Raw genomic sequence first — 138,949 nt, 5'->3', positions numbered from 1 at the left:
GGCAAGGCAAGATAGAAGTGTGTTCCAGAGTTTAGGGGCACAGTGGCTGAAAATATGGCTATGGATGGTGGAACGAGGGCACGAGAGACAAGCAGGAGCCAGTCGAGCGGAGGCAGTGGGTAGTGGGTTGGGGAGTAAGCAGATCGGAGAGGTAGAGAGGTGCCAGAGCGTGAGGGGACTTGAAAGCGAACGTGAGGATCTTGAAATCGACCCAATCTATCCGCAGTGCCTGCCTCTCGGTCAAGAGACTGTGAAAGTGCTGGAGAGGATCGATGCGTGGGAACGCACGGAGCGAGAGCAGCGTGGGAGTAGCTTTGGGCACATTCGTGTCTGTTAGTCAGGTTGATAATGCAGAGGGGTTGGACTACATGTTTAGGTGCAGCACCTCAGTGACAATGAGTCACCCTCGTATTGACGAGCGATTAAGCCGGGAATGGTGTTTCTCAATCTCTGGTGTTGCGGACTCGGCACCAGTCTGTGTGACATGAGTGAGACTGGGGAGGCTTGTAACCGCGAGATTAGGCAGTTAGTACAAGTGTAGCTGTGTTTCATTGTGCTGTGTGTGGACACTCGCCAACACAGTCCTGGGCTCTGACCCTGATTGTTAAGGACAGAGAGAGAGAGAGAGAGAGTGTGTAGTGGGGACTTTTACTCTCTATTTCTCTCTCGCTCGCTCTCTTTGATGTGCTGCTGATGAATTGTTTCTGGCAATTTTTCAGCGATTTGTCATCGCTTATTTCTGGCTTGTAAGCAGGAAATCACTGCGTGCAGCTGTGAACCCGTCTCCTGGGGAGAGCGGAGATGGCAACGGGGAGGTGCCAGCCGTGTAAATAACCTGGTGGGGGCGGACATAGTTGAGCTTGTTGTGGGCTTTGCTGAGTGAGAGTGCCACAGGTATGAATTAACCGGGTTATAGAATCATAGATTATTACAGCACAGAAGGAGGCCATTCGGCCCATCGTGCCTGTGCCAGCTCTTTAGAAGAGCCACCAACTAGTCCCACTCCACCCGCTCTTACCCCATTGCATCGCACAGACAGTCCATGGGATATACTCCCAACGTGAAAGGCGCTATACAAACGTAATTTGTTGTTGTTGAATCTTGTGAAGCACTTTGAGGCGTCTTGACGACATGATAAGGCACTGTATCAGATGCAAGGATTATTATTATCGTCGCTCCGAGGGCGGGAGGGGGGGGATTGGTGACGAGTTATCAGGAGCAGCGAGTTAAGCACACGTATAAATGCACATAAATGGTCGTTCAATCCACGACTGTTTGCGGGGCGCTGCTGTGCGTAATTGGCTGCCACATTTCATTCACAAAATACACAGCCACGACACTTTATAGTATGTCCTGTGAAGCGCTTTGAGACGTCTCAGCGATGTGATAAAGCGCGATATCAAATGCAAGAAATATTATTATTAAGCGACAGAGCTGTGCCCAGTGATGATCAGTTATTGAGCTTAGAGGGGCTCGGGCTCTGGTTGGGGTCTTCACTCCCATTCCCTTCCTCGTTCCTCTTTCTGTCTTGAATCCGTCTCTCCTTAACTTTCTCTCCTTAATCTCCTCTCTCTCTCTCTCTCTCCTTCCCATTTCCCCCGTGATCAGGAAGCCTGCCCCAGTGAGCACTAAGATTATGAGATCTGAGGGCACCAGACACCATCGCGTGTGGCCTTGCTTTTCCGGGGATAATAATCCCTTTAAAAAATAATAATAATTTGGTCACTGAATCCATGAATGCTGTGGACAAAATTGACAAATATACTGTCAATTAATTCATTTCACTGTATATTACGGGATACGGGCGGATAATTGGACTTGAGGTACAGACCAGCCACGATCTTTATAGAATGGCGGAACAGGCTCGAGGGGCTGAACAGCCTACTCCTATTTCTGTGAAGCGTTTTGAACGTCTCAGTGACGTGATAAGTTTAGTTTCTCTTGGCTGTTTCTCTGTGAAAGGAGAGCAGTGAGTCGGAGAGAATTGAGATGTGTTCATTGCAGAAACTGGTGGAGCAGGCTGGGCAAGCTGGAGGCCTTCTGGTCCTCTGGTCCTGGGAAATTACTCCCCCCCCCCCCCCCCCCCCATCTAGAAACTGTTGTGAAACGGGAATTGCTCAACAATTCCCAGTCTCTGTTCATAGAAAGGGTTAGAGTGCGGCCCTAGCATTTCAGCAGGGAGAGGTGGGAGTCCTGTAGAGTATTGATTAGCCTCGCGAGCAAGAGGAACCGGGAGCGAGAGCGCAAACCACTAGGCTACAGGACTCCACATGTGCTGGAGTCGGAGTGCGGACAGTGGGCCCGAGTCCAGTAAGGGATGACACTCGACCCACAATTCACCCAGATCCAAGAGTGCCAACAACTGAGTCAGACTGACACAGATTCCTGTGAGGGCGAGAGAGGACTGTGCTGTGACCTCCTGTTGCCTCTTGCCATCTGGTGGATGAAGGACATCAGAGACTCCTCTGTGAGCAAATGCTCCACTGAACGAGCCCATAAGGGTTGCAGTCGGCGCTCAAAACAAGTTCCCGAACCAGTTGCTCTGTCAGTGATTAGTGCAACAGAGGCAGTGTTGTCAAAACAGTTTGGAGCTGCTCGCTGTATACATCTCCCTGGAGAGCCAGCTGGTGTTTGCTCTGCTGGGTGGTGTCAGCCTTCAGGCAGCGCTCTCATCCTCTGGGTATCGATAGTGACCACTTCAAACAGATCCACTGCTGACAAGACAGCTCTTCAGTCATTTGAATATCTCTCGGGTGTTGGATCACAGGAATGTTCAAGGGTTGGAAGCCACCGCTATAGTCCCAGCTGGCCAGCCGGGATGTTTTGAAAATGCCCCACAGTCAACCACCATCACCACAACTCACCCGGGCGCGACCTGAAGATGGAGAAGGAAGGGGCAAGGCGGAAGGACAGAGGGAGTGTGTTCTAGAGTTTCGGGGGGTAGTGGCTGAAAGTGCGGCCCCTGATGTTGGAACGGAGGACACGAGAGGCAAGCAGGAGGCTGGGGCCAGTAGAGCGGAGGCAGCGGGTTGTGGGTTGGGGAGTAAGAAGGTTGGAGAGGTAGGGAGGTGCTTGTGCATGAAGGGATTTGAAAACAAGTGTGAGGAGCTTGAAATCGATCCAATCTCTCCGCAGTGGCTCTCTGTCCCGTTGGTCCCAACACCCAGGTCGGGTCCAAATCCCTGACTGTCCAGCGCACCCACACACACACACACAGAGTGTACTCACTGCTCGTGTTTGTACAGCGTGGCCTGCAGTAATGTCAGTGCTGGGTGGGGGGGATTGAACGGAAAGGCATTGCGGGGCAGACTGATGGAAGACACACAGAGATAACAACAAATTACACTTGTATAGCGCCTTTCACATTGGGAGGAGCTGCTGAGCAGAGGGAGCGAATGGGTCTATATGGAGACGAAACCAGAGCACAGTGTTTGCCTTCTCCCCCTGTGTTCCTGAGGGGGAGGGGGAGAGGGGGTCTATTCTCATTTTCCTGAATCCTTTGACATTTATCTTACAGGAAGGGGCCTCCTATGTGTTGGCCTCTGTTGCCTGGACTTAGTCCAGCCCTGTGAGAGCCCGACTTCTCTAACTGTGTGACTGGATCTTATTTAAAGCCGTTTTGCTATCACTTTCAGCCGGGGGGGGGGGTGGGGTGAGGGGGTGGGGGGAACGAGGCAGAGAAGTTTCTGTTGATTTTAATCTCTTTGTATTGTTCAGAGCGGTTTAAGATCGGATTCAATTTTAAATGAGAAAACAAAACGTCCCGATTCCCTGACTCCCTCCTCTGTTGTCGCTTTATGCTTTCTCCTAAACGGAACCATTCTCTCTCTCTCTCTCTCTCTCCTCTCTCCCAGGGCGAGTGTCAGCGCCGGGTGATTAGCTGTGGGAGTTGGGGATGGGGGCGGGATGGGGCTACTGCAGCCCATCAATTTCTAATGCCAGACACAAACGTTCCAAATAACCTTCCTCGCACGGTTTATGTGGAGACCTGTCCTTTTTGCTGTGAATGAGAGACCAGGACTGGTGTAACCCTATATCTTCGCTTCAGTAATCCTCTCTGGCTCCCCATTGTGTGCCATACCAAGCGGGAGGTGTGAAAATATCCTATAATCATGTCGTGTTGATATGATTGTTTCCTCGCTCCTCTCCCTCCCCCACAACACAGCTCGTTGTTAGGAGGCACTGGACGCCTTGTCAAGACGTCTCAAATCGCTTGATAGGATTTACTGTGAAGTGCAGTGACTGTGTGTGTTTGCAGTCGTTGAACGTGGAAGGCAGACACACTTTGGTGGAGGGGCCAAGGTTTCCTCGCCTTGGGGTCCTGCTGCTCTTTGTAGGGCGCAGTTACAAGTTGGTTCTTAAAAGCCCACTCCCCCCCCCCCCCCACACACTTTTATGGGGAGTGCGGGCGGGTTAACAGACACACAGGATCCGCACACATTTTGGGACACCCCCTTTAAAGCTCTCTACTGATGCCCCGGCTCCATGGGGCTGGGGTTGGGGAAGTGCCAGGGAGTCAGTTGATGGCAGTGGGTATAGAGCCGGAAAAAACACTGCCAGACCGTTGCTATTGGAAAATGTATTGAATGTAAAACAAACACGGTGAGGTCTGCCTCTCTCTCTCCGTTCTCTCCCTCCCTCCCTCCCCCTGGGACCGCATTACGCTGTTACCTTATTAGGCAAAAAAGCAGCAGTGAAGAAGAAAGCAATCCATTTATGTTTAGAATTCTTTTCATTGTGAAAGATCGCAAGCTTTCAGGAAAAGTCGTGGGGAGGTGGGGGGAGAGAGAGACGGAGGGAGTCCGCCTCTGCTTTGCCCATCCTAAATAAATCTTTAGTTGTTTGATTTTTTTTTTAAAAAAGCAAAGGAATTTAAGAATGAGGTCCTGGAGTGTGCTTCAAAGTTATAATAATAATTCTTGTATTTGATTATAGTGCCTTATCGCATTTCTTGAGACGTCTCCAAGCGCTTCACAGGATGTACTGTAAAGTGTAGTGACTGTGACACTGCATAGTCGAAACGCAGCAACCAATTGGCACAGCAGTGCCTCACAAACAGCCATGGAGCGAGTGACCAATTTTAAATTTGGGGGATTGCTGGCCAGGACGCTGGAGCGAGAGAGAGAGAAACTCCCTCCTTGTTTCGAATAGCACCGCGCGATCTTTGACATCCGCCTGAACAGGCACACACCGGGAGCTCGGTTTAACATCTCATCCGAAAGTTCCTATGAGTTTGGAACGTTTGACACAAATCTGTCCAGAGTAGCATCTCCGAGCGCTTAAGAGGCACGTCACCTTGGGGCAACTGCTGGAGTCTGACCAGCTAACAGCGCACGGCTTGCCGTTGATATCTCTGCGCGTGAAGCTCCTCAGGCTGCTCCCCTGTATGAAAGCCACTACGTAAGTCCAATTTGGTGGGTGGCATCCGCGGAATCCAACACAAAACCTTGGGGTGAAACAATGGGAAACAGTGTGAATATTCTAGGGGGAGGCTGTGGGTTTGTGCAGGGATGAGAGATGCAAATGTGGGCATCTGTGATCTCCCTTCTACATTCCACCCCTCAGTGTGGTTTATTTCCTTTGTAAAACAGAGCGGTGCTGGAATGTCGCACCTTTCCTTCTGCCATCTCCCCAGTTTAAATGTGTGCTCCTAAATCTCCCATTGACAGTCTGTTAATGGTGTGCCTTTCATATAGTTATTTCCTAACCTCTTCTTAACAAGAACTTACATTTACACAGCGCCCCTCACGCAGGATAGCATCCCACAGCGCTTGACAGTGACGCACAGCAGTGTCCCCCGAACAGTCGTGGATTGAGTGAGTGGCCAAATTATTATTTCTTTATTTATTTTGAAGGGATTATTATCCCTGGAAAGTGATCCGTCAATCGACTAACAACCGGGTTCCTACTTACTGATGGGTAAACTTGCCCCACCCGGCAATCGAACCCAGGTGGTCTTGCTTGCGAGGCGAGCGCACTAACCGTCGAGCTTCAGGACTCCATTGGGTTAAACCTAACCTGAGTCGCATGTGGAAGTGCTTATTGCTGGAGAGGAGGTGTTTCTGGGATCAGACCTGAGCCTTGTCCCAGTCCGCCCTCCAAATCTGATCCCGGATTAAAGAGGGATTTAAACATAGAGCAGAATTGTGCATTTCGACTGCTGAGTTCTCATAGGGTTAAATGACTGACCCGAGACCCCTGCGCACGCGCGTGTGCGTGAGTGTGAGTGTGGATGGTGCGGGGGGGGAGAATGGAAGGGGAATTGCGAATTATTATACCTACAAAATACAGTCAGTAAACTGAAAGTTGCTGAATGAAACGGAGGTGTTAAACTATTATTGGAGATACTATTATTAGTATTAAACTGAAAGCAGTCGTCCTCATCCCCACCCTGTCCTTTCAGTTCAAATTATACCCTTGAGGATATTAAAGCTCATTTATCATACGAAACTTGCCTTTGATAAAGCACTTCAAATGTGATTCACTGGTAATAGCTGACGAGTGCTTTGCGATGTGAAGGGCGCGATGCAAATGTCAAATTGTGTAGTGGCTATTTTTTTCTGCGAGTGATGCTGGGAGGAAGATTCTGTCTGAACGTGGGAAACTTTGTTTGACCCGAGTTCCCAAGTCGTCTTCTGTTTTTTGGGAGCACTTATTGGGAACGTCGCTGAGCTGAGACACTGTGTCTGTGGTCTGGCCGGTGTGGGAATCCTGAGGGTTGGAAATCCAACAGTTGTGGGCGAGGGGTGAAGAGTCACTCCATAATAATCCTTGCATTTGATATAACGTCTTCGATGGCATCTCAGAGCTTCACAGAATACATTGTGAAGTGAATTGACTGTATTTTGTGGGCAAAACGCGGCAGCCAATTGTGTTCGTTGTAGCACAAGCAGCCATGGATTGAGCGACCAAATTTTTTTGAGGGATTATCCCCAGAAAGCGATCCACCAATCCACTAACAACTGGGTTCCTGCTTACTGCTGGTAAACAGGCGTGTGGAGCAGGGAAACGTGCCTCGGGTTTCGCTCTGACCTGCACAGAATCAAACCCGGGTCCTCTCGCTTGCGAGGCGAACGCACTAACCACTACTCTACGGGACTCCACAAATAAGGAAGCCTGAAATATTTAAACAGGATGGGAGGAATGAAAAGTGGGAATGATTGAGAGATTTACACCACCGGGTTAGGGTCAGTTCAAGCTAACTGAACGGAACAGCGTTCAAGGTTAGGAGGATAATGGAGGTGAATGTTAAGCAGGAGAGAAAGGGTCTGGTCCACGGTTGAGTTCTCAGTTACCACTAGATTGTGCACGCTGCGGAGGGCACGGTTAAGTGGGAAAATAATGGAAGGTGGGGAGAGGGCACCGCTGGAACTGAGCCACACAGACCAGAGGACCCCCGGTTCCATCTCCTTTAACTCTGCGCTGAGTTTCTAAGCTAAATTGGGGCTGCAATTGGACAGCAATTACTAGTGCAGTGAGACATTTGGATGTTGTGTGCCTCGGGTCATTATGTGCACAACTGGCGGTCGCAGTTCGTCCACAAAATACAGTCACTCCACTTTGAATATATTCTGTGAAGCCCTTTTGAGACGTCGCAACGAAGTGATGACGCTCTATCAAATGCAAGGATTATTATTATTATTGTTCAGAGGAGCGATTGTTTGCTTTAGGGGAGGATTTTTGTCTCTCTCATTGAGAGCCGGGGGCTTGATTTCAGGACACCGCTCCTATTGGGGATGGGTTTATGTGATGAACCAGATAGATTCACCACATAAACATGTGTACTAATAATAATCCCTCCAAAAACAATAATAAATTGGTCATTTTCAATCTACGACTGTTTGTGGGACATTGCTGTGCGCAATCGGCCGCCGCGTTCGCCCAGAAATATACAGTCAATTCACTTTACAGTGTGTTTTGTGAAGCGCTTTGGGACGTCCTCCCGACATGAACAGCGCTATATCAAATGCAAGAATTATTATTATTATAGATGTTTGTTAGGTCAGGGTATCAAGGGATACAGGGCAAAGGTGGGTATGTAGACTTGAGGTACAGATCAGCCATGGTCTATTAAAATGACGCAACAGGCTCAAGGGGCTGATTGGCTGCCTCCTGTTCCTATAACATCCACGCACACCCTCTATCCAGCAATAACTAGAGAGAGATCAGGAGGAGATGTGGAGGGTGTGATTGAGGCCAAGTGGCTGAGAATAGTAACTCGAGCAAATTCACCATGTAAAAACTGTATCTATATTTAGCTTTGACTTTCCCTTCCTCACTCTCTCTCCCTTCACGACTGAGGCTATTTGGCAGCCTGGAGACGAAGAGAAGTTGATTTTTTTACTGTGACCGATATGATTTCTCTTTATCCCCCCCCCGCCCACCCCCGGTTAGAGCTGTGTACTACGGCAATCAGCGCGCTATAAATAAAGCCGGAAAATAATGCGGTGACTGACGGCTGTCCCCTCGGAGTCGTGTTGGGGTAGGGGTTTAATGTTGCTGCCTCTCTTTACCCCCTCCCAACCCCATCCCCCCTTTTCTTACAACAACTATCCTGTCTCACTGTCTGCATCAGCTCATTACTGAGCCCCTGTCCAACACACTCCTAATGAGTCGCCACTAAATAATTCAACGCACAATCAGCGCAGGGGAAGACTGTGCTTTGATCGAGGATTCCCACGGTTCAGACGATAAATTGTTCATTTCTGTCTCTGTCTCTTCTCTTCCCCCCCCCCCCCCCCCCCATCGCTGTGTATCTAGCCTAATAGGGAGTTTAGGAGGAACTTCTTCAACCAGAGGGTGCTGAGAACGTGGAACTCGCTGCCGGGAGCTGTCGTTGAAGCAAAAAGCGTTTATGTATTTAAGAGAGAACTTGCTGCAGATACGAGGAAGACGGGAATAGAGGAGAGGAGAACCGAGGGGTGTGGGAGAGGGGTACAGAGGGGTGTGGGAGAGGGGAACAGGGGGCTTTGGCTTGCAGGAATAACAGGTGCTGAGTGGAATGATTCGCTGCTCCCAGTGACTTATTATTATTTGCCTATAATATCATTGATAAATTAGTTGTTATTTGTGTAGTATTTACCCAGAGACTTGACCACAATACCCTGTGAGGCGCTTTGTGGTATTTTGGTGTGATAGGCGCTGTGTCAAACACTCAGATTATTGTCAGTCATTGTGGGTGGAATTTGCTAGAAACGAGAGGAGTTTTCTGTTTTGCTGCAGTGTTTGAAGGTCACACTGAACATAAACACCAGACGAGGCCAAGGGCAGTGAATTCCTTTGTATGATGGGCCTGGATTCACGGCCCAATTGGTGTCTACCTACTCTGCACAAACACAAGCGGTCGTCAGCACCAAAACCATTTGTCAGTCACTGTTTAAGTATCGAGTGTCCGCTGAAGTGGTATCGATCTAATCCTCCCTTTCAGGGAACCTGATGAAATGGTAGCCTGGGGCTGGCTTGCCATATCCTGTTCTGGGCAAATAATAATGTACATTGTGTTGTCAGAGTGAAAGGGAGGCTGAGGATTGATTCTCCAGCTCAGAAAGTAACGTCTTTCACCCTCTCCTCACCGAAACCAAGCCGTCCTCCCGACGTGAAAGGCGCTCTATAAATGGAATCTTGTTGTTGTTGTTAAAGAGACCCCGCGGTCTTGGGGCAAGAGATAGAACTTGTGGGGTCCTGTAGCGGAGTGGTTAGCGCACTCGCCTCGCAAGAGAAAGGAGCTGGGTTCGATTCCTGGGCGAAACCTTAGGCAACTTTCCTTACGTAGATATAATTATATCCGACTGTTTGTGGGAGACCGCTGTACGCAATTGGCTGCCGTGTTTCGCCCACAAAATCCACAGTCAGTTCCACTTTGCAGTATATCCTTTGAAGCACTTGGAGACATCTCAATGACGTGATAAGGCGCTACGTCAAATGCAAGGATTATTATTGTAGAGCTCGGCTCAGTTGGGCGCATCCTTGCCTCTGGGTCAGAATGCTGTGGGTTCATTCACTCGGTGCCTGTTTACGGGATCTTGCTGTGCACAAAATGGCTGACGTGTTTCCCTGCACTACGCACTGTGCGCGGGTGACTGCTGACTGCCTGGATGTATTTGTATTTGCGGGAGAGTTCCTCGGAGGGGCCTACGGTTGCCCCGGGAGACGAGGGTAGCACTTCCCCACGATGCGTTGCGCGCTGATGGTTTCCTGCCAGGCTCCACACACAGGCAGCCTTTGACCGAAGCGAACCTTGGCTTCCAGAGCTGTTAATCAGCTGAGAATGTTTGAGATGCCAGGAGCAGGGATCTGAGCACGCTGAGATTAGAATACAGGCCTCCCTGTTTATTGCTTAAAGCCTCATGTGGAGTGAGAGAGAGAGAGAGAGAGGAGAGAAATCACCAACGTTAGGAAGTACAGTATTTCTTTGCAGAGGAATGGAATGGGATTGGCCGGGAAGGGTGGTTGAGGTCAGGACACTGGACTCATTTAAGAAACTTGGTTGTATAATGCGAAGTCAGAAGGGTGCGCGTCGTCTCGAAGTCTCCAAACCAAACTGAGAATTCCATGCATCCCACCTACACGCGGAAATCCTAAGAGATAGATTGTTGGAATGGAATGTGCTCTCTCTCTCTTTCTCCCCGGAGGGATGCATCCCTCCCCCTCAGGAGCGAGAGAGGGTGCGCATTCCAATCCAACAATCTATCTCTAGAATAACAAAAAAAAAGTCACTCCACCAAAACAATTTCCTGTGAAGTTCTTATTGAGAGGTGTGTAGACGTTTGTAGGCGAAGGATCAAATGCAGGGTGATGATGATCCGGAGAGTGTTGACCCTCTGAGGGTCTGGTGAGCAGATCGCTCTGCGGCGAGGGAATGCCTGGAGGCGATGCGAGGGACTGGTTGTTGGCGGGAGAGCGATGCTGGCAGAGTGCGGAGTACACTGCTCTTGTGCTCGCTCCGAGTTTCATTCATTCAGGAAACACTGACTCGGGAGCAGGTGACTGGGTTCACTCCGTCCATCGCTCCTTCTCTCTCCTTTCCTGTTGCTGCGGCTGGTGGAAATCCACGTCTATCCTGCCTGGCTGACTTCCCAGTTCCTGCTGGGATATTGCCGGGATAATCGGGATGACATAAGCCTGAACCACACACAAGCTTCTGAATGAATGGACAGAATGTGCACAGTGGGAGCTGTCGTGCGTACAAAAGGGTTGAATGTTGGGTGGGGGGAGGGGGCAGGGTGGAGGGAGAGAAGGCTTAGAATGTCCTAGAATCTAGGACATTCGCAGGAACTCAATCGATGCAGTAAAAAGCAGCCGGAATTTGAGAGATAAATGACTCCCGAGCCCCTGTTCGAACAGAGAAAGTCTTGCCTTGTTCTGACCGTCCAGGTTTACATCAATAATAATCCTGACTTTTGATGTAGCGCCTTATCATGTCGTCGAGACGGCTCAAAGCGCTTCACAGAATATACTCGTCGTGTATTTTGTGGGGAAAATGCAGCAGCCAATTGCGCACAGCAGCGTCCCCACAAACAGTCGTGGATTGAGTGACCCAACTGTTTTTTTTTCGCTTGTTGTTTTTAATGTTGAAGCTAAACTGTTTTTAACTTTGTTGTAAGCTCGGCTGAGGCTGTACAGTAGCACGAAAAGCGATCCGCCAATCGACTAACTCGCCCCAACGAGTATCAAACACGAATGTGATTATAAACTGGAGAAATGCCCCCGATTTACTTTGGGAGAGGGGCTTAACCCCTCCGTTGACTGAAATCCAGCAGCAGATTTCCAATAGGAGCGTAGGACAGGAGGAGGCCATTCAGCCCCTCGAGCCTGTTCCCACATTCTATTAGATCGTGGCTGATCTGTACTTTGACTCCCAATTGCCTGCCCTTACCCCATATCCCTTAATAGCCTTATTAAATAGCGTGCTGGTGTAAGGGGATGCAGATGACGTTGAGGTGCTGAGCTATGTGGACTGCTGCCCAGTGAGGTAATCCCAGGCTGAGCGGTCGGTGTTGGAGCTATCAGAGATGGAGTTGATGTTGTGCCAGCGCCCGCCTCCCTGACAAGTTCAAATACTTTGTTCTGGTGAAACGGCCTTTTACCAGGGAATCATTAAAGCCACCGACACTCAGTGTTCAGCTCCAGTCACTGAACATCCCTGAGAAAGGTTAAGGCATTCGCCATTATTTTACTGTCCGGAATCGCTGGTTAATTATTCGTCAGGGATTACACGGGGTTTAAATGCCCGCAGGTCGCTCCATTCTGTCGCGGCAGCAGCTGTTTTACATACACACACCGTACAACCTTTAAGTCCAGTAGAGTAGTGGTGAGTGTGATCGCCTCGCAAGCAAGAGGCACCGGGTTCAATTCCCGGGTGGGGTGAAACCTTCAGCGAGTTTCCTTACTCCCACGCCTGTTTACTCAGCAGTAAGTAGGAACTCGGTTGTTAGTCGATTGGTGGATTGTTTTCCGGAAGTTATAATCCCTACAAAAACAAATGTGGTCACTCAATTGGCTGATGGGTTTCGCTCACAAAATTATTATTATGCCGATGAATGGCAGTTAATCTGAAGGTTATCCAGTGCCCTGTTTTACTTTCCCTTTTCATAATTGGGTCTTAATCTTGTTGTTGTTGTTTAACGCCCACCTGAAGACAGCTCACTCATACCCTCCCTTCGTCAGCTAATGTCCTGGATGTGAGGCTTTGAACCCACAACCTTCTGACCCACAGCTCTTACTGACTGAGCCAAGTTGACTCATTCTTTCCATCTCTCTCCCTCTGGCCACATTACATCACTGTTTGCACTATGATAAGAGGCCGTTTGCTGCAAACTGAGAGCTTGGGACAAAGTACATTTGACTGAAGCAGCGAATGCCGGGGGGTGGGGAGGATAAGGCGGGAGGGAGTGTGAGGTCTTCCCTGGACTCGAGGAATCTGCTTCTATAACTTACAACCATCCAAAGAGGAGTCTTTTTCACTGCAATCGGCTCGCTCAGTGATTAATGGCCCATTCTGTGGGCTTGGATTCTGTCCAGTGTGTAACTTGCAGGAAGTTGGAAGGAGGAGTTGGGATTAGTCCAACTGGGAACCGTTCGTTCAGCATGGTTTTCCAAGCTGGCCCCATCTTGTGGCTCTCCGCTTCCATTGCTGTGGATTGACCTTCCTGCGTGTCCCACAAGCCCTCCTTCGTTCCACCATCAGTGGCTGTGCTTTCAGTCACTTCCCCTCCCCACCCGAAACTCTGGAACGCTCTCAATCTGCGGAAGATTGCTCACCTCGCAAGCGAGAGGACTCAGGTTTGATTCCTGGGTGGGGAAAAACCTTAGGCAAGTTTCCTTAGTCCACACACCTGTTACCTAACAGTAAATAAGAACCCGGTTGTTTGTCGATTGGCGGATCACTTTCTGGGGGTAATAATGTGGTCACTCAATCCGTATATAAATATATATAGCAGAGTTGGAAGATGTGGAGGGCAGAACAGTCTGCTGGAAGAGACTGCAGAGGCAGGGAATCCATTTGATATTATTTGTGTGTCTGGAAGCTGGACAGGACAGGATGGGGGCTGGGCTGGTTCACGCTGGCACTGGATAGCTCAGTTCCGCCAGAAAGAGAGAGAGAGAGAGAGCTGAAACAGGCACATGAGGATGATAAACAAACACTCAATTCTATGGAAGGCGCTGAGTTCCATTCACTGCCTCTCTCCTCCTTACCTCCCCCTCTCTGGTACCCACAGCTCGATGGTTACTTAGCAACGCTGGGTTAATGGGCTTGCTATCAGCCGCTGTGACGCTGTGTGCACGGCAGCTGCACCCAAAGCTCCTTGCCGGCTTCCTGCAAGATTTTAGCATAGAATCAAAGGAATTTACAACAACTTGCATTTATAGAGCATTTATATAGCTCCCTTCGTGAGAGGCAGTGTCTCGGAGCACTTCACAGTGGCTCAGCCTGACGCCATATGGGACACTGTGCGCAACTGGCTGCGGCGTTTCACCCACAAAATATAGTCACTCCACTTTACAGTATGTCCTGTGAAGCGCTTTGAGACAACTCAACAACATGATAACGTGCCATATCAAATGCAAAGATCATTATATTATTGTTAAATTATTAAGATAAACTGGGCTTTGGCCTGAGAGGTGCCGGGTAACCTGGGTTCATTCCTGTGGGGTGTTGACCTGTGACTGGTGCTGTCTTTCGTTTTTCAGGGGATATCACACAGAAGGGATATGAGAAGAAACGAGCAAAGCTCCTGGCTCCCTACATCCCACAGCTTCAAGGTAGGTGACGGTGCAACACGCCACACCAGGCCAAAGGTTATTACGAGTCCAGCTTTGCGGTCAGACCGTGTTTTGCTCTTGGGCTATTTCTCAACAACGACATTTACACAGCGCCTTTCACGTCGGGAGGACATCCCAAGGTGCTGGACAGTCAGGGACCTGGACATGAGCTGGGGGTTGGGATCAGGAGCGGTGGAGAGCAGGGAGGGTGGGGGTAGGCAGGTGACCAAAGGGGCGGTCGAAGAGGAGGGTTTTGAAGGAAGCAAAGGAGGGAGTGAGGCGAAGCCAAGAAAGTACCTAAAATATCCGACAAAAAGCAATGCTCGTCTTTGGGATGGAGATTGTTTCCTTCCTGATTATTGTAATAATTTTTGTAAGGAATGAATTGGCACAGCGCCCTTGGGTTCCGTGTTAGAGGAGCTGGTTCCCGGTATCGGTGTTTGTTTCACCCAAAAAATACAGTCAACAGTCCACTTCACAGCCTTAAAAAACACTATATTCTGAGAAGAGCTTTGAGACGTTTGGAAGACGTGATAAGGCGCTATATCGGATGCAAGGATTATTATCGTGTGTGCCCACCCGATTCCCTGTTAGCTGGGTGCTGCGTGTTGCTCTCTGTGGACGCTCCTTTAGCTGCACTGCTGAGGAAGGCTTTGCTTTGCACTCACACATGCGTGGACGCGCCCTGTGCTGTCAGCAGCAATGCTTTACTCTGAACCCTGCAGCCAGCGGGCGTGCCGGAGACTGCTGACACACCAGGTTTGAGGTGCAGCTGCAGTAACTTTGTGCTCACAGGATCCCGGGTCTCGGAGGCTGCCCTCTCCCAGGTGGGCAGCAGTTTGGGATCTGGTGCCCCCTGCGGGTGACTGTTAGTATCACTTGTGGTTTTACACGGGGTCAGACCCTGTGATTTAAAGTGCCCAAACTTTCTTCCGAGCGTTTGAACATCTGCACAGTATTGGCCTTTGCGGAATCCGCTCTCATTTTTGCGGGTACGATCGTGGTAGCATTTTTAATCCCACTTCCCCATCTTGAGATCGTGCCTGAAGACCTTCCTCTTCGACTGTGCCTAGTCCCCCCACCCCGGCTCAGCGTCGTTCTCCCCCACTGCCAAGAGCTCTGAGAGGCCGCCTTGCTTCTTGTTATTTTCTCCCAACCTTTAAATTCCCTCGCTTTCTTTCTCCAGACATCTACCCCTTCCGTTTCGCCCACAAAATACACAGTTACACCACTTTACAGGATATTCTGTGAAGCGCTGAGACGTCTTGAAGACGTGGTAAGGCGCTGTACCAAATGCAAAGATTATTGTAATTATTATTAGTTAAACAACCCATTTTGGTTCTGCCTCTGGGCTTGTGCGAGACGGTGAGTGAAGGTAGTTCCACGTTATCGGAAACCTCAAGTGTGAAGACATTTATTTGCGATTTTGCTACTGGCCACGTTTTAGCTTATGTTTTCCCACTTCCCTTCCACAACCCATTTCCCACCCTGTTTTGGAAACTAGTCTAAAAGTCAAGTGTGCCTCTCAGCCTAGTATGGCTGGGTGTGTGCCTGAAACCGCCCATCTGGGTGAGAGAACAGGAAAATCTTTTAACAGCTCCCAGGTAATCCTCACTGTTCCAGAACTACGTCACAGTCGGCAAATGATTGCAACATCCCGAATTGACGAACATTGACCCAGAAACCAGACAGAGATTCCACAACATGTATGACTGTCAGACCTGCCTGAGCACAATATCCTCAGCACGCTGTCAACATGTTTACAAAGTCCTGTTATCCCCACACACCCCACGCACACTGAACGACAACCAAAACCTGTGGAAGAACGATCATAATTGTGTGTTATTAACTGCCGCTTTTCGCCCACAGAATACAAGGTCAATTCGCTTTACACTGTATTCCGTGAATGGCTTTGAGACGTGACAGGGCGCTATATCAAATGCAAGGATTATTATTATTATTACTTAAATGTTTATTATAAACAAGTTTCTTTTGAATAATCTTTATTAGATGTAGTGTCGACCCTTCTCACAGCACTTCAGGGATTTTACTCTAAGGTGTAGTGCCTGTGTAGGCAATCTGTGCGATATTCCGCAAACAGCCATGAAGTGAATGACCAATTTTTTTAATCGGGGGGGGGGGGGGGTATTGTCAGTGAGGACACTGGGAGAGAGAAACTTTGACTTCCACCTGAACAGACACAGACGGGAGGTTTTTTTTGCTTGGAAGGGTTAAACTGAGGAGAGCATTGCTGTAGTTCATGGTGGAGATCGCTTTAGCGACTGTGGCTCGAGCCCCCTGGAGAGAAATCATTAACACTCGCTATTCCTCCCCCCTCCCGCAGCAGATGCTGTGGTGACCTGGAGTCAATGCCTCTGTGTTTGGTTTTAATGCAAATGAGAATAAAGTCAGATTTTTGTGTGCCAGCTGAACTCAAAGTGAGAGAACAAATACACAAACACATCAGCCATGTTACAGAGCATGACAAGCAGACATTTCAGTGCAGTATTTTTGCCTTTGCAGAGGCATCCTGTCCATCCGTCCAGCATTGAAATGGTTATTCGGTATCAAAATCCCTCAGGCCGGAACATTTGTCATGGTTTTATCTGGTGTCTGAGGATATGACTCATGTCTGTGTGATTGAAGTGTACTGGTGACAAGTTTAGCAACTGATCTGGTTAGGGTTTTATTTTGTAAACAAGATACCAAATTGGGAGCTGGTTACCGAGGGGCTGAGCCAAGCAGCGATGAGTCTGTGTTAAATGCTTGTCGCTGTCACACCTCTGCTGTGGCTCATGAGGAAATCCATACTCACCCACACTAAACTCCGAACTCCCATCACACCAGTTCTAGCCAGACTTCACTGGCTCCTTATCGCCGAATGGATCAATTTCAAGATCCTCTTCAAATCCCTTCATGAATTGACACCTCCCTACCTATCCGACCTGCTTACTCCCCAACCCACGAGCTGCTGCCTCTGCTCAACTGGTTCCGGCCTCCTGAGGGGCGCTATATAAATGCAAGTTGTTGTTGTGGGTTTACGTGAAGACTGAGCTAAAACTCCAATGTATCCCTGGAGAAGAATTACATTGTCTTTCTTCAGATATATGCTGATTGTCAAAGCTATCGTAAACAAGAAGGGAGTGTCTCCTGGACTTTCAGCCCACCAACTCCCAGAATAATTGGGTGTTCGGGGGGTGGGGGAGGGGAAGAAGAGGGGCAAGGCAGAGGGATAGAAGCAGGGAGTTCCAGAGATTAGTTGTGTAGTGACTGAACAGGGCCTGGATATGAAATTCCTGACTCACACCCGATTTCAGGCCTGAACCCCCATTGCTGCCAATGAGTGCAGTGCACATCAACCTGGTAGATGTCCAGTTACTGATCCAGTCAATCTCCATCTTATCTTTCCTGAGAATGGGAGGGCGGATGCTCTGTAATTATACAGTTAGAATTATTTTATGTCAAATTGTCGAGAAACCAGGGGAACCTGGTTGCTTACGCGCAGACACAGAGCGAGTCAGTGAGTGAGTGAGTTAAAAAGCGCCGGTCACCCTGTACGTTTGAATCTCGCTGCGGGTCAGTCCAGCAAGATCTGAAACCCGATGAGGATGTCGGGCCCCAAATTGTGGTTTGCGTAACACATTCCTTTCTTTAATTAAGGAACGATCTTGAAATCTACTTCCCCGATTTTCTGAACAATAGAAACCATCTCTGTGTGACACAATGCGGGGGGTCAGGGCTGTGGGATAATAATAATTATAATACTTGCATCAGCTATAGCGTCTTATCATGTCGTTGAGATGCCTCAAAGCTCTTCACAGGATATATTGTAAAGTGAATTGACTATATTTTGTGGGTGAAACCCAGCAGCCAGTTGCGCACAGCAGCGTCCCACAAACAGCCGTGGATTGAGTGACCTTTTTTTGGGAGTGACAATTACCCCCAGAAAGTGATCCGCCAATTGTCTAAAAACCGAGTTCCTACTTTCTAGCTAAACCAAGGTTTGGGAGTAAGGAAACTTGCTTGAGGTTTCAGAAATCAAACCCAGGTCCTCTTGCTTGTGAAGTGAGCACGCTAACCACTTTTTGGGATGCAGTATGCGAGTCAGGGCTGTGTGACGTAGCTGTTTATATTGGAATCTCAATGCATCTTATCTGTTTAAGTTTGGGATAATCATAGACAACAACAACAAGAACTTGGATTTATATAGTGCCCTCCACGCTGGACGGCGTTTCAGAGCGCTTCACAGTAACGGATCCTGGGACCGAGCCGGGGGAGGGGGAGGAAGGTGACCAATGGTGCGGTCAAAAAGAAAGGTCTTCAGCAGAGACCTGAAAATGGGAAGGAAGGGAACGAGGAAGGGAGTTCCAGAGCCTCGAGGCGTAGTAGCTGATTTAACAGCTTTAATGATTCCACTTAGGGGATTTAGAGAGTGCGAGAGAGACAATGATGACCTCATATGTAGAGTTGAAATGAATTACGGGCCGGGGGTGGGGGGAGGAAAGAGACAGGGAGGCTGATTTCTGTTGACAGACGGGGGAGGGGGCTTGATTAGCCATTTCCCATAAGATTCTGAGGTTTGCTAACAAATGGACGTGCAAAATGTCTACGTTTGGAATCTGGAAGAACCCCTCTGTCACCTCGACAGATCACATCTCTCTCTCTCTCACCTCACCTGTTTACAAACAAGGCAGCCCAGCCCCGGAGAGCCCCAGAAATACTAGTGATCATTTCCACAGGAAACTCTGGAATCTCCCAAGTTTGCCAGACTTGCATTTCCTCCTCTGTGTGGAATTGGATGAAGACGCCCATTTTCTATGCCAACTCTCTGACTGGAACTTCCTCCCCGCCCCTCCACCCCCCCCAAGACCCTCGCTTGGAGCTTCCTCGGTGGAGGTTAGGGCAGTATGATTGGGTTAGAGAGATTGCAGCTTCGGAACGGAGAGGTCTGGGCATGCCTGGGGTTGGGTGATGGGGAATTAATCATCTGCCTTGCTCACACACTTAGCAGCCACTTGAGTCATGTGGTCACACTTACAGAGACACTGTCTGTAGAGAACGCTATACCAGCCCGCTTTGTGTAGTAACTCAAAAAAGCTCTCTTCTGTGTATCAGCTCTGAGAAAACTGCTGTTTCTTGCAGCCAAAAGCCTGGGTGTGTTGTGCGGTTCCGGTAAGTCCTTGTAGCCTGAATGGCTGAAACTTCAGGGCTGATCCATGTTCCCTTTGTCGGGATTTAGTCGGAGATTGTTTGGTTTTGGGCGAAGTATGGCATGTTTAAAATGATAATCATTGTATTTCAGGAACAGGAACTCTGGCTGATTCTCTTTTATCCCCCACCCCCACCATCTAGGACGCTGATTTGAATTACATATTCGCACCGTTCCTCTAACTCTTCCCACCGGAGGTGTGCGGAGCTGTCCTGGGCCTCGGGGGTGTGGTGTGGGGGAGGGGTGTCTCACAGTGGGAGAGGGGGAGCACACTGTAGTCTGATCTCTGTGCTGTTTGTTCTTTGATGGCAGGGGTTGACCCGGCTCTGCAGAGCGAGCACAGATACCAGAAACCGCCTGCTTCCTCCACACCCGTTGCTTCCTCTTCCAAATATCATCGAGGCCGGTCCGGGGGGACTCGGGATGAGCGCTATCGATCTGGTAAGTCGTTCACTGGTTCAACAATAACAGCAAATTAAATTTGTTGCATTTACACAGTGCCTCTCATGTCGGGAGGACGTCCCAGGGCGCTGGACAGTCGAGGATTTGGACCTGAGCTGGGGGCTGGGATCAAGTGGGGTAGAAGGCAGAGAGGGAGGGTTGGGTTAGGAGGGTGACTGAAGGCGCGGTCGAAGAGGAAAGTCTTGAGAAGGGCCTTGAAGGAGGCGAGTTGAAGGGACTGTGGGATGGAATTCCAAAGGGTTCAGTGTGTCTTTCCTTCCCCACCACCCCACACTCACATCTTTCACTCTCTTTTCGGATTCCAGCAGTTGGTATAGACCTCTCTTTTGCTAAGAACACTGTGCCTAGGAATGGGGGCAGTGTGTTGTTATCCAGCGACCCACATTCATCAGTGGCTCATAGATATTCGCATGGGATGCATGGAATTCTCAAACACCCGGCGGACCAAAAAAAACATTCCTCATATAAACAAAGGAATAATCTGCTGTGGTTTGGAGAGTGAATCTGCCTCTGGTGTTGCTGTGCAGCTCGTGTGTTCTGTACGTGGTGCTGCCGTGTGGCACCCTGGTGTCTGGTTTATGCCCATCACACTCTTTGTTCGAGACATTTGAGTGTGACAGTGGATGAAATATGTCGATTCCTTTGGCAGATATTCACACAGAAGCAGTACAAGCAGCTCTGGCAAAACACAAAGAGCAGAAGATGGCCCTGCCCATGCCTACCAAGAGACGATCAACATTTGTCCAGTCACCAGTCGAGGCCTGCACCCCACCAGGTGAGCACAATCCCTGTCATCTCCCCCTGGGTTGTTCTGTGTGGTTCATCTGGGGTCAGATCCCACATTAATTTCCCCTCTTCTGGGCTCAAGTTTGTGCTCCTTCTCAGTGAGATTGTGGCTGTGTTCAACCTATTTTGGCTTCAGTGTATCTTGACTACAACGACGACATTCATTTAGAAAGTACTCTTAATGCAGGGCAGTGTCTCGAGCTCTTTACAGTGCCTGACCCTGAGCCAGGGGGAGTTGACCGTAAGCACGGTCGAAGAGTAAGGTCATCAGGCGTGATCTAAAAGAGGGCAAGGCGGATAGATTGGGGGAGAGAGTTTGAAAGCTTCAGGGCACAGTGGCTGAAAGCACTGCTACCGATGGTGGAAGAGTGGAGGGACAAGGAGAGCCATCCAAGGGGAGGCAGCAGATAGTGGAGTGGGGAGAAAGCAGGTCAGAAAGGTAGGGTGTTGCCAGGGCGTGAAGGGCTTTGTAGACTACATCAATAAGATCTTCCCAAGATTTCAATTCTCCAGCATAAACCATCCAGTCTTTCTTTACAGAGCTCCAAGGCGCTACCCTGCATGAAAAACCCCATATAAATGCAAGTTGTTGTAACTCAGGTGTTTAATTCCAGCTACCACCTAGTCACCTTTTGCCGCACCCTCTCTAGAACCATGGGAGATTTGAGCTGGATTTTCCATACAGTAATAATTCTCTCATCGATTTGAATGTCAAAGTGCCATAGAGAAGCAACAGTGTTGTGCAGGCCTGAATTTGAATGCGGGTGACACAGGACAAGGCTTCCTTGTTGTTTAAAGGACAGCGTGATACAAAGCGTCACTTAATAAACTAAAGTTTATGGGCAGAAGACCCTTTAAACCTCAATTTTATTATCACTTTACTTGTTAAAAAAATTCAAATATGGCTCTCAATTCCCAGGTGGTGTGGGAGGGGACTACTTTTTTGCCCGATAGGTCATCAACTGATCACTCATGTTGTGGTTTGGAGAGTGAATGGTTGGGGTGAGGCCGGAGATTGTGTATAAATGGATTGTTTTTACATGGTAAATGTGCATGGAATCACCCAGTGCAGCACTGACTAACCCGGGCTGAGCTGAGTGGGGGGGGAGAGTTGTGCACTGAGCTACTGATCTCAGCGCCCTCTGGGTTAGGGAGGGTGAATATCAGTCAGGGTTCCCACTCCTCACCGCTATCCTGCCTGAGAGTGTGCATGTGTGTGCATGCACGCACGTATCCAGTGGATGTTAAAGATCCCATGGCATTACTCAGGAAAATTTTTTTTCTTACTTTTACTCCCACCTGGTATCCTGACCAGGAATCCCCCAGATGGAACTGGTGATTCACAGCATGGATACTTGTGGCACAATCCTGTGCACAAATTGGCTGCCACGTTCACCCACAAACTGTCACGACACTTTACCATAAATCCTGTGAACAACACAAACAGGAAATTATAATTGTATAGTGCCTTTCACGCTGGGAGGACATCCCAGGGCGCAGTGAAGCACTCCTAGACATCCTCCTGACTTGAAAGGTGCTACACATAATATACACGATTGTTAATAAAAGAGTTGGAACCCTCTCCCTTTCCCCACCAAGAATACATCCAGTCGCCCTCTGTTCCTCAGTGTATCTGACACCAGATGAGATGACTTGTGTGTTCTCTCCACAGACACTTCCTCTGCGTCTGAGGATGAGGGGTCGTTACGCCGACAGGGCATCATGGCAGCCTCCACGCACAGCTTCATGAACACCGAGCTGTGGATCAACAAGTCGGTCCAGGGCTCTTCCACCTCCTCGTCTGCCTCCTCCACGCTGTCTCACGGGGAGAGCAAGGGAGTGGGGGGCATGCTGGCAGACGTAATGGCACATCCACGGATAGGTAAGTGCTGCCATCTTTGTAAAAAAAACAATAGAGCGGTCACAACCTTTCCGTTTGATAGGAACAGGAGTAGGCCATTCGGCTTCTGGAGCCTGTACCTCCAGTCTATTGGCTGCTCTGAACCTCAACTCCAATTACTTACCCGCCCTTCTCCCATATCCCTTGATACCCTGACCTAATAAAAATCTATTCACCTTAATCTTGAAAGTTTGAACGGATCCGGCTATAATCTACAGCCTTTTGTTAATCCCGGAGGGTAGCTGCTGCACCAGACTGTCTGTTTGCTCATAGTCACCGAGTCGCCATGATCCACAGTGTGTGGCCAGTGAGGTGTGTGCGTTTGCTGTTTGGGATGGTGACGGTTAGCTGGGGTGCGGATAGTGCCAAGTGGCTTTGTGGTTTGGACAGTCACGGCTGATGTTGGTGAATGGTGGTGACCAAGGCCGGTAACCAGTGGTGAGAGTGATATTGTCCGATCGATGAATTGTATGCCAAGAGTCGCTGACCCTTTGTGTTTCCAGTTGCAGAGAACCACTCTGCGCCTCCCGATGTCACTTCCATCTCCTCCTCTTCCTCGGAGCGATCAATGAACATGGAGCATCGACACTCAGGCTCTGCTAACCGGCTGTCCCAAGGCTTCAGCAAGCCAACCCTCATGGACACTGCTAACGGTAAGCCTCGGCTCTTCAGGTTTAAACCTCTCTCTTCCCACTGATGTTGAGTGACGTTTGTTTCTCCACTGGTCACGATTGATACAAACCATCCACTCACCCAGTGGGTAAATCAGACCACCATTGCAACGGAGTGGTTCAGTGCAGCATGTAAATCTTAAGAATTTACTGGACAAAAGAAGACCAAGGTCCATTCAGTTCGCCTTCCACCTGGCAGTAGCTCGCAAATGTTATGTCCCCAAACTTTGTACTACATCCCATGATATTATTTCCTAACAGAAATGTATCTAATTTGTTCTTGGAAGGATCAATACTTGCTGCTTCCGCTGAATCCCTAGGGAGCCTGTCCCACACGATCAGCCTATGTCTTGTGTGTGCTAGCCTTTAGTTAGCCTGGGGGTTGGTTGGTGCTCTGCGTGTGTGTTAGCCTGAGGCAAACACGTTAGTTAACAGAACATGTCCTGTGTTTTATTGTTGTTTTGAATGAATTTAATCTTGTTTCACGTTGTGTCCAGTTCTGTGATCGCTCCGAAAACGGTTCTGATTATTTATCCTCTTTAAGTCTGTGAGAGAATTCAGCCAGGTTTCTCTATACCCATCACTTGCCCCAGGCAGAGGCTGCCTCCTCCACAACTTTGTGCTTGGAATTTCCTGTTAGCTGATCATTGTTCGCCCAAAACAGTCATTATACTTTACAGTAAATTCTGTGAAGTGCTTTGAAACGTCCTTCTGACATGCAAATGCAAAGATTATCATTCACCCTCGAAACAAACACTGCTGCTCATTTACTAGCATTTCTTCCCCCCTCCACCACACGTCGCTCTCCAGCCTTTCCCATTCTGACAAAGCTCAGGCTGACCAAAGAAAGCGGGGAGGGTGGGGGTCTGACCGGTCTGGAGGGAGGAGGGGAGAGAAAGGGGCCAAATTATCTCCGAAGTTTATGAAATTTGTTTTGCTTTTTAGTTGCTACGCTCGTGCTTTGTGCCAGAAACCAGGGTAAGGATCGTGTCCACAGCGTGTGTCTGTTCTATGTCTGTGCCGTTACCTTAGCTTATGTTCTCCGTAGCTTTCGTGCCTTGTCTTGTCAATCGTAAAGACATAGAAATAGATTCTGCAGTCCCTGCACTTTACAGTGCATCATTGAACCGCTTTGAGGGTTCGTCCTGATGTGAAAGGCGCTGTAACAAATGTCAGGATTCTTATTATCTTGCTGCCACAATCTCCCCAGTAAGTGACAACTGTGTGTTCGGTGTTGATCTATCAAGTGGAAATGAGCATTATCCTTTTGTCTATGTTCACAAAGCAATCTTATTGAGCACTGGTTTGCTTGTAAGTTTTGGGAGGGAATCTGAAAAGATTAAGGTTGAGCCATGTCTCTCTCTCTCTCTCCCTTTCTTGCGTTTGAGGAAGTCTTCTTTAAGTTCATTCAAGCGCAGTACATTTTTGCAATTTCATGGAACTGATTAAGTGCCAGCTCCTTTTACAACTATCAGCAGCAATCTGAAGTGCTGAACATCATGTGTAGACGTGATGTTTTACGGTTTGGGGAACTGAGGACTATGAAGAGTGGAGGTGCTCAGCCTGGCTTCAGTTGGTCTGCAATTCAGGAACTTGTAGCTGGAATACTAACCTATGCTTTCAAAGCTCAACTCTAAAGAATAGTTAGTTGGTTCTCAGTGAGTTAGGGTTATAATTATATCTGACTGTTTGTGGGACACCGCTGTGCGAACTTGGCCGCGCATTCTCCTCTCAAAATACACAGTGAATCCACTTTACAGTATGTATGTCCTGTGAAGCACTTTGAGAAGTGATAAGCCAATGTATTAAATCATAGAGTATTACGCACAGAAGAAGGCTATAAATATAATAATGCAAATATTATATTGAGGCAACCAATGAACACAATCCCAATTTTTCTTTTTTGATTTATTGGGGATTTTTGCGCTCATCAAAGTGAGGAATGTTAGTGATGGAAAGTGGAAAAGTTCCATCTCAAGGACCCAATGCCTGTCCTCTGCAGTAGGACTCAGTGGCTCTTTGGTATAGTGTATTGTGGCCCTGAACATTGTCTCTTTCTCTCCGCTCTGGCAGGTGTCCCAGTGAATAGCCGTGTCTCGACCAAAATCCAGCAGCTGCTGAACACACTGAAGCGGCCGAAGAGACCTCCACTCAAGGAGTTCTTTGTGGATGATTTTGAAGAGATTGTTGAAGGTGAGTGGCACTTTGAAGTCTTTGGGAATGTTTTCCCTCAGTAGCCAAGTGGGTAAAGACCTGAGAGTGGACACAGGCTCGAGGCTGTTCCTGATTTCAGTCTGGTTAGCAGTTACAGTAAATTCTGTGCAGCACTTTGAGACGTCTTCCCAACACAAAAGTTTCTGTGTCGAATGCAAGGATGATTATAACGTGGTGCTGTCCCTTCTGATCCAGTTCCACAGCCAGACCCTAATCAGCCGAAACCAGAAGGCCGGCAGCTGACACCGGTGAAAGGGGAGCCGTTGGGAGTGGTCAGTAATTGGCCTCCTGCATTGGAAGCAGCTTTACAACGCTGGGGAACAACGCAGCCCAAAGCCTCCTGCCTGACAGCCCTGGACGCGACTGGGAAACCCGCCTATACCCTGACCTACGGTGAGTGAACTCCATATCATCCCAGGCAGTATTACATGAGGATTTAACCATCAAAATGCTTCCATCCCACAGTCCCTTTGCCTTTCCTCCCGTGCCCCCCACTCCATGCCTCCTTCACGGCTCTCCTCTTCGACTGCGCCTTTGAACACCCTTCTACCTCAACCCTCCCTGCCCTCCCCACCTCCTTATCGCATTCCCAGCTCAGGTCCAGTCAATTCACTTTACAGTATATTCTGTGAAGCGCTTTGGGACGTCCTCCCGACGTGAAAAGCGCTATATCGAATGCAAGGATTATTATTATATGTGAAAGGTGCAATACAAATGTCATTTGTTGTTATAAATAATCCCTACATCTTTTCTCTTCTCTTCCTCAGGGAAACTGTGGAGCAGGAGCTTGAAGCTGGCCTACACACTGCTCAATAAGCTGGGGGTAAAGAATGAGTCTGTGCTGAAGCCTGGAGACAGGGTGAGTTTGCTGTCCTGGGGAGCAGACAAAAATTAAAAATTGTGTCAATAATTCAGGCCCCCGATGTTCACAGTTCTGTCAGTGGGGGAGCTGGTTCCTATATTAGCTGAGATGGGGGGTTATCTTGTTGATGATGGAAAGGACGGACGGACAAGTATGTGCTGGTAATTTCTCTCTTGACCACTCTGCTTATTCTCCCTGCAGGTGGCTCTGGTTTATCCCAACAGTGATCCTGTCATGTTCCTTGTGGCTTTTTACGGCTGTCTGCTGGCCGAAGTCATCCCTGTGCCCATTGAGGTACCTCTGACGAGAAAGGTTAGTGGTGATTAGATGGTCCTTTTGTGCTTACTTCACCCGTCACGTCCTCAAACCCTGCTCCGTGGGAAAGCATTGTGGTACATGGAGCATTGTGGTACAAATCCCTGAATGTCCAGCGCCCTGGGATGTCCTCCCAACGTAAAGGGCGCTATACAAATGTAATTTGTTGTTGTTGCTTCACAAAGAGGCTGATGTGCCATGCATTGTTGATAGGAAACGGAACAAGAGAGGAGATGAGAAATATTTTTACACAGCAAGTTTATTATGATCTGGAATGCACTGCCTGAAAGGGTGATGGAAGCAGATTCAATAATAATTTTCAAAGGGGAATTGGATATGTACTTGAAAAGAAAACAATTGCAGGGCTATGGGGAAAGAGTGGGGGAGTGGGACTAATTGGGCAGCTCTTTCAAAGAGCCAACCCTGGCATGATGGGCCAAATGGCCTCCTTCTCTGCTGTAAGATTCTATGATGCTTTGTAGAATAACCAGCGGACTAACGGCTCAATTGTGAGGTTCTTAGAGAATCTATTGTGGGGAAATAAAGAGGCTGTTGAGGTTAGCGACTGGATAGAGGAGGTAGTTAGCGATGGGAGAGAATAGGAGGTTTCACTCTCTTGCAAAACGTTTCTTATTTAAGAATTGACATCCAAATCCGGTGACCTTGCTGGTGGCTGAATTGGTTTCGCTCTGTGGTTAATGTGTTGTCTCCTGTAGGACACCGGTGGACAGCAGATCGGTTTCCTCCTGGGCAGCTGTGGTGTGACTCTGGCTCTCACCAGCGAGAGCTGTCTGAAGGGACTCCCCAAAACGCAGAGTGCTGACATCGTGCAGTTCAAAGGTAAACTTGTCGCCAATCTAGTGTTGGTCTGTTGCAATTTTGTGAAAAGGGTTTTCGGGTTTGCATTGCTGAGGAGAAGCTGTATCATTCCTTCTGATTTCTGCAGGCTGGCCTCGGCTAAAGTGGGTTGTCACCGACTCCAAATATTTGTCCAAACCTTCCAAGGACTGGCAGCCCAACATCCAGCCCGCTGGCAGTGAACCAGCGTACATTGAGGTGAGGAGACGGGGAAGCTCAGAACAACCAAAACGTGGTGCTAATGCTATGTATGATTGGGAGGAAATTGGAGAAGAGTGTGTGTGGAATTAACACCTGTCTCAGCACACGTGTGTGGAGGTGGGGTGGGGGGGTAGTGGACATGTTTGTGGGGGGAGGGTTATGTTTTGGTTGTGGAGTAGGGGGGAGAGTGTGTGTGTGTGTGTGTGGCATGTCCTGTGAGGAGTGGACTATGGCTAATGCTGCTGCCTTTCCCTGTGCAGTACAAGACCAGTAAGGAAGGGAGTGTGATGGGAGTGGCCATCTCTCGAGTGGCTATGCTGCTGCACTGCCAGGCTCTCACTCAGGCCTGCGGCTACAATGAAGGTAAGATCCACATGCTCCTCCTCGGTATTGTTTTAATGAAGCTTTTTAAAGCCTCTTCACCCCACCTCCCCCACTTCTCGAGCTGCAATGGTGGGATATTCTGGATTCCAGTCACTGGCGGGGAGGTTGGGTAGTACCCATTGTGGAGGGTCTCTTAAAGGAGTCTGGGTCTCCGATGTTTTTCCAGCCACTTATGATCATGTTAATGACCTTCATACTCACAGAAAGTGATTGTTTCCTGAACAGGCGAAACCCTGGTGAATGTGTTAGACTTCAAGAAGGACGTGGGCCTCTGGCACAGTGTCTTACTGGTGAGTGAGGCTGCATTATTCTTGTTTTAATCTGCAGAGAAACGCTGTATTGAGTTGTAGACATCGATATCAGATTGAAGTGGCCATTTGAAGGAAGTTAAATGGACTGTTGGGTGTTGGTTTCGTCAGGCTGGAAAGCAGGTTTGTGAGATTGAGTCCAGTTGGCAACTATGTGTGATAAAGTTGTGATTTTCTGTTGCAGAGCGTGATGAATAAAATGCACACAATCAGCGTCCCCTACGCGGTGATGAAGGGCTGCCCTCTCTCCTGGGTGCAGCGAGTCTATTCCCACAAGGGTAAGTTAGTCCCATCGATCCATTCGCACTATCCTCATCCCCTCCCTTGCCTCCTTCAAGGCCCGTCTCAAGACCCTCCTCTTCAACCACGCCTTCAGTCACCCTCCTATCCCTACCCTCCTGACCTCAACCCCAACTGGTCCAAATTCTTGATTGTCCAGCCCCTTGGGACATGAAAGGCACTGTTAAAATGTCAGTTGTTGGTGGTGGTTGTTGCGAGCTCAAAACGGGGAACATAAACCTTTGGGATTGGATCTGCATTCTCCTGGTTTGTATGGCCTTGTGGTGCCCTGGACATTTCAATAGTACTGTGTTAGGTTGTATTTTGCCTTATCTGCTGCAGCCCGGCTGACTAGCTGTGTGTGTTTCCCCAAACAGCAAAGGTGGCTCTGGTGAAATGCCGAGACCTGCACTGGGCGATGATGGCTCACCGGGACCAGCGAGACGTCAACCTCAGCTCCCTCCGCATGCTGATTGTAGCAGATGGAGCCAATCCATGTAAGTTCCCTCGGAGTCTCTAATGAAGCAGTTGTCAGGCAGGCGTTCCTCAGGCACCCTAATGAGAAAGTGTGACTGAACGCCGTCTGCTCAAAAAACACTCATCTTCAGTGTGTATTTGTGAGACTTTCTGCCCTCAAGGCACTCGCTCATGCTCATGTTGCATAGGTGCTGGCATCTGAATAGGCCTCCCACTTGTGAATGTAACCTGTTCTCTACCTTCCTTTGCCCACAAATATACAGTCAATTCACTTCACTTTGAGAAGTCTCGAAGACGTGAAAAGCGCCATATCAAATGCAAAGATTATTATTACCTGGTTGTGAGCTTGGCTCAACCCTAAAGACTTTCTTACAGTGCTTTCAGCCACGATGCCCCAAAACTCTGGAATACTCTTCCTCTATCCCTTTGCCGTGCCCCCTCCCTCCCCATCTTCAGGGTGCACCTGAAGCCCTTCCTCTTTGACTATGCCTACAGTCACCTTCCCTCTGCTACACGTCGTGTTCCGCCACTGTCAAAAGGCTCTGGGACGCTACATGTAACCCGAATGGCAAGTTGTTGTTGTTCTTGCTCTCCCACAGTTGCTGTTTCTCACAGTGTGCCGTTCTGTTCTCTCTTCCAGGGTCTGTTTCATCTTGCGATGCTTTCCTCAACGTCTTCCAGAGCCATGGGCTGAAACCCGAGGTCATCTGTCCATGTGCCACTTCCCCAGAGGGGCTCACTGTGGCAATCCGCAGGTAACAGGCAACACTTCCTCTTATGTTATCACTTAGTTGATGGGTGTGTGACATGTGTGATTGATACAGCGCCTTATCACACAGGCAGGTTCCTAATCTTCACCAACTTTTGGGGCTCACTAAGATATATACAGGTCACAATTCCAATATTCCTTGGGCCAAATCCATGATTGTCCAGCGCATTGGGACATCCTCCCGACTTGAAAGGTGCTGTGTAAATGTTTGTTGTTTAACGTTGTCTCCAGCTTTTCTGCAGCCTTTCTCAGTGGATCATAGAATCATAGAGACTTACAGCACAGAAGGAAGCCGTTCAGCCCATAATGCCTGTGCCAGCTCTTTGAAAGAGCTACCCACTCTTACCCTATAGCCCTGCAAATCTTTCCGTTTTAAGTACCTATCCAATTCCCTTTTGAAAGCTATTACCAAATTTGCTTCCACCTCCCTTTCAGGCAGTTCATTCCAGATCATAACTGGATGAGTGAGTTGTGAACGGAATTCTCACTGTGTGTTTGCTCTTTTTTTTCCCCCTAGACCAGGGCAACATGGAGCACCGGTTCCTGGGCGAGCGATTCTCTCAATCGGCGGTCTGAGTTATGGCGTAATCCGAGTGAACACCGAGGAGAAGAACTCTGCTTTGACAGTGCAGGACGTGGGACATGTGATGCCTGGAGGTACGTCAGCGCCAAGCCAAACCAAATCTGTCCAATCTGTAACCGAGAACCGGGATGGAGGCTTTTACCCTCGGTTTCCTTTTTGTGGTGGGGGTAGGGGGGCAGAGAGGGGGGATGGAAATCTTCCCTCAAACTCTCTCCATCGTTCTCCTGGAGGTTCAGTCATATGGTTTGCAGTTCCCTGGGTGTCGTGAGGTTCCGTGTTTCCTTGAGCCAATTTACTGTAGCCCTGATAGTGGCTCCCGCCTGACTCAACACAGAGCAGTGACTGAACTTGGGACTAATTTTATTTTTGGTCAGCTGGGTGTCTACCACATGCATCTCCATACTTAAGACTATCCAATCCAGGCTGAGTTCCACAGATGTACACCACCTACACATGGAAATTTTTTGGCGTCTGGAAAGGAATGCGTAGTCTCTACCTGGAGGGATGCAATTTACTTACCAGCTCAGGCTGAAAGAACTGGGTATTTACCTGGTCAGCCATGGGAAGTAGGTCTGCTCAGTAAAAGAGGTCCTCTTCAATCATTCAGTGTTTAGAATATAGCCCCTGTGATCTAATGTCCTCTTCAGTTGTTCAGTGTTGAGCGAAGCCCCTGTAACTTGCCGTGTTTTGCAGCGTTGATGTGCATTGTAAAGCCGGAGGGGTCTCCGCAGCTCTGTAAAACGGACGAAATCGGCGAGATTTGCGTGAGCTCTCGAGCAAGCGGATGCATGTACTATGGACTTCCAGGAGTGACGAAAAACACCTTTGAAGTGAGTATGTCGTTCATCTGTAGACTAGTATAACTGCAACAACTTGCATTTATATAGCACCCTTCACACAGGACAGTGTCTCGGAGTGCTTAAACTGACACCGAGCCACTTACAGTATATTCTGTGAAGTGCTTTGAAACAACTCAACAACCTCTATATCAAATCCAAGGATTATTATTATTCTAAACTCTCGCTATCCCCCACTTGGCCAGAGGGCAATGTCATGTTCAAGGCTGACCGATTTTCTGGCTTGTGTGTGAACATCTGTGTCTTGTGTTTCTAGGTTATCCCAGTGAACTCTGTTGGTGCTCCTACTGGTGAATTTCCATTTGTCCGATCGGGATTACTGGGTTTTGTGGGTCCGGTAAGTTTTTTTTTGTTGTTGCAGTGATCCTGTTAGGTTGGTTGATGCCAGGATCCTGTCTATATCCTGACCCCTTTTGGCTGTAACGTGAGGGATTTATTGAGGGATATCACCTGCTGACGTTTGTTTGCTATCATTACCCCAATGCACAATCTGGGTATATTGGGCACTGAAGTTATAAAGGGGAATGCGTTGTTCCGTACTCGAGAACTCGAGTTCAAAGTCCTCGCTTTACCTTCAAAGCTCTCCATGGCCTTGCTCCTCCCGAGCACAGTGACCTGCTAACGCCGTTCAGACCTATCCGTTTCCCTCTGCTTAGTGGTCTCTGGCCTGCTCGATGTCCCCCGCTTAGCCCGCCCCAACAATGGTGGTTCAGCCTTCAGTCTTTCTTTCCCCACCTTTAGAACTCTATCCCACAGTCCCTTTCCCTTGACCCTCCCTTGCCTCCAAGTCCTAATTATATTATTATTATCCAGTACCTTGGGACGTCCTCCCGATGTGAAAGGCGCTGCACATATGTAATTTGTTATTATTGTTCTAACTCGGGCCCTCCTGCGCGTTCAACCCAGGGTAGCCTTGTCTTTGTGATTGGCAAAATGGATGGCCTCCTTATGATCAGTGGAAGACGACACAATTCTGATGATGTGGTAGCCACAGCCCTAGCGGTGGAGCCAGTGAAAACTGCTTACAGAGGCAGGTTAGTACTGTCGTAGAGTTCGACGACACTTTCCGCAACATAGCATCCTTCCAGTCAAAGAATAATTCAAAGACAACTGACGAATCAGGTGATAGATCCAGTGAAGGTAATTCAGAGATTTGAAGAAGCACATCTTGATTTTGAAGGTGGGGAGAGAGTGCGAAGTATGGAGGCAAAGTGGGTTTGGAAGAGAGTTCCAGAGGATACGTATCATGCTGGCTAAAGATACAGCTACTGACAGTATCACAAAAGCGATGGGGAAGATTGCGATAGAAAAGGTGGAAAAAACATGGAGGGATTTGTAGACTGTGACAAGGTTCTTAAGCTCAGCAGTAATGGGGAACTGTGGAGCTCAGCAAGGAATAGGATCAGATTGATCATTACTGACAGTCAATCCAATGTGGGTTGTTTTTCTTAAGCGAGAAAGACTTGGAAAGAGCACAAGTAGTATGTTGATCTCTTGCATGAGTGCATGACTTGGGTGGGGGGGGGTGTATATATATATCTGCATTGGCTCATTTTATCAACCAGATAAGGATGTGTTTTAAAAAATAACACACATGAAACACTTGCATTTACTTGTAGGCGATATTAGCTCCTCATACTGGATGTGAGTGCCTCATACTGTCTCCTTATTCTCTTAATAAGTCAGATTGCTTCAAAGACATTATCTTTAAATGTCAGCACCTCGGGGAAGTGTTCCACCAGCTGCTTCTCTGAGATCTGATTGTTGTTTGTGGTACAGGATCGCGGTATTTTCCATCACGGTGTTTTATGACGAGCGGATCGTGATCGTGGTGGAACAGCGACCAGACGCTTCTGAAGAGGACAGTTTCCAGTGGATGAGCCGCGTTCTGCAGGTAAGATACCTTACTTTGAGTCCACTGGAAGTTTGTGCCAGTTTTTGTGCACTGCACAAAACTGGCCCCTTGTCTTGCCAGATCCCGCTCTCTGTGAGTGGGTGATTGCCAATGAACGTCAGAATGAAATTTACCTTTCTTTGCCTTTCTCCAGGCCATTGACAGCATCCACCAAGTGGGCGTGTACTGTCTCGCCCTGGTTCCTGCCAACACACTCCCCAAAACGCCGCTGGGAGGCATCCACATCTCTCAGACTAAACAGCGCTTCCTAGAGGGAACCTTGCACCCTTGTAACATCTTAATGTGTCCTCACACCTGTGTGACAAACCTTCCAAAACCCAGACAGAAGCAGCCAGGTAAGCGAGGAATAGTCTTTAGGTAGACTTTGATGCCTTTTTTACACCTGCTACAGAACATTTCTCTCTCAAATAGATTGGACTAATTTGACAATTAAACAATGTTTAAGACTGCATGAACTGTAAATTCTTCTATCACCTGATCTAAGGGGCAGTGGTCCTGCACCACAGTACTTTCAATGGCCTTTCTCAGTTGGTCCCTTCATTAAGATATAATAAAAATCCTTGCATTTGATATAGTGCCTTATCACGTTGCTAAGATGCCTCAAAGTACTTCACAGAATATACTGTAAAATATACTACTGCACGTTCCTGTTGCAGTTAGCCGTTTGAGGTCTCCTTTGAGTCCATAGTGACTTCATCTGAAAAGGGTAAAGGTATCTCTTCGGACTAGGTCTGAAATCGGACTAGGTCTGAATGCTCCTGGTTGCAATGCGGTTGGCCCACACATACACCGAATAACTCTTGAACGCTTGATTTCTTCAGCCGGTGTGGGACCAGCATCGATGATCGTTGGAAACCTGGTTGCTGGGAAGCGTATAGCCCAGGCCTCTGGGAGAGACCTCGGCCTGATGGAGGAAAATGAGCTGGTAAGAAAGGTGAGACTTTCTTTGAGCCGATCAGCAGTCAACTACATGTTGTGGGGTTCCTCAGGTCAGAATGTTGTGGTGTAATGTACACGTTGTGCAATAAGAATCATCCTTGCATTTGATATAGAACCTTATCACGTCTTCGAGAAGTCCCAAAGCGCTTCACAGAATATGCTGTAAAGTGAATTGACTATGTAATTTTGTGGGCTAAATGCGGCAGGCAATTACACACTGCATTGTCCCACAAACAACCGTGGATTATAAGGGATGGAAGGTGTGACAGGATAGTGGGGAGGTGGGGAATTAAATTTAAAATGCAGATAAGATACAAAGTTAGGGCATTGGTAGGAACAGTCACCAAGAGTGGGAGGAAGAGTACTGTATTCAAGATGGAACTAATAGATAGGTGTAGACAACAGTGAAGTGACGCTGATCGCAAACTGTTAATAATCGTGGAGATGTCAGCCGTTCCCAGACAGATTTTCTGCATTACCATCTCATGCTTTCTAACCAACAGTTCCAGTATCTGGCGGAAGTATTACAGTGGCGGGCACACACGACACCTGAGCACCCTCTCTTTGTTCTACTCAATGCCAAGGTATGTTCAGAATCTGATAAGAGAATCTCGCACTGGTCAGAACAGATTGCAAGCAAAAACCTAACAGCAGCCCCACAGTTTGATTCCCTCCACATCAACTCTAGCTCCTCGCTCCCTACAGCCATCAGCTGGGAATGAATGCGTATTGTAGGGCAGCAGTGCCTAAAACCAGAACACAGATCCAGAGTCTTCATAATAATCAGAGGAATAGATGACGTAGGTAAGAAAGCAGTTAATTATCTTCAACTAAGAGCAGAACCAGCAGGTGTAGGTTTAAATGGGGCTAGAGATTAGAACAGTTTATTTTCCCTGCAGACGAACACATATATATATGGAACAGACTCTTAAAATAAGCAGCTGATGCTACGTCAATCAATTCCTCCTCCCCCAAAACTACGTATCTGGTTGAGTCCTGCAGGATGTAGGGCTAGGTGCTGACTGTGATGGACACAATCATTACTGTGCATCCGTCTATAGAATGCTCTCTATAGAAGGAAGAAGGCCAAGTTTGAGTCATCCAGATATAGGAACAATGAGTTTTATCTTAACAATAAATAACAAACTTATACTAGCCCCTTTCACAACCAAGCAGTTCACTGCAAAGCGACCCAAGTGCTACTACATGGTCGGCAAACATGGCAGCCAATTTGTAGAGCAATATCCCACAAAAATACATGAAATGAATGACCAGTTTTATTTGTGGGGTGGTGGGGGGGGAATTGTCCGCCAGGATAACAGGGCAAGGGAGAAAATCCTTTCTCTTTTCAAACAGAGCCTTGAATGACCTTGGTGTGGTGTGGAGCTTTCCTGTCAGAGGAAATAGAGGAAAGCAAAGCCTGTGAGTGGGTGTTGAGGGAGCAGGTTTCCTGAACTCAGTGGCAACTTGTAACTGGACTGATCAGTGCCCTGCTGCTGATTGCTATGTTACTCGTGCTCCTCCCGGGTTTGAGTTACAAATAACACTGTTTAACTCTGATTAATACTGTTGCTAGGGAATGCCTGCGAGCACCGCCACGTGTCTTCAGCTCCACAGGCGGGCGGAGAGGATTGCCGCCGTTTTGTCCGACAAAGGCCACCTCAACGCCGGCGATGTCGTCGTCCTTCTGTATCCACCGGGTAAGGAATCGTGTGGAGAAATACCAGCCCACTGGATCCTTTATCATTTATTCCCATTCCTGATCCTGGACTTGGAATAATTTATGCTCTGCATCCTGGCCCTATGTAATTGGTGATTACCCAAAGGCAGCAGCATGGTGCTACCATCTGATAAAATGTGGAGAGATATTATTGATAATAAACCTTGCATTTAATATAGCACCTTATCATGTCTCAAAGCTACACAGCATATATTGTAAAGTGGATTTTGTGGGCTGTAACGCAGCAGCCAGTTGCAAATAGTTGTAGATTGAATGACCAATTTTTTTTGGGAGGGATAATTACCTCCGGAAAGCAATCCGCCAATCGACTAACATCCAGGTTCCTACTTACTGCTAAGCAAACAGAGGCGTGTGGAGTAAGGAAACATGTCTAAGGTTTCTCCCCATCCGGTGGTATATTTGTGTGCTTGTTGTTTACATTTAATTTCAGGTTGACTGAGACGGTCTTTTAGAGAGTATTTTTTTGGAGACTTACACTGACATGGATTTCTTGTTCCCTTAGGCGTAGAGTTGATCGCTGCTTTTTACGGTTGCCTGTACGCTGGCTGTATTCCGGTCACCGTCCGTCCTCCTCATCCTCAGAATCTGTCTGCCACCCTTCCCACAGTCAAGATGATCATTGAGGTACGAGCTCCCGCTTTTGCTCCTCGTCAACTCTTGTACTTTTCAGCCATTTCTCTCTTGGCAGTGGCGTTTTTTGTGGCTCCTGTTGCCTGAGATTTCATGGTGTGGGAGAAGTTTACAAAAAATGTCTGAAACTTGTGGCAGAAACTTAAGGTAATGGATAGGGACCGATCCCAGGATGTGCTGTTTTGTGACAGTTGGCCTGTTCCTCTTTGGTCAGAATATATTCCTTGGGGTCATTTTAACGGATTCCAGGACGGATTTGGGCCCTTCAAGGGGGAAGAGTTACTCCCAAAATAGTATAAAAGCCTGTGAATTCCTGAGACCTTCTGCTGTTATGGAGAAAATGCTGAGTTAAAGTCAGGCTGAATAAACTCCTTGGTTAATTTTGATGTCTGCCAATAATTGGATCATGTCTCTGCATTCTTCCAGGTCAGTAAGGCTGTCTGCACCTTAACAACACAAATTATGACAAAGCTTCTGCGTACTAAAGAGGCAGCTGCTGCAGTGGATATCAAGACATGGCCGATAATCATTGATACAGGTAAGAATTGGAAACGTAAAAATAATAATCCTTGGATTTGATACAGCCAGCGCCTGATCGTGCCTTTGAGAATATACTGTAAAGTGAATTGGCTGTGTATTTTGTATTTTGTGGGCGAAAGGCAGCAGCAATGTGCACACGGCGGTGTACCACAAACAGTTGTGGATTAAGAATGGTGTAAATGTGAAATGCTCCGATGGAGCTTGCCTGGCTTCAGCCCGTCTGAACACAGGAATGCGGAAACTGGGCCGCTTTTCTCTTAAGTGAGGTTGAGGTGACTTAACTTCATTGACTGCTCACAGAACCAGTGCAGGGGGATGCTGTTGTCAGCAATTCTTGTTTTTAAACCCCAACCATGTTTACCATTGGCGGGAGGGCCTTCAGCCACTCTGCCCCCACACTCTGGAACTCCATCCCGCAGTTCCTCTGCCTCACCTTCTCCCTTGCCTCCTTCAAGACCATTACTAAGCGCCTCCTCTTCGCCCCAGCAGCTCGGGTCCGAAACACTGACTGTCCAGTGCCTTGGGACGTCCTCCCGACATGAAAGGCACTTTACAAATGTAATTTTGTTATTGTTGTTTACTATATTGCGAGGCAGGATATCGATGGGAAAATTATTTACAATGAGGGGTGGGGGGAGGGGGCGGAAAATTGCCATTGAATTCAGCCAGAAAATGTACCGCCTGAAAAGAACATCAGTGGCGTTAAATAATGAATGTATTCTTTCTGCTCTGCAGATGATCTGCCCCGTAAGAGGACATCAAACATCTACAAACCTCCCACCCCGGAAATGTTGGCGTACCTCGATTTCAGCGTCTCAACAACGGGCATGCTCACTGGCGTCAAGGTACAACCACATGGTTTGGCATCAGCTTTGCAGATTGAGAACTATCAAGAGATACATGTAATCGTCACCTTTACTGTACTTAGACTTTGATGTGACGAGTGTGACATCCAACCACCACATCCTCAGGCACACCCAACTGATTAAAAACGACTGTTATTCTGCTTTCACAATGGCTGTTGTTGAATTTTTCATCCTGGTTAGTGGCTAGTACTGTGTCTTAAATGAATTAATCTCACCTCCCAGCTCATTCCATGCTGTTCTTTCTTTCAGATCTCCCATGCTGCAGTTAGTGCTCTGTGCCGGGCGATCAAGTTGCAGTGTGAGCTGTACTCATCGCGACAGATTGCTATCTGTCTTGACCCCTACTGTGGCCTTGGCTTTGTTCTCTGGTGCCTCTGCGGGTAAGAGCTCTGCTCCATTTTACCTTAAACGTTCTGTGCTATTTAATGGGCCTGAACCCAGGTCCTTCATATTTATCTGTGGATGAATTTATTCTAACCTATGAAAGACTGTGTTTCATAAACTGTCCCAAGTGTCATGGGAGAAACTGAACCAAGATGAAAGAAACCAAAGCTTTCCAATTTGGAAAGAAGAGAATTTAGAGTGGATTCAAGTATTGGATATGGACCACATCAACTCAGACAATTACTACGAATTAAGACAAAGTGGGTCAGAGGACAGTAAACGTAGGAGGATGGCATCCTTACTCAGAGTAATGAATGTTTGAATAATAATTTAATAGATGACCTCTCACCCTGAACTTCACTTGAGTTTTATAAATCTCTGTATTTGCATTTTCTGCCTGAACACAACTCGTCTTCTTTTCCACAGCGTTTATTCTGGCCATCAGTCTATCCTGATCCCACCCCAGGAGCTGGAGACGAATCTGTCACTCTGGCTCTCTGCCGTCAGTCAGTACAAAGTTCGCGACACATTCTGCTCATATTCAGTGATGGAAGTCTGCACAAAAGGACTCGGTATTCAGACAGAAGGGCTCAAGGTAAATTTGTCTCTATCCTTCCACCTTGCTCCCTCTCTGTCTTTTAACTACCACCTTAAAACCTACCTGTTCGACTACGCCTTTTGTCACCTACCCTTTTCCCTAGGTGTAGTATCCAACCCCACCACTGAGTCACTCCAAGACATTATCCTATGTGAAAGATGCTGGTTGCTGTTTGTGATTCATGTTGGCTGGTGTTGCCCCCTGGTGGCCAGTTCAATATCAATCATTGTTAAGTCCAGTATGTGGCCGTATCAATGGTTTCCAATTTGTTTAAGAAAGAACTACGCCCTTGTAATTGGTTATCTGCCATGATGATGCAGTCAGTATTTTTAGAACAAGAGTCACTTGAAAGAATATAAATAAACAGGGTGATGGTCTACAATGCAAAACCTAGTGACAATAGGTCCCGGCACTTCGCTTCTCCTGATCCTGACCATACTTTCTGGGAAGCCAGACACTGTTCTACAATTGAGTTAGAATTATTTACCAGTTTCTGGTGCAAGAGTGCCATTGAAAAAGACCAGACTACCCACCCTGGTAACAATGTGTGTCCTGGGCAGTCTGGACAGAGGGAGGAGCACTCAAACTGCTTGGGAAGTCTTTCTCTTTTGTAGGAATCATGATTTGAAACGTAAATGCTTATTGGATGCAATGGAAGTTGTCGCTTTTAGTGACAACTAAACTTCATCTCTGCACCCAACGCTGTATGAACCATCATATTTTAGAGCATTTACTGATGGCTAACAGGGAAATCATAACTTCACTCTTAACGTAATCTTCACAGACTCGGGGAGTTAACCTTGCTTGTGTTCGGACGTGCGTGGTGGTAGCTGAGGAACGAGCCCGAATTGCACTGACGCAGTCCTTCTCTAAACTCTTCAAAGATCTTGGTTTGTCTCCCAGGGCTGTCAGTACCACCTTTGGGTCCAGAGTTAACCTCGCCATCTGCCTGCAGGTAGAGTATTTTAATGGAGTATTGTTTCCTTGGAAGAGAAAATATTACAGTATATAGTTTGAGACATGACATGTGAATGCGACTGCCAGGAATGGTGGAAGGCAAATGGATGGAACTTGGTCTTCTTCTGCCTAGCAAATTCTTATGTTCTAATATTGCATGTATAGTGGTAACACTGCTCACAGTGCTTGTGTAATATTGATCCTATTGAAAACCATAGCCATGGTGGATGGTATCTTGGGTGAAGGGTGTCATGGCATGATGGATCATTGCAGGGTGAATGGGAAGCTTTCTCCTGTTCCTATTGCAGATATCCTGGGTGTTGTTGGGATGCAGAGTCAAGTTTCTTGGGTCAGTTACCGACCTGAGACTGGAATGGTCATCACTTATGATCACGTAACAGTTATTTGAACAATTAAAGTTGATCAGATGCTCGGAAATGTTGCTATCAAGCGATGCCTTTCATGAGTGGAAATGAAAAAATCCTTGTGGAGCAAGTTCAGTTGGTGCAGTAAGTCCTGAGTTAGTGTTACGTTTATCTAACTATCTCATAGCTCCATCACTAATCTATACTCCACTTGTTTCCAGGGAACCTCAGGGCCTGACCCAACCACTGTATTCTTGGATATGAAAGCACTTCGACACGACAGGTACATTTTACAGCAAGGATTTAGAACTGTTCTCTAATGGTATTAGTACTGTGGTTGGCTGTCTGTTGTTAGGAACTGATCACTATCTTCTTGTTGCGATTGTCAACTGCACCAAATCTGCTAAAGGTTTCCTTCTCTCTTTTCAGAACTTCAGAGCTAGTTTAGTTGGATCAAGAGCTTAAAAATGTTACAAGTTTTACTGTACTGAAAAGTGTAGTAACTGTCTTTTGTAAACAAACTTCATTTTTTAACCACCCCCTAAGTAGTTTTGAGATTTGGTTGATTACACAGACCAACAATTCTCCAGAAAAATTTGTCACTGTGTGGTGTTTGTGAGTTAACTGAGCAAATTGGCTGCTGCACTTGGCTACAAATAATACATGTGATAACAAGTGGCTGTGAAGTGCTTTGAGACATTTTGATATGTGTGTTATATCAAATATAAGATATAATAATAAAAATCCTTGCATTTGATATAGCGCTTTTCACGTCTTCTAGACGTCTCAAAGCGCTTCACAGAATATACTATAAAGTGAACTCACTGTATATTTTGTGGGCGAAACGCGGAACCAATTGTGCACAGCAGTGTCCCATAAACAGTTGTGGATTGAGGAATAAATTATTATTGTTTTTTCTTGAGGGATTATTATCAGGCATCTTATTACTAGACTATCAAATACTTGAACAGAGCAAAGCCTGTGTGCTGGTGTGAAAGACGGTGCATTATTCCTATCGCTTAACTGTGCGTGCAGGATCTACTCAATTAACTACCGCGGTATGAGAATACCAGCAATGCAAGTGTGGTTCCACTCTTGTGACCTGCACTAAGTGATTCTTTTTTCAGAATATCAAGTAGCAGTAATCCTTACAAATATGTTGCTCCATCCTTCTGTGTTCCTGAGCGTTCACATCCCCATATGGCAGCGCCAGGGAAGTCAATGTTAAGGTGTCAAGTCTATGAACGAGGAATTGCGTTAAGCGCAGTTGGCAACACATTTTGAGCCCAACACTGGATGTTTCCATGGTTTTTTGGGAGGAATGTGGCTGATGATGATTTTCGCACTGCTGAGCTTGCAGTTTGAAGCTTTCTCATACTCGGCTGTGTTTACTGTAGGGTGCGTCTTGTGGAACGAGGAGCCCCCCAGAGTCTTCCACTCATAGAATCTGGCAAGGTGGGTGTCAATCTTGTTTTCTCCTGTAAACCCCATTCATTGCACTTGCACTAGGAACAAAGAAAAAGGAGTAGGCAATTCAGTCCCTTGAGCCTGTTCATGGCTGATCTGTCCCTCGATTCCAAGTACCGGCCCTTGCCCCACATCCCTTGATACCCTGACCTAACAAAATTCTATCCACCTCAGTCTTGAAAATTTGTCTCGAGAATTCAGTGTTACCGGACTCCGCTCTTTTGTTTTTATTTTTGTTGCTAATCTCACTGCTTCGGGATCACAACAGAGTTGGAGATGATCAAGGCCATGGTCCATTTGATCATTAGAGTCGATCTGTTACTTAATGAGTCCAGTGTCATCCTTTCTTGTAACCTGTGTGATTTCCTATCTGAACCCCTGGCTTGGCGTCAGGCTCTGCCACTAAATGCCTGCGTGAAGGTCACTATATAAATGCAAGTTGTTGTTGCCCTACTAATGAGAATGCTGTTACCCTTTATGCAGATTCTACCTGGTGTCCGGGTGATCATAGTGAATCCTGAAACCAAGGGTCCTTTGGGAGACTCGCACTTGGGAGAGGTGAGTCACTGCTGAGAATGTTGAGCTACTAGAGCCAAATGATCTCCATTTCCTGTCAGACTCATTCAATAGGTTGTAGCTTTATTTCCACCATTTCTTATTATTGAGGAATAACGATGAAAGCTATCAGCTGCGCGTCTAGATAGCCTTTTGCTTGTTCTGTATACTGGTTAATTGGTATTGTACGATTGAACTGTGAGGTTAACAATGTGATGTATTTTTCAAATATATGTGAAGCTGCGGAACGTCTTCATTATGCTTTTGCTCGGGGTCAGAGTCTAAAGTCGAGTGTAGTATTCCTTTGCTCCTGTGGTTGGGTGGGTTGGTTGGTAACTAACTCAGCATAAACCAGGATTCAAATCTATAACATTCCTGGTCTGTTCAGTTCACCCATTCAGTGAACTGTTTGGAGGTAAAATCAGCAAATTGTCTTGTGAGATGCCTATTAGTTGGCTGTTGGAGTTTCTGGCCACGAGAGATGGCTGGATCTGAGAGATTGATATGTTGCGTTTCCCTGCAGATCTGGGTCAGCAGTCCTCACAATTCCAGCGGCTACTACACGATCTATGGAGACGAGAGCCTGCAGGCTGACCATTTCAATACCAGGCTGAGCTTCGGGGACGTGCAGACCCTGTGGGCCCGCACTGGCTACCTGGGATTTGTCCGCAGAACAGAGCTGACGGATGCCAGTGGAGGTAAGTGTATTCCTTGAAATTGTGAGTAGACTGCTGGCCACAGGGAATCATTTCACTCGGCTCCTGTTAACCCTGCAAGCCAAAACCGTGATGGCTAGGCTGTACTTTGTCAGAAATTGTGGGCAGAAAGGAATGCTTTGCCACTCCAGGGTACATCGTGTTAATGGTCCAGAAGCTTGTTGTTACAGATCCGCTGAAAGTCACTACACTTGCCAGTTATTACTTGTAAAGTAATTATAATAACATAATAATAATTCTTGCATTTGATATAGCGCTTTTCACGTCTTCTAGACGTCTCAAAGTGCTTCACGGAATATGCTGTAAAGTGAATTGACCATATATATTTGTGGGCGAAATGCGGCTGACTATTGGCTGTGAAATGTAACATTCTCTGGCTGGATTTTCATGCTAACCAACAGCATGTGTCAATAACATTGTTTTTTTTTAAAAAAGTCACATATTAATGATTTCCCCCCTTACCTGTCCACAGATCGACATGATGCACTTTACGTGGTTGGAGCTTTGGATGAAACGCTGGAGCTGAGAGGCTTGCGTTACCATCCCATTGACATTGAAACATCAGTCTCCCGAGCGCACAGGGGCATTGGTGAATGGTGAGTAACTGCACCCACCCACACTAGGCTCCTTCCAGCCTGCCAGCAACTTGGAACAAGTTGTAAATCTGTATCACTGGAGTGGGTGGACCATGCTACCCACCCTGACGAGCCTCACAAGAGATCAATTGTGCTTTATTCACTTTACCAGTACAGGACACCAGCATTCAGATGATGCTGCTCTGCTCTACGTTCGTCAATTTCTCTTTCCCTCTAAATGCTTCGTGGATGTTTTGTAAACAGGTTAGACGAGCTCCCTTGGAGGTTGAAATTTTCAGTTGAAGGGTTATTCTGTCACATGGATGTCCATGAAGTTTTTACACTGTCACGTATGGTATGGGTTTGATACACTTCAGTTACTGTTGGAAAAGAGAGTAACTGATGCAGCCACCCCTTCCTGACCCCAACATCCAGCTCAGGTGCACATCCTCGACCATCCAGTGTCTTGGGACATCCTCACGACGTGAAAGGCGCTATGTAAATGTAATTTGTTGTTGTTTTGGTCACTATGTAGTGTGATACAGCGATCAAAACAACACTTGCTTTCCTCTCTCCTCAGTGCTGTGTTTACGTGGACAAATCTGCTAGTGGTGGTCGCTGAGCTGAGTGGCTCTGAGCAGGAAGCACTGGACCTTGTGCCCCTTGTCACAAATGTTATCTTGGAGGAACACTACTTGATCGTGGGAGTGGTGGTGGTAGTGGATCCTGGAGTTATTCCCATTAATTCACGTGGAGAAAAACAGCGAATGCATTTGAGAGACAGCTTCCTGGCCGACCAGTTAGACCCTATCTATGTTGCTTACAACATGTAATGCTGGTTGGACAGCCAGAGATGCTGGCTTGAGCACAAAGCACAGACTGAAATTGTAACTGACCGAATGCAAAGGGCCATTGCAATGAAATGTAACGGACACTTTACATTCAGCAAGACCTGCTTTCAGTGTAATAGGGTGGGGGGGGGGGGGGAGATGGGATGGGGTATGCGGGTGGGTGGGGAGGGGAGAAACTGAAATTCTGACATATTTAACTTGAGAGTTGTACAGTTTAACACTTGCAGTTCATTTCCTTGGTTCAGTTTGCTAGCTGTTGCAGGTTGGGACGCTTGTGGTTCTGCTGGAGTGAAGGAGCCACTTTTATATGTAGAGCATTGTGCGAAACGGAGGCTTTTACTCAGAATTCCGGCCAGCTTCCTGAATGGTTTCAATTCAACCTCAAGTAAGGTGTATGCTCTTACTAACACCATGAACATTGAAATGTGACACAGGTTCCTCTTCCCTAAAGCGTAAGAGGTGCTTGGCCTTGAGAATCTTGCTGACGATTGGCGACTTACAAATTCACTTGTAATGTGCAGAAAAACCTATGACACCACCCCCTCTCCCCAATCCCAATCTCGGTGTTGGCCACTCGATGTCCAGTTGGCCAATCACTGCCGAGTGAGATGTTTCCTACCTGAGTCTTGATGCTGGTGCTTTGAGATTATGGCGTTCACTTCAGCGCTTGTCAACATTTCGAAGTCGCATCATCTTTGCAATGAGACTGTGGCCGAGTACTGCAGTGGGAAGATGACCAGGGCACAAGACGTTGCTGGGGATCCTGGACAGAAATTACAAGAGTTAATGGATGGACGGACAGACACCAGAGTGGCATTAGTGAGAACAGCGCTGCTCAAGTGGATTATTTTCAACCAGCATTTTCATGTGTTAATTTTTCATCCCACAGCTCAGTTTGAAGAGGCACCCACAAATAGAAATTGAGATTTACTGAGGGGCATTGACAGCAGCAATGTCAGAAATCTTTGAGGGTCATTGTTCAAATTTTCCCTTTGTTTCTGATCAGGTTCTTCATAATATTAATAGTGGAACGCGACGGCCCTCATCAAATGAATTATGTTATGGGTCCTGTTTTATTATCCTGTAATTGAATCCATTTATTCCTGCCTTAACAAAAAAAATCTCCATTAAGCAACTGCTCAGTTTCTCCTTGTTAAGCCAAACTATGTACCATAACACAGATACCGATATTTCCTGATGTAAAATTGTGTATAAAGCTTTCCTTTTTATTTATTTGAATTCAGGTTTGCAATAGATCTCCCTTAACCCCCCAATATCTTTCTGGAGCACCGCTTATAAACACATTGTGTTTTTGAGTATAACTTGAACTCTTATTGTACTGTACTTTGTAGACTGCTTGGAAAAGCCCGAGAAAGGCATGGCACCCATTTATATATTAAGTCCAATCTTAGTGCCATGATGCTTTGTGTGTGGCTATGTATTTCAGTTGAAATAACTCATTGCGTGGCTGTGTTGAAGACCAGACAGTAAAATGCTGTAGCTCCTGTCCTCTTCCCATCACTGTGGAAGCAATTTTTGGAAGGTGGCTGCATCAATAATGCAGGACCCTGAATGGTTAGTAATATCTATCCCATGTGAAGCAACAAGTTTAGCTTAATTTACTCTGCCTCCTCCAATACATAGACAAAATTGAGAACCCGAGTACTGTAAATGTAAAAGCCTGTGTGGCAAATTAACCTTCAGTTACTATGTCTTGCTTGAGAAACTTTAGCTTTGCACACTAACATAAATATCTTATTTTTTCCTCTCCCCCCACTTCAAGTTTCTCCTTTTCTTGAAGGCCGACTCCAGCACGAGAAATTTTATGCCAGCTGCCCTCTGGCATCTTGCCCAAGTGGCCACTCTTAATTTGTCAACCATAAGTATGCTGGCAAACTATTCAACAAGTTATCACTGCTGAACCTGATGTTCACATACTTCCAGCAAGGTTCGTTCAATAATAATTAGAAATGGGACACTGGCTGATTTTATTTCTCTCCCCAACCCCCCCATATCTTGGGTTCTTGACAATTAACTGTAGCGCATCTGCAGCTGAGATGAGATAGTACAGATTGGAGATTGAATACAAGACCACTCTTGGCAGTGGCTTTTATCAAAGTTTCTTATAATCATTTCATGGCAGACTTGTATTGAGTTTTTTTTAAAAAACTCCTAAATTGGTAATGCCCCATGTATAATTTTTAAATCGTATTGTACTTGACGTCTGTGGGCCCCTCCAAGAGCACAGACTGAATTTGAGTGCTCATTTTAAATGTCTGGAAAATATACTACTATTAAGAGGCACTGTATTGATGTGTATGTAAGTTGCACAACCATGTGCATAATGGTGATTTTTATGAGTGTGAGAGGCAGGTGCAACATTTGCTACCCAGTATTCCAAATCCTTTTTAGAACATTGTCTTTCCACTGCTGAGACTTGCATTTCATATATTAAGGATGTTTCCTGGAAGGGGTTTGGGGAGGAGGGGGAACAATTGCTGGAACACATCTGTGGAACATATATTTTTAAAAAGATTCCTTCCCAGATTTTACATTTCTGGAAAAAGCAGCCTGGCCTTGAAGTGTCCCCTTGAATTATAGCATTTGTCTGTCTGGCCTTAGCTATGGAATTACACACAAGGATATTATTCAGCACCTGACGTCTAAGAGAAACTGCTGGAATACATTTCTAGGACCACGACTCGCTGATCAATGTGAACTAAACTCTGGGGGGGGGGGACCTTGTTTCTTGTGTGTTGGTCCTGCCAATGTACAATTATTTCACCTCTGTGAGAGGATGCTGTGAAAGCTGCAAGACTTGAATAGGAGCCATTGTATCTTGCTCAGATTGTGCTTTTTTTTGCTCAAGTTTTCAAGGTATCTGGTTGCAAGCTCAGATAACCTGCACTCATTTTATATCAATTTTGAACAGAAAACAATAATCTTTGCTATTCTGGCTTCTGAGCTGGAAAAAACATACACGTCTGCAAAGATTGGAAAATAACTGTTCTGAGCATTTGTGATTTGTTAGAAATATATCAAGTTAAACCGGTCACTGACTTGTAATCTCATTTGTAATTTTTTCTTGAACAATTGATAGATTTTGATAATTTTCAAATCAGGATTTAAGAAAACTAATCCCTCAATCTCTTGAGTGCTGTGTGCTGTAATAATGCTCCGTTATTTGATGGTATTTGCCTAACTACTGCTTATTGGTGTCTGTAAAACGCCGGTGAAACTGCTTATCTCTGTGACCGTAGCAGCTGTATGGGTAAGAAACTCAGTGAATAGGTTTGCTTAACTACTCCAGATAGTTTTCTGAGTCCAGCAGGCAGCGGGTAATTCCAGCCTGCAAGCATTCAGCCATTTGTTTACATTAACATTACAATGCATTCAGACCAATTTTTAAGAGTCCGTTTGCTTTGCTAGAATGATTTGGGAGCAAAGTTTAAGGTATTGGAACTTTGGAAGTTGCACAGAGTCAAACACACACATTCAAATCTTCTGAAGGCAAATTTTGGATGTAACGTAAGCAGCTGTATTTACTGAGTCACTATGTGATGCTGACTTGGTCAGTACTTACAACCTGTTATATTTAAGTCTGCTTTTAAATGAATTTATTTTGTTTGTGTGTGTTTTGTACCTGATCTAACTTATTATGCATATGACAACAATAATTCAAACTTCCAATGTTAAGACCCTTAATCCCCAAAAGCAGCATTATAACTGGTAATATCTTCAAGAAACTGATTTTTCTTCTTTCCCTCAACTTCCCCCCACCCCTCCCCCCACCCCGTGACTCCCTGCTTCTGTACTTTTATCCTGAACTGGATTAGGTATTTTGGTGCTGAGGGCTATGTCATTGTAAAAGTCTATTAGGCTCATTCAAAGAGTGCAAGAACAACTAACTGTACATATTTAATAAAGACAATAGATTATTGGATTTATGATGTGTGTGCAGAGTATGGGTTTAAACCACCTAGCAGTAGGATAGGAATGGAAGATCCTTGGGACTTGTAACTCCCAACGACTCTGATGTTTGTTTAGCTTGTACTGTATATATAACTACCCATTTTACCACCTTTGGTGCGACCCTTCAAAAGATACAAGAGTGGGTATGCAATGAGTCACTATGCAATGAATTGTTCAGAATAGCCCATAGTCACACCCTTAAGGCTGGGGGGTCCTTGCTACTGTATCTGTCTTTTTATCAGGTTTTGGGGGGGAAGGGAAGAGAAGAGGGATACAGTTCAGGATTGTTCAGCATTTGCACAACCATATCAGAACTGAAAGTTGTGCAAGCCATGCCAATTTGTTGTATTTTAGTTTTAAGTGTCTCCTAATTTGATCTGGTGGTGTATTCCTAGTTTAACAAATCTCTAAATGGTTGTGGGCAGCACTAACAGACTGAACACAGAAGCATTCTTTAGTTTCAGTGAACGTTGAAATATCTGATATTCGTTCTTTAGGTCATTCTGTTCATCTGACATATTTTCCTTTTGTACATTTGTGATAATTACTGTTTTTGTATTTCAACGGCAGAAAATTAAAGGCTTTTATTTTTGCTGCAGTGTGAGTTTTTGCATTTGTTTAATATCCCTCTTTTTAAAATAATTTGCACACATGATCACTCAATCCATGATTGTTTGTGGCACACTACTGCATGCAATTAATTGGCTGCTGCGTTTCCCCCACAAAATACAGTGAATTAACTTTATAATCTATTCTGTGAAGAGTTTCGATGACTTGATATGCACTATGTCAAATGCAAGTATTATTTTAACAATTTAGGAATTTCATTTTAGAAATTCTGGATCCCTCCCCCTACCAAGATAGGTTGCCTATCATCTTTACATAACAGAAGCTCCGCTTGGCTAATGAAGCATTTTGGTAGTTTTATTACAACATCAATGAAAGCTGTTGCTGGCTAACCGTTACTTGCCAGTAAGGCAACACAAAAAAGTATACTATTATACTTTAATCCCAATTTGACCATAAATGTTCTGGAATCGGTGAAACTTAAAGTCAGGATCAAAGGCTGCACCGTTTGTTTCTGTATGCATGCCACGTGCTCTTTAACCTGAAGGATCAGATTGAATTTTCCAGGAAACCCCTTTCTTTTGTTGATCTTGTTAGCATCGATTCCAGAGTTCATCAGAAGTACTTCGGTTGACACCGTTGGGTAAAGTAAGGCACGTGGTTAATTAACTGTCAACTGAAGCAAGCTGTGCGAGTGAGATTATAGCGGTGGTGTGCGCTGAGGATCCAATTTCTCAGTGCTGGAGGCTGAACGCTTCACATTTTTTGACACCGATGTCAATTTTTGTTTAAAAAAATCGGGTTGGTACCGCCATAATAAACCCGTCTTAATCTTTTTGACTTGGCGCTCGATGCGAGTGACTCGCCGGTTAACGATTAAAGTGCTGTGCTTTTTTTTTTTTGGGAATGCGCTTTGGAGCTGGTTTGACAGCAATGGGGGGAATGGTCAGTGCGACGAATGAATGTGGAGTGTAATCCTGATGGACATTGTGGGGCGAGTTCGGGCTGGGGGGAGGAGGGGGTTGTCGTTGTTACGCATCTGCTGAACGTCACCACCCTCGCCGGTTATTACCCGTGAAGCGATTCACCGCCGTGCGCAATCGGCGGTTGCGTTTCGCCCACACAACGTGACGGTCCCTTCGCTTTACAGTGTATCCTGTGAAGCGCTTTTGAGGCGTCTCGCCCAAGTGATGTGTAACAAACGCAAGGGTTATTATACATTATTACTGCTATTATTATATATGATTCCGGACAACCCGTCCCCCCTTCTATGGGTGGCTGAGGAAAGGAAGGGGGGGCGGGGGTGGGGGGCTTTTGCTTGTTAGGGGCACTTTTCAATCAGGCTTTCCAACCTTCTCTTGAAATCTTCTCTCTCTCCGCCGTGGCTTCATCCTCTCAGCGAAGACCACACTTTTATCGAAAGAGTGTGTGTGTGTGAGGGGGGGGGTGTGTGTGTGGGGGGGGGGGGGGCGATAAATCTCTTCAGTTTCAGACGATTTGAAGCACGGGATACCTGTCCTTTTTGAGGGAGGGGGTTTGGTGAGGAGAAAAAAAAACTTATTTATAAAAAAAGTTGAGGTATTTTTGCCCTTTCGGCCGTGGGTGTAAGCGCGGTGTGGGGGGGATATTTATGACGAGCTGAGGTACTTTGGCGCCTTTCGGGCTGCGGATTTTCGCCGTTATTTTTTGAACGGCTCCGTCCCGTTCGCGCGCGGGATTTCGCTCGAACGCCCTCCTCGCCGAGTGGCGGAATACACGGCTCGCGCCCGGGTGAGGCGCCGCCTTTTTTTTAAAAAAACGAAAACTCGAGCCCGCCTGAAAAAGAAGTGTGTGGAGTGGGGGGGGGGGGGGGAGAGAGAGAGGAGGGGGTTATAGCGGGCAAATAAACTAGACATTTTTTTTTTAAAAAAGTTTTTTTTGGGGGGGGGAGATGGGACTACTTTGCGCCTCCGCGGAGGGGGGGTGGGGGGGTGACGGGGCCGGCTCGCGCCCTCTCGGCCAATGGGCTCGCGCGCCGGGGCGTCACGTGGGCGCGAAGGGAGGGGGGGGGAGGGAGGCGGCGCCGGCGAAGGCCTATGTTTTCCTGCGAAAAAAAATCGTCGTTTTATTATTGTTGTTGTTGTAATCCGTACAATACATATCATTTTTTTTAAAAAAAACGGAAACGAACCCCCCCCCTCACCACCCCTCACACACACACACACTTATTGTTGATATTATCACCTGGTCCGTGTGCCGGAGAGAAAAAAAAGAGAGAGAGGGGATTAGGGAGGGAGGGAGGGAGGGAGGTTGGGTTGACGGGTGGGGGGGGGTTGAAAAGCTGAGGTAAAGTCGGGGGTGGACGGCGGCTGGGAAGGCGGGAGGCGAGGCCAGGCCCAGGCCCAGCGCGGACTCCGGAGCTGACCACGGAGCCCAGGTACAGAAAAAAGGCGCCATCCGACAGCTTTCTTCCCCCCTTCAACCCTCCTCCTCCACCCGTCGCCTCTGCCAGGGTCGTCGTATCGTTCTCCCCGCCTCCTCCTCTCTCTCTCTCTCCCTGTCTGTCTGTCCCGCCCGTCCTCGGCTTTGCTGCCTGGCTCCAACATGGCGGTTCTCTCTCTCTCACTCACTCACTCACTCACACACACCGTCTCTTTCTCACTCCCCCTCCTCCGGCTCTTAATGGCTGACGCGTTGTTGACGCGGGTGCTGCGTGTCCGGGCGGAGTGGAGACGAGAGGAGCTCTCGAGAGCCCTCTTGACACTCTTTCCTTTACCTCTCCCCCCCCCAACATCCCCTCTCTCTCTCTCTCCCCCCCTCCCTCTTGTGTCCGAGTCGCTAGTGCTCTCTCCTCTTGGGGTGGGGGGGGAGGTGATGGTGGTGGTGGGTTTAGGAGGGTCGTGGGCTCAAGCGCCCTTTCCTTCCCCTCTCCCCCCCCCCCCCCTCCATCTCTCCCTCCAGCAGTTCCCTACACAAAGAGGCAGTCACTACACTTTTGACAGTCGTTGCCTGCTTCCCAAAAGCTCAGGCCCTTGAGTTGTTTACCTATCAGCACTGTTGCTCACACACACACACACACGCTCCTTGGTTCAAGTCGAAGGTAAAGGCCAGTAAAAGGCTACTTTCTGGCAAAGGGTCGGTTTGGTCTTCAATTCCCACATTTAACACCTGTTAAAATATTAAAACAATAATCCCTTGTGTTTGGTACAGCACTTTCACGACCAGAGGACGTTAAACTGTAAAGCGCGGGGACTGTATTTGGGAGGCAAACATGAATGAGGATTTTTAAAAAAAAATATGGATTTCTTTCACTGAGATTAATGTTCTGTTTGGCAGCATTTACTAATCACTGACGAGGAGAAGTTTCATTTTAGTCTCCTTTCCTTGCTGGTCCTTTCCTGGGTTTCCCCAACTTCTGACGGTTGAAACGCAGTATTGCTCAGTATCTCGTGGGTAGAGGATGCTTAACCAACCTTAAGGTGGTGTCTCTGCCAATTTTTCTTTTCCTCCTCCTGTCAGCTTTGGCGCTTTGTAATCGGTGAAGAAGCCCGCCAAAAAAAAGGTTGAAACCCAGTTCTTCCAGTATTCTGTGGACTAATTTGTTGTACCACCAGACTGCCAGTAATGAAGGCTTACTTGAGAATGAAAGAAAATATTTGCATTCTGCTGTTAGTGCTGTCATTTTTGATTTGTCTACGGATCCATCAGCTTAGCTGAATTTAATGTAATTGATTCTAACTTGTATTCTTTACAGTATAGGTAGATACAGTGTGTAGTGACTTGTCATATATACATGCGCTCGTGTTTAAAGTCACAAGTAAGTACAGTGCTTTTGCAGAGTAACATTTGTGCAATTGTGCATGTATTAATTGTTTTATTTTGAACAATCAAACTCCCATTTGTTTTCATTTCTCCAGCAAGAGAAATTTTAAAACCATGTGGTCCATGTGCTCAAACTGTTGACCTCTTTGGGTTCTGAACAATCGTAGAAAAGAGTTTAGCAGCCTGAATGTACATTGTGTCTGCCTGAAATTGTATATCACTGTCTTTGAACCTCGTATTGCTTCAAATCACTTTGTACATTGAGTCTACTGTCTTTCTAGGGGTTGGTACCTTAGTCCTATTAGTCGAACAGAATTACCAAGCACCTGTTGGCTAGTACAGCATCAATTGGTGGACATATCAGATTCCACATTTCCCCCCCCTTCCCCAAATTTGCCGCCTATTGTGAGCAATTGATTTTCAATATTGTGCGTACTGTAGGATTTCTATGGTCCTGTGACATATTTCGTTATTTTGAAACTGAAATTGAAAGTTTAGTTTGACAACTATTTTTTAGCCTGCAAATTGAATTGCATCTTCAGTTTTAAAATGATGTACTCTGGTACTGCAATATTAAGCATGTGGGATGTCGTACTGAATGGGAAACTTTGGTTCATTACAAATTACATAAATGCTTGGTGATTTTATGTGGATTGCATGTTTTGGGGGGAGAGTGGTTACATTTACATTATGTAAGGGTTTTCATAAGGCACTTGATAAAATTCTGCTTGTTACCCGTAAATGTGTTTAAAGCTTGCCGTAGTAGAGATTTTTTTTAAAATCACTTTCGCAATTTAGAGATCAAAGTTCTGTGAGACTTTATTTACACGTGATACTGATCTGTTCTCTGACCTGTTGATCTTGGGACTAATCAACTGAAGCATTAGTGTAGAGCATCATTTGTAAACAGAAGAGTCATTGGCAGATCCAGGCGCCACTTAGCACTGAGCCGTGCAGAGCGAAAAGGTTCTGAATTTTAAGTTATTTGCGATAATACAGCAAGTGATCTCACCATATCTGGGTTATCAACTCGGACCTCTATTCCTGATTGATATTGTGTGCAGGACTGTGGTTGGATTGAAAGTAATTGTGGTTGGATATTGGTTAAGAACAGGATTAGATTTGGCCTTGATGTCCCATCGGCAATATTCACTGGCTTGTCGACGAGGGTGAGAGCTGCCATTATCATGAGATTTAACTACAGCATGAGTCACAACCTTCCAGGGAAGTTGAAATAAACATTACACAACAAACTAATGCATGAGGGGGCCAAACATGTTTCATGAGGCATGTATGGATTAGTGTTCTGACCACCCTTTTCCTAACATTGCTTTGTTGCTTAATTTGTGGCTTCCCAGAAAAACTGGTGACCAACCTGGTAGCCAAGGCAATTTTTGATGGTGCGTAATAAAAAAAACAAGCTTTAAGAACTTTTTTTTAGAATAAAACAGTTCTTTCTATCTAGTTTAAAAAATACCTTACATGTTTACAGCGCATTATCATCTCGTTCCTGTAGAATAAAACAGAGGAACATAGAGTGATGGAGACAGACTGAGAGTCCGCATTGTCGGATGACATTTTGTGACCATTTGTTGGAATATGTTTTTTTTAAACACAGAATGATTTTATGATGGGTTCAGCCACATGGTGTTCACTGTAGATCACCGTTAGTGTATTTTAGGTGGGAAAATTACTTTTTTTTAATCAGGCTAGCAAGTCCCTTCAGTCAACAAATCATTTAGGACCAATACATTTTGCCCTTTTCTGACTTTTCACCATGGTGCCTTTAAGGCAGTGGAAACTGCATCTGAGTCATACTTCCCGTTTGTTAAGCGTCAGAAGCTACTGAACTAATAGCTTGGTGTTTTAAGAATAGTTTACGAGAAAGCAGAGTCAGTGACTCATTTTTTTTCTATTTGATTTTTATAACGCAGGAGCATTTTTGTTGGTTTTCAGGCGATGGTTTAGTCTTTCCGCAATTAGATAAATTCCCGTTTTATGAGTTTTTAAGAATGAACTCCTGTTTTTCATAATAAAGATGTCACAGTAAAGTATTAACATGTGCAGAAACCACAGTTTCACCTGATGAAAATGCTCAGAACCATGAGAATTTCCCCCATCCATCTTTGCATTCAAGGGAATGTCCTTAACTTCCTAACTAGTTAGAAATTTAAACCTGAGAGTCATCCTTCATGGAAGCTGAGGAATGCAAACTTGTTTGTTCAGCCTTTTAGAAATTATTCAAGGCTCCCTATTAAACTTGTCACCTGGAATCTGTGAAATATTTAGTGCGAATGAGGCCATTCTCTCTTTTTTAAAGTTGTTGTTTCTGTTGAATGAGGTGACTTTCCGTTGTTGGCCACTTCCCTCTGACTCAAAAATCTTGTGGGGTCCTTTGGCAAGAATCTAGAATTTCTATTTAGAGAGATGCAGTGGATTTTCATTTGTTACTAAAGGTTAGAATTTTTTAACATGTTGTAACCTACACGTTAGGTTTGAGACTTTCCATTGCTGGCCATTTTCATCTGACTCAAAAATCTTGTGGGGTCACTGCTCCGAGTGAAGGGTGCTTTATAAATCTAAGTTGTTGTTGTAAAGGTAAATGATAATTGTTGCAGTTTTCTGTTTTATGTTATAAGATTTACAATAGGATATTTTAACTGCAACGCTGAAGTGTTGAATTCTTGACTAATCATCTTGTTTATGGTGAGTCCCTGTGGCTCGAGATCTAAGTGGCACGAGTGGATTGAGTGTCATTGCCCTGTTTAGCAGCCCATGAGTGTTTTTCATGAATGGTTTATCACAAATTGTACACTTGACATGTTGCAGAATGTTTTAAAATATATTTTTTTAAATGCAGCCTGGAAAAGAGGTGGTGGGTGTGATTAGCACCAGAATTGTACCTGGCTGGAAGGGATTGGAATGGGGGTTGAAAGAGAGAAAATTACGGTTGTGAATCTATTTGTATGAATCTCCATTGATGACAATTCAGAACAAGTTGAAGTATTCCAGGCTCTCAACAGACTCTGCATATTGTATCCTAGTTACATGACTACCAGCACATTTAAAATAAAAATATTAATCCTCAAATCTTTTAACATGGGTTTTTATAGTTAGGGTGAGTCTCCTTTGTACACACACCATTGCTCTGATATCCTTCCTAATGGGAATTGCTAAAGTATTTTTACAATACGTGGTGTGTGTTAATTGCTCTATAGTTCTGTATGGTAGACTTTAAATGAGCTTGTAATTAGCTGCCGAAGGGGTGGGACAGACATTTTCTATAGAACATCTTCCTCTGTGAGCTCATGAATGAGCAGTGATGCTCACAATCCAGGGTCATCATTCATGATGTCACATGAAGAGGGAGGGTTTTTTTTTAAAAGTCATTTTTCTTTCTATAGGCACTGACTCATTGTGGGTACTGTTCCATGGGAAATCTCTGATACTCACGTGTTCACATGTGAGGCTTGACATTGAGTATCACGAGACTGTTCAACTGTGTGAAAAATTACAGCTAAACCAAAAATTGCCTTCATCTTACTTTGCACATATACTTTCTAGCAGGACTGGATACAGAGTAGGAGCAGAAACCTGGCTGATTTTCTTCTCGTTTTCTCCGCTGTCCTCGAGGCTAATTGTAGACTCTTTAAGGGGAAGTTACACACAACATGTCTGCTTCCAAGCAGCTTCTCACTTCCAGATCTGCAGTCTAAAACATGGTAATATTGGGTCACTGTACAAATATTTACTTTTGTTGTATTTAAATATTATAACCGTTCAATGCATTGCCTTTTAATTGGTATGAATGCAATATTGATTTGTGTTTTTTTAAAAAAGATTGGATGAATATTTGTTAGATGGGATTGAACAATGTATTGGTGTAGACAAAGATGATTACATATTCTACACTAGTCCAAGGTCTGCTGGGAATCGGATGTCTTTTTAAGTGTGTGTGATGAAGCTGGTCTGGGTTGAATAATATAGGTATTTAATTTTATAGATCAGAGTTTTACCTATAGTTATGTATTTTGCTCAGGAGATTAAAGAAGATGCAAAAACTGCATATTAGATCCTAGTACGTTTGCATTATGCCCTTTCAGTGCTGGGACTTGGGTTTGAATCCAGCCCATGGGGTGGAATGGGAGAATTTCTGCCGTTTATAACATACTAGGATGTGTTTGAACTGATTCAGCAAGTTCCTTGAGACTTTGTCTGCTTAAAGCACACAATTGTCCACTGTTTGTGGGCAATATGGAAAGTGGAAAGATTCATACTGGTGTAGCTCTTCTGTCGTTTGTGTTTAAGCTCGGGGGGCTTTTATTCTCTGCATGTTGGCTATGTTTATCTTGGGAGTGTGTAATGCTGACAGTGGAAGCCCAAAGTAGAAAATGTACGTTTCCCAGAATCAATATTTATTACAATGGTGAGCACAAAACTTCAAGTCTTATGTGCTGTGGAGCAGGCAAATGGCTTGGCTGGTAGTGGTAGGCTGGTAGGGGTAAAAAGTATGAATGAAGCATCAAGCATGCAGTAGTACTATGACTTTTGGGCAGTCCAAAAGTCACAGTACTAATACATGGTTGATGCTTCATTCATACTTTCACGAAAAGACTAGAGAGAGTTTCCAGCCTTAAAACCCAGAAGATTAACTAATGAACAATAGACTTGTTGCAAGTGCTAGGTTTTTTTTTCCCCCACAGTGTTTATTTCCACTTCGTGCCATTCCAATTTCTTTCTCAGACACTTCTGTGTCTTTTTGTCTCTGTTCAGTGGGCTGTACCCTAGTTTTAACTGCCCTATGGAGCAACACTAGCTAGCCACAAACTTATTGTAACACCATCTCAACTGTCACTGACATTTCCTCTAAATTTAAGGATATTTCCACGCTTCTATAACTGCTTTGTAAAAGCTTTTGAGTCGTATCAAATTCTGCATTTCCAGTTTGATCAAGTCAAAAACTGAGCTTAAGAAATAGTTTGCCTGGTCATCACAGAATCGTACAGACAGACAGACAGACAGATTGGTTCACTTCACCCACAACCCTTTCAGAAACTGCTAGGAGTGTTTTGAAATCTGGTGGAGGAATGTTAATATGAACAGGATTCTGCTGAGATTATTTGTAAAGCAGTGTCAAAATGAGAGTCTCCGTGTCTCTTTCAGGTAACACATAATGGAGGAGGTGCAGCACGATGGCAGTAACAGCACGGATGCAGGAACACAACAACACCTGACAATACAGGCTTCACAGCTTTCCCAGTTAGCACAGCAGGTAAATGCCATTCATTGCCTCAAAGGAAGTTATACTAGTACAGTTAGAGGCCCTTATTGTCCCATTGGTTGACTAGCTGGTTGTGTGCATGATTCTTACATGTGTTGTCTATTTCTCTTTTTGCCAATTTGAGATGAGTGTAGGTAATTCTTTGCAAAACACAAGAGGCAGGAGTTAAGAATTATAACTATATATAGAAACTCTACCTCCTCCAACCTCCTTTTGGCTGAAGGATGTAATGTTTGCATCCAGCAATTGTATACCGTATATTTGACATAGATCTTCTTGGTGTTTAATTGGGGATTATTTCTTGATTGATTTCCAGCAATTATATCACATTTGTTAAAACTTTTATGCAAATGTTATCAAGCAATAAGGATATGGGCTGCTACTGGCTCACAAACAGAAAATGCTTCCTGTCCGCTGCCCCCACATGCTCATGTAAAGTAAAAGATAACAGTCGTGATCATGAACTGTTTGTGTTTGATTTTTTTTGTTCGCGTTGTGGGATGTGTAAATGGATGAAGGCAAAGTCATCCTTTTCATTACCCTCCACCCCCAACTAAAGTATATCGCTTGCAGTGCTTTGTCCAATCCTAAATGAGTGTTTATTTGAAGAATTGGGATAATTGATTTACTGGAGCACACAGTAACGGGATTAGAGTTAAACAAATGAGTCAATTTTTTATCCAGTCCCTTTTGCTATCCTGGCTCTTGAAAGTTTGACACAGACAGGTGATATCAGGAACTTGGTGGAGGAGGTCACTATTCTGTTCTGCTTTCCCCCGTACCCTCTGCCTAGTGATCTTTTATTGTACTCCATGATGGACGTTTCCATTTTATTGTATTTGTTTTTCAGTTGAAACAAGACACTTAATTGTAAACATCTTCTACTTTAGGTCCGTTTAAGTATGATATGTGTACAAAAAAACAATGTTAAGCCCAAAAGAGAATATCTAAATGGATAGTTTGTGTGTTTGTGTCAGAGTAATGGGCTGTGAGAGGAAATATCAGTAACACTACGCGCCTTTGTTTAGGTGTCAATGGGCGGTTCGACTCCAGTAACAGTACTTCAGCTGCCTGGGGGACAATCCGTCCATGTCCAAGGGGTAATCCAGACAGCCCAGTCATCAGTCATCCAGGCCCCACAAATACAGAGTGTTCAGGTAAGCCCTACCAACAGAGAAACTCTCAAAGGACATAACAATGTAAGGTTTACGTTGACTGCTTCTAAAACTCACAGGGCAACTGCAGTGTGCAAAGTGTTCCCAATGTTGCACAAAATTAATGTTTTAAACACAATTATAAATATTTAGATTAGCTGCCTTATCGTACTTTACAAATAAAACTTGCGTGGTGAGTTTTTAAGGCCAGGAAACATTGCTTTGAGTTTATAGGATTGTGATATGATTTAATTGTTTCTCAGCAGAGAAATTTTGGTCAGGAACCATCATTCTTATTTATGCTGAATAACTAGCAGAAAATAGTGCTTCTACACTTCGATGATTCCTTCCTGAGTTGTCTGGTTCATCTGAAATTAATGTTCAGCCAGAGGCATGTTTCATCAGCTGTAACTTGCAAGATGGCTTGTTTGTGGCAATTTACTGTAATCTCTTAGCCCAAGTGTTGAATTTCACAGTCTAGTAATTGAGGCCTGGGCAGTGCAATGGGGGAGTGAAGAGTCAGCTCGATATGTATGAATAGAACGTTACTGTGTCCTTAGCATTGGCCCCAGGGTGTCAGACCAGGAACTGATCCAGAGAAAAAGAAAATAGTTTCTTACAAATAAATCCACAAGAAAACCAGACCACTGGAGCTAACCCTGCCGGTGACTTTTATTATTGAAATGTACTTTGTTGATAACTCTGGCGAAGTTCCAGATCGACCCTGTTGATTGTGTTTCATATGGTCTGTAAGAGAGAGTGCCTTGTTGTCCCTGCTCATGCCATTCAATCCAATACTCGGTGCTGAGTTCCTCGAAGGTGTTGAATTTTAAGAGCTGATTGTTTATTGCAGACATGGTGGAGAATGGCGGTGAAGTGCTTTGAGGGGAAGCTCACAATTGTAGCTGAAGACTTTAGTTCTCAGACGGGAGTTCTATGCATAAACTTGCACGCATAACAATCCTCGCATTCGATATTGTGTATGTAATGTTGAAACTTCTCGAAGCGCTCCACAGGTAGTTGCTGTTAAGTGTAGTGACTGCATTTGCAGCCAAAGGCAAGCAGCCAATTTGCTCAAAAAAAGCGATGAAGTGAATGACTAATTAACCTGGAGGATTATTAGCAAACCCCCCCCCTTCCTTTTATGGTATGGAACCCTAAACACCTAAATAGGGAAAAGACCGAAGAGAGCTGGGAGTTGCAATCCAAAATTACATTTGCACAGCGCCTTTCATGTCGGGAGGATTTATTTCTTTTTGCTGCGAGTACCAATGTACTTGTTGAACTGCTAAATGCACTGCCCCCCCCCCCCCCCCCACCTCGAAACGAGGACGTTTGACGCGAAAGTGACCAGTCCGAGGGAACGTGGGAGAGAGGTTCCGTTGCGTTGACTCTGAGCGGATTTGGGCTGCAGTGGCAACGAGGTGCCGCAGGAGGGGCGCTCTCGCACAGAGCAGCCGGTCCATCTGGCCGAGGTTCCCTCCCCCCGCAGCGCGCGCGCGCGCTCCGCCGGAAGTCCGGGGGGAACCACGTCACAATTCCCACAATTCAAAGCGGGATGAAGAAGCAATGGCAGCTCAGACAGGAAGAGGAATCAGGTGGTGGGAACCAGGAAATGACTGAAGAAACTGACGAAAACAGCCTCGTATGCCCCAGGAATCTGACGACGTTGAGCAGATCAGTATGGACCACAATCAAGGAGGTCGGGGAGCAGAATCTTTTTGTCTGCTTTTCTGCACAACAAGGCGACGCACACGCGTAGTTTAAAAACATCCTGAGAATCTTTGTGCAGAATTTCAAGCAAACAACAACAATTTGTTAGAGAAGGGCTCGGACTGGAAATCTCTAAACTATAGTGCATCAGAGGATTTTTTTATTTAACATGTCTCAACCGATGGAGGGAGTACGGGCCTAATCCTGTTTGCTCGAGTTTTGCATTTAATTTGGATGGTGTTTTAATGTATACACAGAACATTGTCCATGTTGTCTGTTGCATAAATAACGGGCTTTACTCACCTCAAATTAAATTGCAGTGAATTGTTCTGTACTTTGCCCTGGAGTTGTGTCTTTCTCTCCTGTTGCTGCCAATAACTTCCCTCGCTAGTGTAGTCTATGCAGCAGGAACCCACGAGCAGTCGTCTTCTAGTAATGCATAGTAGCCATGCTTCATGCAAAGTTTGAGGCCACGTGAGTGTGGGGACTAGCTGTTAAGGTTGTATTTACAGAGTGCGGTCATAAATTAGTCAGATTTGAGGAAAGGCGGTGGGGGGGGATGCAATTTCGGGATTGTGTTAGGACAGCAATCTGTAAATAAACCAGCAGAGGGTGCTTTGGAACATGTAGTTGGGTGATTCTTTCAGAGCAAGTCACCACATAATTCCAGTTGGACTTTGCCCGTTTGAAATCTACCGCCAGCGGGGATTCACAAATGTTAGCTCTCGCTGTCCCTCGTGCACCACGTCTCTTCACTGGTTTATGTTTCTCTCCTCGGCAGTAAGTTACTTCTTTTTCTCCCCCTCTGCCAGGCTCCTTTGATCTTATGCATTTCCATGATTATCAGCCATCTATTTAGCAGGAGGGGCTAAAGAGGTTCACTTGTGCCGCTGGGTAATGTGAATTTGGTTAGTTTTGTTTAAGTGCTTTTCTACAATTCTGGGCTAATGGTGTCAAATATTTAAGCTATGCTATATTAAGAGTATGGGGGATGTGTGCTGTGTTTTCAGTGCAGCGCTTATGTTTATCATGGGGGTAAACTATGTGGATGTGTATTTATGATCGGGAGCAGAGAGGGACTATTCTGACAGGGGCTGATATATTTGGGTACCAGACAGATCGTGCTGTGGGTCGGGAGTAGGTGTCTGGTCTGGCAGGGGCTGCATGATTACTGGCTCCTCCTGACATGAAAGGTGCTATACAAATGTAATTTGTTATTGTTGTTACTGGTATAGTATAAATCAAAGCCACAGTTCTGAATGACCTGAACCTTTTAGCTGATTTGTCCTGTAGGATTAGCATTTGGGATCAGGAACGATGCATAACTCAATGGTGGCTGGTTAAAGGTTGGCCCATAAGATTTCTAATCTGAATTTATCTTCTGTTCAGGCAACTCATATCTAACAAGTTGCTGTTTGGCTGTTGTGATGGAAAATGTTTCTGCTCAAGTCGGGGGGATTTTTTTAAAAACATTGCGTGCTTGATGAGAACACTCGAGATTGAAAGTCCTAACCCCCCCACCCAACCTTTTAAACTAAAGAATAGTGTTCCCCTTTGGATTGATCCTTGTAGTGGTGATGTTTTGTGAATTCACTTTGACAATGTGTAGTTATAATGGGATTTTCCGTAATAACTGTGTACATTGAGAAAGTGAGGCATCATATCATTTGTGTATGAGCTTTGCCTGCCAATGTCCAACAAGTTTAAAAGTTTACTCAGCTGAAGTAAGTAAGCATTATGTACCTGTTCTTTTATTTATTTAAAAAAAAAGGATTAAATTAACATTGTAGGCATGTTATCCACTTGGTCAATGATTTGTCCTGATAGAGACAAACTTCACGAGTTGCACACTCAGAAGTGACACCAGCATCTGTCACTTAGATCAGGATGATTCCCTGACCAAGTAGATAACATGCGTATAATGCTTTCACAGAAAAGATATTGTGAGTGATAGTGTACCGGTCACTTAGAGTGGTAATTAGGCTAGACAAGACTTTTTGTTTTAAGTGAAAACCAAGTGAAATATTTGCTCTTGTGTGTTCCTAATAGATGGATATAGAAGGACCTTGATATCTGTGTGGTCCACATGCAGATGATTCTTTTAAAGCCATAAAGTGAGTTAAGAATGAAATCTAAGCAAAGAGTGACTCATTTGAGCATCAACACCAAAGACTGCATTTCCGTTGCACAGTCTAGAATAGTCCAGATTATGCATTCAAGAATTGCTGTGTAATCAGCCATTCACTTGCTAAGAAAATGTCACTTGGCTTTTAGCTAAATGTTTTACATTCTGAGTCACCAGCAATTCTTAAAAGTAGTTGGTTTAATTTACCTCAAATGGTTATTTCACTGTCAGTGAATATTACACTTTATCTTGAAGCTATAAAGGCTCAAAAGGCATCTCTTCAGATGCAAGTTTAAAAAGCAAAACCTACAACTGGATATTATCTACAAGTGGACAAAGTATAATTACTGAATTTTCAATAAAATCATAAAAATAGGTAGGAGTGGGCCATTTCCCTCTTCAAGCCTTCTCCACCATTGTATTGTACCTCTAATTCTGTTTCTCTTCTGTTTTTCAATATCTTTCTCTGTCTTTCTCCCCCACCTCAGTTGATTAGTACAGTAGAGTGTTCCAACTGGTGGCCTGTGGGCCGATTTCATCTGGCCACACTAAATGTTATGTTTCTGGAAGGGAAACACAAAAATATTGCTTATGCAGCCCGTGATGTTTCCCAAATAGAGCATCCAGCCCTCAGCAGATTAAAGGTTGGACCACCCTGAGCTATAGCTTCAAAATTAGTCAGTTCTAAATTCTCTTATCCTTTGCATAAAGAGCTTTCTTTTTCTGGATTTCACTTTAACAGGCACAGCTTTTCTATCAGGAAATAGNAAAAACTACAAGTCTATTATAAATGATGCTCATGATTCCTGTTTTCCTTTCTCAAGGTATCAGCGTTATCAGAGAGTGAGGATTCCCAGGAATCATCCGACAGTGTATCATCATCACAGAAATCCAGGGAGATTCTTTCCAGACGTCCGTCATACAGGTAGCCCACAGCGCACGATATGGAAGAATTCTAGAGTTGTTTTCTGCCACCACCAGACTTAAAAAGTATTGGTCATTCTTTTGCAGTTCAGAGGATTGCTGCGAGTTGTGTGCAATTATCTTAAAAATTGGACGTTGTACAAAAATATAAAACTTCTCCAGTTTGTACAAATGAAATCTTCTTGTGTAAGCACTTGTTTTGTTCATGCTGACTGGATGCTCTTGCATTTTTCTTTGGACTGTGAAGGAAAATCCTGAATGAGTTATCTTCTGGAGACTCAGCACAAACAAAGAACGAGGGAAAAGGTGATGAAGAGGCTGGTGCTACTCCCATCACCACCATGACTGTCCCAACACCCATTTACCAGACCAGCACTGGACAGTACAGTAAGTACTAGACCTGACTACTGTTGAGTGACTTATTAATTTGCAGAAATGTGTAGTCCTAGATCTCACAAGGCCCACGTAGCTGCTTTCCCAAGTGCCTGATGTTGAACATTTTAGTCTTTGTGGGACACTGCTGTGCGCAATTGCTGTGCCACATTTCACCCACAAAATATACAATCAATTTGCTTTACAGCATTTTCTGTGAATCGCTTTGAGATGTCTCTTAACATGTGATACCAAATGCAAGGATTATTATTGTTGTTACCATCACAAGTGCAGTAACTTGCGTATGTTAGAATTGGATAGGTACTTGGGAAGTAAGGGTTTTAAAGGAATAAGGAGAAAATGCAGGGATTAAACAGATTAAAAGATCTTGTAAGTGCCCAGAAGATGAGCGAACTCCTTAGCTGATGTTTGCTGTTTATTCTTATAGTTGCTATTGCACCCGGGGGAACGATACAGCTTGCGAGTCCTGGGTCTGACAGTGTCCAGGGCCTCCAAACGCTCACCATGACTAATGCTGGCGGCACGCAGCAGGGAGCCACGATTCTACAGTATGCACAGACTGCAGACGGACAACAGATACTCGTCCCCAGCAACCAGGTGGTGGTACAGAGTGAGTGAGATTCTTTATTGTCTCCCACATATTTGTGTGGGCAGGAGATGGGGGGGTGGAGAATGGGAACATGTTCATTCGGGTTCGAGGTGAGGAGTGATGCTGTTTTTTCAAGGTTTCTCCTTGGAAATGTTAGCTGTTTTGGGTAGTTAGACTTTTTCCTTTGTATATCGGCTATGAAGCATGTCTATTTCTGACTAATGGTACATGTGGGCTTTTGGCAGCTTGTACAGAATGAAAGGACAACGTACAATCCTCAAGTGTTCGTGTTATAATAAAATATTGTGATTCTGCTTCCGATCACCAGTCTCACGACTTAAACTCGTGCATTCGTGATTTGTGCAGCAGGTCCCAATGCAGTAATTAATTAGGTTGATGTTTGCAAGTGTTCAAGTGCATTGAATCGACGGCAAAACGTAGATATGTTGTGTCATAATATTGTCTTTGGGCTTTCTGATTGCCAGCGGCCTCGGGCGATGTACAAACGTATCAGATACGCACCACTCCCACCACCAACTCGCTCCCCCAAACCGTGATGATGACGTCGCCAGTCACCCTCCAGCCCCAATCGACAAAGGCAGAAGACGCAACCTTGAAGCGTGAGATTCGGCTAATGAAAAACAGGTCAGCGCTTGTCCACACATTTGTCGTTTGTCTGTGCTCTTTACAAGAATCTGGCATTGTGCTGTGGGAAGCCGATCAATGCAATGTGAGCAGAGCGGTGATGATGTGTCCCCTCTGGAGCACTGAATGTGATGAAATTCCAAGAGACAAGAGGCAATTTGTTTCTTTTAATGTTCACGTTTCCATGGCAAATAACAAAGAGCCTCTCCTTCAGCTTCCCCTTTGTTTCTCCCGCACAACACCAAGTCTCTCAAGAGACCAGGTATCTCTCCTGTTTCTGCAATTGCTAGTCTGGGACTAGGTGCTAGGAAGTATGCAGTGGTAAAGGCTGCTTTGTCTGGAATCATGTGGGAGCCTGAAGGACCACTGGCCTGCAGGATCACAGTTTGTCTTGCTTACTATTAAAGATAAGTCACTTGAGACGACACCTGTTGGAATTTGAATCGTGGAATCCTGTAGCAAGCGAGACGACCCAGGCAGGTCGAAACGTTAGGCAAGTTTCCTTGTTCCACATGCCTCTTGTTTATCTAGCAGTAAGTAGGAACCCTGTTGTTAGTTGATCAGTGGATCGCTCTCTGGGAGGTATAATCCCTTCAATTGACTGCTGCGTCTCTCGCCCACAAAATATAGAGTCAATTCATTTTACATTGGATTCTGTGAAGTGTTTGAGACGTTTCAATGATGTGATAAGGCACTATATCAAATGCAAGGATTATTATTATGGCAGAGGCTAATGTCCTCGGTGGGGGAAAATACAATCCTCAGAGTGCTGTCATACATTAAATATACAAATGTACATCAGTAATAGATAGGACACAGAGAGACTACCAGTCCTTTCAGTGTGCTTACAGTGGTGTGCAGAATGATGTCCCACTAAGATTATGCCTTTTGCAGTAACATTCACATTTACGTTGCAGGGAAGCTGCACGCGAATGTCGCAGAAAGAAGAAAGAATACGTCAAATGCCTGGAAAACCGTGTTGCTGTATTGGAAAATCAGAACAAGACCTTAATTGAGGAACTGAAGACCTTAAAGGACCTTTACTGTCACAAATCGGTCTAACTCTTTCATAAACTCTGGGAACATGAGTCCTATGGACTATTAGACTGAGGTGGGTGGGGGGGAGGGAAGAGCATTTTTACATGGATTTAATACGAAATGGTTTGGGAATAGAAACTGAATATAAATTCTGTAACCCTTTTGCATGAATTTAATGAATTTATCACAAAAAAGAGGAAGCAAGAGAGGCTGTGTTAATGTCTGACTGAGCAACACCTGCAGAAAAGAGAAATCCTGGAACGCCAGCAAAAAAGGATTTGTCTGGGTCACCTGTTGGGACACGACTACGTTTTGGTGCGTGACATTGTAACATGACCACGTCGACTGGAAGTTCATCTCTTAAAATGGCTGAATTCCAATAATGAAGGGAGCAGTGGGGGGGGTCTGCCTCCTCCGCTAGAGAGATACCACCAGCAGACAACTGTTCACACCAGGATCATTGCAAACCACCACAGTGTTTCCTGTGGGTCTGTACGTCTGCATATCATGTCTTGAAAGTTCCAACAGTTTCTGGTCTCGTAGTTTTACCTGAGGCAAGGACCAGAAATATTATTTTAAATAACATTACGCCAGCCATCAACCAAACTCCATCGTCCCCCATCCCCCCCCCCCCCCACTTCCAGCTCCCCAGGATTTTATGCCATTTTTATCCGAAGATTATACTCCATATTTGATGGTTAACCTGGAACTGGAAATTCAGGCAGAAACTGAGAATGAACTGTGGCTTTAATATACATTCCTAGCTCACTTCTAGAGGGTTGTGTGCGTGTGTTTTTTTTACCACAATAATATTGTATGAAACTTACCTCCTGTTGTCTAATGGAGTTTCACAACAGTGGAAACCAGATGTTACTGTTAAGTGGAGGGTTTCTTGAATAGAAACTTGTCCCAACTTTCATATGTCGCTTTACATTGGTATGGCCTAAAGCACATGCAGTACTTTCTATTAAATTTTTAATAAGGTCAACGTTGACAGGTGTCAGTCACTATATATTGCTGTTACGACATGCACTGTAGGACACTGTACAGCTCTACAAAGTGCACTCTATGTGCTAAGATGTATGTTTCATGAGTTACTTGTTCTTCGTGTGTGCTCATATCAACTTTGTTAATCCTTCGGGTATCATGGGAATGTTTGGGTTGCAATTCCGTATAATATCTTAAAGGGAGAGGAGTGTTTGATTCTTCTTAGCACTTTTTTTTCCCCCCCATTAGTTCCAGCCTGGTTCAATCGATAGCACTCTCTCTTGCCTCTGGTTCAGAAGATTCTGGGTTCGAGCCCCCACACCAGGAGCTCCTGATCAAGCGAGTGCAGTATTGAGAGAGCAAATTCATTGTCCTTCGGGTGAGTTGTTAAACCAAAGCCTCACTTGACGGTTCTCAGGATTCAAGTGCATACTAAGGGCACTATCAATGGTGCAAGATGAGCTCCAGCCAAGATTCCTTCCTCGCCAAAACTCCCTGACAAATTGGCCGTTCACCATATTATTGTGTGTGTAGCAAGTTGCTGGTGTAGTTTAGCTACACAAATTCATTGTGTGAACCACTTTAACCTGTCTCAACAGAGAAGCAGAAAGGTAAATTTAATTAGGCAATTAGACAGAATTTGTCATTTGTTTCAAGAACAAATTAGATTTCTGCAATTTCTAGTTTGGGACCCGACTGCCAGATGGTGGAAGGAAAACTAGATGGCCCTTGGTATTCTCTCGCCTAGCGAATTCTTATGTTCTGCAGATCAGTTTTGCCATTTAAAGAATCTTGCTATGGATTGAGATAATTGTATATTTTGACTGTTCAGTGCCTTGGGATATCCCTACAGTGCCTGTGTTCAGTGCCATAGGATGTCCTCCCGACGTGAAAGGCGCTGTACAAATGTAAGTTGTTGTGTTGCAGGAAAAAAACAAGAGAAAGGTGATTAGATCAACTGGCAAAGTATGTCCTCTCTTATACTGGGTCGTCAATTGTATGCTAAAAGAGTGTTAAAAGAATTAAACACGTAAGTAGATTGTTTTGGTTGGTTAGGTAATGATTCAGCTTTTAGCTCTCTCCCATCCAAAGGACAGAATACAGTGTGACTTTTCACAGGTTGTCACGGGATAAAACAATTTGCCCAGAAGACATCTGTGCCTGTGCCTGCTGCTCTGGAAATTATTTATGACGTGCCTTATACACTTTTTTAAGCAAGAAGTAGAATTTCTACGTTTTGGAGGTAAGTGATCTTCTTATCTCGCCTCGCAAGCAAGAGACCTGGGTTCAATTCCTGGCAGGGCGAAACCTTGGGCAAGTTTCCTTACTCCACATGCCTGATAACAATCCCTCGCCCACAAAATGTACAGGCAGTTCATTTTACAGTATATTCTGTGAAGTGTTTTGAGACGTCTAGAACATGAAAAGCATTTATCAAATGCGGGGAAGGGTTATTGATTATATTATGTTATACACTGTAAAGCGTAGTGACTATTTTGTAGGCAAATTTATAGCTTACATTCCCTCCCTCATCAGCACAGTCAGGATACATGTGAAAAAACATATAGTACAGTTGGGACAGTTCCCATTCAATAAATAATAATTCTTATTGAGAGCCGACACCCCAATGCAACGCTGAGGGTGTGTTGCGTTGTCGGAGGTGCTGTCCCTCGGATGAGATGTTACACCGAGATCCCGTCTGCTTCTTCAGATGGATGTTAAAGATTCCATGGTGCTATTCAAAAAGAGAAGGGAGTTTCTCTCCCGGTGTCTTGGCCAACAATCCCCCAAGTAAAAATCGGTCGCTCACTTCAAGGCTGTTTGTGGGATATTGCTGTGCGCAAATGGCTGCTGCGTTTCACCCACAAAATGTACAGACAATTCACTTTGCAGTATATTCTGTGAAGCGCTTTGAGACGTCTCAACTACATGATGAAGAGCTATATCAAATGCAAGGATTATTATTCCTCCTTTCTGAAATTTAGAGACCAAGCAATAATTTATTGATTCAAACATCCATCAAGTTTATAAGGCTTATAGTTGTCATCAGTGGTAGTCAATCAAAGGTAAACTGCCAGACACAATAGGTATGTCAGGCATGATGAGGTCAGGAAGATGCTGCTTTGACTATTTTTTATTTTTTTCAACCAATCTTTGAAGGTTGATGTGCGCATGTACACTCCAGTCTTGAAAGGCAGCCCACAGCGGACCCCAAAACTGGCCACGCCCAGCAGGTAGAAACGTTCGTTCAGAGGACTGAAGCACTGCAGAGGACCGCCACTGTCTCCCTGAAAGGCACAAAATATCTTCCACATTTCAGGTTGAACATTGCGGTCACAAAGCAAAACGGGATTCAAAGAAGAATGGCAGACATGGGCTGGAGAGGGAGAAGACGAGGGCAGGAACAATAGATGAATTTACACGGCGCCTTTCGTTGGGAGGACATCCCAAGGGCAGGGTGGAGGGTGGGCGGGCGTTGGCGTGACTGAAGGTGTGGTCGAAGAGGAGGGGGGGTCTTGAGAAAGGCCTTGGAGGGGGCAAGGCGAAAGGACTGGGATGGAGTTCCAAAGGGTGATTTAATTGATTTGAAGTAGTGGACATGGAAGGGACCTGGCCATGAAACTCTCCTGTTACCTGACAGGTATCGACTCCACCTTCCTCATAACCAGCGCACTGCATGTTTGGCTTGATTAACCCGTTGTACCATTTCGCCTGGTTGCAGACCGAATTCGGAATCAACTTCACTACAGCTTCCTGCAAGATGTCTGTTTCTTTTCCTACGAAGGAGCAAAAGTGCAAATACTTACATTTGTTAATTTTCCACACACACACACACACACACACACACGCCACCTCATTCCTCAGCACATCTTCCCACTTTTTTTTAAAAAAAATCCCCCCCCACCCCCCAAATGTGTCTGCAAATGTGGGCTTCCACATTTGCGGACGCTGTCTGACCCAAAAAAAATATAGAGAATTGCAGCACGAAAATGAACCAACTTGCCATTCACATGAGCCCCTGGACCTACCTCATAACCCCCTCTCCGTTACCTAAGACAACTTTAAATTGACTGGAAATTGTCTGCCTCACTGGTACGTACTCAGTTGAGGGATCGAAAAAGAGATGGATCGTTTAATTTCGTTTGGGAAAATTTACCGATCCTAAATTCAAACTTTTCAAATCACAAAGAGCCTTTTATTGGTGGGACGTTGCCGGGAGCAACATTAGCTGCTCTGTAACAGCATTCATTTCACTTCTAGTTAAGTACATTCCGTCAAGTGCTTTAGGACGTTTCTCTCGGATTGAAAGTTGCTATATTGGTAATAACAATCGTTGCATTTTGACACTGCGTGGGGTCCCTGGAAACCTGCTGACCCGCCAGGCTCAGGAACCAGACTGCCGAGACTACCACTTAGGAGGTAAGTAGCCACTTTCCAAACAAGACTCAGCTTACCTCCCCGCTAAGGAGGACGTCCCAAAGTGTTTCATAAGATTTGTTGTAAAGTATAGTGATTTTTTTTTGTAGGCGAATGAATGCCTGTATCAATGACTAATGTAGAAGTGAAATGCTTACCATTTTCTTTAGTCACACCCCACCCAGTGATGTAACATAAATGCATGCTGTCTATTATGGTTTTATTAAATGGTAGGCACACTGGCTGTACATAGTCATTGTACTCAATTTTCTTTGACAGCTCTAGAAGGCTCATGTCATTTTGTAACGTGTTGTGGTCGAAATCGTAATGAAGAAAAATCCTCTTCAATTTCATAACTTTGGTCATGCCGTTTCGAATCGACCTCTGATGTAATCCGACCACCACTACCCAGTCCTTGGGACTCCTAGAGAAATGGACAATTGAGAATAATTGAATATTTACAAGACTGAAGAGGTGATTTTTCTTATTGTGTTGGTGCTTAGGCCTAGTTCCCCTAATGGAGCTATACCCTACATTGTCTTGTTGATGTTCTTATCACTTTCCCCACTGGGGCTATTATTTCTAACCTAATTCCCCTCCTTTTTCTTTCCCCACATTGTATATTTGCTACCCCACTAGAGTCATCTTAAATTCAGTCTTCAGAAAATGTGGGAAATGCAAATAGGATTAATCAATTGATCTAATCAATTGGTGGAACAGGCTTGATGGGCTGAATGGCTTCCTGTTCCTACTAAGACCCCCAAGTGTACACATATTCTACAACACTGTGTGATCTTAAATTTTACGGCAAAATATCTTGCAGCCCATAAGAATGGGTGAAATTCCGGGCCTCTGGAGCAGGGCAGATTAGGCTTTTGCCCTCTCTAATCCAACAACAACAAATTACATTTGTATAGCGCCTTTTATTGGCAGGAGATGTCCCAAGGCACTGAAGCAATCATAGCTCCCCCGCCACCCCGGTACTCACTAAAGGAGCTAATCCAAATAGTCAGCCAGTCACCTGCTTGCCTGAGAGACGCAGTGCGCAGCCGTCAGCACCCACCGCGTGTCGATTATTGACCCTCCACATATGTGCAGGTAGCTGGAATCGTGCCGCATTTGAACACTGACTTGCCAGGGCCAGTTGCCGGGGAGTGCTTCCTGACCACCGATGACACGCATCTCCACAGGAGGGTCCATCAATGGGCGCATTCCACACCCTGAAAAGGCACAAGATGAACAGCCTGAGAGCAGTACACTGTCCATAAGTGATAAGAACATCAACAAGACAATGTAGGGTATAGCTCCATTAGGGGAACTAGGCCTAACCTGCCTGGTCCCTCTGCTCAGAGGGCTCTATCCTGCTTCATGTTGAGTCTTGGCTGTTGGTGAGTGGGTCTTCTGCCACTCTACCCCCACCCTCTGGAACTCCATCCCGCCGTCCCTCCACCTTGCCCCCTCCCTTGCCTCCTTCAAGACCCGTCTCAAGATCCTCCTCTTTGACCGTGCCTTAAGTCACCCTCCTTACCCCCCCCGGCCCTCCACCCTTCCTGATCCCGACCCTCAGCTCGGGTCTGAAACACTGATTGTCCAGGGTCTTGGGAGCTCCTCGCAACGTGAAAGCCGCTATACGAATGTAATTTTGTTTTTGTTTTTGTTGCAATCAGTGCTCTGTGACGCTGCCCTGCGTGAAGGATGCTATATAAATGCAAGCTGTTGTTGTAATACACATGTGGAATAGCCAACTCTCCTTTGGAGGATTTTAGCCTTACATCACAGAACCATAGTAATTTACAGCATACAAGAAAGAAGGCCTTTCAGCCCATTGTGTCTGGACCAAGCAATTCTTTTTCGGCCTATTCACCTGTCCTTTATCCCATCCGTGGTTCACTCGTACTTTATGTGGAGCTAGCTAGTTCTCTTGTTCTAATTATCCAGAACTTGTAAGAAAGAGCAGTTCGTGCCTTTGGGCAGAAGGTTGTGGGTCTCATCCCCCTTTTTCATCTCCTCATGAAAACACGTTTCATGTTTACTTGGATGCATTTCTAAAGGCCTGTATGGTAGGTACCTCACCCTAGGGGCTATTGGTTCACGTTTCAACCGCCTGGGGGGGGGAGAGAAGCATCACAGGCAAACCTAATGTTGCCTTCACAAAATTCTTTACCTAAATCCTTGTTCACGGATATTGCTGTCCCCCCGAGACTCGCTAACAAGATCATTAACTTCTCTAGCTCCATCTTTCCGAACCTGAATCCCTGGAGCAACAGCCAGCTTTATAAAGTCAATTATTAAACAAGTCTTACTAAACATGTTTCCCTCGTCTCACAAACTATCTTTATTATGCACGTGAGCCCTCTGATGAGATCATCCTGCTCAATGCTGATCACCGACTATACCTGGTGAAGTGTGATCAGGTTGGGTTTACTTACGTGTTGGCCTGTTATTCAGAGGCCTGACATTTTAGAGTCTTACTTACCTTGCAGGACACTTTTGTCTAAGTTTAAGGTGCAGTTTAAGATAATAATTATAATAAATAATAATAATAATCCTTGCATTTGATATAGCTCTTTTCACATCTTCTAGATATCTCAAAATAAAAGGTACAGACTTGTGGAAAATTCATAGTCCTACAATGCAATTTATATTTATATAGTGCCTTTCACGTTGGGACGACGCCTCAAGGCGCTTAAATCACAGAAATTTAAAACGCAGGCCATTCAGACCATCGAGTTTGCACTGGCTCTCAGAGCAAAGTGTCAATCAATCCCAATGCCCTGCCTTAACTCCAATACCTCTTCAAGACTCAAATTAGTCTTAATTTGGAAGTGGCAAGTTCTTAAAAAGAAACGAGCTTCCAATTAAAGACTGAATCCTTCTTCAATTCTCCCAAGTTTCAGACAAAAGGGTGTTTACAGGCTAAGATAAGGTAGAATTTGGGGCTTCTGAAGTGCTCTGTTAGGATAATCAATGATCAACAGATGGCTGCGATTGGTCTGCAGTTGGATGACTGCTACTTGGCTGTGTGACATCATTAGCTCCTGTGTTAGGTGCTGATGATCATGGCGCAGGATCTTTAATGTCCTTAAACTTGAGCAAAAGCCACGTATGGCTCGGCCCCGGGATCCGTCATTGCGAAGCGCTCTGAGACGCCGTCCGGCTTGGAGGGTGCTATATAAATCCAAGGTGGTGTTGATTGAGCAAGCAGACAGGAACCTCCCAGCACTGGATTGGAGAGACAGCCAAGGCGGTGCGAATTCAGGGACCCACTATTGGGGCTTAGACCCACCGTTGAGGCTTGAACCCGCAGCTTTCTCACCCACGCGGGAGTGCGACCATCTGAGCTTGGATGATGCCCGATTGCCCGTTTCTCTTTGACCGAGCCTTCAGCTCCCCTCTCGACTCTCTTCCCCCTCCTCGCTCCCTCCCCCTGACCATTTCCCCCCAATGCTCGGGTCATGACCCCACTGTGCAGCGCCTCGGGACGTCCTCCCGACGTGAAAGGCGCTTTATAAATGGAATCTTCTTGTTGTTGTTGTTGTTGTTGCTCGGCCCCCAAACCCACCAATCGGCTGCCCCGTTTAGCCCATAACCTATTACAGTCGCTACACCTTACGGCGCGACCCGCGAAGCGCTTTGAGACGTCTCGAAGACGTGATGAGGCGCCGTGTCCAATGCCAGGATTATTATTATTATTATTATTATTATTGGTGAGAAAAGAGCCTCAGGACCATCTGGTGCCCCACCTGTTGCTCACCAGAGCTCCGCGCATGCTCACTGTTGGCCCCGCAGGCAGGGAGGGGGACGAACCAATCAGAGAGCGGCAAGAGGCTGGATTGACCAATCGGCGAGCGGGAGCCGCCGCGAGCGAACCGGCCAATCGGAGCGCCGGAAACAGCGGGCCGCGAGCAGGGACTGACCAATCAGCGAGCGGGAGACGGCGGGGGTCGCGACCGGGCCGACCAATCCGCGAGCGGGCCGCGAGCCAGCCGGCCAATCGGAGGGCCGGAAACGGCGGGCGGCGAGCGCCGTCGACCAATCGGCGAGCGGGAGACGACGGGGGTTTGAATGGCGAGAAGCGGGAGAGCGAGCGGCCGCCGTGAGGCCTAGTGACGGCGGAGGAGCCGCGGACGCTACAGCCGAGCGGGAGCGGGAAGTGGTGGTGGTGGTGGGGGGGAGGAGGAGGGAGAGAGCCGCCGCCGCGCGCCCCTCGGGGGGCGGGAGGCCATGTGGGGCCGCGTCTACGCCGCCGTCAACTGGCTGCTCAGCTCGAAGCCGAGGCCCGAAGCCGCCGAGGCCCAGTCGGCGGGGAGCGGGGATGTCCCTGCGGGAGGCAGGAAGAGGCCGCGCTTCAGGTAAGGTGTTGCCTCCCCCTCCCTCCCTCCCTCCCTCCCCCCGGGGGTGGGGTGTGTGTGTGTGTGTGTGGGGGGAGAGAGAGAGAGAGAGTCCCGGCACCGAACCAACGGCCACCAGACGGCGGTAAACGGCGTCTCTCTCTCTCTCTCTCTCTCTCTGGGCCTCGGAGAGAGATCCTGATCCCGGCCGTCACCCCAACAACAACAACAACAACAACTTGCATTTATATGGCGCCTTTTCACCTCCCAATGGTCCACCCGGTAAGAAGGGGCTCCAACTCCCTCCCCTCTCCCACTCCCCCCCCCCCCACCCACCCCTTTCCTCCTCCTTCCTTCCTTCTCCTCGTCAAATGACCCAACTAGTCCTGCGGGGTGGGAGGCGGGGGGGGGAATGGGGGTTTAATGCCAGCGCAGGGAGGTCCCGGGTTTGATTCCCGGCCGGGATGAAACCTTAGGCGGCTTTCCTCGCTCCGCGCGCACTCCGCACACTCGAGCGTACGCCTCCGTGAGCAGGAACCTGGTTGTCAGTTCGATTGGCGTTTGGCTTTCCTTCCGAGGGGGGGGCCGGGGGGAGAGGCGGGTAGTAATGCCCTCGAGCGGTCACTCGGTCCACGGCTGTTTGTGGGACGCTGCTGTGGGCCGTTGGCTGCTGCGTTGCGCCCGCAATATACCCGGCGGGTGGGGTGGGGCGGTGTCTCCTCGGAGTTTGAACTGGCTCCAACGTGACATGTCTGGCGACTGAATACCAGGATCCGATACAGCCCCTGTGACGATCTCTAGTCCGGTTCCTGAGCCAGGAGGGTCCGCAGTGTCCCACTGCTGATAACAGCCCAGCCCACAGCCCGGCTCATCGGCAGGACCTGGAAGGACCGACCAGTCACTTGAGGGCAGTGATAATTCCCACTCAGCTCCTGTTAACCCCGCAAGCCAAAGCCCGAACGGGTACGTGGTGCAAGCAGCGGGAACGCTTGCCAGGCCAGCGCTCGCAATCGCAAGTTGCCGTTATAAAACCGGCGCTTTGCTTCATGCCTGCGTCTCAGGCGTTACTCTGCGTTTGCCTGCACGGCGCACTGTCTCAGCAGGGAAATTCACACTTCAAGCTGTGAAGCGCTCCAGGATGTTTTTGATGCGATCTGGCTCTGCGGCAGGTTATTGCATTACTCACTTACTTTCTTGCATTGGTTGTGTGCGAGTTTGCCTGCAAAGTACACACTCGCTCCACTTAACAGTGTATGCTGTGATTTGGTGTGAGATGTCCTCCTGAAATGGAAGGTGCTGTATCAAATACACTGATTGATTTCTAAACCCCCAGCCTACTTGAAACATCTTTGAAAAGATGTTTTTTGGGGAATAGGCACTGTATATCAAGTATAAGAATTTTTTTTATAAATTCAGTTTTATCTGTATACGTAAACGTAAAGCATTTTGGGCTGTCTGACCAGAAAGCCTTTTTGGTTTTCTTTGGAGATTACTGAGTTAAATGCTCTCAGCTGGAGTAGGGTGAGGGCATTACAATTAATGACTGACAAGTGTTTTTTTTGTGGGGAAAAGTTGCATCCTGGTTTGCACATAGCAAACTGAAGTTTGATCTGGAGGATTGTTGGCCGGGAGAAACTCTCCTCTCTTTTTCCAGTAGAATTGCGGAATCTTTCCAATGCACCTTTTCTGCCTATTGTGGTGATAAGCGCTCCAGGATACTGCCCCGGGTGAAGGGAGCGATACAAATGCAATTTGTTGTGGTTGTGGTAAAATATTGTACACTCTCACCATCTCATGATCAGCCTCTAATAGAATGGCGGAACAGGCTCGAGGGAGCGAATGGCTTACTCCTGTTTCTATGTTCCTTCTTTTCTAACCACCAAATACAGCAGTAAAATAATATTCCCCGCGTTTGATACATCTTTCATGCCGGGTGGCGTCTCAAGCGCTTCACAGGGTGTACTGAAAAGTGTAGTGACCGTGTGTCTTGCAAGTGAAATCCGCGTGCCAGTGTTTACTGTCCTTGTGGTTTGTTTCGGGACCGATCGCTGATGAGAATGTGCGAGCTGTGAGAACATGCTGTGCTGCTGGACAGCTTGTACTGGGAACAGTGTTTGACCATGTGCCTTTTTCTCTGAAATGTTTGCTTGCAGCATCCAGGAGACGGGGGAGCAGGGTGACGGAAGCGTGAAGAGATTCAAAATGGGTACGCCGCTCGAGTAATAATAATAATAATCCTTGCATTATTATCCTGGGATGTCTCAAAGCGCTTCACAGAATATATGATAAAGTGGACTAATTGTGAATTTTGTGGGCAAAATGGGACAGCCAATTATGCACAATAGTGTCTCACAAACATAGTGGATTGAATTTTTTTTGAGGGGATTATTACCCCGGAAAGTGATCCGCCAATCGACTAACAACTGAGTTCCTACTTACTGCTAGATAAACAAATACATGTGGAGTTAGGAAACTTGCCTAAGGTTTCGCTCCGTCCGGGAAATGAACCCGGGTCTTCTCACTTGTGAAGCGAGCGCGCTAACCACTACGCTGCGGGTCTCCACAAATGTAGATTTTGAATTGAAAGTTGATTGTGGGGGTTTAATCCTTGTCTGTGTTTTAAGGCGATCTTGTGGACTCCGTGAAAAATACAGCAGAGGGTGTGAAGCAGACCACTAGCATGATGTTCAGCTGGGTGAAGAGCAGGACCCCTTCCTTCAGCTCTGGGCTTCCAGCGTTACCTGCTCAGCAGAGATTACCGATCAGAAGGAGGAGGCCTCCTCAGTCTTGCGTTCCTCTTCCTGACAGCGAGGTGAGTCTTAATAATAAACCTTTCATTTGATCTCGCGCCTTACGTCTCAAAGCGCTTCACAGAATATACTGTTGAGTGAATTGACTGTGTATGTTTTGTGGGTGAGACATGGCGTCCCACAAACAGTCGTGGATTGAGCGACCAAATTACTATTTTTAATTTAAATTTTAAGGTAGACAGACGTGTAACAGGCGTGTGGAGTAAGGAAATTTGCCTAAGGTTTTGAACCCAGGTCCTATCACTAATCAATACGCTACAGGATTCTGCAGTGATTAGTGAGAGTTTAAAGCTCTTTGGAATTTAGTGGAGAATAGCAGCTGCTGAAAAAACTGAAGGAGATCCAAAGCCAGTAAATGAGCTACTAGAGACAGTGTATTGGCATTTAATGACTTGGGTGAAAAGCAGTATATGGATATGTCATTAATCACATTGGCTCTATTCCTGACTAACTCGATTTTCTTGTGTTTGGTTTTTAGAGTTCTTTGGGAGAATCGTTCGTATGTCCGTCGAGAGAACCACTGTGGAGATCACAGCCCAAACCAGGTAAGGACCGTTCTCCCCCTTTCCCCTTGCACACTCTCGCTCTGTGTTTCTATCTTTAGTCAACAATCCCAACAAAATGACATTTACATAGAGTCTTTCATGTCGGGAGGATGTCTTAAGGCACTGGACAGTCGGGGATTGGCACCCGGCTGGGGGTTGGGATCAAGAGGGGAGGAGGATGGGGAAGCTGGAGGTGGGAGCGTGCTCGAAGGCTGGGTCGAAGCGGGGGGGGGGTTCTTGAGAAAGGAGTTGAGGGCGGCAAGGGAGGGAGCGAGATGAAGGGAGTGTGGGATGGAGGTTCAAAGGGTGGGAGCAGAGAGGCTGAAGGCCTGACTGCCAATGGTGGGGCGGGCAGTCAGTACAGAAGAGGATACAAAATCCATTGAGTTTTTTTTTTACACGTGCGTTTCCAGCTCACGTAGACCTGCCGACGGTGGAGAGTTTCATGGCGACTGTTGATCAGAGTGTACTGGTCAAGCGTCCCCTACACAGCCCGCGAACGTTAAACCGAGCCAACGGGCACTCGAGGAATGGGGCGGCCATGCCCAGGAGCCGGACACAGAAACTGAGGCTCGGGAACAGCCTGCATCTTCCAGTGCGGAAAACACCCAGGTTAGAAGTTCTCAACTGCACTGACATAATTCCCTTTATATAGCGCCTTTCACATCAGGAGGTTGTCCCGTTAAGGTTCGTCAGGGAAGAGCGGGCTGGGCGGAGGGGGGAATAAAGGTCTGCTGTATTACACAGACTAATAGAACAGACCACTTACCTGTCGCTCAGTGGTTAGAGCATTCGCCCCGCAAGCTAGAGGACCCAGGTTCAATTCCCGGGCAGGGAGAAACCTTAGGCAAGTTTCCTTACTCCATACACACACACACGTGTCTTTTTTTACCCAGCAGTAAGTAAGGAACCTGGTTGTTAGTCGATTGTCGGATCTCTTTTCCAGGGGTAATAATCCATTCAGCTTACCAAACAGATCACAGCAGTGGACTCGAAACCGCATGAGTCACTTTGCTGGGGCAAGGCCTGAAATTCCGCCTAGCCTTAGCCTTTAAAACCATTTACAATGGCGACAAGTTAAACTTACACAGTGCCTTGGGAGGTGGTGGGGGGCAGGAGGCGAAGGGACGTTGGGATGGAGTGTCAATGGGTGTGGGCAGAGTGTTTTTAAACCCTGTGTTGCAGAGTGTTTTTAAACCCTGTGTTGCAGTCGGACGGTCTCCATGTACACCCCAGTTTACGACAAGACCTTCTCTGGGAGACGGGCAGACAGCCCCCACCGCAGCAGCTCCACCCAAACCAGCCCTCTGACGCAGAGGAGATCAACCGGCAAATACCTCAGCACTGTGGAGGAGGTGAGTCCTTGCACCACTTTCAGTTACTACTCCCCGAAACTCTGGAACTCTCTCCCTCCATCCGCCTTGCCCCTTGCTTCCTCATCAGGTCGCGCCTGAAGACCTTCCTATTCGACCGTGCCTACGGTCAGCTTCCACCCCACCAACCGGCTCGGCTTCTCCGCCACTGTTAAGCGCTCTGGGGCACTACCCTGCCTGAGGGGGTGCTGTGTAAATGCAAGTAGTTGTTGTTGTTGTAACCACAATCCCAGATCTCTATGCTCCTCGGAAGCAGACATGATAATAATAATCCTTGCATTTACACAGGGTTTACCCACTTAGGGCCTAAAACCACAACATTCTAAACCAGAGGTGAGAGCGTCACTGACTGAGCCAGACTGACTGGCTTCAAAGTGAGCTGTGCAGGCTCGGAGGGTGGGGCGAGGTGGGGGGTGAAAAGGTATCTGAATCGCTCAACATTGTTTCCTCTGCATTTATTTTCTTTCAGACCATTCGCAAAGAGGAGAAGGAGATCTACCGGCAGCTTCTGGAGGTGGTGTCCTCAAACCACAGTAACAAGCTCACCCTCTCCAGAGTGTCTTCACCCCTCTCACACCGAGAACTGTGAGTAAACTCCCAAGCGTTAACCTCCAGCCAAGAGAAATGTCTCCAATGGGATTGTTCTCCTTAGAGCAGAGAAGGTCAAGGGGAGATTTAACAGAGGTGTTGAAAATTATGAGGGGGTTTTGATAGAGTAGATGGGGAGAAACTGTTTCCTCTATCGGGTGTGTTGGTAACCAGAGGACACAGATTTAAGATAATCGGCAGAAGATTAGACAGGAATTTTTTTTTATGCAGAGAATTATTGCGATCTGGAGCGCACTGCCTGAAAGGGTGGTGGAAGCAGATTCAATAATAATTTTCAAAAGGAAATTGGATGGCTAGTTGAAAAGAAAACGGCTGCGGGAAAAGAGCGGGGAAGTGAGACTAGTCGGTAGCTCTTTCAAAGAGGCATAGGCACGTTGGGGGTCGAATGGCCTCCCGTGCTTTGCTTCTACGGTTCTATAACAATATCATTCTCTTGGCCCGTAAAGTAGTCCTGGTATTCCATTGGCAGTTTAGAGTTGTAGAGAGAGAGAGAGAGAGGTTAGAGTAATGTTTCGGGCTTGACAACAGGCCCTTTTTGGGGACAAAACCTTAGTTTGTTAGATTCAGAGTAAGTAAACTTACAGGCGAGACTGAAATCGTATTCCGAAGACTTCAAGCTATAACGTGCGAATTTGGTACAGCGCCTTAAATAATAACATTTGACACGATGCCTTTCACATCGGGGAAGACGTCTCAAAGCGCGTCACAGGATTTATCGTCGAGTTCGATGGTGTTTTAACCTCGCTGTCTTATTTTCTTGTAGGTCCAGTTTCTTCAGCTCCAATCAGCACTTCTTCCAGAAGATGGTGTCGGACAGCGACCAGCACACGGTGGAGAGCAGCTTGGTCAGCTCCGACCCGGGGTCTCAGCCCCTGTCATGGGCGGACCCCTCGTGCAGCCCCCTCGCCAGCTCCGAGGCAGCCTGCAGCCCACCTCACGCTGGCAACCACATCTCCAGCTCCAGCTCGCCTCGAAGCCTCACCCCCAGCCTACAGGACTCTCTGCCTCTCGCTGACACCACATCCACAGGTACGCGAATGGGCGGCACCTCGTAACACACCTCAGTTTTCTCTCAAAGCTCTCCACGGCCTTGACTGCATGATTTGTGGGAGAACCCGGCAGCAACGTTCTGTAACTCGTGCTGAACTCTTTCTGACTTGCTCCGCTCCGTTTGTAGGGTCGGATTCCGAATCGGTGATTGTTGTGAAGGTGAAAGAGGCGCCAAAACGTGATCGTGCCAGGTAGGGAACACTGCCTTACAGTTGCGTCTCCCTGGGCAGTGTGCTTGTGTGTGTGTGTGTGTGCGCGCGCGTCTGTGTGTGTGCGCGCGCGTCTGTTTCTGTGTGTGCATGTCTATGTATGGGTACATGTGTCTTATGTGTTCCCGTGTGTGTAAGCGCCGTGTTTGTGTGTGTGTTTCTGTATGTCTATGTGTGTAATGTTGCAGCATCTCATCTGTTGACTTCTCACTGTGCCAGCCGGTACAGAGCATTAACAAGCTTGTGTGTTGTGTTTTTACAGTGTCCCTAGGTTTGATGCCGTGCATTGGATTAAAGAGCTGTAAGTGTGATTCCCGCCTACTAATATGCAGAACCCAAATGTTGCTCATTTCTGCTATGCTGTTGTGAACCTCGCGAACCGTGTTGAGCCAAAAAGAATAGGAGGTTTGGGATGCAGGTGGAGAGAATTTAACTCTATGGAATGCTCTTTCTGTGTTGTGCATGTGCTCCATATTGTGTTGTAACCAATGTGTGACTATTCTGTGATACGATGTGGGTTTGAACTTACTCTCTGTGATGCACTCTGTGATTCACGAGTTAGTCAGGTTTGCTGTATTGCAACCTGGCTCATCACTGGCATTTTACAGCCTCAATACTCACTAGGGGGGACATCAGCCCATTTGATCTGTATGGGTGGGGCGGTGTATGTGGTGTGTGTGTGTGTATATGGGCTGTGTGTGTATGGGGTGTGGTGTGTGAGGTGGAGGTGTGTGTGGGTGGGGGAGGTGGGGGGGGTGTGTGGTCCCGACACTTGCACAGTGGACGTCTGGCTTTAGAGGTTGAAGCTGTGCTATACGATCGAGTTCTATGAGGGTCAGACATCATGTGAACTGACCTGAATGAACATGTCCATGTTATAGTATATTCTTGATAACTCGTGACTCCCAGGGAGAAAGGAGTCAAGTTATCAGGAGCGGTGAGTTAGGCATATGGATAAATAGATAAATAAATGCGGCCGGGACATTGATGGTGATGGTGACGGGTTCAGCCATGGTGGAGTTATCAGGGGATTTACTATATTCTCTCTCTCTCTCCTCCCTGGGCCTCAGCACCAGCATGTATGACTCCCGGGCACGTGACAGGCGACACCTCATCGATGAGCAGGAGGCTTTGGCAAACCGTCTGAGACAGCAGGTACGGGCAGGGCCGAGGGCTTGGTGGGTGATGTGTAGCCACGGTATTATGAAGTTCTGTGTGTGTGTGTGTGTGTAGTGCTCAGTGAACACCCCATCCAGCCCCATCCTCAATAGGAGACCTTTCACCCATTCTGCCTCCCCCCACCCTTTCCTCGTTCCTCCCACTCGTCCCATCCCTCCCTCTTTCAGACCCCAAGTCTTGCCTCAAGGAGCTTGCTTTTGATCATCACCCCCGCCCCCACCCCCTCATCTGTATGTATGAGTGTTCACGTGGATGCCAGGAGTCCGGAATGTGGTCAGGCCTCTGTTGTCTTGTATATCTCGGTCAGAGATCAGAGAGGAGCACAGAAAGACTCCCCACTTGGATGTGATGCCAGGAGTGGGTGGGGCTAGAGGCTGGCCTCGTATTTTGGGTCGCCGCTGGGTTATAGCTCTGAGGCGCTGCCCTGCACGAGGGGCATGATATAAACGCAAGTTGTTGTTGTTGCTGACATGTGTCTGTGGGGCGGCAGAGGCTGGAGGACAAGGACTTGTTGCCTCGGCGGGTCATGACTCCGTTGCAGGTCATTGTGCCTCTGGTTGAAGAGATTCCAATCGAAGAAATCCTCAACCACGAAGAAGAGAAGGCGGAGGCGAAACCAACGGATCGGGGCACAGGTGGAGACGACTCCTTATTTGTCCAGCTCACTGAGGTACTGTCTGTCGTGTGCAACGGATTCCTGACTTCATCCTGAGTTACCTGGGAATCTGGTTTGAGGGGAGCTTGGTTGTATGGTGGAGTTTCGTAGAGTGCTAGTTAGAGCACTCGCCTCGGAAGCGAGAGGACCTGGGTTCGATTCCCAGGCAGGCGGGAACGTTAGGCAAGTTTCCTTACACCACACGTGTGCCTCTGTTTACCTAGCCGAAAGTAGGAAGCCAGTTGTTAGTCGATTGGCGGATCGTTTTTCCGGGGGTAATAATCCCTCCAAAGAAAAAAAATGTAGCTAATATTAAAAAATAAATTGGTCATTCAATCCACGACTGTTTGTGGGACACTGTTGTGCGCAATTGGCTGCTGCTTTTCGTCCACAAAATATACAGTCAATTCACTTTACAGTATATTCTGTGAAGTGCTTTGAGACGTCTCAAAGAGGTGATAAGGCACTGTATCAGGTGCAAAGATTATTATTATTATGTCTTGAGCCATGATGATTCAACTCGCAGCCATTCTGACCCAGAGGCTAGTGTGCTCCTAACTGAGCCTGGCTAACTTTATTAGTTAAGAAAAAACAGTCCAGGGTATCGTTTGTATAGGGTGTTCACAAAGTCCTGTTACCCCCATGTTTTTTTTCCTACAGTGCACTGACCAACAACTGAGATGTTGTTGAATGATGATGATTGTAAATAGAAGTGCAATACAAAATTACATTTACACAGAGCCTTTCACATCGGGAGGACGTCCCAAAGTGTTGGACAGTCAGGGATTTGGACCTGAGCTGAGGTGGTGGGGGTGGGCTGGGATCTGGAAGGGTGGAGGGCAGGGAGGGTAGGTTGGTTGCCGAAGCCTCAGTCGAAGGGGAGGGTCTTGAGACGTACTTCATTGTATTCGGTACAAGTATTTAACTGTATTTAGACATAGGATCGGTGTGTGTGTGTGAATGTTAGCGACGTAATTTTCATGGCAGATAATGATCCGTAGCCATATTTTGTGCCACATCTTCCGTAACGTGGACAGAGTGAGTGAGGAGGAAGTGACTGGTGTCAGACATTGTTACACTCACAAGCTCGGGTTTTCAACTGTTGCAGGAAATGGAGGAGCAGGTGAGTCGGGCTTTCCGCCCCGGCCACCCTGACGAGATCCTGAGTGAAGCGTTCAGGTTAACTATCACCCGCAAAGACATTCAAACCCTCAACCACCTCAACTGGCTGAACGACGAGGTAAAGCATTCACCGCTCTTCCTACTGGGACGCAGAAAATAATATCTCGGGATACAGTATATAGTTTGGGACAACAACTTTGCATTTGACACGGGGTAGCGTCCTGGAGTCTGACCCCAAACCTGGGAGTAGGGGGAAGGTGACCGTAAGCACGATCAAATAGGAAGATCTTCGGGCGTGACCTGAAGATAATAATGGTCCTTGCATTTGATACAGTGCCATAATCACGTCTTCGAGACGACTCAAAGGGCTTCACAGGATACACTGTAAAGTGAATCGACTTGAGTATTTTGCGGGGGAAGGAAGGGGTAAGGCGGAGGGATTGAGAGCCAGCGTGTTGCAGAGATTCGGGGCGTAGGGGCTGAAAGCACGGGAGAGTTTAAGAGCTGCTGACCCGTTGAGACTTTTTTTTCCCCACAAACCCACAACTTCTTAAACGAAAGAAAAGGTGGAACGTGAGAATTGAACGCGTCCAGTTTTTTTTTTGTTTATTTGGTTATTTATTATGTATGGGTGTGTTTTTGTCCTCGCAGGTGATTAATTTTTACATGAATCTCCTGGTGGTGAGGAGTAAAACCAAAGGGCTCCCCTCGGTTCACACCTTCAACACCTTTTTCTTCCCGAAAGTGAAGAGCGACGGATATCAGGCGGTGAAACGCTGGACTAAGAAGGTGGACGTGTTTGCCACCAACATCGTTCTGGTGCCTGTCCACCTGGGAGTGCATTGGTGCCTGGCAGTGAGTGTTTTTTCCCTCCATTGGCCGTGTCGTTGAGAGTTGGCTTTCAGATCACTTCAGGCCCTGCCTCTCTGCCCCCCCCCCACCACCCATCCCATGGGAACTCCATCCCACAGTCCCTTCCTCCCTTGTCTCTCGGGTCCTGACCCAACTGTACAGCGCCTTGGGACGTGAAAGGCGCTCTATAAATGGAATCTTGTTGTTGTTGTTGTCAGCCTGGCTTACCCGCAATACCAGACTACGGCCACCAGGGGGGAGTCCGACCCTGCAATATTAGTCAGTCCCCTGGAATTGTTGCATGTGCCTCTTATCGGTGCTTGTCCCCCACCACCGGTGGGGTGTGGGCTCTTTAAGGAACCTCACAAACTCATTGTAGTTATGAGTAACAACCAGTACGTTAGACACATCAGCAGCCTGCATTATACAGACCCTCTGGAACTCCATCACACATTGCCTTTGCCCCGCTCCCTCCCTCGCCTTCTTCAAGGCACGTCTCGAGACCCTCCTCTTCGACCACGCCATCGGTCACCCCTCCCTTCCCTCCACCCTCCCTTATTCAACCCCTCCCGCCCCACCATTCATTGCAGAGTGAAATGACAAGAGCTGCTTTCTTACTCCAGGTCATCGATTTCAGAAAGAAGACCATCACCTATTATGATTCAATGGGCGGCTGCAATGATGAAGCCTGCAGGATATTACTGTGAGTACAGTAGCCAAGGCACTACAGTGTCCTGTAGCTCAGTGGTTAGAGCATTTGCCTCAAGCGACAGGACCTGTGTTTGATTCCTGGGCGGGCAGGGCAAAACCTTAGGCAAGTTTCCTTACTGTACACATACGCCTCTGTTTACCTAGGAGTAAGTAGGAATCCAGTTGTTAGTCAATTGGCAGATCGCTTTCTAGGGGTNAAAAAATCCCTTAAAAAGTATAAATAAATACACAAATAAAATAATAATTTAGTCACTTCATCCACGACTGTTTATGGGACACTGCTGTGCGTAATTGGCTGCCGCGTTTCGTCCACAAAGTATAGTCAATTCACTCTGTGATGCCCTTTGAATCGTCTTGAGGATGTGATAAGCCTCTACATCAAATGCAAGGATTATTATTATTACAGTTCAAAATGGAGTCCAGGTTTTATCCCATGTTCCCCAAATCCCCCTAAAATGACCTCTTTAACCATATCTTTGGTCGCCTTCCTCTCCCCCTACCTTCCCACTTTGCTCTGCGATCCATGCCGTTTATTGAGATGTCTTCCTTGTGAAAGGCCGTGCTTTCAGCGACAATCAGCCAAATCTCTAGAGCTCCCTGCCTCGATCCCTCTGTCTTGCCTCCCACTTTTTGCCCATCTTCAGATCACACCTGAAGACTTTCCTCTTCGACCGTGCCTTCGGTCATCTCCCCTCTCTTTCCAGCTTAGGTCAAACCATTGTTAAGGGCTGTTAAACGCCAAGACGCAACTTGTGAGAAGAGCGCTGTATAAATGCAAGCTATTTGTTGTTGTATGTAATAAACTTGTTGTTATTCCTATTTACAATAAGTCCACGAGGCTTCTTAAAGAGCCCACATTCCCAATTACTGAGACAACAATAACATCATTTATACAGCACGTCACACCCAGGGTAGCGTCTCGGAGCGCTTAGGAGATGCAAATAAGAGGAACCATTCAATAGCCCTGTCTGTCTGTATGTCTGTCTGTCTGTATGTCAGACTGAGGACTGTTTGTTCTCCAAAACTAAGTGTGTCTTTCATGTTACTGCAGACGATACCTGAAGCAAGAAAGCATCGACAAGAAGGGGAAAGAGTTTGATACGAATGGCTGGACACTGTGCAGCAAGCGGAGTCAGGTGAGTTGATCCATGTCTGTGCTGGTCCTCGCTCCCCACACTGGAGCTCCCCACTCTTAACCTTGTAACCCCATTCCCTTGTGCTCGTTCCTTACCACGTGTGTAATGCTGCTCCCTCCATCGCTGCAGATCTCGTAATTCAAACACTACTTTAAAGTTTTGGAAGGTTGAGTGTAAGAGAAATCTTGATGAGCACGAGAGGGGAGGGGAATGAAAATGTCTCTGATCCCGACTGGAGGACAGGAGAGATGGGGGCTGAGGTGCTTCTAAGCAGGTTCTGTGCCTGCCTCGTTGTGCATAACGATGGGGGTGGGGGGGGAGATTGTGATGTAAATTAACCCTCAACTGCACAGTTACCCAGCTGATTCCTCATCCCTTTGTAACAGGAGATCCCTCAACAAATGAACGGAAGTGACTGCGGAATGTTTACTTGCAAATATGCCGACTACATCACCAAAGACAGACCAATCAAGTTTACTCAGGTAGTGCTTACGCTGCGTACCACTCTTTGACTGCGCTTTCGGTCATCGTTCAGGCACAACCTGAAAAGAGGTAAGGAGGGGTCAAAGCGGAGGGATCGAAGAAGAGTGTTCCAGAGTTTCAAAACTAATTTGAGGTGAAGGGTTGTGCCCAAGTGTAGCAGAACAAAGCTATCTATTTGTGTTTCCCTGTTTGCCATTATCTCTGAATCAAAGGAACAGGTAATTTTTTTTGTAATTTAGGCAAGTTTTCTTATCCACACGGCTCTGTTTACCTTGCAGTAAGTAGGAACCCGATTGTTAGTGGATTGGCGGATCGCTTTCCGGGGGTAATAATCCCTTTCCCCCAAAAAAAGGTTTTTAAAAATAATAATAATAATTTGGTCACTAAACTGTTCGTGGGACGTCGCAGTGCGCAATCGGCTGCCGCGTTTCGCCCACAAAATGATACAGTCAATTCACTTTACAGTATATTCTGCAAAGCGCTTTGCGACGTCTCAATGTGATAAGCAGCTGTGTCAAATGCAAGGACTGAACTCTTACCTCTCTTTGCAGAAGCACATGCCCTACTTCAGGAGGCGAATGGCGTGGGAGATTCTGCATCAAAAGCTCCTTTGATTGTTTTCCTGGCCAGTCCACAGCCTACCCTTCGATGGGAGACATTCCATCAGTCTGGAGGTGTGTGTGGGGGGAGGAGCCGGGACAGGTGGGACATTGAGGGGAAAAGGCCCCCCCGCCACCACCCCTCCATCCCTCCTTCTGCCTGTACATCATAGCAATGAACCCAGGACTCTACTTTCGGAAAGGATGGAGAGAAAGACTCGCCTCCATCCCAAATTCTCAGGCAGTCTTCCTACAGGTGCTGGTTTCACGGCAAGCCATTCGCAGTTTGACGTGGACTTTTCCCGGCGTTGATGGGTCCTCGCTCCCGTGTTTGTGCCACGTTTATCTGCGTGTGCGTGCGCGGGTAAGGCGGCCGGCTGGCGGAGAATGATGGTCCAAATCGCCAGCACTGGGATGATCCAAATCCAACGGCTTTGACGTCCTTCCAATTCACTAACTATCCGGAGTGCCGCCACCCTGCCAACAGGTGGCACTAGCGTGATCAGTAAGTAGAGTCGATGACAGTACAGTAAATGGGTCTGATTCTGTTGCGGAGGGAATGACTGGGGTCCCATGAAACAGCCCCGAGGGTCAGTTAATTCATGCAAAGGGTACCCTTACCACCTACCAATGGTTTCGACTCTACTGTATTGTCGCGCCCCAATTTCCTCTTTACGGTCCGTCTCCCTGCCCCCATCCCCCACCCATCTTGCCTCTTGGAACAATATGGACGCGACACACGCCGTCAGGGCTGACCGCTGGATTTTTCAAGTCCGAGGTCCTAACTGACGCCATGGTAGCCGGGTGGGATCATCAGGCCGCCGGGTGTGGGGAAACCATAATGACCGGGTAACCAACCGTTTGTGCCTTGTGATCAGCACCGGTGTGAGAGGGGGAAACCCCGACACACACACACACGCAGCTGTTTTCTGACCTGTTGCAGTCTCTGGTGCATCGTGGTTGCTTTGTGACAGGGAGCTCTTCAGCTGTTATCAATTCCAAAAGCCATCCGTCCGTCTCTCTCTCTCTCTATATGTCTCTCTGACCGCCTGACTGACATCAATGAATACATTTGCTTCCTGATGCCCCCCCCATCCCCACCTCCAGCCCCTCACCCCTTCCCTTCCTGCTGGTAGCAGTATGTTCTGGGCTAAGTTTGACGGACGCTTGTAATCCGTTACCTCCTCTTCTTTCTCTCTCTCCCCACGAATCCTGGCCATGACTGGAGAACACGCTCCCCCAAAGCCACAGGCCCTGACGTCCTAAGGTTAATCCAGTCGTTGTGCTCGTGCGGAGGGTGTGCGCGCGTGTGTGTGTGTTCTGGTCGCTCAATGTCGTGTGTTCCTGAAGCTTGCGGTTTGCAGGCAAAACCTCATCCGCCACCCAGCCTCCCACACCGTAGGGACTTGGTTCTCTGTCGCCTGTGTGGAGCTGAGTGGGTTCCCCCAAGAACGGGTGGGTGGGTGGCTGGGGGGGGGGGGGGGGGTGGTGGTGGGGTGGTAGGGGGCAGCTCCTGGCTTGTGTGTGTGAGCGACTGGGAGGATAGAAAGCGCCTGGGTTTGAGTTTACGGAGGAGGTAGAGAGAGAGAGAGTGTGTGTGTGTGTGCCTGAGTCACAGCCCACCGTGTCACTTTGCTGCTGGCTCTGTTGACGGGGTTCAAGGCCTCCACCCAACACTAAACTGTAGCCTCTCACATGAAATCCCACCCCACTGACTGACTTAATTGCACTCTTTCTTACTGTTTATACCTATTTAATAGAACTGCTTTCAGAACAGTCATGGGACGCAAAGGGACATAAAACGTGTGACTCGCTCTCATCTACAGACTCCGCCACACCCCAAGGGTGCCCAAATTCCTCCTCGTCTTAGCCTGTGAGACCACTTTAAGATTTAAGGTGCTGCAGAAAATTTTAATAATTAATCATCATCATAATACTCCTTGCATTTCCCCAGTTTTTTTTAATAGCACCCACTTGTACAGTGTATCCTGCGAAGCCCTTTGAGACGTCTCAGCAATGCGATAAGGCGATATATCAAACACAAGGATTTTTATTGTTATCATCAGAAAAGCTTTAGCGTTGCAGCTGAATCCTAAAATTTTGAGATGATTTTTTTTTTCTCTTAATCTCTGCTCCATTCTTATATTTTTGCAAACGGTGGCACAGGCTCAGGCCGGGTGGAATTTCGGTCTCAAGGCGGGACGAAAGGTTTCGCCAAGAGGGTGGGTGGAAGTGGGTGAGTAGGGGGAGATGTGCAAGTGAATCGGTTGAGGGTGTGGGGGGGTGGGAGAGCGAGAGAGAGAGAGAGAGACGCCTCAGTTCAGCCCATTTCTAATGAAAGCACTTGGAGTTGGAGATTTCTGGTAGTTTTGTATTCAAATTATTATTCGATTTACTTACACACATTATATAATATATATATTATGTATATATATATATATATTAAAAACTTTTCTCTCTCTTCCCATTTCCCCTTCTAGCCGGCCAGGCTGAGGCACTTAGTATCCATGCGGCAATGTAGCGGTGATCCAGTGTTAGTTGGACTGAGAGCTGAACCGGCTCCAAGCTGACGTTCCTGGGAACGGAATGTCGGAATCGAGCCGGCCCTCTCTGCGGCGGTCTCTGGTCCCGGTTCCTGAGCCAGACGGGTCCGCAGTATCCCAGGGCACAGCCCAGCCTGGCTCATAGGCAGGACCTGGAAGGGCCGACCAGTCACTGGGGTCAGGGAGTCATCCCACTCGTCTCCTGTTAACCCTACAGCCAAAGCCCTAACGTGTAGGGTGGCCCTAGCTTGCCAGACAGCGAAGTTCAAAGCTTCGGTCCTGAGTGGTCAGTCTGCCCTAAGCACCTGAGGAGATATTTGGCAAACTAAGCCGAGGGGAGCCATGGGTTGGGTTGGTGAGGTGGAGCGGAGGCCTTTAAGACCTTGCCAGAACTTTGAAAGCTCAGTTCATCTGCTGCAAGGCCCTGGGTCCCATCTAGTCCCTGGTCCTGTGCAACTATCTCATATATTAAGTCAGCGTATCTGTCTATAAGTGGTGGTAAGTGATGTGTACCAGCCTTATAGATGGTGACTGTCTCCCACAGCCCGACCAGGGAGTAGATGTCTTAACATCGACCGACCGGTGTGAGGAGAGGACAGAGGAGAACAAGGATCCTGTGTTACCCGGCTCGTGCCGACTTCTGTATCTGAACGCAGACGGCAGGGAGGTTGACTATCGCCCTCTTTAACGTAACTCCTTACACTGAAGGAATTGCGTTCACCTAGTGCTTTTACCCGTTGTTTTTTTTGAACCGTTCCCAGTGGCGCGCTCCATACATTAGGAGCTCGGAGTGTGTCTCTCTGTGTGTGTTTGTCTCTCACCCTACGCGCGAGTGTTTCTCTCGCTTTACGTGTGTGTGTCTCTGCGTTTGTGTGTGTGTAACTCACTCGGTGTGTTTCGCTCCCTCTGTGTGTGTGTGTATCTCTCTTCCTCCTTCTCCCTCTGTGTGTGTCTGTCTCTCTCTCTGCGTGTGTATCTCTGTCTGCGAGTGTGTGCAGTTCTGTGTGTGTGTCGTCTCTGTCTCTCTCTCTCTCTGTCTCTCCTGTCTCTTTGTCTCTCTTAAGCGGAGAACCTTCTGACATTCTCGACTTGCCTACGTAGAGGTGCCGTCATCGGCTCCAAGTGTTGGGCTGTGACAGGAGGTTGAGGGTGGAATTCTCTTCCCTGGGGGGGGAGTACAGAAGCGGAGCCCAAAGAACATGGACTTCCCCGGGTTTACTTGTGTCTCGGAGCCCTGGGAGTGTCCTCAGCTTAGCCCAGTTACACACATACACTCACACACATACTATATCATATACACACACACACACACACACACACGGTCTCCAACACACAAACCAGCATAGTGATTCTCCCCCCAACCCCCCCCCCCCCCCCCCAAACCTTTGGATGTCTTCAAACCTTTATTTTGCCCCTCCATCCGACAGAATGATTTTGTATGTAGCGAAGAGAGGAGTGGGGGTGGAGGGGGGAGGGAAGGGGAAAGGAAGGGAGAGTTCAAATGTTCTAGATACACAGAGCATAATTGCAATGTTTTAGATATACAGAGTATAATTACAAGCGCAGCTTTGCAACTCGAAAACAATAAAAACTTTTGTAAATCGTTTTTTGGAAGCAAGTTATAAGACTAAATTATGCAATTTTTTTGTAAGGAGAAAGCTCTAGTTTTTTCTGCCTGTTGTGTATTTTACAATGTATTTTGTACCAGGTTAGTGTGTATTTTTAAATTCTTTTGTAAGTTACCGACCGACCGACCGACTGGGTGGGTGTTGAATCGAGGACAGCCCATGTCTCACCGGGGATTCTGTAAACAGCTTTAGAATTCAGATTTCAATAAAATTATTCAATTGTTTTTTTTTTCATGAGTGGCAGGTTTCTGAATTCGAGCGGGTTTTGTCGGTTTAAAGGCGGCACCTTTAAGGACACATGAATTTGCCGGGCGAAAGAAGACCGAGGCTCATCCAGCTCGCCTTCCACCATCCTGGCAGCCGCTTGACATGTCGCGTCCCAAACTATGTCTCGTATCTATCCCGAGGTATTATTTCCTAACCGGTGTCTTGAAACCAGGCTCACGACGTCTCGGACAGACGCCAAGTGTGGAGCAAATTTATAACGGGATTACACATATTCGACTCCTCTCATATCGGGGGTGAGGAGGGGCAAGATGACCGAATGCATGGTCAAAGAGGCAATTGGCTGCCCCGTTTCACCCCCAAAGCACAATCAATTCACTTTACAGTACAGTCTGTGAGGACGTCTCAACGACGCGATGAGGCGCTCTTATCAAATGCAAGGATTCGTCGTCGTTATGACGTCTTGAGACGGACCGTAAAATTCTGTCACTGACTCACGTCAACAGTTCCGGTGGGAATTATACACCCGCCGTTTCCCTTGCATGTGCCTGTACATCACACGGCACAAAACCCTTCACCGTGAATCTCTTGTCAGGTGCTGTGTCTGCATGTCGATAGGCAGATAGAAACAGACATGAGATGAACGACCGATGTCCAGTGGTTGTTGGACGGCGAAACGCGAAAGCCAGTTCTGCTCACAGCGACCTCCTGCGAACAGCCACGCGCAGTGAGGTGTTTGTCACAGGCGAGTGACAGGTGCGTCATGGCTTGGACATGGAAAGGACACGTCATAATAATAACTAACATACCAGCTGGAGCATCACGGAGACGCTTTCCAACGTCGGCTCTCGGATACGTTCGCCTCCATCCACCAGCCTCCGGTATCCCCGGGCGACAGACAGGAATATCGCGAAATATCATTCAGCGAAAGAATGATTATCATAATAATTATTCTCGCAATGTTCCTTGCATTTTTGATCCGGCGCCTCTCGTGTCGGGAGGACGTCCCAAAGCTCTTGGCGTGAATTTACCGTAGGATGGAGTGACTGTGATTCCGTCTGTGAGCGTGAGTGTGCGCGCGCACAGAGCAGTGTCCTACGAGTAACCATCAAGCCAACAAGTGATTTGTTTTATTTGGAGGATTGTGGACCAGAGCAGAGAGAGAGGGGGAGAGAGAGAGAGAAAAACTTGCTTCTCATTTCCAAAACGCCCTCGTTGAGAAGGTGCCCTTTGTACAGCTGACTCTCGAACGATGCCAATCCTTTACCCAATGGAGACTCTTCTTAATAAACCAGTTTGCTTTGAATCCTTGTTTGGGCTCAGAGAGAGAGAGAGAGAGAGAGTCAGAGGGCAGTGCCAATGTCAGTCAGTCGCTTTCCACACTGAACTGCCTCAAGACTTTTGATCCCCTGTGATTTCCTTATGCCCTGACCATCCATCTCTCTCTCTCTCTCTCATCGCCTCTCGGACTCCTAACGCAACGGACCCGAAGGCAATTTAACATTTAAGCTTAAAAGCAACTCGTGCCGAAATTTCTATGTGAATAGAAAAGTCAACTCCGCTAACATGGGGTGTGTGTTTGTGTGTGTGTGTGTGCGTGTGTGTGTTCTAGGGTGGAAGGGGTGGAGTGAGGGAGGAGGGGAATAAGGGCATGGAGTGATACAGCAGATTTTAAGAACACTCCATTATTACGCTCACAAAGCAGGAAGCGTCTAATCAAAAGCCAAATCGGGTTGGAATGTAAATTTTAATAACCCTGTGTGGATGGGGCGTTGTGTGTTAAGTAATCCCTATAGATAGCTGGACTTTAGAGGACGCTGGTGAGGAGTGAACCATGTGGGAGGTAGTTGAGTCCTTGCTTTCATTGTTCGTGTCGGTTGGTTTAATATTTGCTCTGTGCAATTTACTCCCTTCTGCCACCAGAAACCACGGGGCAGGTCTGTATCTGATTTTACTTGCAAACTCTGGCCGGCTCAACGCTTACGTCGAGCTGTCATGTCGCTTTGTTGCTGCTGATATTTTCCGGTTGCGGGGCGAAACGCGAGGCCAGTTAAGTAGGAACCCAGTTGTGAGTCGATTTGGCGGATTACTTTTCCAGGGGGTAATGATCCCTTCCAAAAATAATAATAATAATAATAATAATTTGGTCACTTCAATCCACGACTGTTTGTGGGGACGCTGCTGTGCGCAGTTGGCTGCCTCGATGCGCCCACAGAAACTCATTGAGGCGTCTTGTAGATGTAAATCGAACGCAAGGATTATTATATTGGTTGTATTTAACCCCTTCCTGCTGTTAAATTGACGCCGCGAAAGGATCAGAACAACAGAGCGAGCGAGTGAGCTGAAAGGGAGAGGCTTTTGAACATGGCTGGGGGGGGGGGGGGGGGGGGGCGGGGGGGGTTGATCCGATTTCCGGAGCCCCACCCCTCCCCTCAATCACTTTCACGCAGTCCGATGTTGTCGGTGTCTGCGTGTCACTCTCTCAAGAGACGTGCACAGAGAAGTCAGCTCGCCTGTGCTCGCGGCGTACAGCGGAGCACCTGTTCGTTTTAACCCTGTGAGTGACGAATCCACACTTTCTCTGTACAATAAGAGGGGAGAGCGCGGGTGTAAAAGAGAGGGGAAGAGAGTGGGAGAGGACAACGTGTGAAAGGAGAGAGAGAATGCGAGAGTGTAAGAGAGGGGTGAGAGGCACAACTGAATTTTTACTCTCAACTAGGTTAGACAGCAGTAATAATAATGATAATAATAATAATAATAATAACCCTCGCATTTGAGATAGCGCCGCATCACGTCGTCGAGACGTCTCCAAGAGCTTCACAGCGAAGTGAATTGATTGTGTATTTTGTGGGCGAAACTTGGCAGCTGACTGCGCCCGGCAGCGTCCCCGCAAACAGTCGCGGGGCTGAGTGACCAAACTATTGTTATTTCTGTGTACGTTACGTCGGTTGTGTCCCCTCCGTGGATTTCCGACGCGGGAAACGGGTGAAAACGTACGGCGCAAAAGTTTAGGGCAACTCTTTAAAAGTTCTTTTCTCTGCTGTGAGTGTTTCGGTGTCAAAAGTCGGTGTGTGTGTATGTGTGCGTGTGCGTGTGTGCGCGTAGGGCTGTGTGTGTTTGAGTGTGGGGGTGGGGTTGCTGTGTGTGTGCGTGTGTAGGGTTGTGTGTGTGGGGCAGGGGGAGTGTGTGTTGGGGAGGGGGTGCTGTGTGTGTGCGGGGGTGGGTGGGGGGGGAAGGAAGGAAATCGCTCGCTCCAAATTTTTTTCTTTGGAGACGCTACGCCTATCTTTCTCTCTCCCCCCACTTCCCCCCCCCCTCACCCCCATGTCTGTGCCTTGTTCACGTGAACGTTAACGATCCTGGCACTCTGTCGGGTGGTGGGTGGGTGGGTGGGTGGGGGTGTCCTCCTGTTCCTGGCCGACAATCCCCCGAGATCATTCCCCGGCAGCTTGTTGCGCCTTCGCTGTTGTCGCTCGTGCCCCCCCCCCCCCCCCACTGCACCATCGGCAGGCGGGCTGGGCTCTCAGCCACTTGCGCCCCGAAGCCTTGGAGCTCTCTCCCGGTCCCTCCTGCGCCTTGCCCCCTCCCCTCTCGGTGCGAGAGAGCGTTCCGCCCGCAAAACCATCTCTCCGTCGCATCCTGCGACACGTTTCGCCCACAGAGACGCCCGGTCACTCCACTTTGCCGCATGTCCGGTGAAGCACTTTGAGACGTCTCGACGACGTGAGAAGGAGCCGTAGTCAATTGCAGCAATTATTATTATTACTACTACTACTACTACTACTAGCTCGCGTCGAATTTAATTGAGCGATGACCCCTCTCTCCAACACACTTTCTCTCCTCTCTCCTACTCTTACATTCTCTCTCTCTCTCTCCGTCTCTCCTCTCTCACACACACACTCTCTCTCTTTCTCGCTGACACTCACTCACTCTCTCTCTCCATTCTCACACTCACTCTCTACTCTCTCGCTCACTCTCGCTCTCCTCACACGCTCTCGCGCTCTCTCTCTCTCTCCCCTATTGGGCACTCTCACTCTCTCTATCACTCTCACGCACTCTCCTCTCTCTCACATTCTCTCTCTCCCCACCCACTCCCCACTCCCCGCAGGAAGCATGGCCACTCAGCAAGAAAGCACCCCCTACACCTTGGGCAAGGGCAGGTCCATCGCGGTGCTGACCAGTGGCGGAGATGCCCAGGGTAAGAGGAGACCCTCCCCCCCCCCTCGCTCCCTGCCCCCCCTTGCTCCCCGCCCCCCCCCCTCGCTCCCCGCCCCCCCCCTCGCTCCCCGCCCCCCCTCGCTCCCCGCCCCCCCTCGCTCCGCCCGCCCCCCCCTCGCTCCCTGCCCCCCCCTCGCTCCTCGCTCCCCGACCCCCCTCCCCGCTCTCTGCCCCCCCCGCTCCCTGCCCCTCCATCCCCTCCCTCACTCCCCCTCTCCCTCCCTACCTTGCGCGTCCCCGACATCGTTTCCTCCCCAGTCCCCACCCCCACTCGCCTTCTCTCTCGCTCCATCCCTCTCATCCCTCCCTCCGTCGCCCCCCTCGCTCCGTCGCCCCCCTTCCCTCGCCCCCTCCCTCGCTGCGTTGACTATGACCGAGGGCTGTAGATACGGTCATTCCCGACGTTGAGGACAGTTTTCCCGCCTTTGCTCTTCCCTCTGCAGGGATGAACGCCGCGGTGCGAGCTGTAGTCCGAGTCGGAATCTACACCGGAGCCAACGTATTCTTCATCCACGAGGTGCGTGTGTATGCCCCAAACCCCCCGGCCCCCCCACCTGCCCTGCCCTGCAGGCTGCGGCCTGCTCCATCTCCCCCCACCCCGCCCCCCCCCTCCCCCCCGCCCTGCCTGGCTTGCCGTTGCCATGCCCTGTACCAAACGCAAAGGATTATCGGGGTAATTAGAATGATTCTTCCTTATTTTGGCAAACCGTGTTTCTCTTCCTGTCCCCCAGGGATACCAGGGGCTGGTGGACGGAGGCGAAAACATCCGAGAGGCAACCTGGGAAAGTGTCTCCATGATGCTCCAGTTGGTATGTTGACCCTTCCGCGTCCAAACCGTGTCCAAGCCGCGACCCACCTTCCGCGCACGCGCCCGTGTGACGCGCGAGGATTATCGTTGTCGCAATAATAATAATAATAATAGCCTTCGCGTTCGACGCAGCGCATCGTCGCGTCTTCGAGGCGTCTCCAAGCGCTGTAAAGTGCAGTGACTGTGCATTCTGCGGGCGAAACGCGGCACAGCGGCGTTCCCCCCCCCCCCACCACCCACCGACTCGATTTAGATCGAGTGACCAAATTATTATTATTATTATTATGGGTTAACAGAGGCACGTGCGTGGAGTGAGGAATGTTGCCTAAGGTTTTCGTCCGGCTCGGGAATCGAACCCCAGGCCCTCTGGCTTGTGCGGAGGGAGAGAGAGAGAGAGAGAGAGAGAGAGCTCTAACCGCTGAGCTACAGGACTCCACTGCCCTATACACATTGACCTCTCGCACTGCTCTTTCCACACTCTGACCTTTGCCGTTGACTCGGGTAATCACATCCCCAGGCGAGAGGAGGGTCAGGCGAAATGTCACGCGGCTAAAAAAAGACCCATCGGGACGCGCTCGCTTTAACGCACTCTAATTGCAATGTGACGAGAGGGGTTTAGTACAGGGATCGGTTTACCCACGAGCAGAAACGAGAGAGTGAGAGCGAGCGGAGACGGGGATTGGAATAGACTGTGACCTTTCCTTCGTTCATCCTCTGTCTCCCCCTTTTTTTTTTTTTTGCACGAGGAGGACTGAGCTGCTTCCAATCCTAATAATGATCCTTTTAAATAATGATTAAGGCGCTGTGTCAACTATGAGTATTAAATCATAAATCATCATCATAATTAAATAATAATTGAATAATAATAGTTAGATAATAATGATCAAATAATTATTATTAAATAAGTATTATATAATTCAAGATTTTTAAAATGATAATGAACTCTCTTGAATTCTGTACCTCTCTCTTTATATAACTTCCCCTCTCTCCCCCTCTTTCTCTGCCTCTCTTCCCCCCCCCACTCTCTCTCTCTCTCTCCCTCTGTCTTTATCTCTCACTGCTTCCCGCTCCCCTCTCCCCTCTCTCTCTCCCCCCCACACACCCTACTCCATCCTCTCTTCCCCTCTCTCACTTTACCTCTCTTTCCACTCCCGTTGCCCCCTTCTGTCTGTCTGTCTCTCTCTCTCTGCTTCCCCTTTCCCCCCTCTCTCTCTCTCTCTCCCCCTCTCTCTCTCTCTCTTTTCTCGCCCCCTCCCTCTCTCCCCTCCCCTTCCCCCTCCAGGGTGGCACCGTGATTGGCAGTGCCCGCTGCAAGGATTTCCAGACTCGGGAAGGGCGGATGAAGGGAGCCTACAACCTGGTGAAACGGGGCATCACTAACCTGTGTGTGATCGGTGGGGACGGAAGCCTGACCGGAGCCAACCAATTCCGCACAGAATGGAGCGGACTGTTAGCCGACCTGGTCAAACAGGGTGAGTGACGGGCAGAGGGATAGACGACGACAACTTGCACTTATATTACGTCCTCCGCGTGGGGCGATAGCGTCCCGGGGAGAGCTTGACTGACAGTGAGCGAGTGACTGAGCGTGTGAGTGTGTGAGCGAGTGAGTGTATGAGTGAGCGAATGTGTGAGTGAGCGAGTGAGTGTGTGAACGAGTGAGTGTGTGAGTGAGCGAGTGTGTGAGCAAATGTGTGAGTGTGTGAGCGAGTGAGTGAGCGAGTGAGTATGTGAGTGAGCGAATGTGTGAGCGAGTGAGTGAATGTGTGAGCGAGTGTGTGAGCGAGTGAGTGTGTGAGCGAGTGAGTGTGCGAGCGAGTGAGTGTGCGAGCGAGCGAGCAAGCGCGCTGAAGGGAGGGAAGGAGAGGTTGGACGGCGAACGTTGACGCTGGGACCTGCTCTCACCCCTCACCTCCTCGCTCGCTGTTTACAGGGAAGATCTCCATGGACGAAGCCAAGAAGTCGGGGCACCTGAACATCGTGGGGATGGTGGGCTCCATCGACAATGATTTCTGTGGCACCGACATGACCATCGGCACCGACTCAGCTCTGCACCGCATCATGGAGGTGGTGGACGCCATCACCACCACGGCCCAGAGGTCAGACCCCGACACCGACCAGATAATCCGTAACATCCGCAGCCAGAGAGAGCCCCGGTGTCGGCCCATTCCCTCCCCCGTTACTTTGCTGTCAATTAATAGGGGTTCCCGGAGCTCGGTGGTGAGAGTTCTCGCCTCGCAAGCGAGAGGAACCTGGGTTCGATTCCCGGGGGTCGGGTCAGGGCGAAATGTTGGGCAAGTTTCGTTACTCCCCCCCCCTCTGTTTACCCAGCAGTAAGCTATGAACCCGGTTGTTAGTCGATTGGCGGATCGCTTTTCCCAGCGTAATAATCCCTCCAAAATAAATAATAATAACAATTGGGTCACTCAATCCACGGCTGTTTGTGGGGGTGGGACGACGACGCTGCTGTGCGCGATTGTCTGCCGCGTTTCGCCCACAAACTATACGGCCCATTCACTTTATGGTGCATTCTGCGAAGCGCTTTGAGACGTCTCGAAGGTGTGATGAGGCGCTGTGTCAAATGCAAAGATTATTATTAATATCACTTGAGTGAGTGAGTGATTGATTGATTTCTCACCATCAGTGACCGAGCTTTCAGTTATTCTCCATCCCTCTCTGGATCTCCATCCCGGATTCCCTCTTCCTCCCCCGTCCCCATTCAAGGTCCATCTCAAGACCGATCTTTCGGTCATCTCTCTCTCTCTCTCTCTCTCTCACTCCATCACTGTCTGTCTCTCAGTCTCACTCACACCCTCTCTCTCTCTCTCTTTGCCGTGTGTTACAGTCACCAGAGAACCTTTGTGCTGGAGGTGATGGGACGTTACTGTGGGTAAGTCAGGCTCACATTCGCCCACAGAATGCACAGTCACTACACTTTACAGTATATTCTGTGAAGCGCTTTGAGACGTGATAGGGCGCTGTATCAATTGCAAGGATTATTATCATTCACACGATGGAGGGCTGCGGAGTGAAGATACTCTCTGTGTGCAGTGACCTATCCTCTCTTCCCTCCTCTCTCCACTCTCTCTCTCTCTCTCCCTTCCTCTCTCCTCCCTCTCTCCTTCCTCCCCCCTCCCTGTCCCCTTTTCTCTCTCCTCTCTTCCCCGCAGGTACCTAGCTCTGGTGACGGGGTTGGCTTGTGGCGCTGACTGGGTCTTTATCCCCGAATCTCCACCAGTAAACAACTGGGAGGACATCCTGTGTCACCGTCTGAATGAGGTGAGACCCCTGGACCCCTACCATGAGGGTAGTGTAGTGGTCGAGCTACAGATCAGCCATGATCTTATAGAATGGCGGACGGGATCGAGGGGCTGAATGGCCTCCTCCTGTTTCTTATGTTCCTGTTTACAGTGCGGGGAGAGACGTGATAAGGCGCTTTATCAAATGCAAGGATTATTATTATTATTGTTAATGGCGGAGCAGGCTCGAGGGGCTGAATGGCCTCCTCCTGTTCCTATGGTGTGCCGGGGCCTGACGGAGGAGAGCGAGTGGGAGAGGACGTGACGTGTGCGTCTGTTTTCAGAGCAGGCTTCGAGGCTCCAGACTCAACATCATCATCGTGGCTGAGGGGGCGATAGACAGATCGGGTAACCCCATCTCGTCGGACTATGTGAAGGACGTAAGTGAGACATCCGGTTCCTGATCCCTCTCAACGTTTCAGAAGCCCCGTAGCTCGGTGGTTAGAGCCCTCTCGCCTCGCACGCGAGAGGACCCGGGTTCGATTCCCGGATGGGTCAGGTCAGGGCGAAACTTTGGGCGAGTGTCCTTACTCCACACACACACGCCTCTGTTTTCCCAGCAGTAAGTAGGAACCCGGTTGTTAGTCGATTGGCGGATGGCTTTTCCGGGGGTGATAATCCCTTCAAAAAATAATAATTTGGTCTCAATGTGGGGGACGCTGCTGCGCGCAATCGGCTGCCGCGTTTCGCCCACAAAAATACGCAGTCACTACACTTTACGGTGTGTCCCGTGACCCGCTTTGAGTCGTCTCGACGACGTGATAAGGCGCTGTGTCAAATGCAAGGAATATTTTCATTATTACGGTTGTGTTTCCCGGCATTGTCGGAGGAGCCAAACTCGACAAAAATAATCTCTGTGGAGCTCTTTGAGACGTTGCGATGGGATAACGCACGGTTTATCATCATTATTATTGCCCCACACTTTACCTCTAGATAAAAGTGAGAGATTGTGACCTTCTAAAACCCTTACAACCCACCCCCTCCGCTCGGCGGGCTCTGGCCTGCTCCGCAACCCCCACCTCGCCCGCCCCACCATCGACGGTTGGCCCTTCAGCCTTCCTGCCCCTACCCCTCCATCCAGGAGCCCTTCTGCCTCACCGCCCACACCCCCCTCCCGTTCCTTGCCTCCTTCAAGGCCCCTCTCGAGACCCTCCTCTTTGACCGTGCCTTCGATCACCCCCCACCACCCCTTACCCCCACTGCCCTGGACCCTTCCCGGCTGGGGTGCAAACCCTCGACTGTTCAGCGCCTCAGGACATCCTCGCATTGTGATAAGCCAAAGACCCCGATGTTGGGTGTAAACAGACCCTGGTCTCCTCCGCAGCTGGTGACAAAGCGTCTGGGCTTCGACACGAGGGTCACTATTTTGGGTCACGTCCAGAGAGGTGGGACACCCTCTGCCTTCGATCGGATTCTGGTAAGGAGATGGGCGAGGGGTGGTGGGCAGAGGGGTGAGGGGTGGTGGGCAGAGGGGGGATTTGGTGGGGGGGAAAGGGGGGGTGCAGCGATTGGGGGAGGGTGATGTCCGCTGCTTGTTACTCCACACTGTGAATCCCAACTTCTCTGTCAGTCTCTCTCCTAAGCGCTTCGAGCTGCCGCCCAGCGCCATGGCCGTTGTGTAAGTGCAAGTTGTTGCTGTTGCTGGTGGCTCTGACCCTGTTCTGTGCCCCCTCCCCCCCCCCCACCCCCAGGGCAGTCGGATGGGGGTTGAAGCCGTCATGGCATTGCTGGACGCCAAGCCCGACACGCCCGCCTGTGTGGTCAGCCTCTCGGGGAACCAAGCCATCAGGCTCCCACTGATGGAGTGTGTGCAGATGGTGAGTGTCTCTGCGTTGGGCAGAGGGCTGAGGGGTGGTGGGCTGAGGGGTGGTGGACAGAGGGGTGAGGGGTGTATTGGTTAGTGCGCTTGCCTTGCGAGCGAAGGGACCCTTTTAACTTCGGTCGTTTCGCCCGCAAAACACACAGTCACTACACTTTACAGTGTATCCCGTGAAGCGCTTTGGGACGTCTCGAAGACGCGATCAGGCGCCGTGTCGAATGCGAGGGTTATTATTGAGGGTTGCGGGAAGAGGGGTGTGAAGGGGAGTCACAGTTGACATGGGAAGTGATCACCCACCCTCGATCGGCACAGGAAGTGATCACCCACCCTCGATCGGCACAGGAAGTGATCACCCACCCTCGATCGGCACAGGAAGTGATCACCCACCCTCGATCGGCACAGGAAATGACCCGCCTGAGCGCTAATGGTGGGAAATGCTTTATTGTTATAGACTAAGGACGTGACCAAAGCCATGCAGGAGAAACGCTTTGAAGACGCCACCAAACTGCGGGGAAGGTCTGTCCAGGGGGGCGGGGGGGGAGGGGAAATGGGTAGGGGGGACAGGGGGGGAAATGGGTAGGGAGGCGGAGGATGGGGGAGGGGAAATGGGTAGGGGGCGGTGGGGGTGGTGGGAAGGGGAAATGGTAGGGAGGCGTGTGTGGGGTGGGTGGGGGGGCCGGGGCGGGGCGGGTGGTGGTGGGTTGGCAGAGACTCTGTGACTCTACGGTTTTGTTGGATGGTGACAAGATCGAACCGCGTCGAATCCAGACCTCGTGAGCGTGTTCACTGGCTTGGCGTGTTCACTGACAGTCCGTGCGGTTTGTATGTTGCAGGAGTTTCGAGAGCAACTGGAATACGTATCGTTTGCTCTCACATCATGACCTGCCACCCACCAAGGTCTGCTGGGTGGGGGGCGTTGGGTGGTGTGGGGGGGGGGGGGCCGTGGGGGGTGCTGGGTGGTGTGGGGTGGGGGGGTGGGGGGGCGCTAGGTGGTGTGGGTGGGGGGGTGCTGGGTTGGGGTGGTGATGGAGGGAGCGATGTGGGAGAGGTGATGGGGGTGGGTGGGGGGGCTACAGGGTTGGGGGGAAGCAATGTGTGTGTGTCTGTCTCTCAGTGATGGTTGGGGTGGGGGTGATGTGTATGTCTGTTTCTCAGTGTGTGTGTACGTCTGTCTATGTATGTGTGTGTGTGTGTGTGTGTCTGTCTCTCGGTGATCAAGGGGGGAGATGGTCGGCGGGAGTAGGGTGGGTTGGGTGGGGGCAGCCTCTCTCACACATGTCCTCTCTCACACATGTCCTCTCTCACACATGTCCTCTCTCACACATGTCCTCTCTCACACATGTCCTCTCTCACACATGTCCTCTCTCTCACAGACTAACTTCAGCATTGCGGTGCTGAATGTGGGGGCTCCGGCGGCCGGGATGAACGCCGCAGTGCGATCGGCAGTGAGGGTGGGGCTGACCCAGGGCCACCATATGCTGGTGGTGCACGACGGCTTCGATGGCCTGGCAGAGGGCAAGGTGGGCACAGGCAGCCGTGGCACTGTGTGTGTGCATGTCAGTGTGTGTGTGCGCGTGTCACTCTCTCCCACTGTGTGTGTGTGTGTGTGTGTGTGTGTGTGTGGGTCACTGTTTGTGTGTGGGTCACTGTGTATGTGTCACTGCGCGTGTGTGTGTGTGTCACACTCTCGCTCTCTCCCACTCTATGTGCGCGTGTGTCTCTCTCTCTCTCCCACTGTGTGTGTGTGTGTATGTGTGCCACTGTGGGTAGCACTGTGTGTGTGTGTGTGTCTCTCTCTCTCTCTCTGTCACTCTATCTCTCCCACTATGTGTGTGTGTGACTTACACTGTGTATGTCTCTCTCTCACTGCCCCCCCCCACCCACCCACCACCCACTTCCCCCATTCTCGTCTCTCCGCAGATTAAAGAGTGTTCTTGGGCTGATGTGAGCGGTTGGACCAGTCTGGGGGGCTCACAGCTCGGGACAAAGCGGTGAGTTGGGGGGAGACTGAGCGGGTGTGGGGTGGGGGGGTGGGGGGGAGAAGCTCATTTTATCTGAACAATTCAGTGATTTCACCCCCACCTCTTTTTCTCTCTCGTTCGCGCTCTCTCTCTCTCTACTCCTCTCTCTCTTGCGCTCTTTCTTGCACCCGTTCTCTTTCACCGTCTCTCTCTCTCTCACACACACACACATACACACACACTCTCTCACACGCACTCTCTCACACTCTCTCCCAGGACTCTCCCAGGAAAGTACTATGAAGAGATCAGTGCAACCATCACTAAGTTTGGCATCCACGCTCTACTCATCATTGGTGGCTTTGAGGTTTGTTTCCGGGTCAACAACAACAACAACTTGCATTTACCCAGCGCCCCTCACGTAGGGTAGCGTCCCAGAGCGAGGGGGAGGTGACTGTAGCCAAGACCTGACGATGGGGAAGGAAGGAAGGAAGGAAGAGGGCGAGGTGGAGGGATAGAGGAAGAGAGCTCCAGAGCTTCGGGGCGTAGCGGCTGAAAGCGCGTCCATCGATGGTGGAACGGAGGGCGCGAGGGACGAGCAGGAGGTCCGGAGCCAGTCCAGCGGAGGTGGTGGGTTGAGGAGTGAGCAGGTCGGTGAGGGAGGGAGGTGCGAGGGAGTGAAGAAGAGTGTGAAGATCTTGAAATCGATCCTCTGGTCTCTCTCTCTCTCTCTCTCTCTCGCTGTCTCCAGTGCCTTAACTGCTCATTTCTCCCCCTGGGAAACTTGGAGTCAGGGGGTTTGACCCCCACGGCCAGGTGACCTCCGAAGTGAGGGTGTGAGCAGCTGACCCCCACCCCCACCACAACTGATGGACACTCTCTCTCTCTCTCTCTCTGTGCCAGGCGTTCATGGGTGGGTTGGAGATGGTGGAAGGCCGGGCCAAGTACGAGGAGCTGTGTATTCCCCTCATCATCATCCCAGCAACCGTCTCCAACAACGTCCCCGGCTCCGACTTCAGTGTGGGCGCTGACACAGCCCTCAACACCATCACCTCGGTCAGTGGGCTCCCTCTGTCTGCGTGTCTCTATCGCTAACTGTCTCTCTCTCTCTATATAACTTTGTCTGTGTGTGTCTCTCTCTCTCTCTCTGTGTGTCGCTCTCTGTATCGCTGTTTCTCTCACTCTCTCTGTCTCTTTATCACTGTCTCTCGCTCTCTCTCTATCGCTCTGACTCTTGCTATCACTCTGTCGCTTTCTTCATCGCTCTCTCTCTCCATCTCTCTCTCTCACTCTCTCTCGCTGTGTGTGTGTGTGTGAGTGACGGTGTTGCCTGTGTGACAGACGTGCGACAGGATTAAACAGTCGGCTGCGGGCACCAAGCGGCGGGTGTTCATCATCGAGACGATGGGCGGTTACTGTGGGTACCTGGCCACCTTGGCCGGCCTTGCGTCTGGGGCGGACGCTGCATATATCTACGAGGATAATTTCTCCATCCACGACCTGAAGGTGAGGAACAGATGGACAGAAACCCCACCCCCCCCCCACCCCCACGACAGCGAGACCAGTTCTCCACGGTAATGAGAGATTGACCCCCCTCATGCGGGGTTAGCTTAACAGTGGCGGAGAACGACACCGACCGGGGGGTGGTGGTCAGGGGGTAGAGGAGGTGACCGTAGGTCCTCAGGCTCGACCTGAACATGGGGAAGGAAGGGGGCGAGAGGGAGGGACAGTGGGCCAGAGTTTTGGGGAGTAGGGACGCTGATGGTGGAACGGAGGGCACGACGGACAAGCAGGAGGCCAGAGCCAGTCGAGTGGGGAGCGAGTGGGGGAGGTGGGGTGGGGTGTAAGCAGGTCGTGAAATCGGCCCGTTCAATGATAGGGAACCCGGCAAGAGCTGGTGTGATGGGGGGACGGAGTTTAGTGCGGGTGAGTGTGCGAGCCACGGAGTTTTGGATTCATCCGGGGAGACCGGAGAAGGGGGGGGGGGGTGGGTGGTGGCATTTGAGTATTGACGAACACCCAGTAACTCCAATCACTTACTCCAACCCCAAACAGATCAATGTGGAGCATTTGACGGAGAAAATGAAGACAACGGTCAAGAGAGGCTTAATCCTCAGGTATTTGACCGATTCCCGATGAGGGCTGACACTCTAGCGCAGGGCCAGGGGGGGTGGGGTGGGGGGGGGGAGCGAGAAGGTCTATCTGATCTCCTACAGTGTAGAGATATCTCAACGACGTGATGAGGAACTATATCAAATGCAAGGATTATTATTATTATTTATTATTATTATTATTACCGGACACTGATGCACAGATTGCTGCCGAGTCCCTGTTTGGGACAGAGTCTGACGCTGTTTCTCTCGTCCATTTGACAGGAACGAGAAGGCAAACGCTCACTATTCCACCGACTTCATCTACAACCTGTATTCGGAGGAGGGCAAAGGAGTGTTTGACTGCAGGAAGAATGTCCTGGGGCACATGCAGCAGGTAGGAGAGCTCGGGGACACTATATATAAATGCAAGTTGTTGTTGTTGTAGGAGTCCCTTCACCCCTGACTGACGCCCATTAATCCAGTTAATCCCAAACTCCGCCGCCCGCTGTACTCACCGGCAGTGAACTGAACTCCGTACCCTCATTGCGGAGTCCTGTAGGGTAGTGGTTAGAGAGAGGAGGAAGCGGGCAGGTTGATATGGCGTTAGCAGGTCACAGAGGTAGGGAGGAGCGAGGCCTTTGGAGGTAGAAAGTAACCCAACCCAACCCAACGCAATGGTCTCTGGTCCAACACGACTTGGCCTTGACAGGGAGAGAAGAGGGGCAAATGGAGAAGCGTTGTCTGTCTTAGGTTTGAGTGAGCGAACGAGCCATGATGTGCGTGTGTGTGTGTGCGTCAAAGGCAACTGGTTGTGACCTGTCCCCCCCCATCCCCCCATCCCCCTCTCTCTCTCTCTCTTTCCCTCTCTCTCTCCGGCCCACAGGGTGGAACACCGACTCCGTTCGATCGGAATTTCAGCACCAAGATGGGAGCCAAAGCCGTGCTGTGGCTGACGTCCACGCTCAAGACTTCGACCAGACACGGTGGGTGACGCTGGGCTTCGAGAGTCTCCCCGATAAGGCACTGCATCGGGTGCAAAGGAATACTGTCCGTAATAACCCTTTCCTTTGACGCAGACTCGCCTTGTCAAAGCGCTTCGCAGAATAGACCGTAAAGCGTAGTGACTGCGTATTTTGCGGGCCAAACGCGGCAGCCGATTGCGCACAGCAGCGTCCCCACAGACAGCCGTGGACTGTGTGACCAATTTATTATTATTATTTTTTTTTTTCGAAGGGATTATTATTTCAGGGGCTTGAGGCCGGGAGTAAATTTTCTGGCCCTTAGTTTGATTTTTCCAAGGAATTGTTAAGACTCTTCTCTCTCTCTCTCTCTCTCTCTCTCTCTCTCTCTTTCTCTCTCGTTCTCCTCTCCTCTCTCTTCTCCCGTTTCTCCTCGTCTCTCTGCGGATTTAACTCTTTGTTGTCCACAGGCCACATCTTCGCCAACACCCCCGACACGGCCTGTGTGCTGGGCATGAAGAAGAGGAGCGTGATTGTACAGCCCCTACAGGAGCTAAAGGCGCATGTGGACTTTGAGTGAGTCACTCGTGTGTGTCTGTATGTAGTACGTGTGTGAGAGAGCCGGGGATAGGGTGAGGGCAGGGGGGAAAGGGCTGAGGGCAGGGCGGGAGGATGAGCGTATGAGCGACAGATGGGGGTGGGAGTTGGGAGGGTGGGGGGGGGCGAGAGGGTGGGGGGAGAATGAGGGGTGAGAGGAGGGGAGCGAGAGAGCGGGGTTTGTGTGTAAGGGAGTTGGGGAGGAGGATGAGCATATGAGTGAGGGATGGTGGGGCGGGGGGGGAAATGGGAGGGCGAGAAGGTGGGGGCGAACACGAGGGGCGCGAGTGAGAGTGGGGCTGTGGGGGGGGAATACAGTTCCACAGCCACTCCCATGTTCCCCTCCTCTCTCCCCAGGCACCGCCTTCCCAAGGAGCAGTGGTGGTTGAGGCTGAGGCCAATCCTGAAGGTTTTGGCCAAGTATAAGGTCACCTCGGAGTTCTCGGAGAAGGCCCAGATGGAGCACGTGGTCCGCAAGAATTTGTGAGCGGAGCCCCGTTTGGGGGTCGAGTGGGGGGGGGGGGTGAGAAGCCCAGGGGAATGGGGAAAGGGGGAAGCCCAGGGGAGAGGGGGGGAAGCTGCCCCTTTCACCATGACGGTAGCTAACGGCCGGAGTAGGTTCAGACCATCACGTTGCGCTGTGTTGTGAGTGTGTAATGTCTCCTTCACAGGATGGGGGTTAGGGTTAGGGTCTCAAAGCACTTCACAGAATAGATAAAAGTGTATTTTCTGGGCGAAACCCCCCCTCCTCCCCAAATCCTTAGCTAAAGGCCACTTTTGGCCCAGTGCCTTGAGAGGTGTTTGAGGACGGGTTTGACTGTGTGTTATTAGGGGCTCAGCTATTCTGTGGTGTTCAGCCTTTAGAAGCTGCAGCTTCTTTGCGAGCGAGAGACAGAGAGTGACCGCGCGCGACTCTCACCGCTGAGAGTCTGACTGTGCTCCGAGCCGAGGGTAGTGTTTGCTGTGATTTCGATGCTCTGTATCTGCATGTTCCTCCGAGATCGGCCGCGGCTGCGGCCGTTCGAGTAAATAATAAACCGTTGCACTCCTCCTTTTGGCTCACGTTCTCCTTCTCTCTCTCTCTCTCACTTTCGCTCGCTCGCTCTCACTCGCTCTCGACCGATCCGCGCGTGGGACAGAGAGAGAGAGAGCAGATTCCCGCTCCATCCTCCCGCTCGGCTCCCGTTAACCCCGCAAAGCCAAAGCTCTAACGGGGAGGGTGGTCCTCGCTGGACAAACAGCGGGAAAGCTTAGCCAGACAGCAAAAATCAATGGTTTATAGCTGGTTAGACTCCAGCAGTTACCCCCAACGCACACTCTGGGCTCCCAACAACCCCCCCCACACCACCCCCCCACCTCCCCCACAAGCCTTGGCTCTTGCCAACCTACGCCTAATACTCTCTGGAATTAAGTAAGAGAGAGAGAGAGAGAGATGTGGAAGATGGGAAGCGGGGAATTCTCAGCTCGATTTGGAGCCTCAGTTAAGCAACAGTGACCCCCCCACATCCCCCCCACCCCCCCACCCCTCCCACCACAAAAAAAGGGAATGATGTAATGCCAACCAGTGGCCACCAGATGGAGCAAGAGTCACACCGTTTGTGTTTGGTCACAACAACAACAACAACAGCAACAAATTACATTAGAACATAACTCAGCGGTTCACGTTTGGAAGAAAAGGGGGTCATTTCCCCCCTCCCCCCCCACCCCTCCACGGTAGGGCAGAAATCCTTCTGCCCCCAAAGCCCCACTGCCCCATCACGAGTTGTGCTTCAACTGAGGGCGATATAGCCCAAGAATTGGTCTTTTTGGAGTGGATTTGGCAAAGATTTGGAGAGGTAATAATAATAATAATAATAATGATAATAATAATGATAATAATAATCCCGGCATTTGACACAGCGCCTGATCACGCCTTCGAGACGCCTCAAAGCGCTTCACGGGATACACTGTAAAGTGTAGTGACTGTGGATTTTGTGGGCGAATGTGAGCCTGACTTTACTGGCGTTTTGACTATTACAGTTCGCTGGGCTCGGGTTGGTGGGGGGAGGGAAGAGAAGGGAACAATTGCTGCCCCCCCACACCCCCCACACCCACACCCACACCCCGCACACTCATTGAATAGAGGGTGGGGTGGGGGGTGTTGGGTTGTCGGAGATGCCGTCCTTCCATTGAAACCTCACTCCCGGGTGTGTGTCCTGTTCAGGTGGACGTTAAAGATCACGTACCACCCGCCCCCACCCCCCCACCCCCCCCACCACCACCACCACCAGTACCCTTACGTCGTGAGCTGATAAAACACTTAACACTCGGGACGTAAGTGGGTGGGAGAGAGGGAGGGAGGGGTTGGTTTGTTCTGACTCGAGGCGAAAGAAGGGAGTCCTTTTACTCCAGAGTTAAAAAAAATCCCCCCCTCTCCCCCACCAACACCCATCTTACGTCACGAGTCGAAAAAGCACATGATCCCCCCCCCCACCCCCTTAAGTTGCCGTCACAGAGCATCGACTTAAATATCACAGATTTAGAAATAAAATGAAAGAATTTATGGTTTCGAAAACGTTTGCATTTACACAGGACAGTTTTGAGCAACTTTTTGGCACTTTATGTTTGTATTTAAAAAATATAGATGGGTGGTGGGTGGTGTGGGGGTGGGGGGGGGGGGGGGGAGAGTCTGTCAAGGCGTTGCTGAGACTAAGTTAAGGAACATTTACTTTTGAAGGAACCACAAATCTCTTCGCCCTTCAGTGAGGTTTGAGCTGGAATCCAAAACTCCAGAGGCACAGATGGGAAAGAGGGAGCAAAGGGGAGGGAGAGAGAGAGAGAAAAGAAGGGGAAAGAGAGAGAAAAGAAGGGGGAGGGAGAGAGAGAAAAGAGGGGGAGGGAGGGAGAAAGAAGGGGGAAGAGGGAGAGAAAATAGGGGGGAGAGAGAGATCGAAGGAAGGAGAGAGAGAAGAGAGAGATTGAAGGGAGGAAAGAGAAAAGGGGAGAGAGGGAGAAAGGAGGAGAGACAGATAGAAAAGAGTGGTGGGGGGGGAACGAGAGCGAAGAGTGGTGGGGGGGGGGGGGGGGAGAGCTAAAGACTCAGTGATTGGAGTTAATTCTCAGCCGAACCCCACAGTCTGTAAATCAGCAGTTTGGGGTTTGTTGGGGTTTATTAACGGGGGTCACAGTTCATTGTATTGGGGCATAAGTGGAGGGGGTTTGGGGGGGGGAAACCTTCCGTCCTCTCTCCCCCTACCCCCCCCCAACAACACCCGCCCCCCCCACACACACAGCTGGAGCCCACTGCAGCCCTGGTGAGAGTGTGGGGGTGGAGGGGGCTGTGTGTGTGTGTGTGTGTGAGCCCGTACTTGCGTAGGGGGGGGTGGGTGGGAAATGACAAACCCCTCCTTTTTTGGGGGGGGGGATCGTGTGGCTGGCAAAGTGGGGCGGGTGGCGCGCGGGCGGGTGGGCTTGTCAACCAGTCAACCATGGAAGTTGGAGACGAGGAGTCCGGGGGTGGGGGGGGGCGTTGTGGGTGGGAGGGGGGGCGACGAGAAGCCTTCAGCCCCCACAGGGCTCTCGCTCGCTCTCGCTCTCTCTCCGTCTCTCTCTCTCTCTCTCTGCCCCTCGCTGGCGCCCGTTTGCGTGTCGGTCGGTCACGGCTGGTGGTGTCCAGCCCAGGCTCGGGGGGGCTCACACTGTGATGACGGTGGGGGTGGCAGTGAGTGGCACCGTGGAGCCACAGTCATAGTCCAGCTCGGTGGCCCCCGGAGGAGCCATGTGGAGGCTGCTCAGCGACGTCCCCGTCTGCCGGTCCCGGATACTCTGTATATAGCTCTGCCGGAGGGAGAGAGTGTGAGAGGGAGAATGGGAGAGAGAGTGTGAGAGGGAGAATGAGAGAGTGTGAGAGGGAGAGGGAGTGTGAGAGAGGGAGAGTGCGTGAGGACAAAAGGAAGATGACCACGTGACAGAGCGCAAGAGCGAGAGAGGATGAGAGTGAGTGAGTGAGTGAATGAATGAGAGGAGGATGGAGAGAAAGGGTGAGTGAGTGAGTGAGTGAGTGAGTGAGTGAGTGAGTGAAAGGAAGAGAACGAGAGAGGGAGAGAGAGAGTGAGTGAGTGAAAGGAAGAGAACGAGAGAGGGAGAGAGTGAGTGAGTGAGTGAGTGAAAGGAAGAGAACGAGAGAGGGAGAGAGGGAGTGAATGAGTGAGTGAGTGAGTGAGAGGAGGATGGAGAGAAAGTGGGGGGGGGGGTGGGTGGGAGAATGAGAGAACGAGAGCGAGGGAGAGGGAGAGGGAGAGGTGGGGGTGACGTTACCGGGGACAGGATATCTCCGGTGTAGCGCTTGATGGGGTACGGTTTCCTGCGGTACGTGTCCTGTGGTGCTGTCCGTTGGCGCTTCTTTGCTGCTTTCTGTCGGATCCTCATCAGCTGCACTCGCTTCTGCCGGTTACTGATAATAACTGTCGAGAGAGAGAGAGAGAGAGAGAGTTACTGATAATAACTCACGAGGGAGAGGGAGAGTGACTGATCAGTAAGGAAACTTGCCCAACGTTTCGCCCTGACCTGACCTGACCCGCCCGGGAATCGAACCCGGGTCCCCTCGCTCGCCAGACGAGGGCTCTAACCGCTGAGCTACAGGGAACTCCACGCCTTTTCCCCACCTCCTCTCCTCCCTTCCTCACCCCTTCCCTCTCCTCCCATCCTCACGAACCTCCATCATGCGCCCACCCCCCATCCCCGTATTTGCCCAATGTCTGTGTTGCTGTGTGTTGACCTGTGCTATGACCTGTGCGAGGAGCGAGAGCGCCCCCTGTGCGTGTGTGTGTGTGTGGGGCGTGTGAGAGCACCCCCTCACCCACCAGCCCCCCTTGCCCACCCCCTCACTGGCGCCCCCCCCACCCGGTGGCCGCTCACCCTCGGTGTGCGAGTAGCCGTCCGCCGTCAGCTTCCACTGCAGCAGGACTCCGAGGGCGGCCAGCGAGGGCCAGGCCCCGAGCAGGAGCCAGCTGTGCCAGCAGGCGGGCGGTGGCGGGGCCGAGGCCTTGAGCAGCGGGTAGACGTAGAGCCCGAGGAGCGAGGCCTGCAGCAGGTAGTCGGCCGCCAGCACCAAGATGGCGGCGCCCAAGACGGCGGTGGACAGGACGGTGAAGAGCTTCTGCCACTGGAGGGTCAGGACAGCGCCCAGGAGCCCCGCGCCCAGCAGCAGCCCCAGGGGCACCCAGACCGAGCGAGGTTGGTACAGGGGCCCGGCGGCCAGCAGGCCCCCCGCCGCCAGCAGCAGGCCCAGGGCCAGACCCACCATGAAGAGGCCCAGGCTCCGGACCAGCATGGTGACCAGGCCGCAGAGCACGCCCACCGCCAGCCCGATGCCCGCACTGGCTGCCACGCTCAGCTGGGCCTCGAGCAGCCGCTCCTTGTAGCAGAGCAGGAAGACCACGGTGGAGCCGAACATCAGACCCGACAGGAACATCACCACCTTGAAGCAGCGGTAACCTGCGGAGGGTGGGGGGGGTAGAGGGTGGAGGGTGCGGGGGGGTGGCACGGGGCAGGGGGCGGGGGGGGGGAGAGAGAGAGAGAGAGAGATGTTACCCAATGTGCAGGTATAATAGTGCCCCCTGATGGTGACCACCCCCCACCCAATCTGTGACCTGCTCCCCCCACCCTCTGGAACTCCATCCCACATTCCCTCCATCTCGCCCACCCCCCCAATGCCACCCCCACCTCCCTCGCCGCCTCCTGTTCGAACGCCAGCGCCTTCGGTCACCCTCCTACCCCTTACCCACCCTCTACCCACCCCCCCCCCCACCCCCCGCGGATTTAACATTCGCCCACGACCTGAGCTTACCGAAGAAACAGTAGATGATGCCGAAAATGCCACACATGGCACAGATAATGCAGGGCACCAACTCGTATTCTCTCTCCAGCTGCAGGTCACACAGGAGACTGGCATTGCCCTGAGACCCCAGGGTAGGCTGGATGGCATCGGAGGTCATGGTTGCCCCCCGGGGGCACCGACCTGGTGCAGGTCTGTCCGTCCACTCACCGCTGCTCAAACCTGGGGGTGGGGGGGAAAGGACACGACATGGACCGAGGCGGTTCGCGAGGGTTCGATTCCCGGGAGAGCGGGTCAGAAGCTCAGGCGACTCTACACACGCGCATGCACACACACGTGTGCACACATACACACGTGCACACGCGCACACACACGTGCACACACACGCGCGCACACAGAGGCCTCTGTTTATCTGGCAGTAAGAAGGAACCTGGTTGTTGGTCGATCAGTGGACCACTTTCCGGGGGGTGGGGTGGGTGGGGGGGGTGGTTTAATAATCCCTTCGAACAAATAATAAATGTGGTTTCCCCGACCCACGACTGTTGGCGGAGACGGTGTCTCGCGCCATCGGCTGCCGCCTTTCGCCCACAAAATACACGTTCGCTACACGCTACAGTGGTGCGTCCCGTGAAGCGCTTTGCCATCGATCGGTGCGTCCGGTGCAGGGATTACGGATAATTACCGTATTATCTCTTCTGTTGTGAATCAATTCCGATTCAATCTGCCTTCTCCCCATCCCCCTCGATGACCCGCACAGATTCCGATTGGCAAACCCCCACCCCCCCCCACCACTAGCCCCCAACCCCACCGCCAATCTCTCCCAAATCCTTCGGGAGTGCAGCCAGCGAGACCCAATTAACAGGACCAAAGCCTTAACTAACGGTCATCAACTTGCCAGATGCAGGAAGGGTGTGGGCCGCGGAGTTAATAAATAAATCCTAGGATTTCTCACGGCCGACGGCAGTGAAAGCCGCCTCTAATTCCTCGCCCCGCACACAGATTAGGACTTCGCCAGTTTATTGTTGGGACAACAGAGGCTTTGTCAGACGCTGTAATGAGCATCGAAGCTCCGATCAGAAATTGCCGGCGAACTCGTCCAAATGAGCTTCAGCCCTCGATCCTTTGACCCACTTTGCTTCGCTCCCTGGACAATCCTCCCCATTCATCCAAATGTGCGTCGGCTCTCGCCACGAGTCAGCCGTTTAATCTCCCCCCCCCCACACCCCCCCCCCCACTCCCACCTCAAAACAGGACCCGTGAAAGTCCTCCCCACTTCCCCCCCCCACCCCCTCCCCACCCTGAGCCCTCATCTGCCCCATCCAGGACAGCGAGTGACCGATCTTATCGAGGGGAGTTGTCTGCCAGGACACTGGGTGGGGAGAGAGAGAGAGAGAAAGAGAGAGAGAGAAGGGGGGGGAGAGAGGGGGAGAATCTTTAACGTCCGCCTGGCGGCCTGGTCTGCCTCGCAGAATGCGCGGTCACTACACTTCACGGCGAAATGCTGTGCGGCTTCTCGACACGCATGTAAGGCAGTGTCGGAAATATTATGAGACCCCTCGGGAGATAATAAGCTGTCAACTGCGGCAGTGACCGTTTGCCGGTCGACATTCCGATCCAACTCCTCACCGCGTCTTCGAAGCGTCTCGAAGGGGCTTCGCCGAATACACCGTTAGGCGAATTGCCCGCGTATTTTGTGGGCGAAACGCGCTCCCCGGATTTTATCCCCACCCCGCTTAAAAAAAAATATTGCCCCCCCCCACCCACCCACACCTCGTGCCCGTTTGCGGGACGTGGCTGGGCGCAAAGCAGCTTCCGCGCGCCCGCCCTACAAATGATACAGTCGCTGAGTTTCACGAGAGGCTCTTGATGTTACAGGCATCGTTATTATTATTTATTCCGGTTTATTGCGGGGGAAACGATGATGGTTACACATTGTCGCGAGATGTGACTGTGGATGACATTTCGCTTGCAGTCCTTCCCTTTCCACCCACACCCCTCCCCCCCCACCCCCACCATCCCAGGTGAGAGAGAGAGCGCGGGTGGGGTGGCGGGTGGGTGGGGTGGGGGGGCGGGTAGAGAGGAGATGGTCTCCATCTCTGTCAAAGCTCGTCAGATCATCGCCCTACACCAAAGACGGTTGTTAATATAATTAATTCACGCTTCATCCTGCGATGTGTGTTACACACATTGGTGGACATTTGCGCTGTTGGTAACTCAAGGGTTAAGAACGAGTCCTTCCTCTCCCCCGCCGCCCCTTCCCCCCCCCCCCTCAAATACCCTGAGCCCTCATCTGCCCCAGAGAGATAGAGGGAATTCTGCAATGGGTTAAGCTCTCCGAGACTCCGTCCGGTGTGAAGGGCGCTACATAAATACGAGTTGTTGTTGCTTTACCTCCGAGTTTGGGGGGGGGTTTAGGAAGGGGGAAGAGAGGGGGAGATATCTGCCAGTGAGGGTAACAGAGTATACCCATCCACCCCCACCCCTTACTTCTTTCTGTTCCTCAGAACGACACATACACACTCACACACACACACACACACTCGCTCTCTTTACGTTTGCATTTACAAGTGACTAGAGACTTGGGTTTACGGGAGGGCTGAGATCTGTGGACGAGAGAGAGAGTGTGGGGGGTGGGGGGGGTGGGGTGGGGATGGGGGGGGAAGGAGAGAGAAAGAGAGAGAGAGAGCGAGAGAGCGGGGGAGTTCTGGCTGGACTCCACTCAACACACACGAGAGAGAGGTTTCACAAGCGAACCTACGAGCTCGAGTGCTGATCTCACCCTCAACACAATCTGTTTCCCATTTAAAGGTCTGTATCCCATCCCATCCCCTTCCCCCATCCCCCCCACCCCCCCCCCCCCCTCCCCGCCAACCGCACCCCGAGGGGGAAGGGAGGGAGGGAGGGAAGAAAATGGAGTGTGGGCGAGGGCGGGAGGGGGAAGAGAACAAGGAGCAGAACCCAACAGCTGGAACAGATGAATGTCTACCAAGCGGATGCAGCTCGCGCTCGGACCGTTAATCAATGACCCCGTGACCCTTGTCTGGACCGTCGAGGCTGACTTCGAACGGCCTCTTAACCCAACTTAACGTTCTTCCCTTTCACTGGTTTCTGATTAAGAGCAATGTCTCCCCCACCCCCACCCCCCCCACACCCGCTCGGGCTCAATCCCCTCTCGTCCGCCCTCCTATTTGGGAGCGAATGTCGATTGCAACCCTCCCGTTTCACACAGCCTAACAACGTCTTTTTCCCCCCGCCCCCCCACCCACCCCCCCCCACAACGAGCCACGTGGGTTCCTTAACATCCGTCCACCCGAACGGGCGCAGACGAGGTGGGGGGTGTGGGGGCGGGAAGGAGATAGGTGTCGCGTCTCACCCGAAGGGACAGCACACAGCGCCTGTGTCAACAACACCACTCGTGTGGTTCAGGACTGAATTGAAGGTTCGCTCCTGTTATCTGTGGCGGAGACTTAACACTAACACAGTATTAACGCAGTACAGTACATCTCCTTTAAATCCAAATACGCCGTGCGTTCCAACAAAGACCTGGCGTTACGCCAACCACACAAGGATACACACAACTCCCCACAGTTAGCCGCTCTGCTCTGAGCTGACATTGCTCTCTCTAACATTGTTGTCCTATTCCCCCCCCCCCCACCCCCAACACCCCCCCACGCCGTGCGTGGTCCCAAAACTTCTCGACGCCAACGAAAGATTTTCTTAATTTCTCCCCAAAAAAAACAACTCACTCCCTTTTCCTCCCGGGCAAAAAAACAAACAAAACAAAAAAAAACACCCGCACAAAGAAACCTTAGGGATAAAAAACACGGGCTCCCTTCGGAGAGACGGACGGTGGAAGCAGAGAGAGTCGTTTGTTTCAAGAACAAACGAGTCAGATATAATATCTCGGGGATAGATAGGGTATATAGTTTGGGACCCGACGCGTTAAGCAACGGCTTAAGGGATGGTGGAGGACGAACTTGATAGGCCTTGGTCTTTTGCCGAGCAAATAGTATGATATATATATATTTAATGTATATATAAATGTTATATATATATATATTCTCATGAGCTTAAACCCTCCTTTAAACTCTTCCCCTTCTTGGGAAACAAAGGCAGAAAATAACAGCAAACTCCTTATAACCCGTCACCGCCAGGGAAAGGGCTGAGTGATGAGGTTGTGCGTGTGTATAAATAAATGTGGCCGGGATATTGACAGTAACGATGACTTAAGTGGCAGTGACCAATTAATTAATCCAGGGTTGAGTTATAAGGAGTTTTCCGTGATAATATTTTTTACTTTTTACTCCCCCCCACCCCCCCCCCCAACCCCCCAGGCCATTTTTTTTTCACCTGCGCTTGTGTTCTGACCCTCTGAAGCGCCCAGATCCGCTTAGCGTTACTTAAGGGCTTTGGGTTGCAGGGTTAACAACAACAACATTACGTTTGTGTAGCGCCTTTCGCGTCGGGAGGACGTCCCAAGGCGCTGGATAGTCAGTGCTTCGGGAGCTGAGTGGGAGGATTCCCTGCCCTCGTGACTGGTCTGCCACTTCCAGGTCCCGGGCATGTCATGAACCGTGCGAGAGAAAGAGAGAGAGAGGGAGAGAGAAGCCGCCGCAGAGGGCTGGACCCAATCTGACACGCCATCGCAAAGCACGTCACCTGGGCTCGGGGGCCAGCCGAGCTCCGAGGAGAGCGAGAGGAGAGCTGGGTCCTCCACTTGTCAGCGATTAACAGTCTGCCAGGCTAATTGGAAACACGCACGGAGCAAGTAGATGGTAGATTCAATGAAAAAAGATGCCTCTTCTGTTACAAAAGCTCTGTCCCTTGCTCCCCATCAGGCACTAACGGCTTCTACACATCGCGAGGCCAGAGAGTGACCTCCCCCACCCCCAACCCCCCCCCCCCGCCACCCCCACCGCCAAACACACACACACACACAGAGCTCGCCTGTGTCTTGACCCCCGATCCCTGACCCCAAGCGACTTCAGATACTGTAAGTAAAGGCTTTGTCGAGAGTAACTGAATGTCTATTGTTGGCTCAGATGAGACACCATTAGGTTGTGCACTGGTTCCCCGAACTGCCTTGACAAACTCCCAATTTACTAATAGGCCCTTCCAGGCCAGGCCGCTGGTGAATGAGACGCAGTGTTTCCAGGAGGCTTTGTGCCCGTCAAACCCGTGTGAAGTCCGCTCATTAATATTTATCAAGTGGGATACGTAAAAGGCTCTTTTCTCTCACAGAGAGGTGATGAAGACCGACTTTACGCTCGATAACAGTCAGTAACGTGGCAACCGGGTTGGGGGTGGTGGGGGGGGGGGGGGAAGGTTTGGAGACAGATCCTCTTCATTCCCCCGAGAATTATGAAGCACTTTGGGGGGGGAACAGGGATCTTGAGAGTGTGTTGGCAATGGGCGAGCCAGGGCTAACTGGGCTGTTTCCTCCCACCCCCCGAACCCCACCATGGTGTAATTCTATGTGAAATGCGATTGGCGATGGGCAATTAATCCCAGACTGGGAAAAAAAATCCTCTCCACTCTTGAAGGATTATGGAACGTGCTTGGAATGGTTCCCTGACTCATCCCTTCCCACCAACTCTCTCAGTCAGTGGAGAATATTGGCCAGGACTACTAGGGGCAGGGCCAGAATCCACAGCCAGATTGTTCCGAGTCTCGAGGACGACGCCAAAGGCGGATTCAAGCTCATGTTCCTTGTTAACTTGTGGAACTGGTCTCAGTGAACGTAAACGTAAAGCACGGAGAGAAATCCAACATCTAACTGACTAGCAACTGTCAAGAGAGAAGTAGATAGATACTTGGGGAGGACAAATTTGCAGGGCTATTGGGGGAAGAGAGCGGGGGATGGGAGTAGGTTGGTAGCTCTTTCATGCACGGGCATTGTGGGCCGAATGGCCTCCTTCTGTGCTGTATAATTCTATGGCATGCTTGGACTGTTCTTAATTTCAGTGGAGGTTGGGGGGCGGAGGGAGGACGGCGATTATGGGGGACTAGAGAAGGGAGGGAGGGAGGGAGGGAGACCTGACCTCTGATTTTTGAAGCTCCCCCCTCCCACACACCCTCGCTTAGCTTCACTGATTGGCATGTTCTTGATTCAAGGATTCTCATGAGATTTGAACGCAGGGAATGGAACGGAAAGCGCACGGGATTTGGATCTCACTTGCGAATGGTCACGGTGCCTCAAAGGGCATTTTGATTGATGGGCGTTGCTATCTGGAACTGTATCAAGATGGCAACGTGTGTGGCAGCCATCTTGTCTCCCTCTTGTGCCCAAAGGTTTACGTTTTGCCCACAGGGTACACAGTCGCTTTACAGCATGGTCTTTGAAGCGCTTTGAGACGTCTCGAAGACGTGATAAGGCCCTGTACCAAAAATGCAAGGATTAATGTTAGTATTATTTATTCCCAGTGCCTTGGGACACCCTCCCCACCTGGCTATCCTAGTCATTCTTTCCTCAACAACAACCAACTTCTTGTCCGCGGCTTGTCCAGCTAGGACCACCCTGGCCATGGGGGCTTTGGCTTACAGGGTTAATAGCAACTGAGTGGAAGGATTCCCTGCCCCTAGTCACTGGTCTGCCCTTTCAGGTCCTGCCGATGAGCCAGGCTGCGCTACCATCAGCAGCCTACAACCGTGCAGCATAGGAAAGCCCCACAAGCAGCCCAATTAATAATAATAATAATAATGATACCAAAGTGTAGTGACTGTGCGTTTTGCAGGCGTGACTTTGCTATGTGGCCAGCAACTCCCCCGAATCTCTTTGGGATGGATGTTAAGGGTGCCGAATAAAGCACTGATGATTGCCCAGTGGTGGGGGAGGGTTGGCCGAGGGTGGGTGGGGAGGGTTGGGGGTGGGGGGTGGGTCGATGGGGGCTGTTTCTGTACTGGGACACACCTGCTAAATGTAGCTTGAGACATCCACTGGGAAACCAGTTGGTAATGCAGTCGGAATCTGTAACACGATCTGTCTCTGTCCGTCTGTCTCTCTCTCTCTCTCTCTCTCACCAGCATTAATGTTGTCTCTTTGTACTCGAGTCCACAGCCCCCTTGTCTACCCCAGAGGTCATCGCCCTAACTACGTTCCCCCCCCCCCCCCACCCCCACACTTCACGAGACGCGGCAGATAATAAATATATCTGGGCTGGAGGCTGAAGGTACAGAGTCCTCTGTCTCGCCCGCAAAATATACGCAGATCAATTCGCTTGAGAGTGTGTCCCGTGAAGCGCTTTGAGACGTCTCGAGGACGTGATAAGGCGCTGCGTCAAATGCCAGGATTATTATTATTATTATTATATATATAGTGTAACAGCTGTCCTGTGCTAAACAGCTGTTGTGGGGTGAGCCTCGTGATCACATTGCACCAACAAAGCCCCTCCATGTCACTGGTTTCCCCCCCCCCACCCCCACACCCCCCCTCCTCTCCTCTCCCTCCCCATTCCTGATTAACCCACCCACTGAAATCAGATCCCATATGAATAGCGAGCAGTACAACCCGCCAGGTGTGAGCCTGGCTCAGTCAACGGTATCCTTCCCCCACACCCCCACCCCCACCCCACCACCACCCCTCCCGAGTCAGAAAGTTGTGGGTTCAAGCCCCCACACAGCGCCTTATCACGTCTTCGAACGTCTCAAAGCGCTTCACAGGATACAGTGTTTTGAGCTGACATTTTTATTTGTGTTAGTGTGTGTGTGTGGGGAGTGGTGGTGGGGGAAGAAAAAATTACTTGGGGCACTGTATCTCTCCTGATGTTCTGGCTCACAATCCCCTCTACAGATAAAAAAAAGGTCATTCACATACTTCACTCACACCTGGAACCCACTGCTCTCCGCCCCCCCCCCCCCCCCCCCCCCCCAACACCCCATTAAACACCTGGAATTGAAACCAGAAATTCCTTGGCTCCAAGTCTCAAGCGCACTCCGCTGCCTGTCCCAAAGGGTTAAATAAAGCCGGAGGAAGGATCCTAAGAGATATCCGCAACTGTGAGAAACACTTAGATCCTGCTTGACCCCCTCTCTCGCTCTCTCTTGCTCACTTTCTCTCGCTCGCGCTCTCTCTGTCCCCCCCCACCCCTCTTTTCCCACACTCCAGCTGTTGCAAAAATGTCCGATCTTGGGATCAGTTGGAAAGAATGACCTCCTTTCTCTCCCCACCACCGCCAACACCCCCCCCCCTCCCCCCACACAACAACCGCCTCCCCCACCCCCCCCACCTCCCTAACCCCCTCTCCCCCCTCCCATCGAGGAGGTCAGTCCATGGCCTCCCAAAGCACATTTGCACAATGAGCCTCAGGTCAAGGACATCGACGGAATCCGAGCGAAATCAACAGGAAGTTTTATACATTTTCTGGACCGTAACAATGTTCCACTCGGTGGTTGAGACAGGAAGGAACTCGCAAAGACTACAAAAATAATAACAATAATCATTCGCAGCATTTACTGCAAAGTGGAGTGACTGTTTTTTTTCTTGTGGGGGGCGGGGGAGGGGGGGGCCAGTGAATTTGCACACAGCAACGTCTCACAATCCCCCACCCCCCACCCCCCAGCACAATACTGGAGTCTCACCCGAACCCTATACAAGTTGAGAGTCTCCAACACGTGGATTGGATCCACAACCGTTTGACTCGGAGGCAAGAGCCAAGTTGGGGGTGGGAGTGGGGGTGGCGGCGGGGGGAGTGATAGAGGTGTGGGAGACGTGAAGCCAGACAGCGAGTGATAACCTGGCAATGGGGAGGAAGAGGAGGCGGACAAGTTTCAGACCTGTGTCCCAGCACAAGTCAACGACAAAGAGGAGAGTAGGAGAGAGACGGGAAGAGAGAGAGAGAGAGAGAGACAGAGACAGAGACAGAAACAGTGACCTTACTTGGGGGGAAAAAAAACACTCGCGTCGATGAATTGATGTCAGCGGCCCGTGTTGGAGCAAGGACACTTTTCTTCTAAAAATAATTTCGCCGTGAAAACTTTGTTGCCTTTAATGGTCGCGTGGAAACCCAGTGTGGTCGAACGCAAGATTCCTCCAGTCAAGCTCTGCCTGAGAGGTCTCGAGGCCGGTTTGAGTCTGTCCATGAACTCCCGTTCTGGAAAGCTTCAACTGGAACGATCGCCCTGGAGATGGCTAATGAAACTAAGCAACGCCCCGCAAACAACTTTGTTGTCAACCAGCAATTTATCGAGGGGATTAAGACGCCGCGAAGTGTTTTTGAGACGCACTCCCAACACGAAAGGCTAAATTGGGACGACGGCGGTCCTTGCGTTCGATACAGTCGTTAAGAACGTCTCAAAGCGCTTCGCAAGGTGTACTCTAAAGTGCAGCGACTGGGCACTTCGTGGGTGAAACCCGGGAGCCAGTTGCCCAGAGAGCAGTGTCCCGCAAACGGCCGTGGAATGAGGGACCAAATTTGTATTTTACTGATCTATTTGTTTGTCTATGAAGGGATTATTACCTTTTTAAAGCGATCCCGACAATTGACTCACAACCGGGTTCCTACTTACCGCTGGGCAAACAGAGGCACGCGCGTGTGTGTGTGTGTGTGTGTGTGTGTGTGTGTGTGTGTGTGTGGAATAAAGGAATTTGCCTAAGGTTTCACCCTGAACCGCCCGGGAATCGAACCCGGGTCCTAACCACTGAGCTACAGGCCTCAATAAATTATTATCGCTGATGAGATTAATGAGCGTGAACAAAGTCGCAAGAGCTTGTTGGGCAAAGGCCGCAAGTGGCCTTGGAAGAGGCCGAGGATAATTCTCGCATCTGCATCCGGATACAACCAGTCCCCGAGACAAAACCGCTCTTGGAGACTTCCCGAGCTGCTTTGTGCGGACTGCTCACGCCACAGTCACAGCAGTGACTGAGTCAGACTCCTCTACTCGCCTTTGTCGCTCACAATAAAGCTTGGCTTTGGCCTCACTGAGTAAGATCGGAGGCTTGTGAGTTGTGAGCACGAACCGCGCTTTAGGGCTTTGAGCTCTCGCGAGTCAGGCTGACGCCCCAGTGCAGTGCTGGGGGGGGAGTTCGGGAGGGGGTGGGGGGTGTATGTGTGTATTTGTGGGGGAAACAGCGCTGTTTTTGTCGGAGGCTCCATCCTTTGGAGGAGACATTGAACCTGGGGCAGTCGAGAGTCACCGAACAAATGATTTCAATAAGTAAGCAGTTATTACCCTCCCCCAAATGTCCTGGCCTACGACTAATTTCTCTCCCGCTTTCCCTCCCCCCACCCCCAACCCGGCCAAAAAAGACTAGGTTACTTGATATCTCATCACTCCACGGGAAAAGGACTGAGTGACCAGTTATCAGGAGTAGCGAGTTAGGCGTATGTAGGAATATATCGCCCGATGCAGCCAGGATGTTGATGGCTTAGGCGGTAGTGACGAGTTAAGCCAGGGTTGACTTATCAGGAGTTATAAAATGGCTTGCGAAACACAGGTGGAGTCCTGTCGTGTAGCGGTTAGAGCCCTCGCCTCGCAAGCGAGAGGACCCGGGTTCGATTCCCGGGCGGGCGGGCGGACGGGCGAAACCTGAGGCAAGTTTTCTTTCACCGCACACTGTTATATCAATCAAAATAATCCCTGCATTTGACACAGCTCCTGCTCACGTCGTCGAGACGTCTCGAAGCGCTTCACAGCATAACGCTGTAAAGTGTAGTGACTGTGTACTTTCTGGGCGAAATGCGGAAGCCAAACCACGCACAGCAGCATCCACTCCCCCACAAACAGTGGTGGATTGTTAGGCATATGTATAAATAGATCAGCAATTGACTCTTTCTCACCAAATACCGCATTTCTTCGAGGAGCGAGGGAAGGAGTGAGCCTGACGGCAGAGAGAGAGAGAGAAGGGGAGAGAGAGAGAGAGAGAGCGAGGACTGGCCTGGTTTCAAACCTCGATTGGGCCCTCGTCATCTCCCAGGTATGAGGCTCAATGGTCTTTGTACTTTTTGGGAATGGAAAGAGGATTCCTGTGGGAAAATTAAACGTTTCCATGCACGAGATCATGTGTTTCCTGCACGTTTATCACTTTGCTTTCCCCCCCCCCCACCCCCCCCACCCCGAGTCAGGCATGTTTTCCTAAATCTCTCGGAACCCATGGATGGTGGTGGTGGGGGGGATGGGGAGAGGGTTGGGGCCGTGAAATCTAACAGCAACAACAATTTTACTTTAGAAGCAATCTATTGTTAGGAGGTTGTCTCAAAGCATATCTCACAGGGGGTGTGGGGGGTGGGTGGGGGGGGGAGGCTGAGGAGAGTTGAGGCAGGTCAACAGAAGTGAGGTTGTAGAGATAGGTTGAGTGAGGTTGTAGAGGTAGGATTTAAACGTGAGGTGGGAGGCAGGAGCCGAGGTGGTGGAACTCCAGGGTGTGGAGGGGCCACAATGGCTGAAACCATCTGCAAAGTAAATTCTTGGGGCAGGAAGTCAGATCTAGGGGTAGGAAGTGGGTTCTGGGGCAGGAAGTGAGTTGTAGGGGAACCATCAAGCCAATAGGGTAGCAGAGAGAGACATGTCGCCTTTATTGGGTCAACGTGTCTACAGAGCGCTTCACCAGGATTTACCGTGAAGCACAGTGACTGTATTTTGTAGTGCTGGGGTGGGGGGAGGGGGGGCGGCACGTGCCGCCCCCCCCTCCCCCCACCCCAGCACTACATTGGAGCGTCAGACTAGACCGTGAGCTCAAAGTCCCCGCTTTGGGTGGGGGTTGGGGGCTGGGGGAGAGAAAGGGAGGGAGGGAGGGAGGGAAGGGGCGTGAGTGCACGCTGGTGGACTTTCCAACGAGACGGGTGGCGGTGGGGCGGGAGAGGGAGATTGGGTGGAGGAAACAGAAGGGGAGAGGAAAGGAGATGGATTTTGCAGGAACTTTGACTGAATCCTCCCCCCCCCCACCCCACCCCCCCAATCCTCTCTCTCTAACTCCCAGCCTTAGCCCCTCGAGGCTTAACGCCAACTAACTCATTACGGTGCGAATCAGGGACCTCCTCTCGCTGCGTGTGGCTTTGCTGAAGCACAGACTTTGCCAAGAGGCAGAGACCGAGTCAGACAAATTCTCTCGCGACCAATTCCCGGCCAACGTTTTCAAACCAGCCAACAGGACTGCGGGGAAAGATGCAAATGAAAATAATAGCCTCGATTCACCCCCCCCCCCACCCCACCCCCACCCCCCACCACCGACCCCCAACCCGTGGCCCCCCCCACACCCCCCCTTACTCCCAACCCTTTAATGTAAACTTTACGGTTTGCCGGGAGAGGGGTGTGGAGTGTACAGCGAATTGTCGACACATCAAATTAATTCGGGGTTAAGGGATAAAGCCAGAACGATTTCCCCCCCCTCCACCTCCGCCCCCTCCCCTCCTGCTCCCTCCCCTCCCCCTCTCCACCCCTCCCCCCACCCGCTGCTGTACTCCCGAGCGCTCACATCTGGTGAATGTGAATTTGATCTCCATCACATGCCTCAGCCAAAGAGGGTTAACACTTTCAGCGACCAACTAGTCGAGGCAAACTCAGCAGAACACGCGACCCCCTCGCACGCTCGCCCCCCCCCCCCACCCCTCGCTCCGCGCGCTCATGATCGCCACGCTCATCCAACCCGTCCCGACGCGTGCACATTGAAAGCAGATAATTCCTTCAAAAATAAATCGACAACAATAATAAAATGGGTCACTTCAATCCACGGCTGTTTGTGGGGACGTCGCTGTGCGCAATCGGCTGCCGCGTTTCGCCCACAAAATCTACAGAAACTTTAGAGGATATTCTGTGAAGCGCTTTGAGACGTCTCGAAGGCGCTGTATCAGATGCGAGGATTATTATTATGATTATTATTACTATTCTTATTACATGTTCACAAGAGAAATCACCGGATACTCATCCGGACGGGATAACAAAATCCGATAAAAAAAGATACTCCGCTGTGAAGAGGGAGAGTTACCGTCAAACACATCAAAACACCTTCAAAAGCGCTTGACAGGGAATGGCTGGAAAGTGTAGTAACTGTGTGTTTGCAGGCGAGCCCGATGGCCAATTTGCATCGCTCGCCTGCCCCAAAGTCACCGATTAAACCTCCTGCCCCCCCTACCACCCCCCACCCCACCACCCCGCACCCTCCCCAAAAAAAGTACATCCTGTGAAGCGCTTTGAGACGTCTCGAAGACGTGGTGTGTCATCATTATTGCGATAATAAACACAGAGCTAAAAAAATTCACCCCCCGGAGTCCGGTCGGGGCTGAAACCCCTTTCGCCGGTTAATCCGCCCGGTTAAGAAAATAGCACATCGACAACAACAACAACAACAACGTACAAAAGACATCTCACCACTTGTTGCTCACCTCTGGAGTGTCTGACTCACGGTTAGCAGACGGTCGGTGAAGCCATTTCCTCCGAGCTGGGAATGCGAGCGGAGAGATTCCCAGATTCCTGAGGTCCGCACGGGAAGAGAGAGAGAATATCACCTCTTGGATTTGTCCTGAGATTCTCTGCCAACAGTTCTGAGCGCACACACACACACACACACACACACCGTTTGCTGCCTCTCTACCAGGGTTTATCTCTGTCAGTCTCTCTCTCGCTCTCTCTGGAGTTGAGTGCGTCTGTGTATCTGTTCCTCTCCCTCACTCACTATCCCTATCGCACTTCATTAACTGTTTTCTCTCTCCCCCAGACCCCTCACGCCACCCCCGAGTGCTTCTCCTCTCTCTTTCGTTCGTGTTCTCTCCGTCTCTCTATTCTCTTCTGTGTTCTCTCTTCCTCTCCTTTCTCTGTGTGTTTTTTTCTCTCTCTCTCTCTCTATTCTCTCTCGCTCTCTCTCTCTCTCTCTCTCGCTCTCTCTCTCTCTCTCAGTTTGAATGTCTCTTTAGCTGAGTTCTCGCTTTTTTTCTCTCCCAGTTCTGCTCGGAATGATCTCACTCCTTCGACTCTACCAATTGTGTTTGTGCTGGAGAGAGAGAGAGAGAGGGAGAGCGAGAGAGGGAGGGAGGGAGGGAGAGAGAGAGAGAGAGCGAGAGCGAAGGAGCCTGACATTTTCCCTTTCTTCATCGTAAACTCTCGCAGCTAAGAAACAAAAACCTCGTACCAAGTTACGTCCCTAAAGCCGGAGTCTCCCAAGTACCAAAACCTTTCTCTCTCCCTCGTTGAACGTGTGGACAAGATTCCCTGTGTTATTGTGCAGATGATGGCTTTGGTGTCTTCTTCCGTCCTTCAAGGGCCAACTGGTGCGTCTGACACCTTCGGACAAGTGCTCGCGCAGTGATCGTGTCCCTCTCCACGTGGCTCCCTTTGACCTCCATTCCCATCTCTGAGCCGGGAGGTCGGGGTTTCCATTCTCCCCCCTTTCTGCCCTGACATTAGACAACGGCAACAACAAAAACAACAACAAATTGCGTCCGCAGAACGCCCTTTCACGTCAGGAGGACGCGATTCAAGTTTAAAGACGGGATTAAATATCCCCTTGAGCTTTTGGAAAAGAAAGGGAGTTTTTCTCTCTCTCTCTCTCTCTCTCTCTCTCTCTCTCTCTCTCTCTTTCCCGGTGTCCTGGANTTTGGGGTTCAGACAGTAAAAGCCAGGCAATAATAATAATAATAATTATAATGATAATCCTCGCATTTGGCCCAGCGCCTTATCGCGTCGTCGAGACGTCTCAAAGCGCTTCACAGAATATGCTGTGAGGCGTAGTGACTGGGTGTTTCGTGGGCGAAACGCGGCAGCCAATTGGGCACAGCAGCGTCCCCACAAACAGTCGTGGATTGAGGGACTAAATTATTATTTTTGAGCGACTATTACCCCCGAGAAAAGCGATCCGCCAATCGACTAACAGCCGGGTCCCCGCTTGCTGATGGGTAAACAGAGGTGTGTGCGCGGAGTAAGGAAACTCGCCTAAATTTTCGTCCCAACCGGGAATCGAACCCGGGTCCTCTCGCTTGCGAGGCGAGGGCTCTAACCTCTGAGCCTCAGGACTATCGGAGACTGACACACACGAGACTAAAAGCCATTTCCACTAATTCCCTGGAATAACAATCAGCTATTTCCTCTCTTTGTGTTAAAGTATCACAAAAATGTTGGGCTGGTCCGCAAGAGAGCAGCGACCAACATTCATAGGCTCAATGCTCCGAAAGCTCCCAAATTCCACCTTGTCTTAGTCTGTGACCCCCATCCTTTACCTTCAAATTTAACAGCGCGCAGACGTGGGGTTGGGTTTAACGTCTCGCCGAAGGTCGCAGTCTCCGACGGCAATAATAACAGTATTAATCCTTGCGTTTGACACAGCCCCTGATCACGTCTTCGAGACGTCTCAAAGGGCTTCCACGGGATATACGGGGGGTGTGGGGGTGGGGGGGATGGGGTGGGAGTAAGGAAACTTACCCGACGTTTCGCCCTGACCTGACCCGCCCGGGAATCGAACCCAGGTCCGTCTCGCACGTCTTAAAATGATATGATTAATAAATTAATAAAGTTCGCTTGAACTGATGTAAAGTTACTGTGATTCCTGTTCCCGTTCCTGTTCCTTTGGGAAAAGACTTGGAGTCTGATTTTCATTCCCGGGATCCTGATATGGGAAATCTCGGTAGAGGAATTCCACAACAACGGCAACTTGTTTTTATATAGCGTCCGTCACGCAAAGTAATGTCCCGGAGCAAGTGTCTCATCCCAAGGACGATAACTGAGCCGGGCTGACACACAGGGACTGAGCCGGGCTGACACACACACAGCGACTGAGCCGGGCTGACACACAGGGACTGAGCCGGACTGACACACAGCGACTGAGCCGGGCTGACACACAGCGACTGAGCCGGGCTGACACACAGGGACTGAGCCGGGCTGACACACACACAGCGACTGAGCCGGGCTGACACACACACAGCCGGGCTGACACACAGCGACTGAGCCGGGCTGACACACAGCGACTGAGCCGGGCTGACACACACACAGCGACTGAGCCGGGCTGACACACAGCGACTGAGCCGGGCTGACACACAGCGACTGAGCCGGGCTGACACACAGCGACTGAGCCGGGCTGACACACAGCGACTGAGCCGGGCTGACACACAGCGACTGAGCCGGGCTGACACACAGCGACTGAGCTGGGCTGATACACAGCGACTGAGCCGGGCTGACACACAGCGACTGAGCCGGGCTGACACACACACAGCGACTGAGCCGGGCTGACACACAGCGACTGAGCCGGGCTGACACACACACAGCGACTGAGCTGGGCTGACACACAGGGACTGAGCCGGGCTGAAAATTTAAGCAGCTCAAACAACACAGCTTTATTCCTCAGCTGCGGAAAACAGGGAATAAGATCCTGGAATGGGAATCATCCCAAGAAAAACAAGAGTTTGCATTGAAAGCAGAAACAATCCCGTTTCCTTGAAGAGTCTTCAAAACATCCGGAAATTTCGTTGGGAAAAGTCAAAAGGTTGGATTTGGATTGGGCGGAGGATACGGCAACTCAGAGGGTGTTATTATATCAGTTTTCATGATATATTTATTATTATCGTTAAAATTTTTGTATGACTGTTTCCACTGCCGTGAGTGAGAGGGAGAGAGAGTGACAGACAGACAGACAGACAGACAGAGAGAGAGAGAGAGAGAGACGTATACTGAGCGAGAGTGCGAAAGGGGGAGAGAGAGAGAGAGAGTCAGAGAGAGAGGGAGAGAGAGTGACACAGAGTGAGAATGACAGCGAGAGAGAGGGAGAGACAGAGCGAGGGAGAGAGGGTTGAGAGAGAGAGAGAGAGAAGAGGAAGAGTGTGTGTGTGTGTGAGAGAGAGAGAGAGAGAGAGAGAACGTGACAGTGAATAATAATAATAACAATAACCATAATGATCCTTGCCTTTGATACCGCCTCATCACGTCGTCGCGACGTCTCAAAGCGCCTCACGGGATGTATACTGCAAAGTGAAGTGACTGTGTGCTTCGTGGGCTACCCTTACCTACCCGCCAACCCGCCCCTTGCCCTCCGATCCCAGCTCGGGTCCGAATCCCCGACGGTCCGGCGCCTTGGGACGTTGCTCCTCCCGGCGTGAAAGTTGCCGCGTAGAAAAGGATGTCGTTTTCCTCGTTGTGTATTAAAATGATAATTCACTGACGATGGGTTGGTCTCTGTCGACGCCTGGTGGTGAGTCCTTGCAACGATAGGTCGAGCAATTGGCGAAACCTCTCCTCTCCCACCCCCCCCCATGTAAAAACGAGCCAGACTTTTGGCGCAGCTGCTCTTAATAATAATAATGATAATCTTTGCATTTGATATAGCGCTTTTCACGTCGGGAGGACGTCCCAAAGCGCTTCACAGAATACTGTAAAGTGAATTGACTGTATATTTGTGGGCGAACGCGGCAGCCAATTGCGCACAGCAATGTCCCACAAACAGTCGTGGATTGAATATGACCAATTTATTATTGTTTTTGGCTTTGGAGGGATTATGATTAGGCTCTGTGTGGAGTAAGGAAACTTGCCCGAGGTTTCGCTCTCTGCCTGGGATTGAACTCAGGTCTCTCGCTCGCAAAGCGAGTGCTCTGACCACTGAGCTACAGGACTCCACTCTTTGCATCGGGAGGAACGTTCCCAAAGCGCTTCGCGGGACAGACGGCGGCGCGCTTTTTACACTGCAAAGCGGCTGGCCGTCCACGGCTGTTCGCGGGGCATTGCTGCGCGTAAACTGCCTCCCGTGACGGCAGCAAAATCATAAACGAGCCTCTCCGTCTGGATGCGGCGCCTGACCGCGCCTCCGAGGCGCCTCAAAGCGCTTCGCAGGACTTGCGCCCGGCGGCGTCCTCACGAACAGCCGTGGGTTGAAGCGACCGATTTATTAATCGGTTCCCATTTCTTGAGGGATTATTATCAGTGTGTGCGTGTGCGTGTGTGTGTGTGTGTGTGGAGTAAGGAAACTTGCCCTGAACCTGACCGAATCGAACCCGGGTCTCACGCTAAGCGCTGAGTTACGGGGCTCCAACGTGTTTGCCTGAAACATGAGCCAGTCACTTCACTTGCGCGGGAGTTACAGCGCACACACTGACACTCGCTGACCGGCTAAACTTTATTTCTCTCCCCCATGAAAAAAAATGCATCACAAGCTTTCGGTATTTGTTTCTGTCAATGAAAACTCCAGTGACTCCCACTTTAAACCGTCTTAATACACGTGGGGTTTTCCTTAGGATTCTAACAAACTAAAAGCCGAGCCGCCCCGGGGTTCATTTCTACAGCTGCGAATGTGTCAGCGTCTGTGTATGTGTGTGTCCGTGTGTCCGTGTGGGTGTGTGTGTGAGTGTTGTCAGTGTGTACGTGTCAGCGGGCGTCTGTGTCAATGTGTGCGTGTCAGTATGTGTGTGTGTGTGTGTGTGTCAGCATCTGTGTGTTTGTGCGTGTGTCAGAGTGTGTCTGTATGTCAGTGTGTGTGTAGTGTCAGTGTGTGTATGTGTGTCTGTGTGTGTGTATGTGTGTGTCTGTGTGTCAGTGTGTGTATGTGTGTATCTGTGTCTGTGTGTCAGTGTGTGTGTGTGTCTGTGTGTCAGTGTGTGTGTGTGTGTGTGTGTGATGGGGTGCAATGCGTAGTGGGGGTTTCTGCTGGAGTTTAAGCAACTAAAATCCACTATGAACACTGACAAACTGCTTATTTTCCTCCGGCAAATACCAGCCTTTGTGTCCAGTGGTACTTAATTATCGCTGTGTCTCAGGTAGTGAGGGTGGGGGGTGGGGGGAGAGCATTGCTTAACAGGGTGCATCTTTGTGGGGGGGGGGGTCAGGAGCAGGGTGAGGGGTGAAGGATGCACGGGAAGGTCTCGGGACTGTAACACAGCCTCCCCCCCCCCCTTTCTCTCTATGTCCTTGTCTCCTGCAGCTCCACACGATGGTTGGGTGACCTCAATGGTCCGATTGGTTTTACTGCTCCTTCCTGGACTCGTTCACAACCTGTCACACCAATGAAACACATGATTAGAGCGGGTTCCTATCCATTGCAGAGAAGCCCCCACTCCCCGGGTGCGAGACACTGGGAGACGTCACTGGTGGATGTCACAGGAATCATAGGATCATTGAATATTACGGCACAGAAGGAGGCCATTCGGCCCACTGTGCCTGCGCCGGGTCTTTGGAAGAGCTACCCAATCAGTCCCACTCCCCTGCCCACTCTTTCCCTGTATCCTTGCGCATTTTTTCCCTTCAACTACCTACCCTATTCCCTCTTGAAAGTTGTTATCGAATCTGTTTCCACCCACCCTTTCGGGCCGTGGTTTCCTCTGTATAACAACTGTATACTAATCTAAGTTTTATTAAGTACTGTAAATAGCCTAATTTATTCTTAATCCAACTCTCTTACAGAGCAGAGATAACAGGCCCTATTCCTACCTCGCCATCTCTGGTCTCAATGGTCTTAATCATCACAGTCTTCCTGCTCTGAGCATCCGGTACCTGATCATAGTCTGGGACACAAGAAACATAGGCCGTCAGCGACGTCTGAACAGGGCGCTGGGGGGGTGGGGGGAGGGAGAGGGGAGCGGGTGGGGGTGGGGGGAGAGAGGGGGTGGGGGTTGGTGCGGGTGGAAAAGAGTGTTAAGCTCGCAAGTTACCAAGTGGCGGATTCAGAGGATAATCATAACAGTAATAGTAATGATGATCCCGGCATTTGATACAGCGCCTGATCACGTCTTCGAGACGTCCCAAAGCCCTTCACGCAATACACTGTAAAGCAAATCGACCGTATGTTTTGTGGGCGAAACGCGGCAGCCGATGGCGCACAGAGACGTCCCCCACAATCAGCCGTGGATTGAGTGATCAATTTTATTATTTTTTTGAAGGGATTATTACCCTCTGGAAAAGCGATCCACCGATCGACTAACAAACCGGGTCCTTATTTACCGCTGGTAAACAGAGGCGCGTGTGTGTGTGTGCGTGTGTGTGTGCGTGCGTGTGTGTGTGCGTGTGTGTGTGTGCGTGCGTGTGTGTGTGTGTGTGTGTGTGTGTGTGTGTGTGTGTGTGTGTGTGTGTCTGGAGTAAGGAAACCTGCCCGATGTTTCGTTGTGTCGGGAATCGAACCCGGGTCCTCTCGCTTGCGAGGCGAGGGCTCTAAGCACTGAGCTGGAGGGCTCTGACATTCCTCCCGGACTCACCTCTGAAGCTGAGCGAAGCCATGGATTGAACAGGCACTGTGATCCTAAGGAGAAGGACAGACACCTGGTTTCAATCCCAGAACGTTCCAGTTTACGCAAAGCATTGGCAGTCACCCCCACCCCTCTCTCCGCCCCACCGTCAGCCTTTAGCCACTGCGCCCCTGTCGTTGGTAACCCCCATAGATCCCTCTTCATCTATCCCCAAATCCCTCCTGAAGACCTACCTCTTCGAGCGCCTCTGGTCACCGGTCTAACCAAGAATCCTAATGATAATAATAATAAATAATAATAATCCTTTTATTACATTATATTATTATAATAAGAATAATAATCCTTGCACTTGATGTCACGTCTTCGATTGCGCACAGCAGCGACCCACACAACAATTTGAATCGTTATTTTTGAAGGGATTATTCCCCCCGGGAGAGCGATCTGCCAATCGACTCACAACAGAGGCGCGTGTGTGTGTGTGCGGAGTAAGGAAACTTGTCCAACGTTTCACCCTGACCTGACCCGCCCGGGAATCGAACCCGGGTCCTCTCACCACTGAGCTACAGGGACTCCACAAGATGCTCTGACCTGCTCTCCTCTCCCTCCAGAAGCTTCCTGTAGGTGGCGATCTCAATGTCCAAGGCCATCTTGACGTTCAGTAGATCCTGGTACTCTCTCAGGTGTCTGGCCATCTCGTCCTTCATGTGATGGACCTCCTTCTCCAGGTGGGCGATGGTGTTCTGGTAACCGGAAGCCTCGGCGGAGAACTGTTCCTCCATCTCTCGCATCTGACGCAACAGAGCCTCGTTCTAGAGTGGGGAGGAATGTAATAATTATTATGATTAATAACAACCTTTACCTTTGGTCCACCGCCTCTCTCTCACATCTCGAGCCACCTTTGGGGTGTAGTGACTGCGCGTTCGCGCAGGGCCAAAGAGGCAAGCCAATTTGCTCACAGCGACCTCCCCACAAACGGCCAATGAAGCGAGCGGCAGGTTTTAATCCGGAAGGATCGGAGTCCTGTGGCTCGGCGGTTAGGGCTCTCGCCTCGCAAGCGGTTCGATTCCCGGGATAAACCCTCCCCCCAAAAAAACAATAATAATAATTTGGTCACTTAATCCCCAGCAGTGACTGAAGCAAGTGACTATCCTGGGTGAGAGGCGCTGTCTAACTGCAAGTTGTTGTTGTCGTTGTCGTTACCGCTTACCGTTCCCTTCAGGGCGTCGAGGTCACAGGTCAGCGACTGAACATGACGCCTTGAGTCGTTCAGCTCCTGCTTCATCTGCCGCAGGGTCTCAGTGTTCCTGCCAGCGGCCTCCGTCAGGTCCGCAAACTGTGGGTGGGGGCAACACAGAGGGCCGGTCACTCGGTCGCTCGGACACACTGCAACGCAGCAACGACACGTGACCCTCACGCGGCCCCTCTCGCCGTCGCGGGAGGACGTCCCCAGGCTCCGGCCTGGACAGTCAGGGATTCGGACCCGAGTTGGGGGTTGGGATCTGGAGGGCGGGCGGTGGGGTAGGAGGGGCGACCAAAGGGGTCGTCGAAGAGGAGGGTCTTGAGACGTGCCTTGAAGGAGGCGAGGGAGGTGGTGGGTTGGGGGGGGGGGGTGGGTGCGAGGCGAAGGGACTGTGCGATGGAGTGTCAAAGGGTGGTGGGGCAGAGAGGCTGAAGGCCAGGCCGTGGATGGTGAGACGGGGCGGGCAGGGGACCTGGAGCAGGATGGAGCCCGTTGAGCGAAGGGAGCGGGACTGGTTGTGATGGGGTGAGTAACAGTGCGCACACGCACACATATGCGCACACGCACACACACACACACACACACACACACGCGTCAGTCACACAGGAACAAAGGGAGTTGACCTCTGTAGCCTGAGGAGGACCTTCTTGGCTTGGGAGGTTCCTGGAAGACTCAGTGAGCCCTCAGTGGGGGCGCTGCAAGGCGAGGCGAGGCGTGAGTGAGTGAGTGAGTGAGTGAGTGAGTGACCTTGGACTTGTACCACTCCTCGGTCTCCTGCACGTTTTTGGTAGCGATGCTCTCGTACTGGGTGCGAATCTCCTTCAACGCCAACGTCAGGTCCGGCTTCACCACCTCCATCTCCATCTGCACCTGGGTGGCCTGGTTGCTCATCTGCATGTCCTGCAATTCCTGACGATTTAATAATAATAATAATAATAATAATAGTCCTGGCATTGGATACAGCGCCTCATCACATCTTCGAGACGTCTCAAAGCGCTTCACAGGATACACTGTACAGCGCAGTGTATTTTGTGGGCGAAACGCGGCAGCCAAATTGCACACAGCAGCGTCCCCCGACCCCCCACCCAGACAGAGAGCGAGAGAGAGAGAGAGATCGAAAGAGTGAGTGAGTTAAAGTTATATATAGAGATATAGAGAGATAGAGAGAGAAATAGATAAATATATAGAGAGAGATATAGAGAGATAGAGAAAGAAAGAAAGAAAGAAAGAAAGAAAGAAAGAAAGAAAGAAAGAAAGAAAGAAAGAAAGAAAGAAAGAAAGAAAGAAAGAAAGAAAGAAAGAAAGAAAGAAAGAAAGAAAGAAAGAAAGAAAGAAAGAGGGATTGCAAGAGAGAAAGAGAGAGAAAGAGATAGAGAGAGAGAGATAGAGAGACATAGAGAGAGGGATAGATATACACAGATAGAGGGGGAGATAGAGAGAGATAGAGAACGAGAGATAGAGATAGAGAGGGAGCGATAGAGAGAGATAGAGAGATAGAGAGATAGAGATAGAGAGGGAGCAATAGAGAGAGATAGAGATAGAGAGAGGAATTCTCACCTCCTCGTGGATTTTCTTGAGGAATTCGATATCGTCCATCAGAGACTCAATCTTCCTCTCCAGCTCCAGACGGGCTAAGGTGGCATCATCAACGTCCTGGGATTCCGGGAAAAGGAAGAGACGCGGACGGGAAAAGGGGTTGGGGGGAGAAGGAAATCTTTCTGAGCCCTTTTTCCCCCCCACCCCCCTTTCTGGCCCCGACATAGAGGCCAAACCCTCCGCCAATCAAACCAATGGAACAGCCCTGATGGGTGGCGTAGTCCGAGCTGGACAAGCAGTGGGAACCTTGCCAGACACCAAGGCTCCCAATGGGATAATAGTTATGTCCCCCCCCCCCACCCACCCCAATTCCTAGTCTGCCGTCGTTTCCCCCCCACACCCCTTGGCTGGGAACACACAGCGGGTCAGGCAGCATCTATGGAGAGAGGAAAATCGATGACCTTTCGAACGACTGCGACTTTGTCTTTGGCTCCCCAACCCCCACCCCCCCATTTCTCGTCCTGATAATCTGCTTATAAACCTTCCAACACCCCCTCCCCCCCCTCACCCCCCCACCAACCCCACCAGTCCTGACCTGAAACTCACGTTCTTCTCTCCGTAGCCGCTGCCTGATCCCATTGTGTGTTCCCAGCGACTTCTGTTCTTTACTCACACGCTATCGTCGGGGGTGGGGGGGGGGGGGGAATGGTGGGGTGGGCGGGGTGGGCATGGGGAAACGACATCAGGCTGCGTGCACTGGGGCAAGCTGAGAACCACCTCTCTCTGGAATAGTCACTCACCTTCCTGAACTGGAGGAGGTTGTTGTCAGCTTCTGTTCGCTTCTGGACTTCATCCTCCAACCTGCAGACGCACACACACGGCACCACACATCGCAGCGACAACAACAACAGCTTGCATCCGCGCGGCGTCCTGGAGCGCTAAACAGACACGCGGGCGCCTGTGTGTGTGTGTGGAGTAAGCAAACTTGCCCAATGTTTCTCCCCGCCCCGGGGGGGGGGGAATCGAACCAGGTTTGCGAGGAGAGTGCTCTAACCTCTAAGCTACAGGAACCCCAAACTACTATTGATGGCAAAAGGCTGATTATAGGTGGTGGAGCGAGGGAGACCAGCGAGTGGGGTGGGGTGGGTGGAGGGTTGTGGGTGGGGTGGGTGGGGGGAAGGGTCCGCCTCCCGCACCCTTGCAGATGAGCTGCCTCTCCAACCGATTCCCTGAATGAGTTGCCAGTTTCGTTTGAAGCCCGATCCGTTGATTGGCACCATTGCACGTCCATCAGTTTGCCCTCGGGAGGACGTCCCAAGGCTCGGGCTGGACAGAGCCGGAGGGGTTGGAGGGCAGGGAGGGAGGGA

At 49.3% G+C, this 138,949-nt stretch overlaps 7 protein-coding genes across 16 annotated transcripts in view; 4 read left to right on the top strand and 3 right to left on the bottom strand.

Annotated features, from left to right (window-relative positions):
• LOC103189268 (disco-interacting protein 2 homolog B) overlaps positions 1-44,611 on the top strand; it is a 49,631-nt gene extending 5,020 nt beyond the window's left edge. The window contains exons 2-38 of one of the 2 annotated variants that reach the window (XM_007909615.2): positions 14,191-14,262; positions 19,784-19,912; positions 20,583-20,708; positions 22,392-22,601; positions 23,123-23,272; positions 25,364-25,483; positions 25,700-25,897; positions 26,272-26,363; positions 26,568-26,678; positions 27,398-27,521; positions 27,628-27,737; positions 28,001-28,103; positions 28,350-28,414; positions 28,617-28,710; positions 29,089-29,208; positions 29,829-29,943; positions 30,475-30,614; positions 31,234-31,370; positions 31,654-31,734; positions 32,304-32,431; positions 33,177-33,291; positions 33,446-33,647; positions 34,134-34,237; positions 34,755-34,835; positions 35,828-35,951; positions 36,495-36,616; positions 37,049-37,160; positions 37,898-38,007; positions 38,278-38,408; positions 38,839-39,007; positions 39,795-39,965; positions 40,554-40,615; positions 41,730-41,787; positions 42,283-42,357; positions 42,878-43,052; positions 43,543-43,666; positions 44,226-44,611. In XM_007909615.2, coding sequence (XP_007907806.1) covers positions 14,191-14,262; positions 19,784-19,912; positions 20,583-20,708; positions 22,392-22,601; positions 23,123-23,272; positions 25,364-25,483; positions 25,700-25,897; positions 26,272-26,363; positions 26,568-26,678; positions 27,398-27,521; positions 27,628-27,737; positions 28,001-28,103; positions 28,350-28,414; positions 28,617-28,710; positions 29,089-29,208; positions 29,829-29,943; positions 30,475-30,614; positions 31,234-31,370; positions 31,654-31,734; positions 32,304-32,431; positions 33,177-33,291; positions 33,446-33,647; positions 34,134-34,237; positions 34,755-34,835; positions 35,828-35,951; positions 36,495-36,616; positions 37,049-37,160; positions 37,898-38,007; positions 38,278-38,408; positions 38,839-39,007; positions 39,795-39,965; positions 40,554-40,615; positions 41,730-41,787; positions 42,283-42,357; positions 42,878-43,052; positions 43,543-43,666; positions 44,226-44,478 — 4,613 coding nt within the window. In that variant the 3' untranslated portion in view covers positions 44,479-44,611. Of the gene's footprint in view, positions 1-14,190; positions 14,263-19,783; positions 19,913-20,582; positions 20,709-22,391; positions 22,602-23,122; positions 23,273-25,363; positions 25,484-25,699; positions 25,898-26,271; positions 26,364-26,567; positions 26,679-27,397; positions 27,522-27,627; positions 27,738-28,000; positions 28,104-28,349; positions 28,415-28,616; positions 28,711-29,088; positions 29,209-29,828; positions 29,944-30,474; positions 30,615-31,233; positions 31,371-31,653; positions 31,735-32,303; positions 32,432-33,176; positions 33,292-33,445; positions 33,648-34,133; positions 34,247-34,754; positions 34,836-35,827; positions 35,952-36,494; positions 36,617-37,048; positions 37,161-37,897; positions 38,008-38,277; positions 38,409-38,838; positions 39,008-39,794; positions 39,966-40,553; positions 40,616-41,729; positions 41,788-42,282; positions 42,358-42,877; positions 43,053-43,542; positions 43,667-44,225 lie in introns of both variants that reach the window. The other variant, XM_007909614.2, reaches the window with a different exon arrangement.
• Positions 44,612-51,314: 6,703 nt separating this feature from the next.
• LOC103189267 (cyclic AMP-dependent transcription factor ATF-1) lies at positions 51,315-67,331 on the top strand. Of its 4 annotated transcripts, none has more exons than XM_042344257.1 (9): positions 51,315-51,451; positions 56,404-56,558; positions 58,000-58,108; positions 59,146-59,274; positions 63,934-64,034; positions 64,281-64,420; positions 64,854-65,036; positions 65,501-65,660; positions 66,578-67,331. In XM_042344257.1, exons 3-9 carry the CDS (start codon positions 58,010-58,012, stop codon positions 66,720-66,722), a joined length of 957 nt encoding a protein of 318 aa, XP_042200191.1. In that variant the 5' UTR covers positions 51,315-51,451; positions 56,404-56,558; positions 58,000-58,009; the 3' UTR covers positions 66,723-67,331. The 4 variants fall into 4 exon arrangements, with proteins under 4 accessions (XP_042200191.1, XP_042200190.1, XP_007907804.1 ...); XM_042344256.1 differs by having other exon boundaries at positions 56,401-56,558; XM_007909613.2 differs by lacking the exon at positions 56,404-56,558.
• LOC103189266 (transmembrane serine protease 12) lies at positions 67,116-72,329 on the bottom strand. Its single transcript, XM_042344157.1, has 4 exons — positions 72,124-72,329; positions 71,261-71,526; positions 70,320-70,462; positions 67,116-67,247 (listed from the first exon to the last, which is right to left on the bottom strand). The coding sequence occupies exons 1-4, from the start codon at positions 72,312-72,314 to the stop codon at positions 67,116-67,118; spliced, it is 732 nt and encodes a 243-aa protein (XP_042200091.1). The 5' UTR covers positions 72,315-72,329.
• A 2,949-nt stretch (positions 72,330-75,278) lies between these two features.
• On the top strand, positions 75,279-90,208 carry senp1 (SUMO specific peptidase 1). The gene is made up of 18 exons (XM_042344383.1): positions 75,279-75,454; positions 77,587-77,639; positions 78,058-78,245; positions 78,722-78,788; positions 79,202-79,400; positions 79,999-80,143; positions 80,631-80,746; positions 81,534-81,799; positions 81,948-82,011; positions 82,292-82,330; positions 83,100-83,184; positions 83,699-83,878; positions 84,972-85,103; positions 85,637-85,840; positions 86,461-86,540; positions 87,600-87,684; positions 88,071-88,166; positions 88,719-90,208. Exons 1-18 carry the CDS (start codon positions 75,327-75,329, stop codon positions 88,779-88,781), a joined length of 2,190 nt encoding a protein of 729 aa, XP_042200317.1. The 5' UTR covers positions 75,279-75,326; the 3' UTR covers positions 88,782-90,208.
• A 4,373-nt stretch (positions 90,209-94,581) lies between these two features.
• Positions 94,582-109,961, top strand: LOC103173554 (ATP-dependent 6-phosphofructokinase, muscle type-like). Of its 4 annotated transcripts, none has more exons than XM_042344367.1 (23): positions 94,582-94,654; positions 97,271-97,360; positions 97,824-97,897; positions 98,112-98,189; positions 99,471-99,660; positions 100,119-100,284; positions 101,031-101,075; positions 101,356-101,464; positions 101,769-101,864; positions 102,809-102,901; positions 103,176-103,301; positions 103,755-103,819; positions 104,137-104,200; positions 104,677-104,823; positions 105,224-105,294; positions 105,541-105,628; positions 106,165-106,317; positions 106,603-106,767; positions 107,317-107,378; positions 107,637-107,748; positions 108,238-108,337; positions 108,784-108,889; positions 109,268-109,961. In XM_042344367.1, the coding sequence occupies exons 2-23, from the start codon at positions 97,276-97,278 to the stop codon at positions 109,395-109,397; spliced, it is 2,325 nt and encodes a 774-aa protein (XP_042200301.1). In that variant the 5' UTR covers positions 94,582-94,654; positions 97,271-97,275; the 3' UTR covers positions 109,398-109,961. The 4 variants fall into 4 exon arrangements, with proteins under 4 accessions (XP_042200301.1, XP_042200300.1, XP_042200302.1 ...); XM_042344366.1 differs by lacking the exon at positions 94,582-94,654 and adding an exon at positions 94,906-95,005; XM_042344368.1 differs by lacking the exon at positions 94,582-94,654 and adding an exon at positions 95,044-95,099.
• A 2,459-nt stretch (positions 109,962-112,420) lies between these two features.
• LOC103173213 (transmembrane protein 198-like) lies at positions 112,421-128,442 on the bottom strand. Of its 2 annotated transcripts, none has more exons than XM_042344372.1 (5): positions 128,028-128,442; positions 114,738-114,947; positions 113,807-114,385; positions 113,207-113,352; positions 112,421-112,726 (listed from the first exon to the last, which is right to left on the bottom strand). In XM_042344372.1, exons 2-5 carry the CDS (start codon positions 114,883-114,885, stop codon positions 112,583-112,585), a joined length of 1,017 nt encoding a protein of 338 aa, XP_042200306.1. In that variant the 5' UTR covers positions 114,886-114,947; positions 128,028-128,442; the 3' UTR covers positions 112,421-112,582. The 2 variants fall into 2 exon arrangements, with proteins under 2 accessions (XP_042200306.1, XP_042200305.1); XM_042344371.1 differs by having other exon boundaries at positions 128,042-128,442.
• Positions 128,443-133,236: 4,794 nt separating this feature from the next.
• The window catches only part of LOC103189273 (peripherin), an 8,015-nt gene continuing 2,302 nt past the window's right edge, over positions 133,237-138,949 (bottom strand). Inside the window, exons 2-9 of one of the 2 annotated variants that reach the window (XM_042344369.1) lie at positions 138,383-138,443; positions 137,604-137,699; positions 136,794-136,955; positions 136,014-136,139; positions 135,395-135,615; positions 134,816-134,859; positions 134,055-134,128; positions 133,516-133,619 (exon numbers count right to left, since the gene is read on the bottom strand). In XM_042344369.1, coding sequence (XP_042200303.1) covers positions 133,590-133,619; positions 134,055-134,128; positions 134,816-134,859; positions 135,395-135,615; positions 136,014-136,139; positions 136,794-136,955; positions 137,604-137,699; positions 138,383-138,443 — 814 coding nt within the window. In that variant the 3' untranslated portion in view covers positions 133,516-133,589. Of the gene's footprint in view, positions 133,620-134,054; positions 134,129-134,815; positions 134,860-135,394; positions 135,616-136,013; positions 136,140-136,793; positions 136,956-137,603; positions 137,700-138,382; positions 138,444-138,949 lie in introns of both variants that reach the window. The other variant, XM_042344370.1, reaches the window with a different exon arrangement.

Source organism: Callorhinchus milii, unplaced genomic scaffold (assembly GCF_018977255.1).
Source record: "Callorhinchus milii isolate IMCB2004 unplaced genomic scaffold, IMCB_Cmil_1.0 Scaffold27, whole genome shotgun sequence".
Taxonomy (NCBI): Eukaryota; Metazoa; Chordata; class Chondrichthyes; order Chimaeriformes; family Callorhinchidae; genus Callorhinchus; species Callorhinchus milii.
The sequence above is the reverse complement of the archived record's forward strand: the minus strand, read 5'-3'. Positions and strand labels throughout refer to the sequence as shown.

Bases quoted from the DNA above. Each gene is read 5' to 3' on its own strand.
- LOC103189267 (XM_007909613.2), top strand. From the start codon at position 58,010: ATGGAGGAGGTGCAGCACGATGGCAGTAACAGCACGGATGCAGGAACA. The intron at 59,275-63,933 runs GTAAGCCCTACC...TCCTTTCTCAAG, and splicing joins CACAAATACAGAGTGTTCAG to GTATCAGCGTTATCAGAGAG. The intron at 65,037-65,500 runs GTGAGTGAGATT...TCTGATTGCCAG, and splicing joins CAACCAGGTGGTGGTACAGA to CGGCCTCGGGCGATGTACAA.
- LOC103189266 (XM_042344157.1), bottom strand. From the start codon at position 72,314: ATGCGCCCATTGATGGACCCTCCTGTGGAGATGCGTGTCATCGGTGGT. The intron at 71,527-72,123 runs GTGACTGGCTGA...CCATTTCTCTAG, and splicing joins TGCGTCTCTCAGGCAAGCAG to GAGTCCCAAGGACTGGGTAG. The intron at 67,248-70,319 runs GTAACAGGAGAG...TCCTTGCCTCAG, and splicing joins GTGGAGTCGATACCTGTCAG to GTAAAACTACGAGACCAGAA.
- senp1 (XM_042344383.1), top strand. From the start codon at position 75,327: ATGTGGGGCCGCGTCTACGCCGCCGTCAACTGGCTGCTCAGCTCGAAG. The intron at 75,455-77,586 runs GTAAGGTGTTGC...GTTTGCTTGCAG, and splicing joins AGGAAGAGGCCGCGCTTCAG to CATCCAGGAGACGGGGGAGC. The intron at 85,841-86,460 runs GTGAGTGTTTTT...TTCTTACTCCAG, and splicing joins GAGTGCATTGGTGCCTGGCA to GTCATCGATTTCAGAAAGAA.
- LOC103173554 (XM_042344367.1), top strand. From the start codon at position 97,276: ATGGCCACTCAGCAAGAAAGCACCCCCTACACCTTGGGCAAGGGCAGG. The intron at 101,076-101,355 runs GTAAGTCAGGCT...TCTTCCCCGCAG, and splicing joins GTGATGGGACGTTACTGTGG to GTACCTAGCTCTGGTGACGG. The intron at 106,318-106,602 runs GTCAGTGGGCTC...CCTGTGTGACAG, and splicing joins CCCTCAACACCATCACCTCG to ACGTGCGACAGGATTAAACA.
- LOC103173213 (XM_042344372.1), bottom strand. From the start codon at position 114,885: ATGACCTCCGATGCCATCCAGCCTACCCTGGGGTCTCAGGGCAATGCC. The intron at 114,386-114,737 runs GTAAGCTCAGGT...CACCCTCCGCAG, and splicing joins CATCATCTACTGTTTCTTCG to GTTACCGCTGCTTCAAGGTG. The intron at 112,727-113,206 runs GTAACGTCACCC...TCCCTCCGGCAG, and splicing joins CCGGAGATATCCTGTCCCCG to AGCTATATACAGAGTATCCG.